Source organism: Dreissena polymorpha, chromosome 14 (assembly GCF_020536995.1).
Source record: "Dreissena polymorpha isolate Duluth1 chromosome 14, UMN_Dpol_1.0, whole genome shotgun sequence".
In the NCBI taxonomy this organism is placed as follows: Eukaryota; Metazoa; Mollusca; class Bivalvia; order Myida; family Dreissenidae; genus Dreissena; species Dreissena polymorpha.
Genome location: NC_068368.1, coordinates 56,170,803 through 56,293,183, shown reverse-complemented (window position 1 = coordinate 56,293,183; position 122,381 = coordinate 56,170,803). Strand labels below are relative to the sequence as shown.

General features: G+C 34.9%; 4 protein-coding genes and 1 long non-coding RNA gene across 11 annotated transcripts; 3 read left to right on the top strand and 2 right to left on the bottom strand.

The window, feature by feature from the left end:
- Nucleotides 1–4,731: 4,731 nt before the first annotated feature.
- Nucleotides 4,732–6,550, top strand: LOC127856933 (uncharacterized). Of its 2 annotated transcripts, none has more exons than XM_052393155.1 (2): nucleotides 4,732–4,964; nucleotides 5,286–6,494. In XM_052393155.1, exons 1-2 carry the CDS (start codon nucleotides 4,811–4,813, stop codon nucleotides 5,768–5,770), a joined length of 639 nt encoding a protein of 212 aa, XP_052249115.1. In that variant the 5' UTR covers nucleotides 4,732–4,810; the 3' UTR covers nucleotides 5,771–6,494. The 2 variants fall into 2 exon arrangements, with proteins under 2 accessions (XP_052249115.1, XP_052249114.1); XM_052393154.1 differs by having other exon boundaries at nucleotides 4,735–5,027; nucleotides 5,286–6,550.
- LOC127856943 (uncharacterized) lies at nucleotides 6,442–8,976 on the bottom strand. The gene is made up of 2 exons (XR_008038245.1): nucleotides 8,832–8,976; nucleotides 6,442–8,640 (listed from the first exon to the last, which is right to left on the bottom strand). It is a non-coding gene; the product is annotated as an uncharacterized LOC127856943 (long non-coding RNA).
- A 5,161-nt stretch (nucleotides 8,977–14,137) lies between these two features.
- LOC127857386 (THAP domain-containing protein 1-like) lies at nucleotides 14,138–14,548 on the bottom strand. The gene has a single exon (XM_052393782.1). The coding sequence runs from the start codon at nucleotides 14,546–14,548 to the stop codon at nucleotides 14,138–14,140; it is 411 nt and encodes a 136-aa protein (XP_052249742.1).
- A 44,181-nt stretch (nucleotides 14,549–58,729) lies between these two features.
- LOC127856924 (uncharacterized) lies at nucleotides 58,730–65,117 on the top strand. Of its 6 annotated transcripts, none has more exons than XM_052393127.1 (6): nucleotides 58,730–59,018; nucleotides 60,197–60,477; nucleotides 60,867–62,966; nucleotides 63,480–63,522; nucleotides 64,483–64,590; nucleotides 64,882–65,117. In XM_052393127.1, the coding sequence occupies exons 1-3, from the start codon at nucleotides 58,832–58,834 to the stop codon at nucleotides 62,373–62,375; spliced, it is 1,977 nt and encodes a 658-aa protein (XP_052249087.1). In that variant the 5' UTR covers nucleotides 58,730–58,831; the 3' UTR covers nucleotides 62,376–62,966; nucleotides 63,480–63,522; nucleotides 64,483–64,590; nucleotides 64,882–65,117. The 6 variants fall into 6 exon arrangements, with proteins under 6 accessions (XP_052249087.1, XP_052249085.1, XP_052249081.1 ...); XM_052393125.1 differs by having other exon boundaries at nucleotides 60,849–62,966; nucleotides 64,885–65,117; XM_052393121.1 differs by having other exon boundaries at nucleotides 60,849–62,966.
- Nucleotides 65,118–67,846: 2,729 nt separating this feature from the next.
- On the top strand, nucleotides 67,847–111,138 carry LOC127856926 (N-acetylgalactosaminyltransferase 7-like). The gene is made up of 12 exons (XM_052393129.1): nucleotides 67,847–68,256; nucleotides 70,635–70,824; nucleotides 74,734–74,872; nucleotides 77,750–77,922; nucleotides 79,133–79,352; nucleotides 81,869–82,048; nucleotides 83,743–83,860; nucleotides 86,634–86,753; nucleotides 87,818–88,039; nucleotides 90,460–90,561; nucleotides 98,761–98,886; nucleotides 110,048–111,138. The coding sequence occupies exons 1-12, from the start codon at nucleotides 68,116–68,118 to the stop codon at nucleotides 110,186–110,188; spliced, it is 1,872 nt and encodes a 623-aa protein (XP_052249089.1). The 5' UTR covers nucleotides 67,847–68,115; the 3' UTR covers nucleotides 110,189–111,138.
- Nucleotides 111,139–122,381: the final 11,243 nt, after the last annotated feature.

The following is a 122,381-nucleotide window of genomic DNA, read 5'->3' as shown; positions in this document are numbered from 1 at the left end:
TTTTCAACTAGCTATTGTTTGAAAACAAACGTAATCTCGCACGTCAGTTCTTATATTTTTTAACAAAATGTGGGTTTGTGGGTTTAATGCTCCTGTCCAAGTTTGGTTGTATTTTAATGCAAATTCTAAAGTTAAATTCAATTTTCACTGTTACGTTGTATATAATATAACAACGTTAATTTATTCGCAAGAACTACTGAATCACACATTATTTTGTATAGGCCGCGCTCTGTGAAAAGGGGGTTTAATGCATGTGCGTAAAATGACATCCCAGAGTAGCCTGTGCAGTTCGCACAGGCAAATCAGGGACGACACGTTCCGCTTTTATTTTATTTTCTATTTAAAGAAAAACTCTTCTCAGCAAAAATCTAGTTGAGGCGAAAGGTGTCGTCCCTGATTAGCCTGTGCGGACACGTTTAGCACGTGCATTTCACAGGGCTACGCTCATATTTTTTATGTTTATGTAACGTCAATACTGTTGTTTTTTTCGGTTATATGTATGTATCCCGGTAATGTATTTTACATCAGCTTTTTTCAAGGAAAGCTTATTATATCCATCATTTTCTAAATTGTACATTCGCAATAAAAAATGAGAAGTTAAGTAAAATGACTAATGGAGACAACTATGCCATTTTATGATAATACTCAATATACTTGCAAATTTCTGTTCAATGCGTTCATATCTCCCATCTGCGATTTAATATTAAAAGCATTGTGACATAATTATACGGGATACATTTGCGTATTTCATTACAGCGCGTGCATCTGAGATTTCGTTTCAAATTGTATAATCAAGCATCAGACCTTACCTATCTTCCCCGTCATCGTGTCTATTGTTCGTCTTGTAACGCAAGGGTAATCTTGTAAGACAGACATTTTGATAACTTCAATTAGACGGGTTTTTTTGTGTTTGGAAGTGATTCACGAATTTCAATCTTCAAATATATAATTTATATTTCCGATCAGAGCAATATCATAATGTGCCAACTTTTTTAAATGCTTGAATAGTATTTGCAATTGCATTTTCAACACTTTACCAAATCGCAAACCATAGTGCAGTTATTATGTGTATTTCATGACGTCTTGTTGAAAGATATTCAGGACCGGCATTATTAATGCGCATTATAACGGTAATTTACTCCAAGTATTGTATATTAACTGGTCTTCAAAAATTGCAGATATCGTTAATACGCAAAAAGGGTGGAACTACTCAAGACTTCCAATGCCCATAATTTGGAAGTGAAGATTTTCTGCATGTTAACCTTAATTTGAGCACTGCCATGCGAATATAATTGAGCTGCGTTCTGAGAAAACTGGGCTTAATGCATGTGCGAACAGTGTCATCCCAGATTAACCTGTGCAGTTCGCACAGGCTAATCAGGGACGACCCCTTCCACTTTTATGGTATTTTTAGTTTCAAGGAAGTACCCCCTTACCGAAAATCAAGTTTAGGCGGAAAGTGTCGTCCCTGATTAGCCTGTGTGGACTGGACAGGCTAATATGGGATGACACTTTACGCATATGCATTTTCTCAGAACAAGGTTCATATGACTCGTATACGTGTTTGGAGCAATGAACCTCAAACTGAGTGCGATTATGGTCTTTAGAACAAGAAGGCCCTGTTTTATCATTTCTTCCTTGTAAAGGAAGCGGGTCACTGTTTTAGTCGGTTTCCCCAATGCGAACCACGCTGGAACGTGATTGATAACGAAATATATCCACACTCAGGGTTATTATTAATCTCTTTACACGGCTCATACGTGACAGGTTTTCACTTCGACTATTACGTTAGTCTTCATTAAGCGGTCAATCTGTTAACTTTCCGCCGTGTCCATTATTTTAACTTTGTTTTTTTGTGCGCATTATTTAGTACAGTCCATTAGCGTATATTGAATTATCTTCTTTGAAAGAGTTTTAAATCATTTTCATAGAAAGATCGTATTGTACACAATCATGTATGAAGTTTACATGAATAACATAATTAAATCGACGATTTTTAAGTAAAATGGCGACTACAGCCAAATATACATTGTTATGTAAATGCTTGGAACATACGGTCCTATTAAAATGTGTTCATATCTCCCACCTGGGAACCAAGTTCTCGATAAATGCGCAGTTAGTCCTACAGGTGCGCGCATCTATGAGATGTTTAACCCATTTATGCCTAGCGTCTAGAAAAAAAGGCATTGGCAAACAGCGTAGACCCAGATGAGACGCCGCATGATGCGGCGTCTCATCAGGGTCTGCACTGTCTGCTTACAGGAATTTCTGTAAGAAATATTCTAAATAGAGAAATAAATATACTAGACATCCCTAATTTTGGAAATAAATTGATCCAATTTAGAAGGATGGAGAGTCCACTAGGCATAAATGGGTTAAAAACTTAAAATGTATATTTAACGACTCTGAAATATTGTCAATAGTAGAATTGATTGCGTATGTTTCATGGAAGTGCAAATGTTTGTCTCGCATGGAATAAATGGCATGTAATACAAACCTGTTGTTACCTTACAAATGACTTTCTTCACACTCATTGCTATACGTATGAACGATAATTATTTTAAAAAAAAACACATTAAACATCACTGTTCATTAAGAGTGATGAACACGTTTGTGACTTTGTAAAAAAACACGCTGAGTTTCTAATTGTGTGATGCTTATTTCAAGTTTATCATCATTAACCCATTTATGCCTAGTGGACTCTCCCATCCTTCTAAATTGGATCAATTTATTTCCAATATTAGGGATGTCTAGTATATTTCTTTCTATATTTAGAATATTTCTTACAGAGCAAACAGCGCAAACCCTGATGAGGGTCTACGCTGTTTGCCAAGGCCTTTTTCTAGACGTTAGGCATAAATAGGTTAAACTGCGGTTATTGTACTACAAAAATAAACGTGTATGTCTGACAATTATGAAATGTGGTACCATTTATTGGTTAGAATGATAATTCGTTTTAGTTGTGATATTTGTGAGGAAACAGTATTTCTGAACATTTACCATAGTCCATTATAGCCATTAGATGTATCTTTTGACGATTTTAAAACCTAAAATTTATAAAGCGTTGCAACGCGAAACGATTGAATAATACGAAGAGTTCTGTTGTTGTCGTTTAAATTTACGAAACTACGAAGATTACTGATATAACGTGTACAATACTTTCAATGCATATACATGGCGGAATAGCCGAGAGGGCCAATGCGTTTTTACTTCAGACTAACTCCAGGACTCCGGGGGTCACTTGTTCAATCCCTGGTACCGGCCACTTTGTTTTTCTTTTTTTGATTTTATTCTTGATTTTGTAATGGAGCTTATAAGATCCAATGTTTACATTTAGCAATATAAAGCATTTAATGACAAACTTCTAAATATGCCATAATCTTTGAAAGGCCACTTTAAGAAATAACGAGGATGAGTGATGATTTGGGTTGGATATTTTAAATGATATAAACAGCCCGATAATTTGTTATCGACCATTTTTTCATTGTTCAAACGCCATCGGTGCGGATGTTTTCCAGCAGCTTTCTTACTTACATTAAACGGTATAATTGTGTTTCCAATGCCATTGTAATAGCTTCAAAGCTCTTCCGAAATATTGCGCAACCAATGTGTGGATTTATACAATTTCATATTAGCAACTATTTGTGACAATACAATTATATACGACATAACAATGATACTGTTGGTAACCTTAAGTCAGGTAAATGGTTTTCTGTATACCAATGTGCTTAGACAATCAGTCATGAAAATCTTATCACACTGATTTATATAAATTGTTATTTTTATTTCGCTCAAACGTGTGAATGTGTCATCAATACATAGCTTTTGAAAGAATTTAGCGCTTTAATAAGGCCAAATGAAAAAAGTTTCGTGTCCCATAACGTGGCCCAAAAACTCTCAGTCTGGGTCGGTACATCTGGCAGTTGTTCTATACGATGATGGGGGAGGGATGGCGTGTGAGCCGAGATGTATCTGCTCAATTAAACATTACAATATACGTGTATAAGTAATTGTTTTGATGAAATGCAAATTCTTTCTCTTAAACGGATGCCATCTGCAACTGCGAATTTAAATCAAGGATATGATGTAGGCGCGGTTACGGGATTTAGGGTTACAGAGGGGGGAGGGTAACCATTATTAACGTATAAATAACGCATCAAACTGAATAAAGGATTACATATTAAATAGTTATGTGTATTCAACAGATAAACACATTTATTTAAATTAATATCACTGTGCACGTCTGTTAATATACAGTCCTACCAATTAACTCCCAGAACGGCTAGATTTTAGCCATCGCTTATCAGCAGAACTAATCAGTGTTAAAGATCAACGGATCCGATTAAAAAATCCTGAAATACACCAATATTATGGGAGATTATAACGTTTAAATGCATTTCCGTATCATAATTCGATTAAAACCATCGTATTCAGCGAGTATACAGCCGATAACTATGCCGATTTTTCGCACTTCGTGATCGAGTCGACATTTTTGTTTAAACCGGAAGTGACATATGAGTTAACCACTTGCTACGAGTTCATAACAAAGGAAACGGTATCAGCTTTTGTCTTTTTAAAGTCTGTCATATAACGTGTTTTTATTTTTCGTAGTACACACACACAGGACATCGCATCTTGACTGTTTAAGTATTTAATTATAATTTAATCAGACAAATTGAGGTATTTCACGTGACGTCATCAAATATCCGGCGGCCATTTGTAGGCCTCGATTTGGATAGGCAAACACCCTGTTTCGTCACGGAGAATTATTTTGTATAAAGAAGAGTTAAATATAGAACGAATACGTAAAATGGTCGTCAAGTGTTCTATTTTTGGCTGTGTTAATAGAAAAGATAGAGAGCATGACCTTGAATTTTATCGGCTTCCGGCAATAACAACAACTCAAGGAGAAAAGCATGAAGAACTTTGCAGACTTCGTCGGCGAACATGGCTGGCAAATATTGGTCAGAGCTTCGAGAACAAGAACGAAAACAACGTTCGTGTGTGCTCTTCGCATTTCATAACAGGTAAACATCTGGACAACTCTAAAATTAGACTATTAGTCCGAATAAAAAACTCGTAAATAATATCAAAATTAACCTTAAGTCTAGCGACGATCTGTAGTGGAGACTAATCATAAATAACTGTCAGAAAGCCAACGCTCATCTTGTTAGGAAGTAATAATTTGACTTTCGTCAAGTGTATCAGTTAAATTGTTACTATTGTCGGCTGTTTTTACTTTTTACCAAGAAGTGAGCCTTATTAAAAGTTGTCTTTTTTTTCAGGAAAGAAATCTAATTTGTATGACCAACTAAATCCTGACTGGGCCCCGACTGTTAACCTTGGTCTAAAGAGAAAGCAGCCTTGTCCTGACAGGTATGCTCGCCAACGAAAAAGACTACTGTCAGCTTCAGCATTTGAAAACCGGGATGTAAACCTGTGTTCAGAGAATGAAGAACTCCCTGAACCAGCAGTTACTGACACTGGAATTTCATGTCAAACAGACATAGGCTTAGAGCTTATGACTGCGATGCAGGATGAGCTTCAGCAACTTAGAGTTGAAAACATGGAACTGAAACGGCGATTGAATGGTTACACGACTCGATATGAAATCGATTACTTTGCAGATAACAACGAGAAAGTAAAACATTTCACTGGACTGCCGGATTTCTTGACTAAACATGTCCAATGTATTCTTAGCCTACAAGTTCGACACTACCCAGCCGACTGTGTCGAGACTGTTTACAAGTTGTATATCAACTTTGTATAAAAGACTTTCAAGGCTTATCAGATGGCCGGAAAAGGAGCCTTTAAAAAAGACTATGCCAATGGAATTTAGAAAGAATTTTGCAAAAAAATGCACAGTCATCATTGATTGTTTTGAAGTTTTTTGTGAAAAACCCAGTGGACTTACTGCACGTGCTGAAACGTGGTCATCGTACAAGCATCATCATACAGTTAAATATTTAATAGGCATCACACCTCAAGGAACTGTCTCATATCTTTCTAACGGATGGGGTGGTCGTGTAAGCGACAAGTACATTACTGAAAACTGTGGGTTTTTAGATAAATTGCTGCCAGGGGACCTAGTGCTAGCTGACCGGGGATTCAATATTGCTGAAAGCGTAGGAATGGTGTCTGCAGAGGTGAAGATTCCAGCATTCACAAAAGGAAAAGATCAACTTTCACCTCTTGACGTGGAATCTACTAGGAAACTTGCACATTCAAGAATCCATGTTGAGAGGGTGATCGGAAGTGTCAGACAAAAGTACTCTATCTTGAATGGTTCTGTGCCAATATCATTTCTCATGAACAAAGATATTGAAGGAAGGTGTGTAATGGACAAAGTTGCAACTGTTGCATGTGGCCTTGTTAATTTGTGTGAATCAATTGTGAACTTTGACTAAAAGCGCAATAAATAATGAACAAAGACTAGCAGTGTAAAATAAGTGCATGTTTATTATTGTTTGCGAAGAACTGGCAGTATAATGGGATGTTCATTATTGTTTGCTTATGAAATAATTACACAAAACCTGGTCAAATAAAATTATAAACTATGAACATAAAGCGTACTTAATTGTTATGAATTTTATACAAACATTTACTTGTTTATGTACAAATGTACCATGATTTACTATATACGAGTCGCATAATGCATGTGCGTAAAGTGTCATCCCAGATTAGCCTGTGCAGTCCACACAGGCTAATCAGGGACAACACTTTCGCTTTTGACATTTTTCGTTTAAATAGTCTCAGCAAAAATCCAATATTGGCGGAAAGTGTTGTCTCTGATTTGCTGGTGCTGACTGCACAGGCTAATCTGGGACGACACTTTACGCACATGCATTATGCCCAGTTTTCTCAGAACGCAACACATTAGAATTCAAAACCTGGTATCAATTAATAAGATTTAATGCGACACAAACAACTTTGAAACAACAAACCAATGAATTCAAATAAAAATATACTGTTACAATCTGCTCATTGCTGCTTAACTCCCAAGAATATAAATATGCAGTGTACATATTTCACATTTGCTATATTAAAACATAGCAAAATATTTTTTACAAATTTACACTTTCAGTAAACTTTAAATATTAACAATGTTTGGAACTTGCAACATTTTAGGCATCATTAAATAAAAATCACATAAGCTTCTTTTCAAGCAACAGTTTCTATACAATTATTTTACACTGTACATTTCCTTTTCTTGCCGCACCGACTGAATTGCTGAAGTTTCCTACAGTCAGGACAATACCAATGACACATTGAAAAGATATAATTATTCCCTGAAACTGATCGACGTACGAATGCCAGTCCAAATTTACTAACCGTTCAAGTTCAACACTTCAACAACGTACTAGTTGAAATAAATAATGTTGATTTGAAATGAATAATTCTTACGTAAATGGTCGCGTCATTTAATACTAAATGACCGAGAATAGATGTTTTATTTCTTTTGCTAGTATGACATGGCCATTTTGTTGGAACCCGATGTGTTTCCTGCACACGATTTTTTATTTATGGTAAATTGATCTCATTTATGTCGACATTCACTTCAAAGTTTGGATGATCTCATTTCTGTTGTTTTTTTATAAATATTTTTTAATAATTAGTCTTGATTTTATATAAATATGACGCAATTGAATTTTTCTAAACTCTCCACGAGCGAGGTGACTTAATATTATTAATGAGAAATAGCATGTCAAATTTTTACTCTCGATGTTTTTGAAATGGAGAAAACATTCCAACACAACAATATATATGTAGCATACAAGTTTATTGCAACATCTAAAAATATAAATTACCACAGACACAACAACAGAACAACTTGTAACCTGACGACAAGTTTTAGAAAACTGGACGGAATAAGTAAATGAGCTTTACTAGCACAATGTTGCAATGCAACTTGTTATGGAGTCAAATTAAGTACCTTTAACAAAATGACTTTTAAAACATCTTTTACAGACCAATACTAACACACAAAAAACACTACATGGTCCCAACATTTAAAAATAAAGGTGTTGACATTAACATTTTTATACTAACAGTATAGCACACAATGGGAAAAGTATTATTACAGCATATTTGTCAAAATAATACATTCACATTTAAAAAAAAAAATCATTGTAGTTGCTATGTTAATTTGAAACAATACGTGATCAGTGCTTCAGCTAGGTTCTAATTTGTCAAAAGGGCACATTCGTAGACATTGTCATATAAAACTTGGGGCATATCATGTTTTCACGTCGAGTCTGCACAGTCTTATCAGGGACACAGGCTAATATGGGACGAGATATTTTGCGCACGCTTTGCCCCATCTTTCCAGCGCGAGGATTTTTTAAATTAATTACAAACATATATGGCACAGGCTAATCTGGGATGACACCTTACGCACGTACACTAAACCCAGCTGGAGAAATACATGACAAATGGCATGCCAAGTTGTTTCCAATTACTGTAATTAATTAAACCTAGAGCGGTGCAACTGCACTGCTTCATTCTTTAAAATTTTCTTCGCAGATGATGCTTATGGTGGTGGAGAGAACAGAATGGAAGAAGATGCCTGCTTAGCAATCCGGATGCTCTTGAACTGTTGTTTTAATTGCAGCAATTCAACTATTAGCTCTGTGACATAATCTGAAAAAAAAGCATCGACAATTTATTTTTTACTACTTGGTTAAACTATGCACATTGAACAAATAAATAAAAATACACATATTATGCATAAAAAACAACAACAACAGTCAACTTGGTCAGTTTCACTGTTAGGTTTTTGCATATTATATATAAGAATGCCAATTTTCTATTTCGCTTAGAAGGACCATTACCATAATTGCAGGCCTCTTTAACAGGTTTCACGACATGGTGTCCCGCCTTGTACTTTGGATACGAAATCCTGTGGCGCTTTTCACCGTTCTTCATCTCTGCATGTTTCCTGTGCGCATTAGAAACAGAATGCAGGGCTGCCAGATGCAATCTGGATTACAAAAAATAGCCTTTAATCACAAATTATATCAACAATTACTATTTCATATAACAACAAGGCTTGTCACCATAGGATGACATATGCCCCCTTTTTCCAAATTTGTCTAAACCTAAATGCAAAGTGTTTTTCCACATTTTTCGAAACCTAATCGCAAAGTGTGACGGAATTTCAGACAGACAGACAGACAGACGGACAGTGCGATCACTATATGCCCACCTTCACTGTCATAAAAAGGAACTAAAATCATTTTCACAACTAATGCATATTTATTATGGACATATGCTCATGGGCACTTGATGGTTTATGAACTGCAAATGACAATGTTTATTAGTCAACTAGGATATTAATTTTACTCGAATTAAAGATCATATTTTTGGTTGTTAGAATTTCCGCAACCAATGCCGAATGAAAAAAAACAAACAACCCGCATCATATTCAAATGTTGTTCTCATTAAACTTGCACAAATATTTATCAATCGTGTAGGAAATAAACTAATTTTTGCCTTAAAGTTGTAGTTTTATAAATTATTACCACTGGAATATGAAAGACAAAAACAACATGCCTGCGCTAACTCTTCTGTAGATATTATATTAATTGTTCACAATTCATACCTCTGTTTCATTGCTGCGTATGAAAAGCAGACAAATTTTGGCGCAAATTGGCAGACCAACTTGTGTTGAGCCTCCAGCATCGAGGTCTGTTCAGCTGGTGACAGCATGCCAATGTCAGAGAGAAGGCGCTTGCTTCCGATGACCAACAGTAATTCCTTGTGCGCCTTCGAGCCTAAAGACAAGTAATAGTCCAACTTTCATGGCAACACATGTCATTGAACAAAATTTCATAATCATTACATTTACATTAATCGGATATTAAAAATATAATCCGATAAATGTAAATGAAACATGGGCTGTTTGTAAAACATGCATGCCCCCCATATGGGCTGTCCGTTGTAGTGGCAGCCATTGTGTGAATACGTTTTTGTCACTGTGACCTTAACCTTTGACCTAGTGACCTGAAAATCAATAGGGGTCATCTGCGAGTCACGATCAATGTACCTATGAAGTGTCATGATCCTAGGCAAAAGCGTTCTTGAGTTATCATCCGAAAATCATTTAACTATTTCGGGTCACCGTGACCCTGACCTTTGACCTTGTGACCTCAAAATCAATAGGGGTCATCTGCAAGTCATGATCAATCTACCTATGAAGTTTCATGATCCTAGGCATATGCGTTCTTGAGTTAGCATCCGAAAACCATTTTACTATTTCGGGTCACCATAACCTTGACCTTTGACCTAGTGACCTCAAAATCAATAGCGAGTCATGATCAATCCACCTGACAAATAATGACATGATATAATAAATCAGAGTTTCATACATGTGTTGCTGTACCTTTGATATTGTTCATTTTAGTAGATTTTATATCTTATTATAACTGGCAACAATATGTGTGTTCTAAAAACACTGTATTATGTGAATTGAGAGTAAGACATCAAACAGGGAATGGACATCATTTTGGTGATTTTCTCAAACAAAACTATTCATTTCATGATCTACATTTATTTTTGCAATATAATATTAGTATCTTTAATTAAAGCTTTATACCGGTAAGCAATTTTCCATGACTATTTCATTAAAAATGATTGGTTTTTTTTCATTTTAACTGTATTTTAAAACTGTGTCCATGCGCAGCATTATAGCTCATTTCATGAGAATTTGTTTTTTAATTAATAAAAAAATCAAGTTTTGAAGAAAAATCTATTTAAATGATGCCAGTATTTATGCAAGTATCTGTTTTAATTATAATTTGTCAAACTAAATAAATACAATATATAAAAAAATATCCCAATTAAAATAAAACAGTGTTTAAATTAAAAGAAAGCATCAAGACAAGAGACAAGAATAAAATTGTAGATTGTTGTTCTCAATTAAAATGTTATTTATATTTTTTGCAATTTATTTCCTATCTATTAATTAATACTGTTCTATCTACTAGTGCAGTATGTTGTATATTCAGTTGTTATGATTACTGCAGTCTGATAATCTGCTTGTTTTATTACTGTCTGTGCCAAATACAATTGATAACAGTAGATCACTGATAACAATACTTGACTTTACAGAAACAAAGAGGAGCATCTATTTTATGACACCAGCTTGAATTATGGCAGCTGTAGGGTGGTAATACACCACATTCTGCCAACTTGGTGCCTTGTTGGCATGGTGATTTGTAAAAGTTCAGCTAGTTTAGTGATCAACTTATTTTGTACAGAAACCACCTAATTGAATCAACTTTATAAATAAAATATAAAAATGATAACCCGAAAAAAGCTTATTTAATTTTACACATATTATAATGCCGTCATTTATTTTCTACAAGATTTGTAACACAAAATTGTAAAATAAAGTAAACTTTGTATTCATAATAGTAAAACTACATGTTTTTCTTTTTTCCACTTCAGAAATTAATCAAACAACACACCTTTAGTACATTGAATGCTATAATGAAATCTCAAAATGGCTAAAGCCCATAAGGAGCAAAATGAGTTTATTACACTGAAAACTGTTTCCAATGCAATTAATGCATGTACGGTAACAATATTAATTTGAAAATATAACATTTATTCAGTCTTCATGCCAATTATAAGCCAGACATCAGAATGGGTGTACGGAAGAAACCACCTCCGGAAGAAACCCCCTTCGCTAAAAACGGCAGGGCGGAAGAAACCCCCTTTCAAAGTTTGCATAGGCGGAAGAAACCCCCTCGCTAGTTTTGCATAGGCGGAAGAAACCCCCTCGCTAGTTTTGCATAGGCGGAAGAAACCCCCTTCCATAGCGGAACAAACCCCTTTCCAGACGATTTAGTTACATTCAAACGCACGGTAATTGTTTACAGAAATTCACCTTCATTTTCAGAAAGTTCCCGGGAAGAATGATTGCATGATTCAATTTTTTTTTAAGACGAATGCTTCGGTTATTGAAGGAAAAAATATGTACGAAATATCTTCGTCACTATCGGCTCTGGGCGCTAATTTTGTGTTTTAGTTATTTTTATCAATCTAGTACAAGTTAACGCATATAAAATGGTATAATCTCACTGATACGAGTGCAAGACAAATTCACACGAGCATCTCATCATTAACAACTTGTGAACATATGGCCGGTACACCTCTTTACTCAGCACATAACAGTTTGGAAATAGATTTAAGCACCTTCATTTAATTATATAAAAGGTCCTTTAATATACCGGCTATTGTAGATAATGATGAGAAGTTGTGTCATGATCGGCGCCTTTGCGGCTCGTGTGAAGTTATGTACAGTATTGTTTAATTACATTAGCATTCGGCTATAATTGTGTGATTTTAGGGAATTATTTGATCTTAGTAAATAAATGTAAATATATGCCTGTTAATCTTAAATAAATGTGTGTCTTTTTTCAACAACAAATTGTTTATTGCTTTTTAATATATGCTTGTTTGAGATCTTTGTAAATAAATGTAAATATATGCCTGTTTTATCATGAAATGCGTGTCCTTTTTTGCAACAACAAATTTTTAATGTTTTCTAGTATATGCTTGCTGGATCTTTTTCTCAATAAAAAGGGCGCGACAATTATGCAGCATAGAAAGCGTGGGTGTATTGAGCGTTGTAACAAGCACACAACTAGTCAGGGGATTGATGCATGTTCGGAGGGAATATTTTATCAAGTCTATTAATAGTCACTTATGCCGAAATTTATTTGATACAAGAGAAAAAATGGCAAGGTTTGTGTTAAAGAAATTATTGAGAGCTTTTATCGTTAATATTTACCAGAAAGTGCTTTAAAAATGTTATGAACGGGATTATCGGGAAATGAATATAAACTTGAAAAGTAGCAAGCATGCAGTAATAGAGTCGGGTTGAAACGGATGTATTGGGGAATCGTTCGAGTCGGGATTTTCCTACCTCTGCGGGAAAGACTTAACACTTAGGAAGGGGGTTTATTTCGCCTCTCTGAAAACACGAAGGGGGTTTATTCCGCCTGTCTGAAAACTCGAAGGGGGTTTGTTCCGCCTATGCAAAACTAGCGAGGGGGTTTCTTCCGCGTATGCAAAATGTGAAAGGGGGTTTCTTCCGCTATGCCGTTTTTAGGGAAGGGGGTTTCTTCCGAAGGGGGTTTATTCCGGTAATCATCAGAATGACACTAGAATCAGTTGCTGTTCAATTTATGAAAACACAAAAAAATCAAGATGCATTTTATGATTCACACTACATGAAGAATAATTGGTATATAAATAATAAAACACCTGTCGGCTACTAATTCAAATTTCTTTTTTATTCTTTTAACAGTTAAATGGCACACTATTTCTAACTTATCATCTCTTTTTCTAAACCAGCATTAATACATTATTGGAAGTCTGAATGGATTTACTAAAAAGCCCTTGCGTTTTCACATTTTAAACAATAAAAAGACAAGCAACACATTATTAATTGAATTTTTGGTAATTAAGTAGAAAATATGGCAGCGGCTTGTCAGCAACTGCTTTACATTAGAACTTGAGCTAAATTAACCGTAGTGAAAAACAGTAAGAGGTCACGGTGGTGTAGTGGATGCGGTGTCCGCCTAGCGATCGGGAGTTCCTGGGTTCGCTCCCTACTCAGGGAGGGTTATGGAGGTTTCGGTAAATGACAAGTTCGGTAAATTGATTTATATAGTAAAAGCCGTGGAGGTTTCGGTAAATTAGTTTTATAGAGGAGGTATACCTACAACGAGATGTTAATGACACCTATTATCGGCTTACAATAACATTAGGGGCATTTATTTGCAAACTGTGGATTAATTTAGATGTACATTAATTGAGTTGTTTGGCACTAATTAAATTATCTGTTTAAATGTACGGACTTGATTTTATATTTCATTATTATTATTATTTTTTTATTGAACCGATTTGTTTAGGCAAAAAATGATATCAAAACACTTACAATAAATAATTAGATCTTGCCGTACTGCCAAAGTCAGTTTGGTTACTAGCTGCCAACTATTCTAACTACATACAATGATTTTTAATTCAAAAGTATTTTTTACATTGTCAGTGTTTGAGCTTTTTGAAATTACATAGAACTTGTGGTATTAATATGCATATCTGATCATTGACCTTATTAATTTAGTTCTTACCGTTTTGCGATTTCTCTTGGCAAAAGCACCATAGGTGTCACGTTTCCGTTTGGGGCTCCTAACTCGTCGGGCTTTAGGGCTTTCGGCTGTAATGCCTTGAAGTTGTCCGTGTCAGGGAACAAAGTTGGCACTGCATCAGGATGCAGCGACAGTCTCATCCCAAAGCCCGCACTCGCCATCACACTCGGGGGGTGGACAAAGCACTTATCCTCAAAATGTTTTATGCAGAGTTTTGCATATTTGCTTGGCGTAAAGTCAACCACCTTTCCGTCAATAATCCTTCGTGAATTCACGGCTAGAATCCATTTCCGCCTAATACTTTCGTCCTTTGGGAAGCCGAAGAATCCTTTCTTCTCTGTTTGCTTTTCAGGCCGAGCATTGCAGCCAAACGCTGCACATTGCACCATCATATAAATCAGTTAATCCTCAATGTCATGTAAAAGTTCGACTCGTAAACAACACAAAAGAGATTATAAATTAATTATATGCAAGTGAACGATCAACACAATCCTGTAATCCTTGAAGTTTTGAGGGAAATTTGCATGCTTCAGTGCATACTGTACATAACATGGGAATATTCGTCATGCGCAGTGGTGCACACATACGTCATCGGGGTAAAATAGCGGCGAAAATTGCCGAACGCGTTACGGAAATTCCCGATCATCAAAATCATCGTTTTTTTAGCTCTAACTTTTTATATATTTTTTTATTTTTTTACTTTGTTGTTATAATATGGTATTACTTTATAAAATATGAACAGTTAGTCAGATTTCTTCTGTTGACCTTTAACTGTTCTGTGGTCATAAAGCATACTCCCCTGTCAGGCTGACCACAGCCTGCTTGGCGAAAATAAATAAACCCAGGTGTCATCTCTGGCCAGATCTAAATCTGTTGCACATGTTTCAGAGGGTTATCGACCAGTGTAATTAGCAGTTGTGCCAAATATTAATTGCAAAAAAATAAAATAAAAATGGATATGTATAAAACGGGTAAGCTTGAAATTTGTTAGTAAAATAATTTTTTATGTTCACCTTTGTTAGATTGTAAATTTGACATGAAACAAGCACCGAACATGTATTATAAAATGATTGAAATTAAAACTAATAGAACTGATATGATTTTAAAAGATAGTTTTCTTTACTCTTTCGGAATCTTTTTTTGCTGAGAAGGGACCTCCTTTGAACGGAACATACTATAGCAGCGGAAAGTTTCGACCCTGATTAGCCTATGCGGAGTGCAAGGCTAATCTGGGACGACACTTTAACCAAATGCATTAAAACCCATTTTCCCAGAGCGCGGCTCAGATGAAATTAAAGAGCGTTTTGATATTTAACCACATTCTCTTGGGTCGAGGATAGGAATACACTGAAGCTTTTGAAATCAACTTAATATTAACTAGAAATGGCGCGGGAGATGCCGACGCGTATCCCCACACCGCCCGTGTTAAAATTAATTACTTGTTAATATTTCATTTAAAAACTTCATGCATGGCTTAATCCGAATAAATAAAAATCCGAGATAAAAAGCAAATTCACGCGGAGCTTTAGGGTAGACAAAAACGAGTTGAAATGAAATGAATAAAACGAAAAAGAGAATCTGGATTGATCTATGGCAATCAGAACTGATGTTCAGGTCCCGCTGCGAATTTAATAAACCTTATGTGTTTAAAATATTAATAAATTCATGTTCGCTTTTTCATTACCAAAGATTGACGAAGCAAGACGTATACATTCAGACAAGGACGTGTGTTTTCAGTCCAAAGGCGTGTTTACTTAGCTTGCGGTTTGGAATTTGAATAAGAAACAATATACGTTGTTCGAGTTTGTCGATATTTAGCTTTTACATTATGGTCGGTTGAAGATGAAACCAGTTGGAAACTCTGGGGGTGCGCATTTTCTTCCATTCATCCTTTCGTCCATCCCATTTCGCAATCACTGTGATATAAATTCATTTCAGATTTTGTAAATTACTTTGCGGAATTATTCAGCATCATAAGCGGATGTGTCATTCACACTCTAAGGCCAAGGTCACACTTAGAGGGAAAAGATCGAATTTGTAATCTCTTGCTTATGATTGCTCAATGGCCGTGTCATTAGAGTCGCGTTCTGAGAAAACTTGGCATAATGCTTGTGCGTAAATTGTCATCCCAGATTAGCCTGTGCAGTCCGCACAGGCTAATCAGGGACGACAATTTCCGCTTTTATGGAATTTTTCGTTTAAATGGTGTCTCTTCTTAGCGAAAATCCAGTTAAGGCGGAAAGTGTCGTCCCGGATTAGCCTGTGCGGATATCATAGGCTTCTCCGTTCTGAGAAAACTGGTCATAATGCATGTGCGTAAAAAAGTGTCATCCCAGATCAACCTGTGCACTCCGCACATGCAAATCATGGACGACACTTTCCGCCTCAATAGGATTTTTGCTGAGAAGAGACTTCATTTATACGAAAAATGTCATAAAAGCGGAAAGTGTCGTCCCTGATTAGCCCGTGCGGACTTCACATTGAAAAATTGAAAAATGTATAACACACCATCTCCACATGGTTAATACTGCTGGGAAATGATTTTAAAATGGCATCTTCTTACAAATTAACCTGCTATTTTATATACGGACACATTTAAAACACTTATAAGTTATATGGGCGTTTAGAAACGTATTCAACAAACGTGTTATCTTTTTTTTCAAAAATCGATCCGAATGTCGAAATTGCGAATCGTGAATCTCTCTGAGTGATTCAGTTTTTTTAATACACTCCAATATGTGACTGGCTGATCTCTGATGATTGACCGAGTGCCTGGTTGTAGACCAATTATATATACTGCACCTGGTCATATGATACAGCGACGATCTCGCGGTTATACATTAAGTATGATGTATCGTATCCAGAATTATTCATTTAAATCATTGCGACCATATGGCCGTTCGCCGTCTTACACCAACCGTGCATAGCTACGATAACATTCTATTAACAAGTGAAAGTACAACTCCCCAACTTTCCCCTTTAAAACTTCTCATTTACAGTGTTTTTCGCAAAACATGATCCAAAGACAAAAAAAAATGCCTCAAAAAGCAGAAACAAAATAATACAAGGGCTGTTTGTAAAACATGCATGCCCCCCTATATGGGCTATAAGTTGTAGTAGCAGCCATTGTGTGAATACGTTTTTTGTCACTGTGAATGGTGGTGGTGGTGGTGGGTGGTGGTGGTGGTGATGGTGGTGGTGGTGGTGGTGGTAGAAGAAATAGTAGTAGTAGTAGTAGTAGTAGTAGTATAGTAGTAGTAGTAGTAGTAGTAGTAGTCGTAGTAGAGTAGTAGTAGAGTAGTAGTTAAGTAGTGTAGTAGTGTCTTCTCGTCGTAGTCGTAGTTAGTAGTAGTCGTAGTCGTCGTCGTGTAAAGTCTAGTAGTCGTAGTGTAATTAGTCGTAGTAGTGTAGGTGGTGGTGGTGGTAGCCGAAGCACATCGTGTTCGTAGTAGTAGTAGTCGTAGTAGTCAGTCGTAGTAGTCGTCGTAAGTTAGTCGTAGTCGTAGTGTCGTAGCAGTCGTAGTAGCGTACGTAGTAGTAGTAGAAGTAGTAGTAGTAGCAGTAGACAGAAGTCAGATTAGTGTAGTAGTATAGTAGTAGTAGTAGTAGTAGTAGTAGTAGTAGTAGTCGTAGTATGTAGTAGTAAGTAGTATGAGGAGTAGAAGAAGTAGTAGTAGTAGTAGTAGCGCAGCAGCAGCAGCAGCAGCAGTAGTAGCAGTGTAGTAGTGAGTAGTAGTAGTAGTAGTAGTAGTAGTAGTAGTAGTAGTATTAGGAGTAGAAGAAGTAGTAGTAGTAGTAGTAGCAGCAGCAGCAGCAGCAGTAGTAGCAGTAGTAGTAGTAGTAGTAGTAGTAGTAGTAGTAGTAGTAGTAGTAGTAGTAGTATGCATTACAAAAATGCAGTTAGCCTTACATTTGGTAAAATTTAAAAATATTACAAGGGAGGCAAATCTGTAACAATAAATTTAAACTTATTGCATTTGTTTCCCCTGTAGTGTATTACCTCCCCTGTCCTGCTTATATTTATATTAATCAACAAAATTAAACATTAACACAATATTTAATATACAAAATATACATAAAATCTCATATTCTGATAATATATTACTAATCCACTGTATTTTACTAAAAGGATGATGTTTCATTGGACTGATAATTATAGATTTAGGATTACAGACCAGTTGCTTCAGTGATATTGTTCAGAGTGTGCCCTGTTGGCCGCGTATGCATTCTTGAATTATCATTCAAAAAACCATTTTACTATTTTGGGTCACCTTGACCTTTGACCTAGTGACCTCAAAATCAATAGGGGTCATCTGCGAGTCATGATCAATGTACTGATGAAGTTTCATGATCCTAGGCTCAAGCGTTCTTGAGTTATCATTCGGAAACCACCTGGTGGACGGACCGACCGACCTACCGACCTACCGACCTACCGACCGACATGAGCAAAGCAATATACCCGCTCTTCTTCGAAGGGGGGCATAAAAACAAAAACAACGTTGAGTTCTTTGTATCGTTTTTCGGTGTACTAATAACAAAACAAAACAAAAATCTTATTTCTCAATTCATATTTCGTTTCAATTTTAATTATACAAAAATCAATATATGAAAATTGAAACACAGTGCCTGTTTCCATTTACCGTTCTTGAATTGATAAAACGGTATACGAAAAACGAGGGGCGCTCCGCTGTTTTGGAGAGATAAGTCGTGATTGATCTTTTTGCGCAATTTTCTCCCTTAGATCTTAATATTTTTTAATACATACATGTAGACAATTATAGACGAAGAATAGTCGAGTCTTGGGCAGCTATTATTGGCTACTCTGATGGGAAAATAAATAGATCTAGTAACATTATATTACAAGACCATTAAATTATAATAATAGAAAAATCAACGCTTATTAAAGTCAATTATTTAAAATACCATATACGTTACAACTATGAAATTGTTACAAATTTATGAATAATGTTTTTTAGGTACGTTTTTTTCCACTTTTCGAATGACTTTTTACATGAACTGGATGTGTATAAAAGGAATAAAATGATACATTTTTCGACTTTTCGTGCACTTTAACAGATCACGCAAGCCAACGCTTGCTTGAATGCGCGTTTCTCTCTGCAAATCATACACGAATAGTTACAGATGTACAAGCTTTTTTATAATTGTATTCGAGTTTCATTTTAGGAGACAACCATTGTCTAAAACGGAACGTTTTAACGCGTGCAAGTAGTTTCTATAGGCGTTACGCATGCTATTCGCCTTCTTTATGAACCGTAACATTTAAAGTCATTTTTAGCGGTGTTGTTGGCGTCGCACTGAAGTGCGGCGACTCGTATGTAATACGTTTTTTTTCGCTTATGGAAGGAGAAGCTATTTTACGGATCAATGTATATATTATATGAAGATATATGAAGGTAAATATTTTGTATGCATTAACTTTATCTTGAGCGCTCTTTCCGGAACATTAAATATGTTTTTAATAAGTTATTAAATAGGCACATTTATTAATATTATTAATAATATTATATAAAATTATTTCAAGCGCAAAAGGGCTTCATATAAGGTGTTTAGTTATAACTCTATCAGAGCAAATAGCACTAGACATATCACAGTTCAGTTGTGAAATGTAACATATACATGTATTTGTACTTAATCGAACGAGTTAGAAATTATATTTTAGACACCTTGCACTAAACCATTTCATAAGCTTCACACAACTTTTTATTTATTGTCCTTGTGTCTTGTTCTTTATTTCAATACTGGCAGTACTAATACAACTTTAACATTCTATTATGTACGGTGATGTAAAAAGGGGACATTTTAGCAGCCGCCGCCGATTATTGTTCTTCTTTAAACATCATTCGGGTCTTAGGGTTAATAATAATTGGAATACGGGAATCAGGGGAAGGGGTATTACAGCTCTTAAAATGTAAGGACCTCTCCCTAATTATAGGACTAAAACGAGTTTTTTTTTTTGTAAAATTAGTACTGAATTTGCATAGTATAGGGGCAAAGAAAAAGAAGTGTCATAAGGGCAAAGAAAAAGAAGTGTCATAAGAGACTAACTATAGCCCTAGCAATTCGGTTGGATCGACATGAAATACCGGTACGTTTGGAAACATTTAGATGTCAGATTATGATCATTTCAATTTGGACAAATACATAATTTGGAAAAACAACTGAAAATATCCACTTCTTCTTCCCTAATACGGCGTGTCTTTCTCTCCCCCTTAAATGCACGTATGAAGCCATCCTGGTCGAAAAACAACTGAAAATATCCACGTCTTCTTCCCTTACGGCGTGTCTTTCCCTCCCCCCAAAATGCACATAAGAAGCCATCCTGATCGAAATAAGTGATGTATTCTTATGTAAAGGAAAAAAGAACCCACAATAGCCACGAATGAGTTATCTCACCAAGACAGCAGCACAGAGCAAAGATCTTTTTTTTTTTATTTATAGATTTTTGAACAGCGCCACTCGTTTTTCGTTTTTTGTAAACCGTAATATCAAACCAAGAACGGTAAACGAGACCAAGTTTTAATCATTGATTTTCGTTGTATGAAAATTGAAACGAAATTTGAAGAGGGATATACATTTCGCATTTTGTTTTATAATTAGTACAACAGAAAACGATAAAAAGAAGGGTCCGTGTATAAACCGTCTTTTCCTTTTTCGTTTAACATTCGAAACAACGAAACACGAAAATCAACGCATATAAGTTCATATTCCGATTTTCTAATAACCGAAAATTAAACAAAATACGAAAACAAAATGAACTTCTTTATATCGTTTTTCGTTGTACTTATTATAAAACAAAAAACGAAATTGATTCCCCTGTTCATATTTCGTTTCAAATCATATAACAAAAATAAATGTTTGAAAATTGAAACGGATTGTTTGATCCCGTTTACCGTTCTTAGTTTGAAAGAACGGTATACGAAAAACGAAAAACGAGTGGCGTTTGCGGGATGTGGTGCTGTCCTGGGGAGGTAACTCATTAGTGGCTTTTTGCGCGTATTTTTCTCCCTTACATAAGACTTAATCACTTATTTCCATCAGCATGGCTTCCTACGTGCTTTTTTCGTGAAGGTAAAGACACGCCCGTAGGGACAGAGACGTTGATATTTTCAGTTGTTTTTCCAGGTATTGTTTTTTTCCAATTTGAAATGATTATAATCTTGACATCGAAAGATTTTCCAACGTACCGGTAGCTCATGCCGATCCAGCCGATTAGATGGGGCTATAATTAGCCTCTTATGACACTTCTTGTTCTTTGCCCCTATGCTATGTAAATTCAGTACTTATTGACCAAAAAAACCTTGTTTTAATCCTATTATCATGGGGGGGGGTTCCTTACATTTTAAGAGCTGCAATACCCCGTCCCCTGAGTCCCGTATTCCTATTTTTATTACCTGTTAGACCCGCATGACATTTTAAAGACACAATAATCGACGGCGGCTGCTAAAATGTCCCTATGTTTTGCTTTTAACGTCACCTTACATAATAGAATGTCAAAGTTGTATTAGTACAGCCACTATTGAAAGAAAGAACAGGACGAAAGGAGAATAAATATATAAAAAATGTTTTAATCTTATGGCACGGTGTCTAACATATAATTTCCAATTCGTTCGATTAATAACAAATACATGTTGCATTTAACAACTGCATTGTGATATGTCTAGTGATTTTAGCTCTAAAACAAGAGTTATAACCAAACACCTTATATGAAACCGCTTTGCGCTTGAAGAAAATGAAATTAACTTAAATATAATTAATAAATGTACCAATTTAATAATTTATTAAACAACATATTTAATGTTCCTGAAAGAGCGCCAAAGATTAAGTTATTGCTAACAAGATATGTACATTCCAATGATATTATAACACCGCTTAATCTTTTTTTCCTTTAAACGTTACATTACTTAAAGAAGGCGAATATCATGCGTCACGCCTATCGAATCTACTTGCACTCGTTGACATGTTCCGTTTAAGACCTCGGTTGTCTCCTAAAATGAAACTCGAATGCCATTATAGAAAAGTGTTTACATTTGTAACAATACGTGTATGATTTGCTTTGTCAATGATATATATGAGGAGCGCGCAATGAGGGTTCGCTTGAATGATTTGTTAAAGTACATTTATTAGTCGAAAAGTGTATTATTTAATTCGTTTTATACACATCCAGTTCATTTTAACAGTTCTTCACAAATTGGAAAAAATGTGTACACCAAACAAAAACGTTATTTAAAATAAATAAATAAATTTGTAGCAACGTCAGAGTTGTAACTTATAAAATAAAATCCATTGACACAATGTTCTATACTTAGCGTTGATTTTTCTGTTATTTGAATGATGTGTTCTCGCAAAGAGTTTCAAATAATTTTATAATTGTTAAAAGCAAATTTTCTTTATTCTATAAAGGGAGCACCAAATATAATCATGCTGATAAAATTTAAAAAGAACTCAGTGCGAGAACCGATAGCTTTATAACAACATAAATTTTTACATTCAGGACCAGTGTCGCACCCTACATTTGCAACTTGTTGCAAATCACTGTTTCGATGCAAGAACTGCATGGACACCTGGTATGAGAGCCCACCGCCAGCCAGTTACCCGAAGTGTATGAGCCAGGACGGCACACGACGTGCCATGACAGGGCTTTATGAGGCCGTGAATGCTCTTAGGAATAATTCACCATACTAATTGAATGTACATGTGTATATGTTTAGCAATAATGTGGATTTTTTTCATTTCTTAAACAGATATGAATACAGTGTAGTAAATAATTCGATTGTTGTTTATTACTTGAAGAGAAAGGCTACGCCGAACAAAGATATTTTATTGTGCAATGATTATTGTCATGCATTTTATACATTAAATCAAATCCAATGACTTGAAACAAAAGCAGGCATTTATATTGGTATCGTTATATAACTTTACTGTTGATCTATTTATTATTCCATTAGACTAGCCAAAAAGAGCTGTGCCAAGACTCGTCTATTCTTCCTCTATAATACGTGTAATAGTTAACATTTTATTATTCAAAATAATAGTTTCAAAGGGAGAAAACTGCGCACTAAGATTAATCATGAGTTATCATTCAAATAAAGCTGCGCAGCGCCCCTCGTTTTCCGTTTTCCGTGTATCGTTTTATCAAATCAAGAACGATAAATGAGGTCATAATACACCAAATAGTTTCCCTATATAATTCAATGTAAAAGCGACAACTTTGAGCGAAAATAAATGCAACATTTTGCACATAGAGACCCCCATAACCATACCTTTTCTTAAAAGCCATTCTAAGCGGAATCGATTTATGCAATAAAAAATATATGTCATGTACAATGCAAGAAAGAACTTGACACAAATCAAAATCGACTGTTTTTGCAGTTTTTTTTTTCGGCCGTTTCTTAGTGGAATGCAACCTTGTCTAGTGCAATGGTTTACTATAGTCTTCAAGTGTATCATATTTCAGGGATTCAGTAGTGAACACCTATTCATGCCCTACCATTATCTCCGCAAGATAACACCTGAATAATGGTAAAAAGTGTAAAACATGCCTTCCTGTCAACTATGATATTTTTTTAGAGAGTACAGCCCTACATGAAGCGATCATTTAGTGTATTGTAACCATGATAGCAGGCGCTTTGTTTCAATTTTCAAATATTATTTTTTTTTGTAATTTAAATTGAAACGAAATAGGAATAGACATACACGTTTCGTGTTTTGTTTTGTAATTAGTTAAACGAAAAACGATATAAATAAGTTTACTTGTTCTTTGTTTTTTGTATTTGTTTCGGTTATAAGAAAATCGGAATATGAACTAATATGCGTTTATTTTCGTGTTTCGTGTTGTCGAATGCAAAACGAAAAACGAAAAGACGGTATGTACACGGACCAAGAAGTTAATTTTGTTTTCGTACTTTGTTTTTGTTTCGGTTATTAGAAAATCGGAATATAAACGAATATGCCTTAATTCTCATGTTTCGTTGTGTTGAATACAAAACGAAAAGACGGTATATACACGGACCTTTTAGCTATGGAATATCACACCAACATTTTAACAAATATGGCACTCAGCGTGTCCCCATGTTAATATGACGCATAATACAAAATAAATAGTTGTAAATAAGTACTTTCTACATTCGTTCTTATCTTAAAGATATTCGCTGTCGTTAAAAATACATTTTGTTTTTGACACTGACAGCGACTTTATTTGCTCATTTCAACAAGTAACTTTGAGTGTTTTAATATTACGTAATATGGTGCAAATGCGTCAATTGATGACGTCATAATTAAGAAGAATTTACTGTCTGAGTGTAGTACTATACAGATCGTCTGCTGTGCGTGTATTTACAGCCGATGCAGTATGTTCACGCACAATGCTAATTTTTTCAGCATCAACTTATATCAATGAAAATATTTCAAGGATCAGCGTTATACAATGTGATCATTCAAATTGCAATATCGTAGAGGCGACATAAGAATGAAATAACTCATGGTCGCCAGTGAATAGAGAAATAAATCATTATTTATTCCATTATCTCGACAAGTCGCGAGGAGGGTCCCACGCTATTGCGCTGATCTTATTGTGCCAACGCAATTTAGTTCTGCACCGAATCCAAAATTTCAATCGGATCCGAATTCGAATCCAAAGGCTCGGAAATTTGAAAGTAAAAATACGCAAAATAATTATAATTTATATATTGTTATGACCAAAATTATGTTTTGAAACACCAGAACTTATATATGTCTTATGAGAAAAGTAATTAACTTTTATTATTTTTTATTATAAACTTTACAGCTACTAATATTTATACTACTTTAGCAGCATTGGTAGATGCAGCTGCAGCCGCAACAGCAGTAGTGGAAGCAGAAATAACGTATTAGGGCGAAAGAAACAATTAACGCAAACGAAAGGTTAAACTCAAATAAGATCCGGATTCGAAACCGATTTTTCCAATCACGGTTAGATCCGCGAATCCTCGTTTGGATCCGCGAATCTCGGATATTTCGGATATTCGGTGCAGCCCTACAACGCATCGTTAAGGTTTTTAGGACAATTTACCCATAAATGCGACGGGGAGTTGCAACTGAAACATGCACGTTGTGACCTACTCGTCATTGGCCGTACTCAGAAGGACATCTGGGGCATACTGATCAGTACGTTCAATTCGGGCTTCAAGCCACTGGACAGCTGGCAAGATCCGTGATTCAGACTGTTTAGTACCGTGTACATCAAAGCGCGCACTCAAAAAATGTCATAAAATTCACGGAGAAGATGCTTAAAACTATGGAATCGCTCGACAAGCCGGCATTATAATATTCAGTCGTTGCATAAACTTCATTAGTATGATATGTTCAAAACCGAATTTGCTTGTGAACATAATTTGCTTATCATTAAGCAATCTGATTGATGCAAATAAATAGAACGTTTCAGACTTTCGATCTATCTCTTAGAAATTGAATAACATAGTTTCACCATTGTTGATAGTAAAAAGCGCTTATGCTTTTGTTGAATTATGCCTTTGCATTGACCGTTTCAAGGCGGTGACCCCAGCTTTATTCATATTTTGTGTTTATGTTGGTTTGTATTGTGCTGTATTGTGCTGTTTTGTACTGTTTGGGCAATCGGTCACTTGCCTTAAATAAAGGACCAACTAATTGTTTTTAATGAAAATTCAATACTGCTCCAGCAGCTGGAGTTTCACTTCTTTATATTGATAAAGAATATGGGTACCAATGCCACTTTGCAGCGAGCATTATACACATTTGAGAATCATATATATATTTTATATATCTTGTCTTGTTAGATCTACCACATTAACACACGTATAACGTTATCAAAAACATCTGAACCGATAAAAGTAAAAATATGTAATTATCTTTCAGAATATATGTCAAAGTAGAAAAATTAACAAGTAATGTTCTGCTTTTTTACTCATTGCCTTTATTTATTATGATCTTTGTATATGCATCCCTATATTAAAATGCATAGCTGTAAATTTTTAATGTGTGTCCTTATTTATACATTTATATATAGTGTTTATCCCATTTCAACATATTTGCGTGGTTTCCTTGCCTTTGTCGTGCAGTATGGCAAAGGATGATACATTTGTCTTGAACCAATAAATTGAAATTTGGAACTTTTTACAAAGTATGCGAGAACTGAACATTAAACTGACATTATGACTGAGTTTTTTTGTCAGTAGCAGTGCGAAATCATGACAATCTATCGCCTTATGAAAACGTTAACAACTTCCTCAAATCTCTGGTTTATATGGCGCAACATTCCATCAAGAATTTCCATTTTTCACAGCATCTCAAACGAACAATATTTAATAAAAGCGCATTGACACTGACAAAAAAATGTTTAAACCGTGTTTGTTGAATCTTGATGTTTGTTATACATTTGCCAAAACTCTTCACTCAATATGGTACTTCAGTTTTCAAACACAATATTCTTTAAAATTGTTTTTTTTATTAAATAATGGGGTATTACTCCAACACTTTATTATGTTAATATTTCGCAGTTATTAGAAAATAAAAACGTATAAATATGTACTTTCTAAATTCTTTCTTATTTTAAAGATAAAACGACTTTATTCCTTATTACAACCTTGGTATTGAAAAGTGAACAGGGACCTTTAAATGATTATGTTTTCATAACATCATAAGATGCAAATGCGGATGGGAGCGATTGCGGCATAAAGAAGTAGAATTTACTGTCTGAGTGTCGTATGTTGTTTTTAAGCCAATGCAGCATGTTCACGAACAATCATTTGGTTTTCATGACTTTAACTTATATCGATAACAACATCATTAATCACTTTTTTATGTTCAACGTTATAAAATGTGTTACTTTCATACATTTTGAAACTAGCAAACACATTCTCATGTTTCTTAATTTATACAATACATTAGATTTGATTATGTTTCACATTATGACGTCTTCGGATTTCAGACCGAGCAGAGGATCGTATTACGTCATCACTAAATAATTAATCTTTCTAAAGTTTCTGTCACATATTCGTGTAGGTAATATCTTGCGGATATTCTGGTGTAAATGCTTTCCATTTATGCGATCAATCATGTTTATTTTAACTTGCTGTAATAAGTGTACTTATTTAAAAACAAGTTAACTTATTTTAAACAATTTGAGCTGTACTATTGTATGTAGCTTAATACTGATTTACAACCTAAGGTGTAATTTGGCCTTTTACAACCTTGCTCTATTATCTGGTTTAGTGTTTAGCTAAATGTTTTACATATTTCTTATTGAAACATTGTAAGCATATATAATTATTGTAAGGCCGTGATAATATCGTGCGTGAAACCATTCATGGTTATCAACATATTCAGCAAAGTCAAAAGGAATTCCGATGAGTTTCGTATAATCATATATGCACAGGTCGGGCTTCATCCTGACCTGCACTCATTTGCCAATTTAAGGTTATACACTACCAATCCGTTTAAACAAAGACGCCGTACAATCCCGAGGTGACCATACACATATTGGCAAACGAATCACACGGACGCCGTTGCAGTTTTTTTTACATATAAACTAGCTTTTCCATCACAGCTTGCGACATGTCAACACTCTAACACTTTAAACAATTTTATGATAACGTTTTTATGTAGGTATGTTGTAATTAATAACTTTTCCATGGAACTGTACATCGTACAGTAAACAACACATCTTAAAGGATTTAATTGTGCAAATATATATTTAAAAAAATATACTGATGTAAAATGTATAAATATTATCAAACTCGAATGTTTTTTTAAGCTACGCTCATCATAATGTTTCGTTACAGCTTTCTCTGCTAATTTATTGGAAAAGTAACTTTAACATGTATGTTTATTTAATCAAACGGGAATATTGAACTCCAAAGCTGTCTGAATTAAGTAGCGAAACTTTCTAATCAAGTGAAGGGTACCAATTTGTAAGAGTTGACTTTTTACAATTTGTCTCTCTTCTGTGCTCTTATAAAAAATCGTATGAACAGTTTGGAAATGTTTTACCTTTGGCGTTTTCCTTTCCTACACCGACAATAATGTGTCCTTTATGTATCGAAACCGGACACATCAAGATTCAAATGCCAACCGCAATCTCAACTAACTACATATTAAAATATTCTGAGTTTACTATTATTTGAGCATGAACGCTTGAATCGAGGATATACTACTGCGTTATGTGGTAATTTCCTTCGGAAGCTCGCTTCCATCATCAGAGGAGATGCGCTCGAGCTATCAGGAGCCGCTATTTTTTTTTTTTAACATAATCTCACATCTCTTTGTTTTCTTCAAATGCACATTGATTATTAAAGTGAGTGTGCACGATATGACTTTGTGTTAAATTGTAATATATTGATACAAATATGTTACAATAACACAAAATAGGCAAGAAATAATAAACATTGAAGACGAATTGCATAAAATGCAGCAAAGACAAATTAGCGCCCCGAGCGGATTGTAACGAAGATATTTCGTACATATTTTCCTACAATAACCGAAGCATTCGCTTTTTTATTAGTTTCGGAGTTAGTGTTCGTGTGTCGTATGAATAGATATCGTTATAGATATGGAAAGGACATTAAAATGATCCGTAAAAATAAATTTAGATTTACATCTTTCATGCATGATATACATGCTGGCAAATTCGCCTGTACAGACATTTTCGATTTAAGAATAAAATATCTGGCTTATTTCGCATTTTTTCGACACACTTTTATTTTAATTTATATTGAAATACATGTATAATAAGTTTTTTACACATTTTATATAAATTTCAGAAATATTTGACAAATTCGTGCATACTCACTTTAAGACCGTGGTGAAAGAACGATCGATCGATCTGATTACCATTTCTTTTATTTCCATCAAAACCCAATTAACCGCTCCTTAGGTGTTGTAGTCGTGACAACAGGTGTCCAGATGACCCTGGGTGTACAGTCTGAGTCGCATATGTAAGTCTTGTTGAAATAGCCATCCTGAACGTTAAAAAGGAATCGAAGATCAGACTTGAAAAATTAATATGATCAAAGGATGTTATTTTCATTATATGTATTAGCAATAACAATGAACAATCGTAATTAACATACTCATTTCTCGTATTAACAGAATAATATATACCAGTATTTGTATGGGTATTGAGGTAAATGTGTACCTCCAGTTTACAGTTTGGGATAGAAAACAATGTGTGTAATATGAGTTAATTATACTATATAGTGAATGCTTTCATAGACATTTTACATACGTTTAATGGGAATACGGAGTTTTAAAGCCGCCTGAATCAAGTAGCCCACTTACTGATTTTTATATAAGAACTGCTTTTCCATCCTGTGATTTTGTCTACGTTCTTCTTAAACATCTCAGCAGTTTGAAGATTGTTATTTACACCTTCTTTACACCCATAATTATACTCTTGTGTCCGTATGTAGCACAACCTGGAACAGCAATTTCATCTACCCCCTCATCACTATCTTCGAAGATAAGCTTGCTGTTATTTCAGCTTTTCTTCACTAAGGCTATATGGTATCTTCACCAGAGTGTCAGCAATTGACTATCAACTTTCTCTTCTTGTGCAGTTGCCTTCTTTCACGACCGATGGGACAAACACCTTACTTGTAGAGATGGGTTCCTGTGTTTCATGAAGAGGATTGCGGTCATTGGTGGCACAAAAGGACAATAACGAGTCGATGTCAATATGTTATGCACATTAAAGTGAAAGTATGGGCATCGAACAGTTTATAGGTGTCTATCGCAACCGTTGTTTATTTTTGGTGTTTTCACTTCATATGCACTTATATTTGTTAATGCAGCATCAACATACTAAAACAATATCCCGGAAAGAGAAAAATAACGCACTTGAATATCAACCGTACTTTCGTTTGACAACTGATCACGCATGTACAAATGAACATAAATTCAGTTTGTTTTAGTGCAGATTCGTTTATACGACACAAAGACACAATTTTGTTTTACGGATCATTTCGGCTTACAGGACTGGGTGAGTCACGTAAAATATCGAATAAAAATATATTTTTATAAACAACTGGGAGCAAGATGAGTTGCAGATAAGTGGTCAGGAACCACATTTTAACTTACTCTTTTGGCCTGTTAATTCTTTTCAGCTCAGTTCAACAGTGAAAAATGCCCATAATATCACTTTAAAAGAAGACGATATACCGGTGACTCCGTTTATGAAATATGCGTGGTCTTCATCACTTAAAAGATGAATACTTCTGCGTGCATAATCATTAGGTGTGCTTATATATGTATCTTTTGAACTGCAGCAGCTTGCTACCCGCTTCCAATTTGTGACAGTGTGTTGATTAATCACATGCCTCTATATATACTCTGCTCTGAATCAATAGCTTAATCTGATTAAGTTTTTTTCCTTAAGTGCTTATCAAACGTTTGGATTCCGGATTAAGTGTACTCAACATTATAACCACTGCACTCTACAAAAATCTACATTTTATCACCACACAGGCCATGGCATGGTCAAATGACTTCTGCACTTAGATCGCGATGCAAGAACGATCGACCTGGTGACTTTTTATCTTCTCTCTTTACGGACCCAACATCTGGGTAGTGGGTGTTGTCGTCGGCGTAATTCGCGTTACCATAAGGCAAACCTTGGCTAATATTCCTCAAAATCACCTCAGACAAACGTTTTGTGCTTGGATCTGTATCGTGTGATTCCAAGCTGCTAACCATGCCGCGGCTCAAACGCGACTTTGGGTCAACTCACTGCAAGACTCTGGACTAAGCTTGCGGACACAGATAGCGTTGCACACTCGATCGATATTATGCTTATTTTTCGGAAATTTATCAGAACCCAGACATCTGGGTCGTTGGTGTTTTCGTCTTAAGCATTTGGTGTAAACGTTATCCTACTTAAACAGCTCGAGGCTAATAAGTATGGCTGAAAGGCATTGCGATCATCCTGCACATTGGGGTGAAAAAACGAAGATCAGTTGTTAGGTGCATTTCGATAATTCTATTTATTAGAAATCACATTAACACATTCTCATGTACATACGTTTTCTTATACATTAAAACGTGTGTTTAAAGACTGATATATGCGTATGTATGGATGTTTGGTTTAGGAAAACCCTGGATAAAATATTAAGAAAAAAAAAGTTAAGCTTTGTAAAAAAATGTAATTAGTGAGAAGCATACTCAGGGCAAATACCTTTATGTACATATTTTACACCTCTCGATCAGATAAATACATAGTACAACATGTTCATCGAAGGAAAGAAAACAATACAAAAAACGTGTTATTTCATTCGAAATACCTCAGAACTTCCGCAACCAAGAATGAACTTTGTCATCCGATTGAAGCGATCAATTACATACTGCATTTGAATGCCACAAAATGGCATGACGTCATGATCATCACCTATTTCACATTCTGATTGTGCCTCGATCCCCAGCTCAATGAGTTCGGCTTCAATGACGTCATCGGCGTACTCATCCAAAAGCTCGCCCTATAGTATTTTATGAGCTGTTCTGCGTCTTACGCCTCTGCAAAATCAATTAATTCCTAGTACATGTATATTTTGATACCAAATACATAAAGTATATATGATACATTTTTGGTTGAACACGCATTATATGGAGTTCGGCTTCTAGGACGTCATCAGCGTACTCGTCCAACAGCTCCAATCTAAATACATGGTATAATAATGTTAATAAAAGGCATTAAAAAAACACTTTTATTTCATTAAAAATACCTTAGAGCTGCCACCAAATGGAATGTCCGTGGACATTCGATTGAAGCTTGTCATTATGGAACACATTTCAGGACTTCAATGTAGACCGACATTACCGGCATGACGTCATGATCATCACCTATTTCATATTCTGATTCCGCCTCGATCCCCAGCTCAATGAGTTCGGCTTCAATGACGTCATCGGCGTACTCATCCACAAGCTCGTCCCTCAGCCTATAGTACTCCATGAGCTCTTCTGCGTTAAACGCCACTGTGAAATCAATGAATTTCTATCATATTTTTGGTACCAAATACTTTTGTGCTCCGCTTCAGGCGCAAGTCTTATACCAAGTATAACTAGAAGCTCTCTTTCAGTAAATAGTTATGGCAGTGTGGCTTTAAAATATAAAGTCATTTTTGTCCATGAAAGTAAGTCAACCCACACTATAAAGTTATCTGATGTAATTTATTGTCCAGCAAGGAACTTAAAAGAGTATAATATACCATTATGATGAAAAATATTCTTAATTATTTACTGTAAAGTAGCGCAGAGCGAATTCACTTACAATGTGTTAAAATATTAAACTTCAGATTGGCACCAGAGTTCAAATTCAGAATGTAGTTTTATTATCAATGGAAGATTTTTTGGGCAAAGAAAATCTGAGGTATATTTACTTTTCCAGTGACACATTGTGCCCTGTGTCATGCACATGACACAGTGTGTCATACACATGACACAGTGTGCCTGCAACAACAAAAATTGTGCCCGACACAGTAATCTATGTGCCTTCTTAACAGGTGCTCAAATAGAATGTTCTTAAGTATGGGCAATTTGTAACGTAAAAGAAACTTTAAAATATGCAAAAACATAAAACAACATAATAATACCACAAAGGAACGTTTTCTGCCTTGAATTGGATTCATTTTCGAACTGTAACAATTAATTCAAATAAAAAATATTACTCAAGGACTTTAAAAGTCGGCTTGACAGACGTTGCTTAGCAACGGGCGTGCGAAAAATTAAGATGGCTGCCGTCTATTTCTAAAAAACAAGTGTGACAATTTAAAGTCAAAAAGCAATGGATGCAAACAATTCTAACTATTTAGGAATTGGCAGAAATGTGCAGAATAGGACTAAAATTTGATAGCTATATACTTATTTGTATGAATTCTTAAATAACATTAACTTTAAGAGACAAATGTCTACCTTCAAACCGGAAGTAGGAACATTTTAACAATAACAATGGAGTAAAAATCGTAAGTATGAAGGAAAACTTATTCTAGCCTAAACATGTGATATTAGTGACTGGTCTGTAACATATAATTGGTCAGCACTATTAATTATATGACCAGGCTAGGAAAAGCAACATGAATGAATGAACAATGAAAACAATTATGCTGTTTACAAGGAAATTCAGGTAACTAATTTCAAAGAAAATTTTGATTCACACTTATATAATGTACTATTCACAGGGTTGTTACATTACATAAAGGATATATGATACATGTTTTGGTTGAACACGTATTATATCTTCCCTCGAAAGAGGCACTTTTTTCTTGTGTGAGCATATGCACTTATGAATGTACTCGATCTGAGAGTAAGAATCATTATCAGGAGACTATTACTCGAGGGTCACTGTCACTGCCTTAGAACGGTTGATTGCAATGCCCATCCGTTTTAAGGGGCTCAAAACGTCGCTCGTATTCCAGAATTGCTAATGCACATATTATTATGCTTTTTGATCTAACGTAATATAGGGCAGAGCCAGGAACCCGATAGCGTCATTTACAAGTAAAATTTACTGTATGTGTGCCGCAGCAAGCAAATCATAATTAATCATCCGGTTGGAGATTTTTTAATAACGCTACTGCAACTGCAGAATATTCGCAAATAATATGACTTTGTGGTGCAATTCATTTAACATATATATAAATGAATATATACTTAAACAGTTGTTTTTAAGAAAAGATAATTGTTACAAAATTTCCTTATTCCAGGCATGAACAAACAATTAAGGAAAAAATCAAAATGTGCCATCAAATAGTAAAACTTACATATCCGTATTAAAATTTTAACTGTCTTTCACTTTTTTGTTTATTTAAGTTTTTATTCAAATGAATACTGTAAATCGAGCGGTATCGATGACGTTGCATTTAATGACATGCGCGTATTCAGAGCTTTGTTTAACTCAACGCATTTAAAAAAGAAGTCATGATGGTTTCTGTAATTGTATTCATTAATTAGGGCAGAATCATAACTTTTGCCATCTAAACAGTACAAGGTGTAGTTAGTTGCACAACAAGTATTATATTTTACTACTTGGACAGCAGCAAAGATGGAATAATGCGATTTGACCAGTCGTCACTCTTAACTTATTCTTAATAGTCTCATTCAATGAGGATTCAAAACGTCAGTTCTATAAAGTACAGATGTAGATTTATTTAACGTAGAATGGCGTAAGTGAGTCGTATCTTTTAGTTTATACCTTTGATGTTGGCTTTTGACATCTTTTCGTGTTAAAAGGGTTCTTTTGACTCAAGTTACGACTGACTAACTGCGCCAAGTAACGACTGACCTAATCACAACAAAAATCTCTATTTATAGGCAGTTGTTGAGGCTGGGCGTTGCTGCCGATCAATCAGAACCAGACTTTCATGAAAGTGTTTAACTGCGTAAAATGGTTTTGGCATCATTAAAAACATTTGCATAAACAGCATTCCAAGTCTTACAAGAAAGCATCAGATCAATTAAAAGCTCAGAAAATATTATGCATCACTATACAATGCTTTCACATTTCTCAATATAAAGAAGTGAAACTCCAGCTGCTTTAGTAGTATTGAATTATTATTATACACAATTAGTAGGTCCTTTATTTAAGGCAAGTGACCGATTGCCAAAACAGTACAAAAAAGGACAATACAGCACAATACAAAACAACATAAACACAAATAAGAATAAGGCTGGGGTCACCGCCTTGGAACGGTCAATGCAAAGCATTGGGGGTTTAAACCGGTTTTGGAGCGCTCAACCTCACACTTGGCCCAGCAATATTCATAATACATGTACGTGTAAATAAAATTTAACCTTATAGCATGTGTAACTCAATAAGTTTTTAGGGGTAAGTGGTTGCATATGCATGCATTATTTGACACGCTTCGTTGTTTCAAAGGAATAGGACGCGAGCTATCGATTAATGGGCAAAAACTCAAAAATATTGTTTGAAAGTCTGTAAAAGATTTATTCGGCCTCGAGTTGACAAACGGATTCGAAATATTGCTCGGTTTTCGACCGACTGTGAGTTAACGGCTGGACAGATATTTTTGAAGTTAACTTTTTTTGAAAGGTTGTCCAATGGCCCATAGGAGGATCAAGGGATGCTTTGGATTAAAGCTATTTTTGACATTTTTGCGGCCCGCGAAGACAGGTCTATAATAAAGTCTAGTTAATGACCTTGTTATTATTCCAATATCAGAGGGTGGGGATTTTCTTTTCATGGCTCTTTGTCAATTTTTTTCTCATTAAACATGATTTTATATATTTATTTGAATATATTGGGCTCCTAAATATATATATATATGAAAAATACTATCCTGGGTACGTTACTTCCACCTGTGCTTTTTGAGGAACGATGGAATGAAACTATGAACAAGTGTCAACTACATTCCTTCTTTATAGAAAAAGATTTAAGAATATAGCATCTTGAAGTTTATATTTCAGATCATCATCGCACAAATACAGGAAGTAGCAACAATAATGGGTGTAAAAGTTCCATATTACATTGCTTGGTTGTTTATGTACTGCTGTCACAGAGAAAATAAAAATAAAATTATAAACTCAATGACCTATGCATGTAGATTACAACTTGGAAAGTTGGTCGTATGACGTCACAAAAATCCATGTACCTAGGAACAGAGAAAGAGTTATGACGTAATGGACGCGCGAAAACACAATGACGTGAACAAAATCCAGGGGCAGTACTGTTAAGTTAAAATAAAAATATTAATGGGGCGGTACTGCAAAATTAAACTACTAATAACACAAGTTTAGGTGATTAAATATTAAGAATCAAATGTATAAAAATTGTAATTCTATTAAAGCGACATTATTGGAATCAAACAGTATATAGGTGTTTTGACAACTGACGACAGAAATGATTTGATGTAAGATGTGTGTCTAAATGTAGTTTTCATGCAGATTTGTGCATACGACACAAAGACACAATTATGCTCAAATGTGAAAAATGCCCACCATATCTAATAATTCCAAATTTTAAGCGAAGAAAGATATAGTGAATCAAAAACCATCAAGCACGTGTTTTTAAGTACATCAGCAGCATATCCTTTTGATAAAAACGAGTTTATTAAATTGAAAAGTTTAATATGAACATTTTCTTTAACATACTTTAATTCGCGGACACGCTTCAAAACATCTCCATAAAATGATGGATTGGAAATTCCATTATTTAAATGCCATTTTAAAGAAACATTATATTTTGAAATTAAATCACCATACTTTGAGTGAAATAAAGCGAATTTACTTCTTAGGTTATACTACAAAAAGCCTTGTTTTAGCAATTTCTTTGTTAATAAAAGATTACGGTCATTAAAATCTTTAATACATAAACATGCTCAGGCATAACGTACCAACTGTGAAATGTAAATACCATAGGAAGGACCTTTAGCATAATGATACTATTTCGTCTTACACACAGTGAAAGCAATGCAAAAGCATTGCGCGAAAATACTTTAAATATTTCCCCACCAGCATTAATATCTGAAAGGACTACTGGCTGTATAAGAAGCATTACAACAATAAAACAGTTAACAAGTCATAATACTACACATACACATTGAGAAAACACATTTCTTCGAATAGATATAAATTATCCGCGAAGAATTAAATGGCTACGTCATGACCTTCGACATTGCAAATGGCGGACATATTGTAACATTCAACCCGCGTTCAATTCAAAGCTGGCGATTCAAATTACAAGTAATGGTGATTCAATAATGGAGATAGCATTAACTGGATTTAACAAACATTTGATAAGGGCTGTTAAACTAGATATCAACAAGGACAATTTGGATTATTATAGTTAAACAAGTAAGTCATTCTTAAGTGTACATATTTCGGACATGTATAGTTTTCGGATAAACAGTAAAAAAAATACAGGGTATTACACTCCCCCCACCTTCAATATAAAGAAGTGAAACTCAAGCTGCTGGAGCAGTATTGAATTATCATTATAAACAATTAGTTGGTCCTTTATTTAAGGCAAGTGACCGATTGCCCAAACAGTACAAAACAGCACAATACAACCAACATAAACACAAAATATGAATAAAGCTGGGGTCACCGCCTTGGAACGGTCAATGCAAGCATTGGGGGTTTAAACCGGTTATAGAGCGCTCAACCTCACACTTGACCAAGCAATATTCATAATACATTTAAGTGTAAATAAAATTTAACGGCATAGCATTGTAACTCAAATTAAACAATAATAAAAGGGAATTAAAACGCATTCAATTTAATTACAATTTAATTACTCAATGGTATTGAAGATACCAGAGCAACAGAGTTACAACTTTTTGACGAACGATGAAATGAAACTACAAACAAGTGTCAACTACATTCCTTCTTTATAGAAAAGATTTGAGAATATAGCGTCATTAAGTTAATATTTCAGATAATTATCGCGCAAATACAGAAAGAAGCAGCAATAATGGGTGTAAACATTCCATATTACATTGCTTGGTTTTTTATGTGACTGCTAAAAAATAAAATAATAATAATAATTAAATCAAACAAGAAACGCCTATCAGAGAGAAAATATGAATAAATTACATTTCAAGCCTTCATTTTTGAGCCGATGGAAGATGTTTTCAAGTCGCTCAAGACCCTGAAGTTGTGGTTGAAGATGGTATAGGGATGATCAACGAAGATGCAGACAGTGTGGGGTGATGATGGGTCAGATAGGTGAATAGATATTGGAGACGGTATAGTGTCCATTTCTGATTCTCGTATGGCCTGGAATACAATGTCGCTCCTCTTCTGCACCCTGGCAACAAACCGGTCCTCAATTCCAAGCAACTGAGCGATATCTCTATGAAGATATGGATAGTCCTCTTCAGCCCAGGACCTTGAGATGGAGTCTGCGAAGGAGCGATACAATCCTGTCGCCGCTTCAATGCGCTTTAAGACGTTTGATGCTGAAAAATTCCCTTCTTAATGGTCGTCTTATATGCGGAAGGTCCATCTTCTTAATAGGCCACAGCACCGAATTCATCGAGTCAGATGAATGTTACACTTCCAGACATTTTCGTTTCCTGGATTTCGCAGATGATTCGCATGCCAACGCCCAACCCTTGATACATGAAGAAATCCCATGAGATCTACATGCAGCCCACTTTGTGACAAGATATTTTGCATAGGACGCAGTGGCGCTGTTGGGGTTTTCGACTTCATGACACTTGATAAATGAAGCTGCTCCATGGAGAAGTAGAAGTTCACCTTATTGCTAAAAAGGTAATGTGGTGCTACTCGGAGCTCGATGGGGCGCTTTGTCTTCGAGTGGAAGCGCAAATCACCAGGTTCTTTCTTCATTTGTGGTTTCTGTTTTTCTTTTCTTCTGGTGTTTCGTGGGTCACTGTTGCGATAAGTATCTCTGTAATTAAATTTGTTTTGCAGTTCGTTCTACTCTGCTGCTAATATAGTCATCAATTTCAACTTTCTTTAGGGCTTCATCGGCTTTGTCTGCTTGGAGATTATTTTACGTATTTATCAAAATTATATCGGTCTTGAATACATGGTTTTTGCATCGATGATCTTCTTTTCGGTTGATGTTGTTGTGACATTTCTGACATTGGTATTTGAGTGGAGGTGAGTGGTTTTGATGTGGCGTACTATATTTGTCTTCTTATTGTCACTGAAGTAAGTGTGGGGGCACAAATTGCACTGCCCCACGCGGGCCTGTAATAAATAATGGACACAGATTTACCGTATAGCAATAGTAGTTTTATTACACAAGATTTCCTTCGTAGTTATATAATGGACGATTCTTCTTTCTTTTCAGGAATGAAGATTAAATGGATAAGGATCATATGGTCTACGTTGTGGGGATCATGGGTTCCGGAGCAGAGAGCTACGGAGGCACGAGAAAACAGATATTAACATTTTGATCAATAAGTTGAAAGAGAAATATGGTTCCCAGAATCAAATTATTTCTCAATTATTACATGCTGTTATTTGCTGTTTTGTGTGGATTGTTTTTATCTGCTTTCTAGGTCTGACGTGTAAAGGAAAATCGTCCAGTATATGACATTATAATTTACTGACACCAGTTCTTCCGCCGCCGGCCACCCCTGCCGTGGTGGTACGGTAACGAGACAAGGTTCTAGGCATATACACGCAGGTCCGTTGTTGCACAATATTTGTATGAAAGGATGACGAAGTCCGAGCTCCGGTAAAGACATTTATTTATTTTTCTACTGGGTTCGCATGGTATTCATAAAATGACCGAGTATTGGTGATTACATCAAACAAGTACATAGGGTTATACACATGCAAAATCTGGTACATGGATTAATTATAACACTGTCATATCTAGGGATAACTGTCTCTGAGCTCCTTACCCATCTTAATAATGGACAAGCATGGCCGCTGTTTATAATTATTATTGCCAGGAAATTAACTGGTTATTGTCCCCTACCGGTTTCACCGGAGGGGACTAATGGTTTGCGCATGGTTTGCGCTCTTTGTGTTCGTCAGTATGTCACACTTTTCTGGATCCTGCGATAACTTTAAAAGTTCTTCATATTTTTTCATGAAACTTGAAACATGGACAGATGGCAATATGGAAATTGTGCACGTCATTTTATTGTGTTCCTACATCAATAATTTTGGTTGCTATGGTAACAAATAGACTAGAAATACTGCTGAAAATGTTGGATCTTGCACACTTTTCTGGATCCTGCGATAACTTTAAAAGTTCTTAATATTTTTTAATGAAACTTGATATATGGATAGATAGCAATAAGGACATTATGCACGTCATTTCATTTTCTTCTTACGTCAAAAATTCTGGTTGCTATGGCAAGAAATATAATAATATTTCTGACAATGATGGAGCCGGTGGGGGACATATATTGCTTGGCAATAGTCTTGTTTATTTTAACATATACGGAGCAGCTCTTTTTGGAACTGTTCTGAAAAAACGGGAATGTATACTTAGCTTTATACTTTGCTTTCTGTCATCCGGAGTGGTTAATATTTGAACTATAAAGGAGCTTTCGTTTGAAAAGTGTTAGGAAAGATTGGCAGTTGCTCCGGAAAAAGTCGGGGTTTATATACCCTATGAATCACTCCGGATGACGTCATCAAAGTTATGACGTGTACGGAGCTCTCTAGAATTGGAGTTTACGGTCATAACCGAGCGACGTTTCGGCGATGTTCGTAGCGCGCGGAACATGCCGAGTGTATAGTTAGAAGTCAACATGTATATTTAACAGTCATCTATTCTTAAAGTGATATTATGGGCATTTTTCACTGTTGAATTGAGCTGACAAGAATTAACAGGTAAAAAGAGTAAGTTAAAATGTGGTTACTGACCAATTATCTGCAACTCATCTTGCTCCCAGTTGTTTATAAAAATAATTTTTTTATTCGATATTTTACGTGACTCACCCAGTCCTGTAAGCCGAAATGATCCGTAAAACACAATTGTGTCTTTGGGTCGTATAAACGAATCTGCACTAAAACTAAATTTATGTTCATAGTGCACATGCGTGATCAGTTGTCAAACGAAAGTACGGTTGATATTCAAGTGCATTATTTTTTTCTTTCCGGGATATTGTTTTAGTATGTTGATGCTGCATTAACAAATATAAGTGTATATGAAGTGAAAACATCAAAAATAAACAACGGTTGCGATAGACACCTATAAACTGTTAGATGCCCATAATATCACTTTAACAATTATTTATACAATAATATTATTGTTACAATAATAACTAGCTAAAAAGAGTGAAAACAGTAAAATATAAATATTATTTAATATAAATTTTACATATTGAACATTTAAGTTTTTATTCATTGAACAGTTTTAATTGGACAATGAATATGATGCACATTTGAGATGTCTCCACCTTAAAAATTAACAATTTTGAAAATTGAAACATAAAATATCAACCATTTCTTATTTGAACTGATATTATTTGACATGTATGTATAATCTATAATTGAAAGATGAAACATATCAGCTTTATACTCAACACGTGCAACATTTCTGGTGATGAATAATATTGGCGGTCTTTCCCTTCCATATCCATTAGGTAAAGTGATCGTGAGTCGGACAGTGTTTCCAGTTTCTAACGATTTGAGCTATATTTAGAACTGTCTGGTCGGTTTACCCATACTGGTACCCAGCCTATTATTTCCGCTACGCATTTCAACCGTTTTTGCAGGCAAAAAGGTTTATATTTTGCTAATATGTGTAGCTGTATACAGCTACTCCAGTTTGATTGTGATCGATCGGAAAGTTTTGATATTGAGTCGGACAGTGAGAGATGTCAGTGTAAATTACCATATATTATATGGTTTAATCATAGTTTAAGTCAATACTGCAAATAATTATTTGTTCTATAAATGTCTTTCAATATCTGGTCTATATTGAAATGAATTAATCAAATAATAATATTTAAAATTACTAATATATTTACGTTATCGACCAGTGGTTGCTACACGCACTTCTAAGCTCGTTAACCCGGGTTCGATCTCTGCTCCCAGGTTCAATTGGTGGTCGCCAAACCAGACCAGCGAGGTTTTGCTCAATTTATTTTTACACACTATTCATGAATATCAGGTTAATATTGGGTAACTATATTGTAAGCCGAGCGGTATCGATGATGTTGCATTTTATTTATTCAGAACTCAAACGCATTAAAAAGAAGTCAGGATGGTTTCTGTAACTATTTATTTATTAGGGCAGAAGCTTAACGTTTGCCATATAAACAGTACTATGAGTGGTTAACTAAACAACAAGTATGATATTAACTATTTGAACAGCAGTGCAGATTAAATAAAGCGATGAAATCAGTCGTCACTCTTTATAGTTATTCTAAATAGTATTTAATGCAGATGCAAAATGTCAGTTAGAACTAGACAGAACTATGACGTACAGATGTAGATTAAACGTAGGTAAGTGAGTCGTATATGTTAGTGTTTACCTTTGTTGGCTTTTGACATCTTAAATGGGTTGTTAAGTAATGAGCGACTATTCTGGGTCAAGTCACTACTGACTAGTGAGTTACGACTGACTTCATCATCAACCACAGCTCTATTTATAAGCAGTTGCTGAGGCTGGGCGTTGCTGGCGACCAATCAGAGCCAGACTTTCATGAAAGTATTTAACTATGTAAAACGGTTTAAGCAACATTAACAACATTTGCATTAACAGCATTGCAAGTCTAACAAGAAAGCATTACATCAATAAAAAGCTCAGAAAATATTATGCATAACTATACAATGCTTTCATTACATTTCTCAATCATAATAATAATATTTCATCTAACACATAGTGAAAGCAATGCGAAAGCATTGCGCGAAAATACTTGAAATAGTTCCCCACCAGCATTAATATCTGACAGGACTACTAACTGTATAAGTAACATTGTAACAATAAAACAGTTAACAGGTCATAATACTACACATAAACATTGGGAAAACACATTTCTTCGATAAGATATAACTTATTCGCGTAGAATTAACTTGCTATGTCATAACCTTCGACATTGCAAATGGCGGACATTTTGGAACATTTAACCCGCGTTCGATTCAATGCTGGCGATTCAAATTACAAGTAATGGATATTCAATAATGGAGAAAGCATTAACTGGATTTAACAAACATTTGATAATGGTTGTTAAACCAGATAACAACAAGGAAAATTTGGATTATTAAAGTTAAACAGGTAAGGCATTCTTAAGTGTACATATTTCGGACGTGTATAGTATTCGGATACAGGGTATTACACTATAGTACCATTGCCTTGCTAAATGCACTACGTGTGTTAGCGTCTGTGGATATGAACCAAACGTCTATGAAGTCCATCAGGTATCGAAAACAAGTTGAAGATTGAAGATTTGCGTGTTTAAGCTAATATAAAAACAAATACAATGTACAGCATATTTTCTAAATCGTATTTATGAGTTATCCAGTAAAACAACACCACTCAAACATGTGTGTACGCGATTTTTTTCCTTTTGGTGCATTACATTTCATGGCCGTGTGCCTGTTTGCTGCAGTTGCCTCAGGGCTTCGCAAGGAGAACTCGGGGTTCCGAGCTTACAGCTTACTCCACAAAATATCCGAATGCCTGCCACGCTCAAACGATGCGCCTTTCTGATCGGCAAAAATCCCCACGTACCGTAAAAAGTTACCTTTACTAAACCCAAGACCCCTGGCCGCTCATAGAGTGGCCTCAATAAGAGCCTTTTTATCAGTCGAGGACATATTGGGCTTTTTACCCAAGGTAGCGCCGTGCTTTACCTTGCCAGTCACCCTGACAAAGACGATTTGGGAACAATATATTCCTTTGCAGCGCGGCGAACAGACATCCCGCTATTAAGAGCGGTAACGGCACAGGCCATGTCTTTCGGATCTAAATTATATGGAGCCACTATAATATCAAAAAATAAACCGATACGTTTTAAATACACTAATTTTATTTATTAACAAATATTAAAAAAAAACAACAATGAATTGAACATTGAAAATAAGAAACTGTCAACTGTAGATGCACTTTCAAATTTCACAGAATGCTAATACATTTTATATATGTAGGAACTTTCTAATATCTCAGCTATGGAATCTGCATCTGTTTCGAATGCAACGGAAGCCGATACTGCAATTCTGAATCGGCCCTCGCAGCTTTGAACGCTTGTTTGGGGACATTTTGGCCCGAAGGTAACACGTCCTTTTTTGCAAAATTCAAGACAGTCTAGAGATTTAGGGCATCTTCACGGCGAACATAACATCGGCGCTGGTGCAGGTGTGAGTCTCCATAAACAGCAATCGCATAACAGTCCTTTCGGTTACCAGGTTCATGACGGCAATAATGCGATGAACCGACTTGTATTGAGCATACCGACAACTTAAACATTGCGGATTATCAGGTCCTTCATCCTTTTAATTAAAAAGTGAATATGACAGCACAAACTATTAACTACAAAGTGCAAACAGTGTACAATAGTGGTAAAATATTATTATTACCAACGTAAACCAATTTCTCTCATGACATTTATGTATGAATTAACATCGTTAGATATCAACGAATTTCGGAAAACGCAACATGTAAGAATTAAGTTTACGTGCTCATTTTTTTGCTGGAAATGAACAAAAATAATAAAAACAGACACTTTGCACAAATTAATTAGAACAATCTAGCACAGACTGAGTAAAGTGTTTGATGAATGGAACATATAAGAGCTATTGGACTGGTCAACATTTGCATTAAGTTCCACGTAGACACGTAATAAAATAGGCTTATTTCTATATTTTAGACCTATCTGTGCACATACATATGTAAATATAGGTTAACTCATTGTTAATTCAAAACTGACAATGAGTCTGGCAGTGTCCGACTCAATATCAAATTGCTTTGCTGCCCGACTCAATAACTAAAATGGTTCATGTTGTGGATGGGGAAATGTGTTGATCAATTCAAAGAAACTACGATTTAACTTTAATTAATTTTACAAAATGATCATAAATTTACAGCTTAAACCATGATTCAAATTGCTCAAACAGATTTCAACATTGTTAAACTGTTTCAAATGCAAACATCACTTACTTATTGTGCGTTGTCAAATTTGAAATTCGCGCCCGTGAAGTTATTTGTAGAAATTAACTTCAGGAATGCTGGGAAAAACGCCACGGCAGACAAACGACTTATTTGACTTATTTGACTATACCCCAAAACATTGACGCCCATGACGACAATTCGATTCGACTCGGTGTTAGTTACTATTTTTAGAACGAGATTTCCCGTACATGTAGGTTGTTAAGCAAGTCAGGGCCAGATCCAGAGAGGACATAACTGGGGGGCACACAATTTGTTCCATAAAACAAATGCGGCGGGGGGGGGGGGGGGCGGCGGCCACAACAAGTCAGTGTACAATGAACGGTCATATATCAATACGTTTACACTTAATATAGGTGATTTCAACATAAAGAAGTAAATATAAAACGCTGTCTGTTAAAGATGTAAAATTTTCATTTAAAATTGTAATTAACATCAACAGTGCAACAAGTAACAAATACACTAAATTTAACCACACTGAGCTGGCGGTGGACTCAAACAGTCATCTTCATGACGAGTTCTGAAAATAAAAAAGAGAGAGTATATAGAAATGTAAAATTCAGTTGAATTAACTATGCAAACATTTTATTTCAAAATATACATAAAAACTGTTGGTCTGATCAATATTTCAATTACCATATTTGATCAGAGCATGATAAAAAGTGAATATTGTTAGTTTACAATGGAAAAGCTGAAATAAGTCCACAAAACATTTGATAAAATTCAATTTTAATGAAATTAATATCTACAAGATGTATACAGAGCGGAACAGGCATATAATGTATATAATTGTATGGGCTTTATTTATTGTACTATTAGTATAAAATTTGTTAATAAATTTACGCTCAATCTTTTTGTTCCTATATTTCAATATTTTAGAGTTAAACAATTAAAACATACTGAATAAACTAAGAGCAATAAACGCATTATAATACATTTAAAAAAATAAATTCTTACCTTAGACTCGACAAGTTTGGCTCAGAATCAGACTCTGTGTTTTAGGTTTGTTGAAAATACCAAAAAATCGATCCATTGGTGTTGCCTTTCGCTTCATGTTTATGGAGACAATGCCGTGATACGCTGTATTATATACCGCAAGAAAAGTCTCCATATCTAATGTTCCAATGTTTATTACATCTGACAATACAGTGTTAATTGGTATACTTGACATCAAAACAAGGTTCAAGATCATCCAGACGCTTATTTGATGTACATGGCAGACGCTCAATGTTACCCAGACGCTGAAAATATCTGCCGAAAAGAGAGCATATCGCACTAAAGAGATTCTTGCGACGGTGATAATCGAGTCTTAACGTACAACAGGTGACCCCCTGTGGATAGTAGGCAGTAAGGTTGGAAGGAGCACGTCTTCTGTCGGAAATCGGGTACATCGGAACATCTGGCAAACTTTGTTTCACAAAAAAAACAATTACAAGAAAAAAAGAAGGCTTTAACGGCTGGGGGGCACGTTCCCCTCGTGCCCCTCCCCCCCCCCCGGTAAATCCGTGCCTGAAAGTGACAATTAATTATGCGTATATAGAAGCATTTCATGACGAAAGCTTTCTAACAATACTAATGCGTTTTCACAAAATGTATAAGAAAATGGAGAACTTACTACATCTTAGGCTCTGCTTATATGGAGCACTTACTTAAACGCAATTATAACGTTAGCTCGAAGTGCGATTCACCTTACCCTAAATCACTTTATTGGTTGAGTAAAAAGAATTTCGGACCTGCATCGCTGCTGATATTTACCTCTAAGTAGCAGTTTTAGCGAAGCGATTTTGATTTTTCATAGTTATCTACTATATAAGTAAATGTCCGTAGTGCCTTCATTAGGACATAATTAAAAAGCAACCGTTTCGCTACAAAAAACGTTAGATAAGATTGTTTAAGCTCGTGAAGATCTGGCGGTTCGGTGACTCGAAAACTGGAAAAAAAACATGTTCCGGTTATTCGTTTTTAATTTACGTCAGTACATACATTTGTGTGTACTGCCTGCTTTCTATAACAGTATTCCACATCGAATTCTGATTGACTGTCATATATGGTAAGAAGTGTCGAGTAATCGGGAATAGACTGTCATATATGGTAAGAAGTGTCGAGTAATCGGGAATAGACTGTCATATATGGTAAGAAGTGTCGAGTAATCGGGAATAGACTGTCATATATGGTAAGAAGTGTCGAGTAATCGGGAATAGACTGTCATATATGGTAAGAAGTGTCGAGTAATCGGGAATAGACTGTCATATATGGTAAGAAGTGTCGAGTAATCGGGAATAGACTGTCATATATGGTAAGAAGTGTCGAGTAATCGGGAATAGACTGTCATATATGGTAAGAAGTGTCGAGTAATCGGGAATAGAAGTGCGATTGTCATTGAAATGATCGGTTAAAGAAGTGTCAATGAAAATGTAGCATCCGACCTAAAAATGAACATTTGAATTTTCTCAAATACGCTTGTAAACTCAAATGTAACAGGGTAAAACAGGAATGGACATATTGATCTTTTATTTCGAATAATAAGCACGTTCTTGATTTATTTCCAAGTATTTGTATTATCATGTTAAAATATGTACTGATCACCCCATACATGCTAATAATCGATGGAATTTTAACGTGTTATTTTTTTACATAATCAACCGTTTTCCCGCGAATTTCTTTCTACGCAATACGAAGTGCTACCGTTAATCGACCAAACAATATTCCGTTTATGAAAACCAAATAAACAAAACATAAATGCAAATAAGCTGAATAACTCTTCTCTCGCGCGTGGCTTTTGCTGTTCTCTGTTTTCGAAGTATCATCCGATATTAAAGTATCCGCATACCCGGCGTAAGACCATGACATTCAATGTACAGAAAAAGAAGCGCTATGTATATTCCATTATTTCAAATAAACTATAACTCAAATAAATAAATTGGATAACGTTTTTGTTTTATTGTACAGATGTCTGAACACGTTTCAAATGATTGTTAAAATGAACGGGATGTGTAAAAAAAATAAAAAGGAATAAATCACTTGTCAACTAATAAATGTACTTACAAAGACCATGCAAGCGGTCGCGTTTTAGCAAGTTTTGCAAAATAGTTTTGCTAATGACCCAAAACCTGAAAACTGCCGCATCCGCGCTGATAATTAAATTGCGGCAATCATTAACAAATTGACAAATACTACGAATATAGTGTTAAATGAAATAATTTTGAAATGATTTCATATAAGAGGTAAAAAAAACTATTTGTTAGGTAAACGTGTCGCGAAAGAGTAAGTTTATGAATGTTTAAAATAGTCCACTATGTGCTACGTCAGTCAAGTGGTATTTTTACGCAGCACAGTTCATTCCAAATATGAGGCTTTTGAAAGATCAGGGTTAATAAAATGACTGCTGATCAACAATGGGTTATCGAAATTGCAATACACTTCTTTTGCATAACCTCGTTGATAGCGCTTAGCAGATTTCAGGTAGTACGGCGGGGGAGGGGGGGGGGGGGGGAGCTGATATGGCTAGAAAATCTGCAGCAGAACTTCTAAATGAACTTTAAAATTCGCACATGCACTTGCGCGGATGAGGCTATTAGTTACCAATCTTTTTGACAACGAGTGTATAATTACTCGAAATCAATACCATGACGCTTTACGATGTTTTAATTGTATTAAGTCTGTTATAAATAGGAAAACTTTGTGTTAAAAGAAAATTCTTTATAAGCAGTTAATTAACAAAAAGAAAAGGAATTTATTTAAAGGACAAATGATAGAAATTGAAAATTTAAAGAGTAAAAAGCCGAACGAATTTTCGAAATATTTTAAATCTAAAAACAAAATAAATGGCAATACAATTTCAATGAATGCATTCAAGGATTATTTTGAAAATTTGAGTAATACTATGTATTATTCTTATAATGCCGAAGCTGAAGAATTTCGTTCAAATAATAATTTTAATGAGAAAAATTGTACTTTTCCAGAACTAGATCAGCCGATAACAGTAGATGAAGTTAGGAATGCAATTAAACGCTTAAAACGTAATAAAGCGGCTGGTAGTGACTTTATTTTAAATGAATATTTTCTTGAAAGTTTTGATATTTTATCAAATCATTTAATGTTTAATAGTATTGTAGTCTCTGTTTTTTCCCCGACCAGTGGACAGAAGGAGTATCATACCTCTGCATAAAAAGACTCTGTTGATGATGCTAGTAACTATAGAGGGATAACAATTGTTAGTTGCTTTTTTAAGTTGTTTACAACCATTTTAAACAAACATATCGAATCGTTTTGTGAAGATAATTCTCAACTTTCAGATGCACAATTTGGATTTAGAAAAGGATGTTCACCTGTTTATGCTATTTATATATTGTTGTTTGAAGTGCAGCATTTTTAAATGAAAACAAACGTGTGTATGTTATATACGTTGATTTGCTCAAATGTTTTGATAGTATATATCGTTATGCATTATGGTTAAAAATGTATAAATATGGTGTACAAGATAAACTATTGAGAATAGTAAAGAATATGTATTAACATGTTAAATCTTGTGTTAAGTCGTGTATATCATATTCTGAAATACTTTAGTTATGCTGTCGGTCTAAGACAAGGGGAGTTAATGTCCCCGATTCTTTTTTTCACGGTTTCTTGAAGATTTAGAACTATTTTTACAAGATAGCACATTGTCTGGCCTAAATATAGACGACATAACCTTAATTTTATTGTTATTTGCGGATGACATGGCTATGCTAGGTAAATCATCAAAAGAGATGCAGAACCATTTAGATAATCTGTATGTCTATTGTAATGCATGGGGGCTTAATGTGAATACTTCAAAAACAAAAATAATGGTTTTTCGTAAAAGGGGTAAAATTCGAAAAGATGAAAAATGGACATATCATGACCAAGATATAGAAATCGTCGACATTTTTAATTATCTCGGCACTGTTTTGAATTACACTGTTAGTTTCTCTTTAAATCAAGAACATTTGGTTGGAAAAGCCCTTAAGGCTATGAATATTTTACTTTATAAATGTAAGCAGTATGATCTTGAGCCGAAATTATTTTGTCAGTTGTTTGATTCTTTTGTTGGATCTATTTGTTGGTATGCCTCTTAAATATGGGGTTTTAATAAATCAAAAGAGATTGAACGCATTCATTAAAAATGTTGCAAGAGATTGTTAAACGTGAAAATAAACACATGTAACGCTACAGTTTATGGTGAGCTAGGCAGATATCCATTATATGTAAATAGATATGTAAGAATTGTTAAAAATTATTAACAGTAAAAATATTATTATACGAATTATTGACACCTTTAAGCAAGAATGGTTTGTTGATATGAATAGAATTTCTATTCTGGATATGTATAGAATGTTTAAAACTACTCTTGAATATGAAAACTACTAAGATTTTTTACCCAAGAGTCTACGTTTATACTTTGTGGAATTAAGGGCTTCTGTCCATCCATTGAGAATTCAGACAGGAAGATCCGCACGCAACAATATCCCCCGTGAAGAACGTTATTGCCTTTGTTGTAATCAACGGGACATAGAGGATGAATTCCATTTTATTTGTGTTTGTTCATGTTACCGTTTTGTACGGCAAAAATTCATTAAACGTTTTTATTTCATGAATCCATTGGTTGTTAAGTTGTTGATTTATAGCGGACAGCGCAGCTTTTAACCAGACTGCGCAGACAGGGCTTAAGCTTCTCTAGCCAACGCGCCATAAGACCAATTTTCCCATGACTCGGCTAGAAAAGTATGATTTGAATATGTCGAAAGAAAACTGCATGTTAATTAAATATGTAAATACCGTATATTTCAATGGTGAAAAATAAACTCATAATAAGCAAATTGAGGACACAAATGATGTGATATCCCAAAGGATAATTTTTATTTACGAACACTTATGTGTGGTTTGAATACACGCGCAATTAATAACCCAAATTTCAAGCGGTGAATATGCGACAAACAAGTGACAAAAAGCAACAGCCACTATCTAAATCTTGTTGTTTAATTAAATAATTTAAAGCGTATTTTTCTAACTTTATTTCAAAGTCAAGATATTATATTTTAGCGTTTCCGGTCGCCAGATTTTTACTACATTGCCTTAGGTGGGTCTTGAATGAGAACTTCCTCGGGCGGCTCTGTTAATCAAGCGAGTACCGTCCTCCCTCGACCCGGACGTCCTCTACTGCTGTCTTCACTAAATTCCAGAACTTGTAAGGATCGCTAAGCGGAAAGGTAATTGTCCGTAAGTAGATAGTGGTTTTACTACATTGCCGGAAGAAGGACGGGAGCAGCAGAGGTGGTTGGCTGGCAGCGTAGAGGACGGGCGTGGCGGACCTTGGGCAGAGATACAGCACGCTCATCGTTTTGGGGAAACCATTCTGAGGTTTGGGTCGACGGCTTGTGGCGTCTAGAGAGGCCGTACAAGCTGCGCAATGCGCGAGGAGCAGGGAGATCTTTTTTAATTTTCAGCACTCCCTTTGAAGAGTAACCTTGTCCTTTTAAGAGCAATCATACATTACTTGTCGTTATATTGTCTACCAGTGTATATTAAGGTCTCATTTGCCACCATGCACTGGTCAATTTGGATCAAAATTATTTTGTTGGCGTACACCCGGGCCACGGTGCCTATACCACGTGACTTTTTAAGATCTGTGTGGGGAGTTAAATGTCAACAAAAGCACGACAAAGGTAAGATTTTTATGGATAACTTTTTTAATATGTCATCATTTTCAATTGGATAAAGTGGAGAGCCCGCTCATTCATGAGAGTTTTCTATAGGTATCATGATTTTGTAAAACAAATGAATATTTTTTCAGTAAAGTGCAACCGCGCGTTTGAACGGTTAGAAAAAGGTAGGATCAGTGTGGGGACATTATTTTATTATGACACAGAAATATCACCTCTCGTGAAATAAAGCAATAAACTTTATGGGCGGAGCTTACACTATATCATTTTGCATTCTTTTTTCAGGTTTCTTTCATATATTTATGAAAACAAAATCAAGAAAAATATTCTAACAGTAATATGATCTGTGTGGTATACGTGTTTAGAAGGATCTGTGTGGTATCCGTGTTTCTACAATTTACGGATAAATTGAGATAATAACGACAATATATATCTGTTTTGATTAATTTCAATTATTTCAATACAACAATTACCACTACTACTACTATTACTACTACTTCTGCTGCTACTACTACTACTAATACTACTGCTACTACTACTACTACTACTACTACTACTACTACTACTACTACTACTACTACTACTACTACTACTACTACTACTACAACTATTACTACTACTAGTAGTAGTAGTAATAGTAGTAGTAGTAGATCTATTATTATTATTTAAATATTCATTCATTTCAGTAATCATCTATTTGGCACTAATGAGCGGACAAGGGTTAATGGAAGAAAAAACAGAGGAAACAGTTTCACGAGACAGGAATGCTGTACAGAAGGGGACACTAGGAGTAAGGTGGGAGCGGGCGAGACGAAACGATAGCAAACTGTTGCCAACAATAAGAATGCGGATAGACGAACACAATGGACATTTTAATTCTGACACAAATTCTGCAATAGAAATTGTGTCAAATATTACACAGGTTGACAAAAAGCAAAGGCATGTTCTTTCCGGAGTAATACGTATGTTTTAAAATCAAATTTGGAATACAAACTGATAAAACAGAATCCACCAGACGTATTGGCTTGTCATTTTGTTGTTATTTAAAGTTTAAGGTAAACGGTATGTTTATTAAAAACAAAATACTGGTCATAGTAGAAACATATATATATGTTGTGTGTTTGTGTGTTTTATTTCATATATGGAATTCATATTATTGCATTAGTTTATTACATAGTATAGATATTGACAATCATTCGCCATGTGTTGGTGATAATGTCATGTTATAAATTATGTCGTTGTATTCAGTGTAACAAATGTATGCTTATCTTTAGCGTTAATTATTTTGAAGAGAACATGAAAAGTAAATGAATAAATATTATATTATATGAGTATATATGTACGATTCTCCTCTTGTGTTGTGGATGGATGCAGCTCTGAAGATGTCAAGACGTATTTCGAATTAAGGAGTATTGTATTGTATACACAACCACATTGCATACATTGTTTACTGTCAATTACCATGGCCTAGTGTAATTATAAGCACGCAGTTAATTATGTAAAGCAATCGTGAAAATCCCTAGTATTAGAAACCCTGACTGCTTATGATTATCGAACTAGCTCGTGACAGCGGTATTTAAAATTGAAACCAACGAAAAAACATCGCAAAACTTTAATCAAGTTATAATTAAAAAAGAATCACAGATTCGATAATACAAATCACAGATGCGATATATTAATGAATAACGTAAATCCAAATTATTGCACAATTATTTGAGATGACTTCAAATACACAAACGAACTAAACGAAACCTAAAAATTAATCAAATTCGGATAACTTTAGAATCATTTTGAAAAGTAAAGTAAAAGTAAAACAACGAATAAAATAACGTAAAACGATAATGAAGTAACACAGACAAACTGTAAACCATTATGATTTTTAATCAGTATTCACGGATTTATGTGAATCCTCACGTATCGAGAAAGGTTTGTTTTGCGTTTGTACGTTTTGAAACACTCCTCACTACTGTAACACTTGTCATGCATGTGGGTATTGACGTGCTCTCTGAGGTCTTTCTCACTCCTAACTGCCAACCCACACTGGTAACATTTCATCAATCCCTCTTTTTTGCACTTTTCTCTCTAGCCACGAGTAGGTACTTGTCCGCAAAGCTCCTGCCGCACTGTACACACACGTGCCATTGGGGTCCTTTGTTTGTCGAAGCCTTCTAAGATTGTAGGCATCCTGAGAAAAAAACAATATATTTTATTCACGTGACATTTCAATGCGTAAACACGCTATTTCAAAAATGTTAGTATCTGAGGACACGCGTTCGTTAGTTTTAAATTACAAACGATTTGACGATTATTGAGTTATTTCAAAATATATGATAACCTGAGATGAGATATATTGTATATTTGTGTTGTTTCAAGAAAATCCGTTCATCTGTTTGTTAGCATAACTGTATAAAAATGTAACTATTTTTAAGGTATTTAATCTTACCTGAAATGCTTTCCCACAACAGTTATTGTTTCCAGAGTTAGTGTGTCCCCTAATGTGGCGCAATAATCCAGCTCTGGTCTTCGACATTTTTCCGCATTCGGAGCATTGAGCCATACCTTAAAGCAAATATAATATCAAAAATAATATACGATACATTACTTCACCTGACAGTAGTGTTTGGCGCCAAAATAAAAATGGAATTTTATACAATAACATAAAGTATGCACTTATTCAAGGTAAGCATGGACTTGTCATCAATTTAAGATGCTCCAGCGTAAGATTTTAATATTATAATGGGGATTGTACACCATGCCTGTAAATCATTATTATGTATTAGTTCAACAAGCGGTGCAAGCGTACTGTATACCGCTTATGTGTTTTACATGCTAGCGCATTTAAAAATCCCGTTTCATTACATTGTTGACAAGCATTTTCTTAAACAACTAAATAGAACTGAAAAACTTAAAAACAGTATACCACACAGATCCGTTGAAAACCGTATACCACACAGATCATATTACTGTAAGAATAGTTTTCTTGAATATTGTTTCGTAAATAAATAAAAGAAACCTGAAAATGGATGCAAAATGATATAGCGTAAGCTCCGCCCATAAAAGTTATTTCTTAATTTCACCAGAGGTGATGTTTTTGTGTAAAAAAAATAATGTCCCCACACTGACCCTACCCTTTTCTAACCGTTCAAACGCGCGGTTGCACTTTACTGAAAAAAATACTTATTTGTTTTATGAAATCATGATACCTATAGAAAACTCTCATTAATTAGCGGGCTCTCCACTTTATCCCATTAAAAATGGTGACATATTAAAAAACTTATCCTTAAAAATCTTACGTTCGTCGCGCTTTTGTTGATATTTTACTCCCCACACAGATCTTAAAAAGTCACGTGGTATAGGCACCGTGCGGGCGGCCGAGGTGAATTTGCCAAGCCACATTACAGTCATGTGTGCTGACAAAGATGCGTCACGAGAAATTTTCATGTTACTTTCTCGTCGCCAAACTGTTATGTTCACCGTCCAATCAGTTCCGATAATGCTTATGAGGACGGGATTATCTGGCGACTATTATTTTTGATTGGCGTCGGTCTATGAAGTAAGCGTTTACCGCATATTGTTTAACACAGTTCTAATTCCTATTTTTCATCTTTGTAATCAAAAGTGGAGTTTTTGTGAATCTTTTATAAAATTTTCAGAGATTTTAAATCAATGGCATTTTCCTCCTTTTTTGAAAATCTCACCACTGTAGACATTAAACGTAAATTATATGTGTGTTTGCTTTCTGTGTGGTCGTTCGATTGGTCTACGTTTGAAAGTCGAACTTCATGTCCTGTTACCGTAAGTAATATTTAATACGTTCAAAGAGCGAAAACCTGTAGTGCCTACAGCTCCTTGATTGGTGGTGCGTTCCTCTTCAAGGCTCACCGCCATCTTCTCAAAAGTCAGCTGGCTATGTTTCCTCTGGACTGCCCGGGCCTGGTCCATCACCTGGTTAAGGCCCGTAAACATCCTCGTCCTATCGGTTCCCGTCACGCCTTTCGTTTTCTGTTCGAAGATAATATAGATCTACTTCGCAATATATTTAGGAACGAATAAATACATGTACAAGAATATCCGAAACTTATATATATATTTGACTCAGCAAATCATATACGTATCGAAAACGATGTATAAGCTATTTTTTAATGATATTAGAGTTTTCATTTTCAGAGACAATCAGGGTCTAAAACGGAACAATTAGTTTCTATAGGCGTGACGCATGATATTCTTCTTCAATATGTAACGTAATATTCAAACAATCTAAATGTCTTAAAGGCCGTATAAAATCATATGAAGGTAATACATTCATTTCCGGAACAGCAAATATATGTTGTTTCAAAAGTTATTAAATAGGCCCATTTATCAACATTATTAAAGTTTATTTTCTGTTCATTAATAACACATTTAATAAAAACATACGTCTTCTTCCGTTTTCCTCCTCGAAAAAATCACGTTATAAACCAGGCCGACGGAAAAAAAAAATATTTATTGTTATGTATGGGAGGGAAAAACGCACAAAAAAGCCACTAAAAACACCATACTATCAAACCAAGAACGGTTAACGTGATCAAACATTCCGTTTCAAGTTTCTAATATTGCTGTTCGTTATATAAAGATGTGAATGAAATATAATTTGGAAATGAGTTTCCTGTTTTGTTTTATAATTAGTTAAACGAAAAACAATGTTTAAAAGTCAATTTTGTGTTCGTATCTTGTTTTGGTTTGGTTGTCATAAAATATGAACATAAATGTGATGCGTTTATTTTCATGTTTCGTCCTGTCGAATTCAAAAAGAAAAATGAAAAGACGCTATATAGACGGAGCCGTTTCAAGTTTCAAACATTGATTTTCGTAATATGAAGATTGTAACGAAAGATGCACAGAGAAATATGTTTCGTGTTTTTTAAAATGAGTACAACAAAAAACGATGCAATGAAGTCAATTGTGTTTTCGTATTTTATTTGTGTTTCGGTTATTACAAAAAATAGGAATATTTACTATATGCGTTTATTTTCATGTTTCGTGTTGTTGAATGCAGTATAAAATACGGAATATAAACGGACCTCTAAATATAGTGCATATTTTTAACATAGTTAACACCGTAATATATGTATGTATTTAGGAACACGAACGGTAAGAAGAAGCCTAGAGACTGGATGAATACATGGGTATGGAAAACAACAGAATTCAATTTTAAACGCTATAGAGAGGGAAGTAACTACACCATTACCAGAAGGAATTATCTTATACTGTTTTGATGTTGTCAAGTTATACCCATCGATTCCAAAGAAAGAGGGCCTAGAGGCGTGCAAACAAGCTTTAAATAAACGCTGTACTAAGACCATCAACACTGAAGCGGTCATTGAAATGATTGAAACTGTTTTAGAAAATAATGTGATCGAATTTTGTGGACAAGAATACAGACAAAAAGAGGGAGTAGCTATTGGATCGAAACTTGGGAGAAATTATGCCTGTTGTTACATGAGAAAATGGGATGAACAATTATCTGAATACAATAAACAACCAATATTCTATAAACGTTTCATAGATGATGGGTTTGGACTATGGACACATGGAATTGACGAACTCATGAAATTTTTTGACTATGCTAACAAAATACATGAAAACATCAAAGTAGAATTAAGATGGAACACAACACATATAGACTTCCTAGACACAAAAATTCAACTAGAAGATAATAAAATAACAACTGATTTATACTCAAAGCCAACCGATAAACATCAATATGTCCAATATGACTCAGACCATCCAACAAATGTGAAGAAAGCAATACCCTATGAATTAGGAATACGTTTAAAAAGAATATGTTCTGACGAAAACAAATACAGACATCGGAAAAAAGAACTAAAACAGAATCTACAAAAAAGAGGATATCCAAATAAATTTGTAAACCATGAATTATCCCGAGTTGATAATTTAAATAGGAAAGAATTACTTAAGAAAAAAGAAACAAATAGAACAGCCAACAAGAGAGTACCACTAGCTATAACTTATTCTAACAACCTTCCAAATATCCACTCAATAATTCGAAAACATACCGACAAACTATATAAATCAGACAGAATGAAAAATATATTCCCAGACGTACCAATAGTTGCATACAGACGAGATAGGAATATCGGTGACATTTTAGTTCATGGAAAAACAAATAAAGAAATAAACAAACGTTCTCAACTAATACCACAATCGTGTAAAACTAATTGTATAGTCTGTAAAATGTTGAAAAGAGGTTTTCATAACAACCCAAAAAGCGAAATTCCAAACGAAGCAATAAAACAGAACTGTAACATTTATAACTTGGTGTACGGTATATTTTGTATTAAATGCCAAAAGATGGTATACGTCGGAGAGACAAGCAGATCATTAAAGGAACGTGCCAAAGAACACGAGGCTGACGTGCGGCTACGAAGAAATAAACCGATCTCAGAACATTTCAATGGTGCTGGCCACAGAGTGCAGGATATGGGTGTATCAGTGTTAACACAAATAAGAGACAGTTCCCATTATTACAGACTTATTAAAGAACTGGAATTCATAAAGAAGTTTCAAACACAATCGCCAAATGGACTTAATACAAAAAATCAACTTGATGTCCTGCTACGGGAAACTATCTTGTAAAAAATATATGTGAACAACATTTTATAGTAAACATCAACCTAAATGTATGTAAAAATAAGAGTACTTTATGCAATTTATCTTATCCATAATGTGTATATGTTATATAGAATAGCAAGTATATATGATTATTTAATCAAATATCATTATAATATTTTACATAGATATGGATTGAAATAATTAAAGTCATTAAATAAGTTTACCCTATTTAATTAATGATAATAAGTTTAGGTCGATTATAATTACATATGATGATGATTGTTTTATTGTAAAATATCAATTTATTAAATATATAAAGCACACATTTTACATAAGATTAAGACAAAATATGTAAGTGTTTAACGTCATTTCATTTTTGGCGCATTTTTACATTTTTTGGCGCCATTTTAAATAACGCCATTTATGACGTCATCATGTACAACGTCATTTGACGTTTAAAAACATTTTTCTTTGTTATTTAAATTGTGCAGTCAAAAGACGTAAAAATGTAGTTAACATATAATTTCCAATGTTTTGATAAAGGCATTATGCCGAAACGTCAATTAAAGGAGTATAATCAGAGAGTTATAATTATTTTATATCCCTTCGGATAATTCAACTGAGCTTTCTTGTTTTTATTGTAACGTCATGACGTCCATATAAGGCGCATGCGTATTAATTTAAAATGACGTCGTCATCTTGACAACGGAAATCGGTTATCAACAGCGATCTTTTATCGATTGACGTGTATTATTTTGTTGTTTATATCATTCTATAAATCATTGAAGACATATAGAATGGGTAACTGCCCGTGCACCCCTAAACGCACAAGAAATGTAAATGTGGTGGTGGAAGAATCGGCTGAGGAGATGGAACGCCGGCGAGAACGGTGCCGGCGAGAACGGCGCCGGCAACTTATTACCGACCTAGCGATTTTTGCAGTGAACGAAGATGGACTGAACAGAGTGATGGAAAATGGATTTGGTAAATGAAACGCGTATTTTTTTAAAATCATTTAAGGTCTATATGTAGCATCTGTCGACTGGAAGAAACATTAATTAGTGTAGCGAATCATGGGAGAAATTGATTTTAATGACATTGTGTTTGAACGATAAACGAAAGCAAAGTTAAAATCTTTAAGACATTGTCGCATGACGCTTGTAACGCTTTTTTGTCCAAGAGAAACGTTCCGACTTTAATAGCTATGGTCATCTTTATACACCAGCTTCTCTATTAACATCTTTATTGTAAGCATTTGATGGGGGGCGGCTCGGGAACGGATCTGTGTGCACCCGTATTAATATGTTTTACAATTATTTAAAAAAAATCGAGTTTTGATTGCGTATTAAAATGCCTATGCGATCATAGTTAATTGTATTAAGTCTACGATTATTTTTCTTCAACTAATTATCCACGCATACAGTCCTCTAATTTATACCACCAATTTTGTAAGCATAAACTTTGTTTAAAACATATTAACGGTGCTTTGACAAAGAATGGTACGTACCTATAGTTGGTACCCACAAAAAAACAATCGACATACTAATCCTGATCAACACTTTTTAAAAGATTGACTTAACCCATTTATGTCTAGCGTCTAGAAAAAAGGCATAGGCAAACAGCGTAGACCCAGATGAGACGCCGCATGATGAGGCGTCTCATCTGGGTCTGCGCTGTTTACTCAAAGGAATTTCTGTAAGAAATATTCTAAATATAGAAATAAATATAATAGACATCCTTAATTTTGGAAATAAATTGATCCAATTTAGAAGGATGGGAGATTCCACTAGGCATAAATGGGTTAATACGGGAAAATCACTATTCATAACCGGTAAAATAAAAGTTGGTAAAGCGTTCCCTCGATGATTTGGGAAATACGTGGGGTAGTAAAATTTCGTTTAAAAGTCGCATTACGCGAAAGACTTTGCTTCTTAAATACGAACACAGAGCATTTTAACAATACTTTCTCTCCGTGTTATGTTCATCTAGTTAAAGATTCTAGACATTCATACTTATATATATATGCCTGCAAGTTTACATTTAATAATAATTGACTCTCTATCGAGTGAAAATAAAATGCGTTTTTGAATCGAGAAGAATCAGATACATGTTTCATCTCTGTTTTTGGAATTTAATGGATAGTTACTTTATTGATTTCGCAGAGGCGCTTAACTCTGAAGAGCTTACGGAATACTATTGGCTAAGGGACACGCAGGTGGACGAGTTCGCCGATGACGTCAACGAGGTCGAGCTCCTCGTGCTGGGTATAGAGGCGGCATCCGTACATGACTTAGGTGATGACTACAGACCCCACGCCGCGTCTCGTGACGTTATGCCGGTTGAGTCGTCCGCGTCAGCATACTTAGAAGTGCTCCAAATTCAATCCGTTATCGATCGCTTCAATCGAGTAACCACGTTTATCCCGTTCGCTGGCAGCCGAGAGGTATTTCTGATGAAATGTTACGTTTCGTTTTGTTTTGTTTTATTGCCATTTTTGTACAACATTGATTTTAATCGAGATGAGTTAAATACCTTAATGAAAGTACTTGGCCTGATGATATTTCACTCTTGGGAAAATTTCAACAAAGCTTTACATATACATGTATTTATTATTTTCACATATTATCCAGCTTTCATCTATACCAAAGGGAAAACTTTAGGCATATCGATCTTTGCACTCATATTTTGTTGAATGAGAAAAACGTAGTTAAATTATAATGTTTTTATTTCTGTACTAACAAATGTATTGGGCGAAACATGCTTCGCTCACAATTCAACGCGCGACTGAATTTCGTTTTTTCCCCTCACGTCCAGGATGGCTTTGCCCTTCAGCCTTTTCATTTCGTCCCGAGGTGTTACCCCAGGGTCACGGTTACACCGAACTTCGATGACCAGAACTCCAACGACCCGGATGTGTGGGTTGTAATAGTAATGAGAGAAATGATGATCCGGTCGGTCGCTTTTGACAATAGTGAGTCCACAAGTCCAGAGTGCAGAAACGACACAGAGTCGAGTATAAGCAGCGAAATTTTAAGCAGCTGGGTGTCAGACGAATCAGATACAAGCAGCTCAACGGATTCCGACGTGAGCTCCACTGACAGTTCGTCGTCGGAGGTCGCGACAAACACTTTCCATGGTTTGTCGTATGATTATTTTTACTTAAATCACAGAGTGCGAAGAAGTATTTTTATTTTAGAGGAAAACCAAATTTCTAACACAAACGTAGACACCAGTTTATCTCCCTTTCCGAATTCCTTTTCTACTTCCACATCTTCATTCTCCTTGAGCTTCCCTGGTGAAAGTACTTCTCGAGACACACAATCACCCGTCGTTAAAAGTAGCACGACTGTCAATTCGGTTGTAAAAGAAGCTCACGTTCAAGAAGAACTTCAAAGTGCATCCAATGCCGGCACTAAGGTAGAACGCCCATTTCATAGTGAAGATAATGATGAAAAGTCGGCAAACGTTAAATATTCCAAATATGATTTTGATGAGATGGCCGTCGACAACAGCTGCGCCTGGTTTTGGTGTAAAACACACAAAGACGAAGCTATTACTGTTAAAATCGTTGAAAACCCGAAATATGTCCGCAGAATCAATAAAGAAGTAACACAAAATGCAACAGCTCCGGTTTTTGAGCGTGATCCTCACCTGCCGAACACAACATGTGTTGAAAGCAACAAGAGTAAAGAAATTGAGAGTGATGCAGACGCGCTGTCGGATGGTCGGGACACCAGTCCATCCCCTTTTCGGAATTCCTTTTGCACATCCACATCTTCATACTCTTTGTGCTACCCTGATGAACGTGATTCTCGAGAAACGCAGTCTCCCGTCGTTAAAAATAACACGACTGTCACTTCGTTTGTAAAAGAAGCTCACGTACAATCAGAATTTCAAAATGACACTCAAGAGGAACCTCCCTTTCACAATGAAGATAATGATGAAACGTCAGAAAACGTTGAAAATTGCAAGGGGGATGTTGATGAGATTTATTATGATGATAAAGCGACAAACGTTCAATATTCCAAATATGATTTTGAAGATATGGCCGTCGACAACAGCTGCGCCTGGTTTTGGTGTAAAACGCACAAAGACGAGGCTATTACTGTTAAAATCGTTGAAAACCCGAAATATGTCCGCAAAATCAATAAAGAAGAAACACAAAATGCAGAAGCTGCAGTTTTTGAACGTGATTCTCACACGTTGAACACAACACGGGTTGAAATCTGCAAGAGTCACGAAATTGAGAGTGTTGCAGACGCGTTGCCGGATGTTCAAGTGGAAGAGGGCAAACAGTCAAAAATCGCAAAATTGTTGAGAAGATTTTTTAGACGAAAATAATGATAAGAAAGTAAAAAAATAAAAAGCAACTTAACTGTTTAGAAGATTTTTTAGAAGAAAAAAAAGAAATCAAAATAAATATAGCAGTTTTAATAGATTAATATTTTTCAGTTTTGGTGATGGTGTTGCGACTTGATTGTGATTGTTTTTTCCATATTTGTATTCGTTCAAAGCGTTAATACATAGCTGTTTAGTGACAAACCACTATATGAATAACATTTTACCAGTGGCTTGAAAAAAAAACACGTTTGTTTTCATAAAATGAACAATCAGGAACTAGGGTAAAAGTGCGAACAGTACATCGCAAAAGCTAGAGTATGATACTCTTGGATTAGCGACATGCTTGATCGGGATTTCACTTTGGTGTGTGATATCCAAACCAATCCCGGACCACCAGACCAAATTACTTTACGGTGGAATCATAAATCAAGAAACAGAAAACCGTAGGCTAGATGCGCAGGACATTCATTCCCCTGGCCCATCTCCCGACCATGGAAAAGACACCTTCCCGTGCACCGCCGGACCCCCAGGAAAAGTTACCTAGCAACAGAGCAGCTCAATACATATTTGAGACACACGATCCCATCCAATGTAAGTAGGTCGGCAATAATGACAAACCCATAACTGTGAATTAAAACGTTGAAATAAATTAAGTTAATCTTGTTTTGAAAAATACGGTTTTGTTTTGGTATTATGCATGTTGTTTAGCATAGAGATTACGGGAATGATTTAGTGCAGTTGAACATTCGAAAAAAGGTAAGATTTTATTTTTCTGTTTATTTTCATAAGATGGTCAAGTCAGTTTGACTTTATACACCAATGAATGCCATCGTTCCCTTGTAGCCATTGTGAAAGGGTTATTCAATAGCAAGTCTTATATCGAATTATTGTGTTGTTTTGTTAGTTTACCTTAAACTATGTTATGTTTTAATTCTTTGTTATGTGTAGCATAATTGATTTTTTTTTAATCGTGCAACATGATGCATGAATAATTAGTATGATTGAATATTCTCCACATTAAAACTGTTGGAGCAATATAAGTTGTGTTTTGCTTAGTTCTGAACTGTTAATGTAACAAGTTGTTTTTATTTTCTTTATTTTCAGACGATGAATTTTAATCTTTCCTTTGAGTTGTGATCGCCAAGAGGTTGATGTCTGTTTCATGCAGAATTTGCGAAATTTTCGTATTGTGCATATTTATTTGAATTCTATTGATGCAATTATATATTTTACTAGTTATACAAATTCCATGAGCACATAAGATGCTATATTAATTTAATGTAAAAACATGAATGTGACCATGTGTTATCTATGTAGTTTGCTGAAAGAAATGCACGTTACTTCATGTGTACTAACCACCACAATATGTAGTAATGAACGATGCATCGATGAACGATGAACGAAAAGTCAATGATGCTACACATAACAAAGAATTAAAACATAACATAGTTTAATCGCATATTTACGATTAAATAATTGCTGCTTATTTGTAGATTTCCCCCCCAAAAATAAAGAGGTTTCGGGAGGTTGATGAAGGCATAGAGACAATGATATTTAGAAATTGGTTCTCAAGCGCCCAGCCACTGTAATTAAAAAAGTAAAAATATATAAATATGAGAAATATGGTTTCGAATCCCGTTCGCAATTTAGTTTAAACCTATTTGTTTTAGCTCGATTGCATCGAAAGCCCTAGGCTCTCGAGTCAGTTTCCTGGGCCTAGAACCAGTACTTGGTGTCTTTGGGGGGATCTAAAGAACGCTCCCACGGTGGGGATCGAACCCGTGACCTCCCGGTCGCTAGGCGGACACCATATCCATTACACCACGGCGACCTTCGCATCGTTCATTACTACCTATTGTGGTGTATAGTACACATGAAGTAACGTGCATTTCTCTTGATTAGTGGTAATGGATAAATCGGTATTGAGAAAAAAAAGCTGCATGAATTTGTTGCACTTATACTTATGTAAGGCTTATTGTCTGATTTAAATAAATAATAATGCAGTATTTGCTTTCCAAACATGTGCATGGGTAAAATTATACATAACTTTTATTAAAAGTTTTCCTACGGATTTTTACATATTTTTTCCATATCGTTTCCTTTTTAGATAGATTAAATTAACGGGCATACGCCATAATAATTCAACATTATGGTTCGGTGGTCTGAAGATGAGCAGAGGCGAATTTCAACGCACAGAACGCCCATAGCTATTCGGGTATGGTCAAAGTAATCAACCGTGCATAGTTATAGTTTGTAACAAGTTGTGTTTGTTGTGTACAATGTGTAAGGAACCAGCAGCTGGTTTTATTAAAATAGCTTTATATTTTACCGAATGTATTAATGTTTGCGATGTAATAATTCGTTTGTTTTTATTCACAAACCCTGTCGCATATAAACTGCTACGCACAATAATCTGTGTTTAAATATGTTTAATCAAATAAAGTTCGTTTTATTGACAAGGATAATCACGATTATTTGAAAGATGATGTTGATGATGATTTTACAGCAGCTGTGAGCCAATGGCTGTAATTCCTTCTACACGGATGGGGATCATCGAGTTGTCGATAAAGAGAGAGCAACAATACATACAGATGAATGTTGATGAAACAACGATGCTAATGGTGACATCCGAAGACAATGAACTGACTTAATGATAGACACGAAACAAACTGCTGAAAGAAATAGTGGTTGTTTAAATTGTTGTGTTTTTATTAAACATACTTAATAAACTTAATATTTTCATCCGTATTTATTTTTTAAACTTAGCAAATTGTGTAGCCATTCATTTTAATATGCCGTGTTCATATAAATTCAATGATATTATCTCATACTCTACATATGTTTATTCAAAAGGTGCGTATTACAATGAAAATATTATTATGGATTACCCTAAGTCAGCGTTGCAGGAGAAATAAATAGCAGGTGAAATGATTTCTTAGTCTACGTCCCGCTGCATAATTTTGAAAAAAATGGTAACATTAATTACGAAGGAAGATATTTTGATATGCCGCGTGTTTGTAGACATTTAAACCATGGAATTGTTGTCTTCTTTTGATATACTCTTAATGAACGGTCGATTCCTATAAGTATATTATGGTAATTGCTCTCGTAATGGTGCAGCCAGTATTGCGGAGTAAATGATAGTATCTTCCTCGTTTTTCGTATATATAGAAGACTTGTATACTTGACCACGAAAAATCCGACCATGTTCCTGTTTATGCCCCCGAAGGAGGGCATATAGTGATCGGACCGTCCGTCCGTCTGTCCGTCCGTCTTTCCGTCACACGTTGCGTTTAGGTTTCGAAAAATGCTCATAACTTCTATGTCCCTTGAGATGTAACCTTCATATTTGGTATGCATGTGTATATGGACACGGCCTTTCTATACGCACACAAATTTTGACCCATGTGACCTTGACGTTGAACTTAGGGTCCGCGTTTAGGTTTCGAAATCTGTGTTTAGGTTTCGAAAATTGCTCATAACTTTTATGCCCCTTGAGATATAACCTTGATATTTGGTATGCATGTGTATATGGATAATGCCTTTCCATACGTACAACAATTTTGACCCCTGTGGCCTTGACCTTTAACTTAGGGTCCGCGTTTAGGTTTCGAAATCTGCGTTTAGGTTTCGAAATATGCTCATAACTTTTATCAAAGCGTTTATATGGGGGTATATGTCAGCCTATGGTGACAGCTCTTGTTTCTGTTATATTTAAATGACAAAAAAACAAAATAAAATTGACTCGTCTTACAATTGGACGGCAGTCGGCACAATAGCTCTCAGAAAACATAAATGAAGTAATGGTGCTCGTGATATATTTTCTTGAATTTTAAAATATGTTATTCGTAGTTAATATTATATATTTTACAAGCACATGACATCAATGTAAAAACCATGTTCAATATAATTATAATGCCTTATATTATAATGTTGGGAAAAGAATGCTATCAAAATATCGATACATCTCCACTTTAACGCAAGGGTGAAATGAACAATCTGATATCCTCAACCTAATTAAATATGTTGCCCTAATGCAATTTAAATGTGTGGTTTGCTAACAGATTTACACTTATATTAGCTGATGCTCAAATAATCCTTAAAAAGGGAAAAACGTCAAAACTCTCTTGTATATTAAAGGGGCCGTCCAACAGATAAAGCGTCGTATCGACGCGATTCGATATTTTGGGAAACTACGAGGATTGCTTATATAGCTAACCAATACATCCGCTCTGAATGTGAGCGTGGATGGTCAAGTGGTCTAGGCGGGAGGCTTATTACTCAAGGATTCCAGGAATCCAGGGGTCAGTGGTTCGAATCCTGTTGAGGGTTACTTTTTTTAATTGTATTCGTGTTGTTTTTTTACTGGAGATTTATAGTTCAAATGTTTAAATTTATCAATATAAAGCATTTAAAGCATTTAATGACAAGCTTCAATACATGCCAAAATATGTTGGACGGCCCCTTTAAAAGTAGCGGTATAGATGCCATTCCGACCTAATTGTACATGCACACTAAGACACCGATATCACAAATATTCGTGTTACTATTACATATAAATACTGATATCAGAGACCTTTCCTACATCTTTGAGTAAAGCTGTCGTAACGCCTATACACAAATCTGGTCCCACATATAATTAAAGATATTTTCGAGGAATTTCAATCACAAATACTATAAAAATACAAATTTACAAATACAAATAGGTAAGAAAAGACGATCAAATTTTAAACATCACCTGGGATTGAACCACTGACCGTTAGATTTAAAACATATGGCCTTATACACTTGACCATCCAGTCTATTTCTTTCATTTTAGCATTTGATACTTAATATAAACCATCCAGGTACATGTAGTGGAACAAAACTTAACAAAAACAACAAAAGCACTCCTTATACATGTGTAATGTATTCGTTTCGCGTTTACAACGCTCTATTTTTTTTATCAATTTCTTATGAGGATTACTCATAAATGTACACTTTTGTTTAGTGAGAGTCCTCGTCTTAAGTATTATTTCGCTCCCAGATGGGTGTTTTCCTTTTCTTTTTCAATATTAGAAAGATTTAGAAAAATGTCATTGCAACAATCTGTGACGAAATCGATTTGCAGTCAAATTTATATAATTTTATTCTTAGAAACCTGCAAATATATTGAGTTGAAAATGATGGCATTATATTTAAGTAGACAAGATACCACAGCGCTGCATAAATCAATGGGTTTATTTCAAATACGTACAAAACAAAATTGGGCAAAGAGAACGCCCCAATTAATGTGCATTGACCTTTTAATTTAATCTTGAAACTTCATCCAACAACAGAAACCTAATAGCTTTATATATTTTATTTTATGTATACATGTCAATGATGCAGGTTTTCAATCCGTATTTTTTTAATTAACCATTTGATTGGGTTTGCGTTGAACCAAAACTGAAGATTGGTTGGTTCAGTTAGTGATGTTTAGCCTTCTTAAGAACGGCAACTCTGTATTCCCTATTTTGTTTATTGTATATGGGAAGTTTGACAGGTGTTCAATCGCAACAATAACACGAACAAGTTGTCACACGATTCCAAACTTCTTTTTTCATAATTGACTTTTAAATAGGGACACTTATTTAGCAGATTCAATAATAATGACATTTTAATAATCAGCGTTAAGAAGAATATTTGCAGCCACGTTGACAGTTTGGTCAAGTGTAGCAATTTTCGGACACTACAAAACATTCGGATACAATTAACAACAATGAGAGTTCGGTTTCGAAAGAGTTTGATGATAAAGCTTGGCATTGTTGCTTTTGTTCTATTATGCACAATTCCGTATTTTATGAGTAAACTGGATGACACAAGTAAACAAGAAAGCCTTAAGCATAGAAGTTGGAATAAAGTAAGTCATTACATGGAAAATGTCATTATATTTTAACTAATATTATTTGCATTTTATGCCCAGAGATAGTTTGAGTTGAACAAAAATATGTATCATTTATTCTGTTTTATGCTACAAGAAAGCGATCGTTTGTTTGCAAGGCTTTTTTGCTTTCTTTATGAAGTACCTTGTATAGCGCCTATAAGAATTTCTTTAAAACGATGCAATTTTCCCAAAATTTCAAGCTAACTTTGGGAAATTTCTTCCCTCTTTTCAGTTTTGTTATGAATTTTTCCTTCCAAATGGAAGACTAGGCCTAAATGAGCCCTTGTTTAATATTTACCCAAAAACTATTTTATTTTCAATTTTGATTTAGAGGCAGCGCTGAATAAAAACACATTTGGTACATATTAATTTAAAATGTCTGACATATGATTTAGAGTCAATCAGTCTTCAGGCTATTTTTTTTTAGAAAAGTTAACCCATGAAAAGTCAATGTTCCTTATAGCAATAGCCAAAATGTCAACACTAGATGTGATCTGGTAACATGGATTTCTGGCTATAAAAATATTAAGAGGGAATTTCATGCATAGATAGAATGACATTTCAACATCTCAAAAACATGATTTTAAGTACAATCATTTCATTTGAAAATCAATTTGTCATAAATCATATCAATATCAATGGATGCATATCATTGTAACATTTTATTTCATATGATCCCATTTAATTTCAGGGGCTTTCCTGCTAGTTAAAAAAGGCTGTACATTTATGATGCAATCTCGAAGCAAACAAACCCTATCCCACACCCAAATTCCCCATTTGCAAATAAACAAAATGTTTTTATTTTTTTAGAAAGAAGTGTCTTGAGATTCTTATATCTCATTTTTTATTTTATAAGCATCTTTACTTACAAAGTATAGAACTATAATTCATATGATTTTGGTTTCCTAATTTGAATTATTATAGAGTTATATTAAATTAATTTTTCACAAATCCAAATTTTGGTTCATTTTGTCAAGAAAAAAATCCAAAGTTGTCCATTGAATCTATAAAATAAATCAAAATATGACCAGACTCCATTTCCCAAAATGGATAGGAAAACCGCTGAATTTGTAGACCAATAAATAATTAATCTTTCCTAAAACAAGAGATAATCATTCAATTTTTTCACAGTTTTTATTTTGAATTCAAAGAGGGTTGATTGCAACCAAAAGATCACAGCTTTCACAGCCTAATGAAAATGTATTCAAGATAAAATACAAATACACAATTTGCAACCAGTTGTATTCTGCACTATAGAACAGATGTTTTGATTGGTTACCCAGTACTTCCCTTGATTAGGGCCTACCACTTTCTCAAACAGAAATTGTTACTCAACCTGTGCCATATAAATATTTCACTTTATTAACACATTCAGGCTTGAATGTTTAAAGGGAAGCTATTTTGCTAGCTTGTTTCCAGTTATTGATTGGTAATAAAATCATCTAGCCAAGTAATTATTTAAGTATTGTGAAAAAACTACCATTGTTAAAAACTACTCATGCCTTGTGCCAATCGGTAGTTTTTATGTAAGGCGGACTATCTAAGGACAAGTATAGTTCTTGGACCATATGAAATATTCTTTGTGCATAAACAACCAGAGGCCTATTGCAGTCTTCAGCCCAACAATGCATCAAAGGCTTATTTAGGCTAATTGCAATTTATAGTTTATATAGGCGGCCTTTTGGATGTTTATATTTGCAAATAAAGGAATGTATTATTTTACTTTGCATCTAAGTTCAGTCCACTGTATGCAAATAACAATAAAAAAAAACATGAATGTAATGTTTTATTGCAATTTGCAGAACAAAATAAATGATAAACTGTTCAACTTTACCTGTCTATTTTGGTGGGGCCATTTTTTTCGGACCAGCTTTTTTAGAAAAACATACGCTGGATAATGGGCAATATTTGATAGGTATGCAAAGTATGTTTTCCATATTCTTCTGTGCTCAATAGTTAAACCTTTATTTGGCTTCATTACCTAAAAAAAAAATTCCCAATTGATTGTTTGACTTTCAGATGTTTTGAAAAAGTGCTGTAAACAAAAAAAGTTTGAAGTTGTAATATCCATTTAATTGATATGTTTAGTATTTTATACACATGTAATATTTATAAATAAAAACAAAAAAGTTATAAATCAAGCAATCATATTTGTTCCCAATTAAAAAACAATTGAGGCTTACGTTCCATTTTTACACTTTGAAATGTCATACTCCAAAATGGAGAGAAAAAAAGGCCCTGATTTTATTCAAACAAGCAAATGCCTATGTTCTTCGTTATAAAGTACTTTTTAACAATTTATACCATTTATTTAATTACTCAATATGCCAACACATTAATTTTCTCTTTTCTAGTTAGCAAATGATGTGAAGGAAATGTTTCCATTTAATGATGCAAAGAAGAATGTGATCGCAAATCCACTGGAGTCAAACCATGCTGTCAACCAGTCCAATGGAAATAACAAGGTGTATGGACCTGAATCGGTCTTTAAAAGTGGAGTGCTTGGAAATTATGAACCAGACTACAAGATAGCACATGGACCAGGTACCTGAAACTTTTGAATAATTATGCCCCCCGTCGGTCTGTCGGTCGGTCGGTCCGTCTGTCGGTCCGTACACCAGTAGGTTGTCAGATGATAACTCAAGAACGCTTGGGCCTAGGATCATGACACTTCATAGGTACATTGATCATGACTCGCAGATGACCCCTATTCATTTTGAGGTCACTAGGTCAAAGGTCAAGGTCACGGTGACCTGAACTAGTAAAATGGTTTCCGGATGATAACTTAAGAACGCATACGCCTAGGATCATGAAACTTCATGGGTAGATTGATCATGACTCGCAGATGACCCCTATTGATTTTGAGGTCTCTAGGTCAAAGGTCAAGGTCATGATGATCCGAAATAGTAAAATGGTTTCCGCATGATAACTCGAGAACGCATACGCCTAGGATCATGAAACTTCATGGGTAAATTGATCATGACTCGCAGATGATCCCTATTGATTTTTAGGTCACTAAGTCAAAGGTCAAGGTCACGGTGACCCGAAATAGTAAAATTGTTTTCGGATGATAACTCAAGAACGCATACGCCTAGGATCATGAAACTTCATAGGTAGATTGATCTTGACTCGCAGATGACCCCTATTGATTTTGAGGTCACAAGGTCAAAGGTCAAGGTCACGGTGACCCGAAATAGTAAAATGATTTTCGGATGATAACTCAAGAACGCTTTTGCCTAGGATCATGACACTTCATAGGTACATTGATCGTGACTCGCAGATGACCCCTATTGATTTTCAGGTCACTAGGTCAAAGGTCAAGGTCACAGTGACAAAAAACGTATTCACACAATGGCTGCCACTACAACGGACAGCCAATATGGGGGGGCATGCATGCTTTACAAACAGCCCTTGTTTTAATTGCTTTGCTTCAGCAGGGAAAGACCGCCAATATTATTTATCACCAGAAATGTTGCACATGTTGAGTATAAAGTTGATATGTTCCATCTTGCAATTATAGATTATACATACATGTCAAATAATATCCGTTCAAATGAACAATGTTTGATATTTAATGTTTCAAATTTCAACAATGTTAATTTTTAAGGTGGAGACATTTTAAATGTTTATCTTGTGCATTGTCCAATTAAAACTTTTAAATGAATAAAAAATTTAAAGTTCAAAATGTAAAATATACATTTACTTTTATTTTTAAATTGCATACACAATGCACAAAACTTTGTCACAACTCTAATGCTTCTATACAAAGGTGAATGCTAAAGTATACAAATTTGCAATGCATGTGTAGTAACTCTAACTAACTGCCGATTTCCACTGTGAGCATGTAAACACGTCTAGATTAGTCATCGCGTATCTTTACATCTTGCAATGTTACAAGTTGACATTTGCACAGTTGTAAAGTCTGTAATCTATACGCGGTAGAAGTGACAAAAATATTTTTCGTCTTAGACAGGAACCAATACCTCGCCTACGGGCCGGGAACCATTGTAATTGTAAACAATGATTCTTCTGGTGCACAGGTGTTGGGTGCATGGCCAAGTCACTCAAACACTAAAAATATGTCATAAAACAACATTTTTAATAATTTTGACCAAAGAAAAATTTCTGATATAAAATATATATCTTGACACAGAAAAATCACCTACATCAACATTTTTAAGCCATTAAGTGCCTAAATCATTAAATGGCAGTCGATTTTCGTAAACTATGTTGGGAAAGGTTGCCTCGTGACAAAAAATGACCACGAACAGCTACTTTCCAACATAAACTACAATCAAACACTTCTCGAACTCGTAGAAATGCTAGGTTGGCTCTCATCTGACCGAACGTTCAGTGCCGATTTTTACAAGAGTAAAAGTATCGAAATACCTCAGCTACAGAAGAGAAAATTTGAACCCTAACACCGGTTGACTTGAAAATGCATTGTTAAATGTTGAATTGTGATTCGTCAACTTGTATTCTGTACTATTGTATAATGTACACCTATTAGATGCTGACTTGTAGCAGATTACTAAAACTGATCGTACAACTTAGAAAATATTCAACATGCTAATGTAGTTTGTCATCAACTTACGTTCAGATGGATCTATTATCTTTTATTAATTATTATGACTACAATATGAAGATGTAGACTTTATATATGAAGATGTAGACTTTATATATGCATCTTCATTTTCAAATATGTAGTTTAAGAAGTTACATGTTTGTTTTAAACATTTAAACATTTTGTAGAATCGGAACAAACAACATTTTACACTTTACAATTGTACAAAACAGAGATTAAAATGTTGCATTTTAAAAATTCTCTGTTAAACATATGAGCTGAATATTCAACATGTGCAACATTTCTGGTGATGAATAATATTGGCGGTCTATCCCTTCTATACTTTGCCAGTGTGTTTTTAGCTCGACTATTATATATGAAATATATATAGTGGAGCTATCCTACACACACCAGCGTCTGCGTCTGCTTTAGCGTGCAAATGTTAAAGTTTTCGTACTTCCCCAAATATTTCCTATGTCCTTTGACATATTGCTTTTATATTTTGCATACTTCTTTACCAACATGACCCCAATCTATAAACAAGAGCAGACAACTGTATCAAGCATTTTGACAGAATTATGGCCCTTTTTATACTTAGATAATTGAACATTTTGCTTAAATTGCCATAACTTCTTTATCTATGATCACATTTGACAAAACAACACTTACCTGACATACCACAATGCACTCCATCCAAACCATCCCCATGCCCCACCCCAGAATCTTCCCCCCCCCCCAAAAAAAACACAATAATTTTTGTTTTCCTTATTTTTGAAAGATCATCTATTAAATGACCACACACCCACATTATACCCCCCTCTCCCCCCCCCCTCTCCATGATTGCTTACGTTAAAACTGTCAAGCACTCGAATAGTCGAGCGCGCTGTCCTCTGACAGCTCTTGTTTTCATTCAAAATTGGGTCCTGTAATGGGCCCCATTCCAAATGGTAAAAGGTATATATTTTTCACAAATGGGAGTTTAAAATTTCCAATGGAAGGGTTTGATCTGAATGCTTTGTTCATCTCCTATTCATATAAGTTCAACCTTAGTTAATATAATTCTGAAAACACTTATATCCTCAATTTTAAAGCATTTTTTTAGCAAAACAACAAAGTTAATTTTTTAATATTGAATGGCAGATATTTTTCACTACATTCAAGGATTTTGTACCACTTTGGTGTGCAATTACATTTATTTGTATAAACACCAATTGTCAATGTATTGTAATGTATATTGCCTTGAATACAAGTTAAACATATAAGCCTTGTTCTGAGAAAAACTTGGCTTAATGCATATGCCTAAAGTGTAGTCCCTGATTAGCCTGTGCAGTCCACACATGCTATTCAGTGATAATGTGTTCTGTCTTGACTCAATTTTGTTTAGAAAAACTTCTTTTAAACAAAGAATTCCAATAAAGCAGAAATGTTCGTCCCTGTTTAGCCTGTGCAAACAGCACAGGCCAATATGGGACGACAATTTTCACACATGCATTAACCCTTTAAGCGCTGGAACCGAATTTTGAAGGCCTTTGCAAACAGTTTGGCTCCAGATGAGAGCTACAGAATGTGGCGTCTCATCAGGATCCAAACTGTTTGCTATTCTGATAGTATTCTTTGAAAAAAATCGAAGAAAATGCTAATTTTTGAAATTCAGCAGATGACATTTTTGCAGACGACAAATTTCCCAGCATGCAAAGGGTTAAACACTGTTTCACAGAGCGCTGCTCATATAAATTCCTCCTGTGTAAGGTGAAGGAGGCCAACCAGTGTTTACATATAATTCCTCCTGTGTAAGGTGAAGGAGGCCAACCAGTGTTTACATATAAATTCCTCCTGTGTAAGGTGAAGGAGGCCAACCAGTGTTAACATATAAATTCCTCCTGTGTAAGGTGAAGGAGGCCAACCAGTGTTTACAACGATGGAAGAGAAGCAAGCATCCGATCGCTCTACTCAAGAGTTTGGCTTCAACATGGTGAACAGTGACAAAATCTCCCTTGATCGCACCATACCTGATACTCGCATGGACGAGTAAGTCAATACATTACTGTCATTGGTAATCAGGGACATTTTTCTTTTTCCTGAGTTGTATTATACTGATTTTTGAACAAGTATGAAACAGTATTCATTTTTATGTATTTATTTAAACTCCTTACATGAATCATTATGCTTTCATAAAATAGCCAGACAACATAAAATATTAATTGCTAGTAGCCCAAATAACATTTAACAAGCCCCCGGCAGTTGGGCTTATTGTAAAGATGAAGTCTGGTGTGAACCTTTTTCTTTTACTTATTATTTGTGGCTATGACATTTTTAAAAAGCCCGAAAGGTATCCATTAAAAACGACAAGGTGATGGCTTTGGAATGGATCCAGGGAAGTTGTTTGATATTTTCTAATAATTTGCCTAGATCAGAGCTTAGTCCCGTCCATCATGGTTTAATCTCTTATTAAGATCATAGTGATTATAATTGTTCATATCCAAACAATCAGTCCTGTTTTCAATTTGTTATCTCTGGAAGTAATGGAAGCATTTGTATGCAAGTTCATTATCAGTATGAAAAACATGTATATGATTACATTTTGTAACTTGCTTTCTGTGTATGTAGATGTGTACATAGGTAGTTGTTTGTTACCCAGTTAGTCAAACAGATTGACTTCGTGGATTTTTGGGACAGCAATTGTAAAGTTTATACTTTACAACTTTTGCAGTGAAGAATTAGGATAATGTTTTTTTTTTATAAACCAATCTTTGACTAATTGAAAAAAAATCTGGATTCTAGGACATTAAATTAGGAGTTTGATCAATTGTTCTTATCAGTCATTCAATCTAAAAGATAGCGTTTCTGGTCAGAATGTTAAGCATTTAATAAAATTAATACACTAAAGTATGGTTGTTTAAATTCTGTTTTATTAATTAAATGGTAAAATAACATGGATGTGAATATTGTTGGTTTTCAATTGTGAGAAACACAATTGTCAGTGAGGTAATAATTTTGTTTTCAATTTTGTTCATTGACTTCCCTTTCAGCCTCAAGCCATATACAGGAGTCTCATTGATCCAAACTAATTAAGTATTTTATAGTGAGGCCTTTCATATGTTTTGACTGAGACGGAATTCAGACGCTATTATGTTCAGTTGAAGTTGCTTGATCAAATACTTTTCACATATAGAAAATCAGCCTGGGGATAAAGTATTTATAATAGCCAGGCAGAGTCAAATATCTGTATGAACTATAGCTTTATTTCATATACAATGTACATGAAAGTTATGGTATTTTATAAATCCATGTATGAAGTTTATCCCCCCTCTCCTCAATTTTAACATATATACACCAGTTATTATTTTTATGCCCCCGGTAGGGTGGCATATAGCAGTTGAACTGTCCGTCAGTCAGTGTGTCTGTCCGTCCGTCCGGAAAAAAACTTTAACATTGGCCATAACTTTTTTAAATATTGAAGATAGCACCTTGATATTTGGCATGCATGTGTATCTCATGGAGCTGCACATTTTGAGCGGTAAAATTTCAAGGTGAACATCATCCTTCAAGGTCTAGGGTCGAAAAAAACAAAGTCAAGGGAAGTAATAAGCTTTAAATGGACATAGTTATCTGACCTGCCCACGTATATATTTTTGTTAAATAAATCAAAGCGGCGCTGTAGGTGGCATTGTGTTTCTGACAAACACATTGTGTTAAAAGGTCAAGGTCATCCTTTACGGTCTACGGTAAAAAAATACAGATTTAAGGGAAGTAATAAGCTTTAAAAAGGGAGAAAATTATTCAATATTGAACATAGCCACTTTATATATTTGGCATGCATGTGTTTCTCATGGAGCTGCACATTTTGAGTGGTGAATCTACAGTCACGGTAGTGGCTTTTAATTATTTGCTACTAAAAATAGACATTTGTTAAAGACAATTATTTTCAAGGGAAGTGATTTATATAATTATAAATCTCATATATTTCCTTACCAAGAATTGAAGTTTTTTTCACAGTTACTGTACAGATTTATTATTTTGATTATTTATAACTCAAATGATTGATTTGTCAAAGTTTTTTTTTTAAATGATATAATTATAATTTCTTTGATGTTCATTATATACCTGTGGACTTATGTCCATAGATACATGATCAACTCTGGCTATGATCTCTTTTAAACCACAGGCCTTGGTTGTCAGTGATGTCTGACATGGTCATAATTGACTGGGAGACCCTCCCCACCCCCGCCCCCCCCCACCCCGGTTGGATTGGACAAAATTCAAGGGAAGTAATAACCTTTCAAGGGAGATGATTTCTATACCTGCCAAATGATAAATATAAATTTTATTTCAATGCGGCGCAGTAGGGGGCATTGTGTTTCTGACAAACACATCTCTTGTTAAATAATTATCTTGCAACCACTCAAGACATCAAAGGTCTCCATTTTCAGGTCATTACTTAGACGTGTTGAATGTCTCCTTAATCATCACATGGAACACAAATATTTTAGTGAACTTTATTTACAAAGCACTACAAATAATAAATTTAAGACTGAACAGGTATGAGGGACATATCTTCAGATAAAATAAAAATGAAATGAGCTACGCCTCGAGAAAACAGGGCTTAATGCATGTGCCTAAAGTGTCTTTCCAGGCTGCACTGGCTAATCAGGAAACACTTTCTTCGTTTAGGGTTATCCCTTTTAAGGAAGTCTCGTCTGAGCCAAAATCAGGTGTAAATCGTCCCTGATAAATCTGTGCATACTTCACAGGCTATCTGAGACATCACTTGAAGCATATGCTTTAAGCCCCCTTTTTTCAGAGCAAGGCTCACATTGCACTGGCACAAGACTTAATATATACAATTGAGCGCAACAAATGCAGAAAATGAAGAATAAAAGATCAAAATGTAAATCTGTTTTCAAGGTGCAAGTACTGGCACTACCCTGACAAGAAGAAGCTGCCTACAGCCAGTGTGATCCTGGTGTTCCACAATGAGGGCTGGTCCACGCTGATCAGAACCGTGCACAGTGTGGTGAACATGTCACCCCCAGAACTGCTGCATGAGGTCGTCATGGTGGACGACTTCAGCAACAAAGGTAGGCCACTCTTGATGACTTCAGCAACAAAGGAAAGTCACTCTTGATGACTTCAGCAACAAAGGTAGGCCACTCTTGATGACTTCAGAAACAAAGGTAGGCCACTCTTGATGACTTCAGCAACAAAGGTAGGCCACTCTTGATGGCTTCAGCAACAAAGTTAGGTCATTCTTGATCAGACGGGCTGGAACAGGGTGATCGCTACTTTATAGTTGAAGAAAGTTAGGTTTGTTTAACAAGGAATATAGTTATGACTACTTTATGGATGCATAAAGTTATAAATCATATAAAGTTAATGTCATTAGTGTGGATGTGCTATCTAGGGATTTCTACTTTATCGATGTATAAAAATGGGTTTATTTTAGAGGCACTCTAGGGATTACTGCTTCTGTGGTGAATAAGGTTATGTATTGAAAAAGGAATCTAGTGACTTCTACTTTATTGATGCATTAATTTTATTTACATTAGTTTTAATTAGGATACTAGTAATTGCTATGTCACTATTGAATTAAGTTTGCTTTATTTATCAAGACTTAAAAAAAACTGGAAACCAAGCCTTGACAGGGGGCCAGCAAATGAACATTTTTGTTTTCAATATTAATGTAGTATTTGATGTATCCCTTGTTTTGTTATTGACCTCAAGCATTATGCCGGACAACCAGAATGAAAGTCAGACGCTGCCTGTCAAATGTTTTAATTTTGTAAACATTTCTGTTCAGAAAATTTATCTGGCAAACTATCATAAGTGATGTTAGAAAGGCTAGAAGAGCATGTTACGGTGGACTTACGACTTAAGAAGCAAATATAGGTAACTGGAGTAAATGGGATTTAACACTAATAATTCTGCTATCACTATAAAATAGAAGAGGTACACTTTACGAAAAAGTTATGGTTAACATGATTTTACTTTGGCTATAATGCTGAAGAACATTAAAAGTTAAGATAAAAGATTCTGAAGTTACATCTGAGCAAGTAATATTTGTTTACCAACTATAAAAGGGAAGAAAGGAATCATTTGATGATTTTATAGGACCTGATAAATGTATTATTTACCATAAATAATATTATCAGTTAAGAGTATTTCATTTTTTCTGCTACTTATTTTCTTTTCTTGTTGATTGCAGACAGAAGCAGCAACCTTTTTATTTATAATAACTTATTATATGAGCTTTAACGCAAGTCCTAATTGAGATGTCTTCTAATTTTCCAGAGCATCTTAAAGGCAAACTTGCAGATTATATCAACGAATACAACAAGAAACACAACGGTGTGGTAAAGTTATACCGTAATGAGAAGAGACTCGGCCTGATTCGAACCCGCACCCGGGGTGCAGAGTTGTCAACCGGAGATGTGATAATCTTCCTGGATGCCCACTGTGAATGTAACAGAAACTGGCTCGTACCATTGCTAGCACGGATCGCCTATGACAGGTAGGGTCTAAGCGTTGTTGAAACTGAATCTTTTTTCATAGGGATGTGTGAATATTGGAATTGTATGCTTTTCCATAGACAAATTGATTGCAAAAATCCACATGTCTGAAAGTGAAAAAAAGAATGTGTGTGGCAGAATAAAAATCCAATTTTATTCCCGGCCGTCCTGATAACAGGGACAGCATATAGTGTTACACCTGTCAGTGTATGTTTTGAAATAAATTGGCACACATAATTATTATATCAAGACAACCTGATGCTTGTGGAACAAATATGTTAGTAGTTTAAATGTCAATATCACAGTTGAACTTAAATTCCTTCTAGGTCTGTAGTAAAAGGGAATCTTGGTGTCTGGCTTATTACTTTAGCTTGCATTGTGGGGTTTTGAAATAAAATGGCACAAATGATCATCATATCGAGACGATATGTCACATGCAAAAACCATGCTGCTTGTTTCCAAGTCAAGGTCACAGCGGACACATGTAGGTTTTGCATATTCCCTATGTAGAAAGAGTGAAAATACATGTTTGTTTCATGCCATAACTTAACTGTCTATGATTGGATTTCAAAAGGAATTGGCACAATCTATCAGCATATCAAGACGTGTTACATCTAAATCACATGTTAAAAGTTGAATGTCACAGTTTTCACTTAAAGTTTGTGCATTTTCCTTGTATGGCCATAGTCAAAGTGCACATAGTTCATTAAATAATACCAGTTAATGAAACTCAAATTGTTTTTTATTATTATTAGGGATGGCATCGAAAACCTATAGCGGTATTCGAATATTCGCAAATCCATTCAATCGAGTATTCGAATATTCGCATAAAACGGCTGGTTGTATATAACTTCTTTTACTTTAGTATCCAGTTGGGATATTTAATATAAATTGACACTGAAATACAATTGAATATACAATTGTTGTGTTGAGAAATAGAAAGAAAATGTAGCTTAATTGTAAAAACAAACTTTGGTAAAGCCTATTTAAGCGAAATATATCAGAAAAGAGTGAAACTTGTTCTGTGTTAACTTCCATTGCTTAGTAAGTTATATCTGTATGCGGAATACGAGGCTGTTTGTTAACGTTGCTATCAAATAAATGTATCGCTGTCGGCTAATATTATGACCGATAATGTAATCGGGCACAAATAGAAGAGAAAATTTCATGTCATATCATTTTAATTTTTTTTTGAAATTTTAAAGTAACGATTGCGTGTACATTTTTATAAAGAAACATATCATAAGGCATGCAAAGTACACCAAATATTCAAGAGCAAATATAAAGAAAAACATCATGTCATAGAATTTTATTTTGCTTAATAACGTACACTTATGCCAAAACGACACACTTTTGTCATTTTTTGCTCTGAACCATTGATGCACTTTCTTTGCAAAATCAACAAGCACAATACTAACACAAAGTCGTATTTTTCCAAACGAGAATAATGTCATATGTCGTTGCCTAGCCGACCGATGCCGGTTAGAAACCAAGAAGCCTGTCGTAGGTTACGTAAAGCGAGCCTCGATTTAGCACGGCACGTGCCAAATTTCATATAAACAGAGAAGAAAATCGTCAATGGGGTTTTCTGGAATAATTATGGGCGGAGGTTATACACTGAAAGCACGCGCTGTAACTAAACAAAACCAAAACATGCCGATACATTTTCCACCAGCGTAATAATCCGGTATTTTATGAATGAAAGTCGGAGATCTGAACGACAGATCAGCTGAAATATACATTATGCGCAAATTGAGTAATTCACTCATTTTAATGGCTGTTCATACTGTGATCACAGAAACTTAATTATTATTCGCCATTCAAATGAAGCCGTTAATTGGCACCCCATTGACAAACAACAGTTCGGGGCCTTTCTAAGAGTGTGTATATTGCATTGCGCAATCAACGCTGATACGGGCTGCGTTATCAGTTTGACCAGGTATGTGTATTAACGTACTAATACACATACCTGGTTTGACACGTAGAACGTCACATCAGACATGTTAATCCCAAGTGATTTCGGTAGGCAATTTGTAAGCGGCTCGCAGGTCATTACATATTAAGGCAATTACGTTTGGAAAAAAAAATGCGAATATCAATTCTGTTATTCGAATACTGACCATTCAATAGAATATTCGAATAATTTTGCCATCCCTAATTATTATACAAATATTATTATAAGAAGTCTAATTTTAACCTCATTATTACACTATGAAAAATTACTTTTCCTGGACAATAATTATGAAAAAGTGTTTTCTCTAACATAAATATTTATTGTACATGTAAACACTTTGTAGAATAAAGTGCTAACTAATTGTGTTATGTAAGTTAATGTTAGTTTATAGTGTGATCGTCTACAAATGAAAATGCATCTTAACCTATAAAAAGGAACTATAATTTGTGGCAATATGATAAAGTTAGTATGTGTAAACACACACTATGATATTCACCATTTTAAATGTGAAATAGTCAGTTCTATCAAAGCTATCAAAAACTGACCATGTCTTTCCATGCTCAGAACTATCATGGCTGTTCCGATCGTTGATGGCGTGAACTGGGACAACTTTGCCTATGCATCAGTGTATGGTCCGGCCACAGCCCACCACAGAGGGATCTTTGAGTGGGGTTTTCTATACAAGGAAAGTCAGGTTCCGCAGAAAGAACTCTCCAGGAGAAAGCATAACAGTGAACCTTACAGGTGGGTTGGACTGTAGACATTATTATCCCCTGCCATAGGCGGAGGGATATTGTTTTGGTGTTTTCCGTCCGTCCTTCCGTCTGTCCGTCCTTCCGTCCGTCTGTCCGTCCGTCCGGCACTTTTGTGTCCGGAGCCATATCTTGGAAGTGCTTTGGCAGATTTCATTGAAACTTGGTATGAGTATATATATGGATAAGATGGTATTGTACACCATCGAATAATAACGAAGTTATGGCCCTTTGTATTTTGAAAAAATGCTTTTTGTGTGTGTCCAGAGCCATATCTTGTGTCCAGATGTATAATGGCGGGGCATATCAATTCAACGAATTTGCTTGTTTGTTTGAGGATTGGTCATTCTCCTTCTACCTCTGAATCAACCCTTTACCATTTAGATACATATCTTGGCACATTTGCTGTCCCTAGAAAGTGAAATTTAATTAAATACATTTCTTACTAAATTAAAGTTTTAAAGGCCACATTTCCAACCCCAAGATACTGATGGGCAACAAAAAACATAAAACATGAACAGACTGCGAGTTACTCAAAGGCTGTTTTGGTTTTAATGCTGTTTGAACAAAGCCATTTTCAGTTTGCTTCCAAGTGGGAAAGGGTTAAGAAGGGTGGTTGTCAGTTACTGGCATTAGTATGAACATTTACTGTTGTTAGATCAGCTTGCTCTGGAAAAGTGTTAACAAACTTTTTGGTGCTGTTGGCCATGGACAAAACACAACTAAACAATAAGAACTGGGACCAAACTTATAGTTCCAAATAGTGTTGGAATGTGTTTAATTGCGTTTCATTATGAATACTGGGTATGCTTATTGTTTGAACTGTAACAGGAATTAAGGAACATGGTACCCAACTTGTATAGTACATAAGCATCCACATGGCATGAGTTTTCTAGCCTGTTATACTTATGCTATTGTCAAGTTAGTGACATTATAGTTTCTAAAAAGAAATGTAACTGACTTGTAGTTGTGATGGAGCATTTTATTAAAGAATTTTCAGACATTCAGTTGATGATCAACTCAAGCTGTAGTTTATAATTGTTTATTAAGCTATGTCTGTCATTTCTCCAGATGTTAAACCCTTTTCCGCTCTAAAGCAAATTTAAAATGCCTATAAGCAAACAGCATGAGGGTTAAAGGGACCTTTTCATGTTTTGGTAATTGACAAAATTTAAAAAAACTTGTCTCACATTTAAATATTTTGTTGTAGTTATGATATTTGTGAGGAAATAGTAATACTAAACATTTACCATGCTCTAAAATATCAGTTACATGCATCTTTAAACGATTTAAAAACCTGAACATTATAAAGCGTTGCGACGCGAAAATTTTGAATAATTTGAAGAGTTCTGTTGTTGTCCTTATTTTTTGTGACACTACGAGGACAGCTTATATTAAGAATAAAATACATCATTCATTTCATGGGCAAGGACGGCCCAGTGGTCTAAGCGTTAGACTTTTACTCCCGGGGTCAGTGGTCTGAGCCCAGTTGAGGGTTGCTTTTTTTTCTTTCTTTAATTTTATTATTGTTTTTTTTTACTGGAGCCTTTTAGATCCAATGTTTGCATTTATCAATATAAAGCATTTATGACAAACTTCAATACATTCCAAGATCTGTGAACTGGCCCCTTTAATGCAAATACATTGTACATGCATGTCAGTCACCCTCCATATTCTGTGTTCTAGGTCTCCCACGCATGCAGGGGGTCTGTTTGCCATGGACAGGAAGTACTTCTTTGAGATGGGCGCCTACGATGAGGGGCTGCAGATCTGGGGAGGAGAGAACTTTGAACTCTCTTTCAAGGTCAATTCTTATGTTGATTTCTTTTTCAGATCTTTTTATGCCCCCGGATCGAAAGATCGGGGGTATATTATTTTTGGCCTGTCTGTCATTGTATGTGTCTGTGTGTGTGTGTGTCCCAAAACTTTAACCTTCTTCATAACTTTTGCAATATTGAACGTAGCAACTTGATATTAGGCATGCATGTGTATCTCATGGAGCTGCACATTTTGAGTTGTGAAAGGTCAAGGTCAAGTTCATCCTTCAAGGTCAAAGGTCAAAAAAATTAATTCAAAAACTTTAACCAAAACTTTAAGCTTCTTCATAACTTTTGCAATATTGAACGTAGCAACTTGATATTTGGCATGCATGTGTATCTCATGGAGCTGCACATTTCGAGTGGTGAAAGGTCAAGGTCAAGGTAATCCTTCAAGGTCAAAGGTCAAACAAAAAAATTCAAAGCAACGCATTAGGGGGCATTGTGTTTCTGACAAACACATTTCTTGTTAATACATTTTTCGAGATGACCAATGCAAATACCCTTAACATAATATTTGTATTATTCATTTTATAGATAACCTTTGTTGATATTTTCAAAACCCACTCACTGTTGGTATGCATTGTGTTAACGCAGGCTCCAACTTTGTTCTCTTAAACATTATCAACATGAAAGTCCCAATAAAGGTGAAATATTTCGAATTTGAACAATCCATTACAAAAGACATTTTGAAGTTAGGAGCCGAGTAAGTTTTAGGACTGGCTATATAATATCGTGTTAAGTATTCAAATGTTAAAGTAAATAATTTATTCAACAACTAACTACAAATTATCTAAATAGTTAATACGTTCCACTACTCATTAAAATTTTGTACAAATAAATGTTTTTTTGTTTATTATTACAAGTGATTTCTCATTTGGTTGTAATAATGTTCTCATCCAAGAATAAGTATGTTTGTTTGATGATCCCAAAAGTATTTACCGCAATAAGGGGATTTTTATGTCCCCCACTATAGTAGTGGGGGACATATTGTTTTTGCCCTGTCTGTTGGTCTGTCTGTTGGTCTGTCTGTTGGTCTGTCTGTTGGTCTGTCTGTTGGTCTGTCTGTTTGCGCCAACTTTAACATTTTGCAATAACTTTTGCTATATTGAAGATAGCAACTTCATATTTTGCATGCATGTGTATCTCATGAAGCTGCACATTTTGAGTGGTGAAAGGTCAAGGTCAAGGTCATCCTTTAAGGTCAGAGGTCAAATATATATGGCCAAAATCGCTCATTTTATGAATACTTTTGCAATATTGAAGATAGCAACTTGATATTTGGCATGCATGTGTATCTCATGGAGCTGCACATTTTGAGTGGTGAAAGGTCAAGGTCATCCTTCAAGGTCAGAGGTCAAATATATGTGGCCCAAATCGCTTATTTTATAAATACTTTTGCAATATTGAAGATAGCAACTTGATATTTGGCATGCATGTGCATCTCATGGAGCTGCACATTTTGAGTGGTGAAAGGTCAAGGTCATCCTTCAAGGTCAGAGGTCAAATATATTGGCCCAAATAGCTTATTTTATGAATACTTTTGCAATATTGAATATAGCAACTTGATATTTGGCATGCATGTGTATCTCATGGAGCTGCACATTTTGAGTGGTGAAAGGTCAAGGTCAAGGTCATCCTTCACAAGGTCAAGGTCATCCTTCAAAGTCAAACGTCATATAGGGGGACATTGTGTTTCACAAACGCATCTTGTTTTTAATGCAAACATAATGCCTGTGATTTATTCAAGTGAATTCCTTAGGGTCCATTACCCTTTTGTTTGATATGTCATTTAATGTTTCTGTGCAATATCTCAGACGCGAATGATCCAAATAATTTGATGGAACTGGATATGCAGCATTCCTAAAGCCTTGAAATACCCATTGTTGTCAGGGCATTGCGGTCCAATTATTTTTTAAGAGAGTTATTGCTCTTTGATTGTTATATGTCATTTTCTAATGGAATTTCGTGTTTTTCTCCTGCAAGATCTGAGGAATTGTTTATTCAAAGTTACGGAACCATGTTTGCACTTTCCATTAAGGGTTGACATGTGTATATTGTCATGTTGTTTCTCTCTATTGATTTTCTAAGAGGTTATTGCCAATTGTATAATAATTCATTTCTGGGTTTAATCTTGGACATTAATGTTCAAAACGTTAATGTACTTCATAATTATGTAGCTCTCCTAATTGGTGGACATGTAAATATTTTCAGGTTGTTTTGGCCCAATAATTCTTCAAGTATTTAATGGCCTTTAATGAATAATATAATCTTTGAAGATCAGAGGAACTAATAATCCAGATTTGATAAAACTTTATATGCAGTATTCCTACATTGTGAACATGCGCAAACATGAATTTCGTTTGGCTTCAGTAGTTTGTCAGGAGGTTATTGACAATGGAATATCAATTTGTTTTAACGCAAGTCCTTGAACTCTACTGAAACTTGATGAAACATGCTATGCAATATCCGTATAGGATGGACATGATCAAACTTTCAGGTCATTTTGCATCAGTGATTTTCTGGGTTGTTAACACATCAAATAATAACTTGTTTTGTGGTGGGATCTTGGTATTCAAGATCCAGATTCGAAAGCTTATGAAGCATAGTCAGGACATGCAAATGCATGTCATTTTTCTCCAAAACAGGTCAATGTTAGTGTTCCGGTCTATTTATCTTTCAATGATTTATTGGCTCAATTTCTTCTTCAGTGATTATCAAGGAGCATCTAGAAGTTTCATGTATATTCTTGTGTTTCAGATCTGGCAGTGTGGTGGCAGCATAGAGTGGGTACCATGCTCCCGAGTTGGCCATGTGTACAGGAACCACATGCCGTACGGATTTGGAGATATAGATGTGAAAATACCAGTCATATTGCTAGTGAGTATTCTTCTAAACAAAGCCTGTGAATTTGTGCACCTGGGTATTGTGGTGCTTTTTTTTCCGCTGATATCAAGGCAGTTATAGCCACTTTGTTATCTAAAAAATACCTTTGTGGATTTTTATGTCCCCCACCACTATAGTGGGGGACATATTGTTTTTGCCCTGTCTGTTGGTCTGTTGGTTTGGTCAAACTTTAACATTTGCCATAACTTTTGCAATATTGAAGATAGCAACTTCATATTTGGCATGCATGTGTATCTCATGGAGCTGCACATTTTGAGTGGTGGAAGGTCAAGGTCATCCTTCAAGGTCAAAGTTAAAAAAAAAATCAAAGTGGCGCAGAAGGGAACATAGTGTTTCTGACAAACACATTTCTGGTTTTTCCTTGCAACTGAGACCATTATGTCACAAAAGGCAATGTAACGTGTTCAGACTTCAGAAGAGTAATGACACTTTTTTTAGCAAAACAATACATTTTAGGAATCATGTGACAGGCAACGCAATGTTTAATGTGCAAGAGCTATGAAACTTCTTTACAAACATATTCAAAATGCATAGGAAATATTTTATATGAGCCTTGCTCTCTCAGTGAAACTTTTTTTCCCATAGAAAAACATGTGAGTGGTGGAGTTGTGACTATATATTGTATTTCCCCTGTAGAAGTACATTCTCTATTTTCCCCTATAGAACTATATTCTCTACTTAGTTTAACCCTATAGAACTGTGTTCTCTACTATGTTTAACTTATATAACTATGTTCACTACCTTGTTCAACCCTTTAAAACAATATTCTCTACTATATTTCCCCTATGGAACTATATTTTCTACTATGTTTCCCCCATATATGTATATTCTCTACTATGTTTTACCCTTTGCACTATATTCTCTACTATATTTTACCTGTAAAACTATATTCTCTACTAAGTTTTACTCATTGCAATATATACTCTACTTTATTTTACCTGTAAAACTATATTCTCTACAATGTTTTACCCATTGCAATATATTTTCTACTTTATTTTACCTGTAAAACTATATTCTGTACTATGTTTGACCCATAGAACTACATGCGTGTAGTGGAGGTGTGGCTGGATGATGACTTCAAGGAGTATTTCTACACGAGGGAGCCCAGCGTGCGGGGGTACCCATTGGGCGACCTTACCAAGCAGCTGCAGTTCAAGAAGGACCACCAGTGTAAAAGCTTCCGCTGGTTCATGGATAACATTGCCTACGAGGTGTATGACAAGTTCCCCATCTTGCCCCCTAACAAGGCTTGGGGGGAGGTAAGTGGAACTGGTGACAGGTTGATATGAGATATTTGATTCTTCTATTTGTTCTACATGTTACGTACAGCAAATAAAAGGAATGCCGTGAATAAAGTAAATCTAATATCAGTCTTTGCATAAATCTTCTGCCATCAGACAAGGCTAGTTAGACTGCTTGAGGTCTAGGTAATAAAACCTTGATGTTATCCCTCTTGGCTAGGAAAACTTTTGGTCAAGTTGAAGTTAGAATTTGTTTTTGACTGGCTAGTAAATTTGAAATAGGGCTAGTAATAGTTATGATATGGCCAGTAATAGTTATTATAGGGCCAGTAATAGTTATGATAGGGCCAGTAATAGTTATGATAGGGCCAGTAATAGTTATGATAGGGCCAGTAAAGTTATGATAGGGCCAGTAATAGTTATGATAGTGCCAGTAATAGTTATGATAGGGCCAGTAATAGTTATGATAGGGCCAGTAATAGTTATGATAGGGCCAGTAATAGTTATGATAGGGCCAGTTAAGTTATGATAGGGCCAGTTATAGTTATGATAGGGCCAGTAAAGTTATGATAGGGCCAGTAATAGTTATGATAGGGCCAGTAATAGTTATGATAGGGCCAGTAATAGTTATGATAGGGCCAGTAAAGTTATGATAGGGCCAGTAATAGTAATGATAGTGCCAGTAATAGTTATGATAGGGCCAGTAATAGTTATGATAGGGCCAGTAATAGTTATGATAGGGCCAGTAATAGTTATGATAGGGCCAGTAAAGTTATGATAGGGCCAGTAATAGTTATGATAGGGCCAGTAATAGTTATGATAGGGCCAGTAATAGTTATGATAGTGCCAGTAATAGTTATGATAGGGCCAGTAATAGTTATGATAGTGCCAGTAAAGTTATGATAGGGCCAGTAATAGTTATGATAGGGCCAGTAATAGTTATGATAGGGCCAGTAATAATTATGATAGGGCCAGTAATAGTTATGATAGGGCCAGTAATAGTTATGATAGTGCCAGTAAAGTTATGATAGGGCCAGTAATAGTTATGATAGGGCCAGTAATAGTTATGATAGGGCCAGTAATAGTTATGATAGGGCCAGTAATAGTTATGATAGGGCCAGTAATAGTTATGATAGTGCCAGTAAAGTTATGATAGGGCCAGTAATAGTTATGATAGGGCCAGTAATAGTTATGATAGGGCCAGTAATAATTATGATAGGGCCAGTAATAGTTATGATAGGGCCAGTAATAGTTATGATAGTGCCAGTAAAGTTATGATAGGGCCAGTAATAGTTATGATAGGGCCAGTAATAGTTATGATAGGGCCAGTAATAGTTATGATAGGGCCAGTAATAGTTATGATAGGGCCAGTAATAGTTATGATAGGGCCAGTAATAGTTATGATAGGGCCAGTATAGTTATGATAGGGCCAGTAATAGTTATGATAGGGCCAGTAATAGTTATGATAGGGCCAGTAATAGTTATGATAGGGCCAGTAATAGTTATGATAGGGCCAGTAATAGTTATGATAGGGCCAGTAATAATTATGATAGGACCAGTAATAGTTATGATAGGGCCAGTAATAGTTATGATAGGGCCAGTAATAGTTATGATAGTGCCAGTAATAGTTATGATAGGGCCAGTAATAATTATGATAGGGCCAGTAATAGTTATGAAAGGGCCAGTAATAATTATGATAGGACCAGTAATAGTTATGATAGGGCCAGTAATAGTTATGATAAGGCCAGTAATAGTTATGATAGGGCCAGTAATAGTTATGATAGGGCCAGTAATAGTTATGATAGGGCCAGTAATAGTTATGATAAGGCCAGTAATAGTTATGATAAGGCCAGTAATAGTTATGATAGGGCCAGTAATAGTTATGATAGGGCCAGTAATAGTTATGAGGTAACTAGACCTCCAGGGCTCGTAATAGATGTCAAATTTCACACAGACTGTTATATAGTGGCCTCATAATGCAAATTTAAAAGAATATAATTTGACATTTATTGTAGCCTTGTTCTAGAAAAACTGCAGTTTGCACAGGCTAATCAGGGATGACACTTTCTGCAACTGCAGTTTGCACAGGCTAATCAGGGACGACACTTTCTGCAACTGCAGTTCGCACAGGCTAATCAGGGACAACACTTTCTGCAACTGCAGTTTGCACAGGCTAATCAGGGACGACACTTTCTGCAACTGCAGTTTGCACAGGCTAATCAGGGACGACACTTTCTGCTTTTATGGATTTTGTTTGTTAGAAGGAGGTTTCTTTTCAACAAAAATCAAATGTTGGTCTTAAATGCCGTTTTGATTAGCCTGCGCAGACTACAAGTTACAGACATGCATAAAGCCCAGTTTTCCAAGAATGAGGCGAGGCCACAAGAACAATATTTAGTAAAGGCCTAGTATGAATTCAAAGCTTATTTCTTTTCCAGGTGAAGCAGATGAAGGGAATGCTGTGCTGGGACACGCTGGGGCAGTCAGTGGGGGGAGGACCTATAGGAGCCAGCCACTGTCATCACTTTGGTGGTAACCAGGTAGGGGGCAGCACTTCAGGTATCCCACTGATCCAGCATCCACTGTAGACTGTAACTGGGAGACGCTCCTTTTGAGATAACTGGGCTTAAAGCAAGTTCGTAAAGTTGTCTCAGACTGCATGGCTAATCACGGATGACACTCTCTGCCTATACAGGATTGTCGTTAGGAATATTTCGAAAGTTTTTGCCATGATCAGTGACTACACATTACGCACATGATTTAAAGCCAGTTTTCCCAAGACGAGGCTCATTTAAGTTATAAGTGAGTTAGGAATCATAAACCAGTTGTGAGGCTAGGAACTTAACATTTGAGTTTCAAAATGGCCATGCAACTGGTTTATAAATCACCACTAACTTACCAGGTTTAATTGAAATTGGAGCCTTACATGTAACGTCTTATCTCCTAATGCACTTAGACTATAGCATATAATCGCTTAGAATTCAAGTCCCATGTATTGTCGATGTTTGCAAATTAAAAAAATAAATAAATATTGTATTCAACAACTTCCTCTGTAAACATTGTAGCGCCTCTGTTGTCAATCACAGCCTATACATGTCACCCTTGTTTTCTGTAAACTTTATCAAGGGAAACAACTTCTACAGGTACTCAATATTGGAAAAGTTGAAAGTGTCTTTTTTGTTTGAAGTATCAATCTGTTCCCAGTTTAATCTTGACAGAAAACTGTGTCTGTCTTTGAAATTATATGTAAGACCAGAGTCAGAAATAAATAAATTTAAATTTTTGATATTCAGAATTCTTTGAATGAAGTAAATGAAAACTATGTTTTACTGCTGAATTTAATAGCCAAATATATAATCTTATTTATTCAATGCATTAAAAAATAAAATGTTTATTTTATAGATCTATAGTTCTAATATGATTTGTTTTTGGCACTTATCGAAGTAAAAATGTCTTGCCCTTCATGTGCGAAAATGTTATCCACAATTAAAAGGCACTGCATACCACCTTGCACACATTTAGTTTTCTTTTTAAGCAGTCTGAATTTTTAAGTTAAATTGAACCTGATGTTTGTAAATTCACAAGATTTTCTTTAAGAACGTTATAATGGCCCTCTTTGAAGAAGTTGGCCCATACGCAGCGGTACTGTCAGCTGTGCATCCTGTATGTATCCCGTTGACAGTTACAAAATTCCTGCCTCAGCCATAACTTATCCATATATGACTGTAGTTTAAAATAACTTGGCATATATGAAAACAATCATAAAATTAAGTGTCATGTGTTTTACTTGTGATACAAGTCAATTTTTAAGTTCAAAGGTCAAATATTATCATAAAATAAGTTGAAATTCCTGTTTCAGCCATACGTTTGTTATATATTGTCATAATTTCAAATATCATGACACATACAAAACCATCATTAGATAATGTGTTTTATGTAACACTAGTCTCCTTTACTGAGATGTCAAAGGTCACAGTTTGCCATCAAACAAGTAGTCAAGATTGAAACTTTGTAACTTGCTTTTGCAACCAGCTGGCTTTTGCAACTGGCTTTTGCATCAAGCATAAAAACAGAACAGCCTGCAAGTAACTCGCAGTCTGTTCAGGTTTGATGCTGTTTGCTGCTCATCAATATATAAGTTTTGGAAATAAAGCCTTTACAATTTGAATCTAGTAAGAAAGATCTTTAATTAAATTTAACTTTCTTAGGGACTGCAAATCCGTCAAAATACGTACCTAAGTTGTAAAGGATTAAAAAAACTTACTGCTCATGACCATGATGATGAGAAGGTTTGTCATATGTGTTACCCATCTTGCTATGTCAAAGGTACAGGTGTAACTTAAAGGTAAAAAGTCACATATGGCCATAAAACAGCGTTTTTTTGACATTTGCGCAGTTCTGAAACAAAAGTGGAATGTGGTTTCAACCATGTCATATGGACACATGTCTTGTAAGATCAGATTATACTAACATCTTTATAATATTGGTACCTTCTTTCTGTTCTGCCTGTATTTACAGCTCTATTATAAAAAAATTATATAAATAAACATTAACAATAATCTTACATTGTTGTTGGCTGTGTTGTAGCTTCTGTAATTAACAGTTTAATATTTTACAAATGGGCTGTGGATAATTAAAATTTAATTCACCCTTAAATTATTGTTTAATTACTATGACATTTTATAAATAAATCAAAATTTGAATATTCCTCATAAATCTTGAATTGAAATCAATAATTCATGCTTCAAAAAACTGAAGTACGATACAAATTACATGTATGATATAGCAGGAATCTATTGTAATTTATGAAAACTTTTAGGAGATAAGACGGTTTAGGCTCCAGCCTTGACATTCATTTTCCAGTCAATTGGATGCTGAATGGGTGGAAACTTCAACAGGCATGGACACTTTCTGTAGATGTTTCTTGCACTGGACTTAGCATCAAAGCACCCTTAGTTTTGTATGAAAAGCATGCGTATTCAGTCTGTATGCATGACTGCCATCTTTCATAAGACTTTAGTTTGAAGTTACTTTAATTATTATTATAAAGATTTACTAACATTGTGATTATAGTATAGGTTTTATCAATTATTTAAATATTTTATGATTTTAGTAGCAGATGCAAAAAATGTTTAATGTAAAATTTTATGAAAAAACAAAGCATGTTTTTAACGACGATAATTTAATTTGTATAGTATTTTCATTCAATGGAGCAAATCTCATTCAGTTGAGCATTAAACAAATTGAAAAATCAGCGCATTAAAAATCTTTATTTTATGCTTTCCGGTGGTTTATAGAGAAATATCAGTGAATTTAAACTGATAATTTCACTGTTTCAAACAGTGAAAATTATCAGTGAAAATTATCGATAATTTTCATTGTTTACTGTGAAATGACGTCATTTTTTTACAAAATGACGTCATTATCACAGCAAAATTCTTTAGTTAAACTCTTTAACAATATATATAAACTGTGAAAAAAAGCATAAAATAAAAAGAAAATTTGTTGGATTTGGTGGATTATCGATTTTAATTCACGAGTGATCATAGAAAATATATATTTTCACTCGTGGCTGCGCCACTCGTGAAAATATCATTTTCTATGATCACTCGTGAATTAAAATCGATAATCCACCGAATCTAACAAATATCCTCTATATCTTTTGTAATCCCTATAACTCACCTGAGCACATAGTGCTCATTTGAAGCTTTTAGGATAACATGGTGTCTGTCAGTGTGTCCTTTTACTATTTCTTCCAACAACTTCCTCTTCTGAACTGATAGGCAGATGTTAATAAAATTTCACAGGATTGAACGTTTGGTGACCCTCTTTTAAATTTGTTCAGATCGCACAAGATAATGAAGGTTACAAGAATTACAAATATATTGAAACAATGAAAACTTAAAAAAAACTCTCTTAAATCGCATGGTTGAGGACTTTTATATATTGACATGTTACATCACAAATAAATTAATTCAAGGCATGTTCCCATGGGAGAAAAATGGCTGAGTCAAATGATTTATTTTTTGCAACATTACTACAAGGGTCATCGATTATATTTTGTCTTATACAACACCACAGAAACTAGTTGAACATATAATAATGACATTTTTATACGCCTGTTTAAAAAAAAGGGGCATATTATAGTTTCACCTTGGTGGCGGGCAGGCGGCATTCACAGCAGTGTCCGCTCTCTACTTCAAATAGTTTTTATTCGATCTTCATCAAACTTGGTCAGAAGTTGTATCTAGACAATATCTAGGTCAAGTTCGAATATGGGTAAGGCCGGGTCAAAAACTAGGTCACAGGGTCACTTAGTGCATTTCAAGCATTGAGCATGGTGTCCCCTCTCTAATTGAAGTAGTTTTCATCAGATCTTCACCAAACTTGGTCAGAAGTTGTATCTGGACAATATCTAGGTCAAGTTTGAATATCGGTCATGCCGGGTCAAAAACTAGGTCACAGGGTCACTTAAACCGTTTCAAGCATTTAGCATGGTGTCCGCTCTTTAATTGAAGTAGTTTTCATCCGATCTTCACCAAATTTGGTCAGAAGTTGTGTCTAGACAATATCTGCATGTCGGTCAAGTTCAAATATGGGTAATGCCAGGTTAAAAACTAGGTCACGAGGTCATTTAGTGCATTTCAAGCATTTAGCATGGTGTCTGCGCTCTCTAATTGAAGTAGTTTTCATCAGATCTTCACCAACTTTGGTCAGAAGTTGTGTTTAGATGATATGTAGGTCAAGTTCAAATATGGTTCATGGTAAAGTTATCAAGTTGTCAAAAGCCTTTAAACGGGCATATCTTGTGACAGTTTGGCACTCTTGTTTTCCTGTGAATTAAAAATAGCATTTACATATTTGTTACTTGGCAGAGTAAAACTAAGCAATTTAATAATTTTGTATTAGTAAAAGAAATAAAAGCATCTTATTCTACCTTTTGTAACATATTACATATTAGAAAATGCAGCGATTGTCAGTTTAATATAGACTTTTGCTGATAAAACGTTAGCTTCTAGTTTCATACATTCATACTTTCTTCTTCTGCTTAATTGCAGACAGTCAACACAAGTATCAACTGATCCTTTTTTACCTCAAAAGTGCCAGTTTGATAGTGACAAGGCACACTATAATACACATGTACAGATGTATTTACTTGCTTCGGTCCATAAGCATTTGTTTTGCACCTCAATTCTTGTTATAACACAGAAACAATTCTTCATGAAATCAAAAGCAACAATAAAATAACTTTCGAAAAAAACAATTGTCTATCATTATCTCAACAAAATCAACATTATTTTGCGCTTATTGCTCAAAATCACGTCACAATTAAACTTATCAACAAAAAAAACTTCAATTTTCAGTTAGAATTGATAAAACAAAAGTTTATGAGAATATATTTATGATCTTTGAAAACTCTGCACCTACTCTATTGATAATTACCAATGAGAATTTATGAATGCTTTAAGATGACTATGATATTGGAGCTTGACATATTGCCAGAGATAATTAAATTTACTGTAATAATTACAAGAAGATTATGGTACCAGTATATTATGCAATGCCAAGAAAATTCTGCCAATAAAACCTTAAACACTTAGGAACAATATTAAAGAAATTAACAACAACAAAACACAAATTCCATGATTATTCTGCTTAAAACTTTTAACCCTTTGAGTGCTGGAACCGAATTTAAAAGGCCTTTGCAAACAGTTTGGATCCAGATGAGATGCCACAAAACGTGGCGTCTCATCAGGATCCAAACTGTTTGCTATTCTGATAGTATTCTTTGAAAAAAATGAAAGAAAATGCTAATTTTAGAAATTCAGCAGAAGACATTTTAGCAGACGACAAATTTCCCAGCATGCAAAGGGTTAACATGTGTGTGAATACGTGCGCTGCATGATTCTCTAGGAACCTTGCTTGTTTTGAACAAATTATTCACAGCAAAATCCATCTCAATGTGGATTTCATTTTTGCAATAGCTTAACAACCACTGAAATAACAGTTTCAAAACAACAACGTCCACAGAGCTCATAATCTTTTTTTGAAAGTATTGCCCAACTTCCATCCATAATTAATTATTATGTTTATTTCAAAATTGCATTACATGACTACATGATTATTATGGTGATACGACATTGTAGATATCTGAAAAAATTATCAAAAGTAACAAATTCCCTTGAAATACATGTTTCCATTTATGCATCTGATCAATTTAGGAAGAATATTTCCCTCATGGCCTGATAATGTGACAGATTAAACGTAATTTGTAAAGACCAATTTGTTGAAAGAGATTACTTTCTTGACTTTCTATTGAAGTCGTGTTTCTGGTGTATTTTTACACAAAAAAAACTATTTTTAAAAACATGGCAACCAGGGAGTGCAAGTTTCCTAATATGGCTTCAGTGAAATATGAAGAACACTAGAAGTCACTAATTTTTGTCCAATCCTCATGAAAATTTACTCTGAACATTTCGTTCTAATTATATCTCAGCTAAGTTTGAAAACGATTTCGGAAAAGTCACAAAAGTTGCTAAGACCAGTTTTGTTCCCCAAAGTCTCATGTGAGCAACCTTGGGTTTATGGCCTTATTGACTCATGTCCAGTTAAGACCAGTCTATCCCAGGAAGTGTCCATCTCTGTTCTGCCTGCTCTCTACCAGGCTATTATCACTGTGCTTGATCTCATTGTGTTTTCTGCAGCAGTATAGGCATAGAAAGATATCACATACATGTTAGTTCACTGCAGGGAGGGGACCTATGTATGAACGGTTTAGAACTAAATGATACAGATATGTACTCTGTGAAATTATTCAGTTATTATTTTAAACAAAGTGATGCAAAATTATTATGCCCCTCTTTGAAGAAGAAGGGGCATATTGTTTTGCTGGATGTCGGTCAGTCTGTCTGTCGGTAGACCAGTCTGAATGTTGGTAGACCAGTTGGTTTCTGATCCATAACTCGTTGACGAATTGACCTTTAGCTTGATACTTCTCATGAGAATTGCCTCAAGTTGGTTAGTAGATGACCCCTATTGAAATTGAGGTCACTATGTCAAAGGTCAAGGTCACTATCACACTGAAAATTGTTTCCAATCAATAACTGCTTAACGAATTGACCGATTTGCTTGATACTTCGCATGTGCATTGGCCTTGGACAATAGATGACCTATATTAAAATTGGGGTCACTAGGTCAAAGGTCAAGGTCACTTTTGCACTAAGTGTGAAAATTGTTTCGGATCAATTTTACTTGTCAATCAATTGACCGATTGGCTTGATACTTCACATGTGCATGGGCCTTGGACATTAGATGACCCCTATTGAAATTGGGGTCACTAGGTCATAGGTCAAGTTCACGATCACACTAAGTGTGAAAATTGCTCCAATCAGTAAATCGTCAACGAATTGACCAATTGGCTTGATACTTCACATGTGCTTTTGCCTTGGACAGAAGATGACCCCTTTTGAAATTGAGGTAACAAGGTAAAGGTCACTATCACACCAAGAGGTTTCCGATCCATAACTTTTCAACAAATTCAAGAATGGGCTTCATACTTCACATGTGCATTGGCTTTGGACAGTAGATGACCCCTAGTAAAATTGTGGTCACTAGTCAAAGGTCAATGTCACTATCACACTAAGTGTAAAAATCATTTCCAATCAATAACTGGTCAATAAATGGACCGATTGGCTTGATACTTCACATGTGCATTGGCCTTGCACAGTAGTAGATTTTCACAAAGATGATTAATGTGTGTTAAAAACAAGAGGTAAGATAATTAGATGTATTGTCTGTCCACTAGATTGTTGATCAATCAATGTCAGTTTATACCCTCTTTAGGTAGGTGTCATTCATTTAGGTCAGAGTGCATTTGAAAGAATGGTATAAAGTAATAAAAGCTTGTTTAGTACTTGGAGGCTGTTTGTGCACATGATTCCCAAGTTCTTTACTTTTTCATTGTTTATTTATTTTGTAATTTGATAAATCCGCAGCAGATGTTTTTAAGCTTTTCCAAAAATGTGGTTAATTAATTTCTAACCACTAATGGGCTCCTCATGGAATTATCTCTTTCTTCATAAATGATTAAATATCTTTCAGAGAAAGTTGGTAAATAATTACTTGCATATAAGCAAAATGGGTAATGTTGATATAAATCAGATCACAAAGCTTTTGTCATTGTACCAATAATATCCAAAATGTTTATCATGGATTTATTTTAACAGTACCTTTGATAGTATTTCATTGAATCTTTTTCTCATTTGAAATTATGCGCTTGTAAATTAATTAACATTACGAAAGTTAATACCTGTCTTACTTGTACATGTATGTGATATCTATGTTCAGTGTGTTTAAACAGGTAAGCATTATCCACATAGTTCACAGTTTTGGGAATGCTTTTGCAAGTTATTTATTGCAGCTTTATTAATTGAAAGTGTGTTTGTGCTGAATGAATTAAAAATAATAATCAAAATTTTTTTTGTACTGTTTATAAATAATATATAGTTGTTTCATAAGAAAACATCGTCTGACCAACATGATTGCTTAAAAAGAAAAGGAGCTTCTATTAAAATGAAGTACATATTTTAGTGACAATTGACTAGACAAAATGGTAATTTTCTGAATGTAAAAATTATCTAGAGTATTTATTAAAGAAAAACCCTGCATAAGTAAGCCTGTATTCCTGGTATTAGAATTTTGTATAAAAACAGAAAGTCAATGATATTGTTTCACCCCAGATGTTTCGGTTCAACGCTAAGGGCCAGATAGGGGTCGGGGAGAGGTGTGTGACGGCCCCTGGGGCAGATACCCTGCACATCAGCTTCTGTGAGACAGAACCCACTGGGCCCTGGGAGTGGAATGAGGTAGGTTGCCATGGTAATGAGGAAAAGGGAGGGGGCATTTTTGGATTTCTATGTTTGGTTGTATTTGAGTTGATTTACAGGTATCTGAATCTATCCAGCTTGCACTAAACTCGGTCCATTCATTGTGCTGATTGCCAATTGTTATTCCTCACCATAGGCGGAGGGATATTGTTTTGGCGTTGTCCGTCTTTCCGTCCGTCCGGAGCCATATCTTGGAAGTGCTTTGGCGGATGTCATTGAAACTTGGTATGAGTATATATATTGATAAGATGATGATGCACGCCAAATAGCATTGTACACCATCTGTTAATAACGGAGTTATGGCCCTTTGTACCTTGAAAAAATGCTTTTTTTAGTGTCAAATATAACACTTTGTGTCCAGAAGCATATTGGTGGGGGATATCAATTCAACGAATGTGCTTGTTTGTTTTGTTTTTCAGTTATCAAAATCTGTCAAGCATTCAGTTTACTTATTAAACACTACCGGAAAAGTATCATTTACATATGATAATTTAATTTGATCGTTTTACTCACACACTATGCTAACTAACAGCGGCGTATTTTACTTAAAGGAAAACGTGAAAAACACGCGCGGTTTAATTGCATTAAAGTTTAATTAAATTTACTAATTAGTAACACATAGGAAGAGTAACTCATATCGTCAACAATATAAATGGAAGTAACCACTTAGTCCGTACAGTCGCTAACATGGCTTATTTAACCTTAAAGCGTACTTTGGACGAAAAATTAGTCTGAACAAACTAACAAAAAAATTAAAACACAAAAAACTAGAGCATTCCAAGAGTCATGGAAAGTTGATAATAATTGGCTTCGCTTTGAGAATTAATCAAAATCAATGAACTGTGACCTATGCATTAAGGTGCAGAATTCCAACACGTTCACTGCATGCCCTCGGACCCCCTAGATCTCGGTGGCTCAAAGATATTTTGGGCCAGCGCTAGCCCTGATATCACATGTTTAAAAGTTTAATAGATGACATAAATAAGAACATTATATGTGTGTAACGTTTGTGATATCCAAAACAAAACATGGAACAGGGCTCAAACAGGACACTAGAACACAAGCAAGGGGCTTTTTTCTATAGCGTAGATGCTTTTTACCCATGTATTCGATATTTAAAGAGGTTCATCATAGTTAAAGCTGGGCTGGCTCGCTCAGTTGGTTAAGTGCTGGACCAGAAATCGGAGGATTGCAGGGTTGATCCCTGGCCTAGCCACACAATTTGTGCGGGCAATGTCATAAAATCCTTTCTTTCCCTACTTCTGCTTCAAGCAGGGCAGTTGTCATTTACTGACACTTAAAAATGGTAAACCAGTTAACCCACGAAAGGGTAAGTTGGTAAATTGACTGCTGTATATATAGGATCAAAGTCAATTAAAATTTTACTGAAAATAGAAAAAAACGTTCCTGCTCATAATCCTGAGTTTGGACGGAGGTATATTGCTGAAATTGTGTGTGAATAATAATTAGATATAGGAGAGGCAGGCAGTCACGCACTGTCAACCAGCAGCCAAATATAGGTTATTTTTTGGATTGGTTTAAGTTATCCATAGTTATATAATTGGCTGCAGATGGTTTCTTGTTATCCCCGTGGATTTTTTTTTCGGATGGATATAGTAATATGGTTTCCGTCCGTCTTTCCGTCGGAAACTTTGTCCAGAGCATAACTCAAAATCTATTCAATGGATTTACTTTAAACTTAGAATATAAACAGATGGCAACTAGGAGAAGTGCAGTGACCTAGAACCATAACTCTATCTACCTTAGTTTTTGAATTATATCACTTATATAAAAATATATATATAAACATTTCAAAGTAATTATTTGTCCGGAGCATAACTCTAAATCTACTGAAGGGATTTTTACTTGAGACTTGAAATATAAACAGATGGCAACTAGGAGAAGTGCAATGAACATGAGCCATAACTCTTTTGGCCATAGTTTTTTAATTATTTCCCTTTAATTTTTTTTATGCCCCAGATTGATAGATTGGGGGTGTATTGTATTTGTCCTGTCTGTCTGTCTGTCATTCTGTCCCAAAACTTTAACCTTAGTTTAAGTTTGATAACTTTTGCAATATTGAACATATCAATTGACATTTACCATGCATGTGTATTTTATGGAGCTGCTCATTTTTAGTGGTGAAAAGTCAAGGTCAAGGTCATCCTTTAAAGGTCAAATATCATTGTATTTTTCTTTCCTAAAACTTTAACCTTCGTTAAAGTTTTATCATAACTTTTTTAATATTGAACACAGCAACTTCATATTTGGCATGAATGTGTATCTCTTGTAGCTGCACATTTTGAATGGTCAAAGGTCAAGGTCATCCTTCAAGGTCAAAGGTAAAAAATTAAAAAATAATAATTTCATTTCTCCTTTCAATCTCTTACTTACTTCTCGTGGAGCTGCACATTTTGAGTGGTGAAAGGTCAAGGTCATCCTTCAAGGTCTAAGGTCAAATATATGGCTTCGAAGCGGCGCAATAGGGGGCATTGTGTTTCTGACAAACACATCTCTTGTTTAATTTATATTTTATTTATAATTTTAAATTATATTTAATTTAATTTCATAGTAAAAATTTTAGCTTTTCAATTTTTAATATCTCCCTTTATTTAATTTTACAATAATATTTTAATATAAACACTGAAGTATTCACTGTAAAATGAATAGATGAGTACAAGGAAAAGTACAGTGATCAAGAACAGTAACTGTTTATAGTCTTCTTTTTTAGTTACCTCCCACTCTCTCATTTCCATATATTTTATTCTCTACAGCATAACTCCAACACCATATAACTAATTGATCCTTGAAATATAAATAGATGACACAGGTGCCATGTTTTACAAATATTATTCTACTCTATAAAACAAATGGTGTCATACAAGCAAACACATTTCGGAGGGTGGGGGGGTGGATTTGGCACTACTGTGACAAGCTCTTGTTTAGTTTGCAATGACCCATCTTGATAAAAAATTTGATATAGAATGCATGCATTGCAAAGAGACCTAGCTTAGGATTGTATTAGGGTCTTGTAATAAAACATGGAAAACAGTTTCCGTTCAATGGACTGAGTTTTGATGGAGGTATGTATATAAATATGATTTGAAGGTAGCTTTCCTGTAATTTTATTGACCTAGTTTATTACTCCATATTTGCACTTGTAAGGGTACATGTCACTGTAACTAACTAACCAATCTTGAAAAAACTTTGGTGACACTAATACAGCAACTTCCATGAACAAAGTTTGGGTTTGTATTAGAGAAAAGTTGTGTCAAGGTCGAATACACAGTCACTTAAAATACAAATTTAAATAGAAAACTAAACAGATTTAGCGAAACAAGTAGATTTTAGATGCAGTTGCACATGTGTATGAAGCTTACTTGAAGACTAAGATTTGGGTTGCATTTCGGAACAGTGGGGTCGAAGTGACTGTTACTTAAAATAGAAAAATGACTCCTGCTGAATAACATGGGCTTTGATGCATGGATTGTGCTGACATTTCGAGCATATTTAGCTTATATGAAGAATCAGTATGGGACCAGATATGTTCAGGTTAGATACTTGTTACTAAAAAAAACACAAGTTTACGGCTCAATAACTTGTGTTTGGATGCATGTATTGTGGTTACATTTTGAGCATATTTAGCTTATATGTGTCTTGTTCTGAGAAAACTGGGCTTAATGCATGTGCGTAATATGCCGTCCCAGATAAGCCTGTGCAGTCCGCACAGGCTAATCAGGGACAACTCTTTCCGCTTAAACTTTATTTTTGGTAAGAAGGGACTTCCTTCAAAGTTAAAATACCATTAAAGCGGAAAGTGTTGTCCCTGATTAGCCTGTGCGGACTGCACAGGCTAATCTGGGACGGCACTTTACGCACATGCATTATGCCCAGTTTTGTCAGAACAAGACACATATGTAGGCTTAGTATGGGGTTTTATTTAGGGCTAGATAGGGTCAGGTCTTTATACATGGACTTGTTACTAAAAATAGAAAAAGTTTGCTGCTCAAGTTTTTATGGTGATATTGTTCTGAAATTGTGTCTATTTAACACCTTTCTCAAAAAAGTGTGTGAAATGTACATTTTAAGTACGTTTTGTGTGTGTTAAACGTGGCGGTATTGGCACTGTGTTTTATGTGCGCTTTTTCTTACCAAGTGAGTTTTTTAACAAAAAAACAAGTTTTTTAACGAAAACAAACAAGCAAGAAATGTGCGCTTTATGTGGGTAAATGTGCGCTTTTAAGTGCATTAAATGTGTGCATTTTTATAAGTGCATTTTTGACTGCCATGTATGTGTGTAAAATGTGCACTTTTAAGTGGGTTAAAACTGCGCTTTTCAGCGAGTTAAATGTGCGCTTTTTCATAAAAAAACGCACATTTAACTCGCTTAAAGCCAGTTTCAACCCACACTAGAAATGGCGCGGCAGAGGCCGACGCGTATCCCCACGCCGAATGTTTGACCTAGGTGTGCCCCAGGGTTGGTAATGGGGCCATGCATAGCTGAGATTGACCGTATTGTCATAAGAGAAGTTCATCATCAATTAGAAGTGAATTGGTGTAGAAATGAAGAAGTTATAGTAAAAGGCAATTTTGGGTGGGTGTGACATGTGGGCAGGGCGCCCCAGGGTTGGTAATTGTGCCATGCATAGTTGAGATTGACCGTATTGACATACAGATGAGGTTCAGTATCAATTTGAAGTGAATCGGTGTAGAAATGAAGAAATTATAGTAAAAGGCAATTTTGGGCGGGTGTGGTCTATGTGGGCGGGGCCCCAGGGTTGGTAATGGGGCCATGCATAGTTGAGATTGACCGTATTGTCATAAGAGAGGTTCAGTATCAATTTGAAGTGAATCGGTGTAGAAATAAAGAAATTATAGTAAAAGGCAATCTTTACTATAAAAAATAAAATAAAAATACCTTTGACCTTGAAGGATGACCTTGACCTTGACCTTTCACCACTCAAAATGTGCAGCTCCATGAGATACACATAGATGCACAATATCTTCAAAATTGCAAAAGTAATGGGCAATGTAAGTATTCTGACAGACGGACAGACAGACAGACTGACTGACGAACAGACAGACGGACAGACTGACGGACAGTTCAAAAACTATATGCTACCCTTCAGGGGAATAAAAAAGTTATGGCGAATGTTTAAGTTTTCGGACAGACGGACAGATGCCATATATCTGACATTCGACCTTGAAGGATGACCTTGACCTTTCACCTTTCAAAATGTTCAGCTCCATGAGATACACATGCATGCCAAATATCAAGTTGCTATCTTCATTATTGAAAAAGTTATCAAACTTTAAGCATTGGGTTAAATTTTTTGGACAGAATGACAGAGAGGCCAAAAACAGTATACCCCCTTCTTCGAAGAAGAGGGGGCATTAATAGAAAAAGAAATGAAACGAAAAATAATTACCTGTATATCAGCTACCATTAAATGTCCAAAAATCAGCGTCCATTAAAAGTATAAAAATGCGCGAGTTTGCTTTAAGTTGAAAAAAATTATTGTGACGATGCGTGCTTAGCTTTTCAAAAAGCGTGGGGATAACATGAGATAAGTTTTTTAGAAACACAACGACCCCTAATGAGCCGGTTTGATATAAAAAAATTTATATCACTTTGGATTATATCATTTGGCAGGCACAGATCATTTTCACAAGGGAAATAATTTGATATTTCTTCCCTTGTGAAAATGATCTATACCTGCCAAATGATAAATAGAAATTATCTCCCTTTAAAGCTTGTTACTTCCCTTTACTTTGTTTTTTTAACTTTGACCTTGAAGGATGACCTTGACCTTTCACCACTCAAAATGTGCAGCTCCATGAGATACATATGCATGCCAAATATCAAGTTGCTATCTTTAATATTGCCAATGTTAAAGTTTTCGGATAAACGGAAGGACGGACAGACAGTTCAAATGCTATATGCCACCCTTCTGGGGGCATAAATATATGACAATGAATGACATTGTTATGACCCGGACAGGATGATTTATGGCCATATTTGACTTTTGACCTTGACCTTGGAGATATTGACGTTATTATTTCCAATGATGGGGAACAAATGTGCCAAATGATTTTAAAATCCCACAATGAACGACATAGTTATGGCCCGGACAAGATCATTTATGGCTCCCCAGGGTTGGTAATAGTTGAGATTGACCATATTGTCTTAAGAGAAGTTCAGTATCAATTTGAAGTGAATCGGTGTAGAAAAGAAGAAATTATAGTAAAAGGCAATTTTGGGTGGGTGTGGTCTATGTGGGCGGGGCCCCAGGGTTGGTAATGGGGCCATGCATAGTTGAGATTGACCGTATTGTCATAAGAGAGGTTCAGTATCAATTTGAAGTGAATCGGTGTAGAAATGAAGAAATTATAGTAAAAGGCAATTTTGGGTGGGTGTGGTCTATGTGGGCGGGGCGCCCCAGGGTTGGTAATGGGGCCATGCATAGTTGAGATTGACTGTATTGTCATAAGAGAAGTTCAATACCAATTTGAAGTGAATCGGTGTAGAAATGAAGAGATTATAGTAAAGGCAATTTTGGGTGGGTGTGGTCTATGTGGGCGGGGCCCCAGGGTTGGTTATGGGGCCATGCATAGTTGAGATTGACCCTAATGTCATAAGAGAGGTTCAGTATCAATTTGAAGTGAATCTGTGTAGAAATGAAAAAATTATAGTAAATGGAATTTTTTGGTGGGTGTGGCCTATGTGGGCGGGCGCCCCAGGGTTGGGATTGGGGCCATGCATAGTTGAGATTGACCCTAATGTCATAACAAAAGTTCAGTATCAATTTGAAGTGAATCCGTGTAGAAATGAAAAAATTATTGTAAATGGAAATTTTTGGTGGGTGTGGCCTATGTGGGCGGGGCGCCCCAGGGTTGGGAATGGGGCCATGCATGGTTGAAATTGACCGTATTGTCATAAGAGAGGTCCAGTATCAATTTGAAGTGAATCGGTGTAGAAATAAAGAAGTAAATGTAAAATAACCTAAAAAAATGAGTGATAATTTCTGACGGGGCCCCACCCCAACCGCTATAACTTTTGACCCAGGGGTCAGATCAAAATTCCAAATAGTGCAGGGTCGCACATATGCTCATAGCTACCATGTGTGTAAGTTTGAAGGTTCTAGTGCTTTTAGTGTAGGAGGAGATAGTGGCCAGGACGGACGGACAGACAGACAGACAGACGGACGGCGGAGATAACCACAATATCCCCACTTTTTTTTCAAAAATCGTGGGGATAATAAAAAACTAACATGTGTGTAAAATGTGCGCTTTTATGTGAGTTAAACATGCACTTTTTATAAATAAGTACCTATAAAAAGCGTACATTTAGCTCGCTTAAAGCGCAGTTATAACCCACATAAAAGCGCACGTGTGTTAAATGTACGCTTTTCTGTGGGTTGAAAATGTGCTTCACACGAGCTAAATGTTCGCTTTTTATAGGTACTGTCTTATAAAAAGTGCACATTTAACTCTGTTAAAAGAGCAGTTTAAACCCACATAAAAGCGCACAATTTACGCACATGAATGGCACTCAAAAACCCACTCACAAAAAAGCAAACATGTGCGTTAAAGGTGTATCTTTTGCCTTAACAGTTGATTCAATTATATGCTGTTAAATGTTTTTTTAAATTCAGATACGCAATAAAAACCAATAATTATATAAAAATATATTTGTTTATTTTAAATTATTACAAGATAATTCACTTTTATACTTTAATGTACACCAACATTTGTTAACATACATGAGTAATTAAAAATCAATGATAATTTGATGAAATAAATATTAACATAATAAGATTATAAATAAACAAACAATAATAGCATACTAATAATAACATGAACAGTATATACACAGGATCAAACATCTATATACATAAGAAAGATGAGAATCAATCACGGCCTGTCATTTCTTTGAGGCGACGGAGTGCGGGTCTCATCTTTCTCTCCACGTCTGCCACCAGCAGGTCAAACTTCTTTGCAACTATTATACTGTCATGGCCTTTGCGCAGTGCGTCTCATGAATGATCTCATTTGAGATCAGGTCCTGAAAAATATTTTATAATGTAAGTGTTGAAAATTGCTGTTATGGTAGTCTCGTTGCTATAAAAATTATAAATTTTAATCAAAACTAGTTTGTTTGCTTGTTGTTTTTGGTTGTTAATTTTTGCAATTTTAATACCCTGACTTAACGCTTTTCATAAATAATTAAAAGAAAATACATTTGTAGAAAATACTGTTTGAAAATGTACCAAGATACATGGTCTCATTTCGCTGTGTTGGTTGGAAGTGTGACACCTTTAAAATGCAATAACTAGTACTCGGTATAGTTTTACCTCTAAACACATCCAGCTTTTCATGGTCAAGGACAGGGCGCGGTTTTCCCACTCCTGTTCTCCTCACGTTGGCCAGCTCGTGCAGGGTAAAACCTGGTATTCAAGTCAATACATCAGGTAGTCTCCCTTTTGCTCCCTTTTTGGCAGGCGATGATGCACATTCTTTCCAAAGGATCTTCCAATCAATGTAAATTTCACCCTGGGGTTTAACCTTTAAATTTAAAATATAAAAGTTCTCATTTAATATGTGGGAGAAAATCTGTTCATTAATGACCAGAAATAGGTATAAATAATATTTAAGATGACAATAACCATAAAATACAGCCATAATAATTCAAATGGTATTGTTTTTCCTTAAAATTGCATTACATTTACTCATCCATTTACATTTTCCAGTGACAATACATAAATATGATAATGATCATAATTAATTCAATAAACTAAATAAAAAAGGGATGCAGAATTGAAAATACAAACCTGTTACAACAGACTGTTCTTCAGTTTTCCAAAAAATACAGGCAGATGCTGGACTAGACCAGATCACTTTAACCAGCCACTTTGAATGTCCTTTGCAACAAACATATTGTTGATTTACACAATGTAGTAAATACACATTGTTTTCATCACACAATACTTCATGCTGAAAGTATTTCAAGACATTTTACACTAGAATTATATGTCTAAATTATACCTAAAATTTAACTCAAAGTCAGTGGCTGAAACCAGCTTGTTTTCAATAACTTTTTGCCCTTTAACCAATCAAAAGTCGCTTGTTTTCAAATAGATGGTGCCCAACCAATCAAAAGTCTATCAACACCCCTTTGTTAGGCTTAGATGGAGCACTGATAGGGATTAATGTTTATGATGCTAATCTCTTATCTGATATCATACTGTCTAAGCCAATTACTCAATCTGGGAAATATCCACTGATAATTTGGCACACTTCAATACCAAAATATTTATTGAATAATACACAGCACTCTTAGCATACTATATTTTATTGTGAATATTTTAATATAACATGCTGAATGGTGTAAGCAAATAATAATAATATTATCAATATTATTTTAATTGCCTTTTAAGATGTATGTTAATACTCAATGTCACTGTGGTAGACATTAATTGTATTGGGGTATAAATATTAGTATGAAAATTTTAAATACTCATTTTTTTATGTTGAGGTAATAAAATTGATGCTGGCAAGCCCACATAATATTTTTGACACTTTCAATATTTTTAATTAGTTACCCACAGTCTGATTAAGGTGGATTTTTTTTAGAAATGTTTGAGATTAAAGCGAAAGCAATGTTATATGCATTGAAATTGTATTATAAAGTATGTTAACATTAAAAAGATTCTGATGCACAACCAGTAACCGCTTTGAATTCAAACTGCACCATATATTATAACAGGTTACTTAGGTAAATGTCCTTGTTTATTCATTTGATGCAAATAAATTGTTAGAGCCTGCAACAATTTTGTTTCTTGTTCAATTTCTGTACAACAAAACGGTTGTTAAAGACGCACTTTTTTATAAAGTGTGTTAAACATGTGTCTTTTTAGATAAATCCTTTTAAAACAGATCATATGATAAAAACGCACTTATGAAATAAAAGACTATCTTATGCTTAAAAAAGACGAACATCAAAAAAGAAAACACACTGGTGAGAAAAAACACACATCTGTAAATCTTAAAACACACTTCTTAAATTAAAGACGCACTTCCTTGATAAAAGACGCACTTCTTAGATAAAAAACACACATTCTGCTCACATCTACACTCAAAAGCGCACTTACAGATGAAGAAAACACACAAAAAACAAACTGTTTCACTAAAATAACGCACTTGGAAAGAAAGAAATCACAAAATGCGCACTTAAATGCACTTTTGAACACTTAAAACACAGATATTAACAAAAAACACAGAATTAACGCACTTTTAAGTGCGCTAAATGTGTGTTTTGGTAAAAAGTGAGTTTTAAATTGACAAGGGAGCTAAAATGCAGACCCGTTTTTTTATTGCATTTGGGCAATGTAGGATCAAGGTCAATGCTAGTTTTACTGAAAATAGAAAAAAAAACTTCCTGCTCATTATGGTGAGGTAAAGTGCTGAAATTGTGTGTGTATGTAGGATATGTGCAAACCCATTTAGTGATTTGACTATAACTTTGATTTGTAACAAAGCTGCTTAAAATATGGTTCTTGGCATTGCGAAGTGAAACCATATGTGATGAAACTAGAATGTGGCTATTGTCTATATTTGTTCCTTGTTCTGAGAAAACATGTCTTAACTCTTGATAAATTTGCATAAATAGTTGTCTCAAATTAGCCTGTGCATGGGTTTATCTTGGACAAAACTTTCTGCCTAAACAGGACATTTGCAAAGAAGAGACTTGAACATTTAAACAAAAATACCATACAAACGGGAAAGTGTCATCACTGATTTGCCTGTGCAGACTGCAGAGGCTAATCTAGAAAAACACTTTACCCAAATGAATTACCGTAACCCTTTTCCTCTTAGAAGCAAAGTGAAAATGGCTATGTGCAAACAGCATAAAACCAGAACATCCTGTGAGTAACTGGGAGTCTGTTCAGGTTTTATACGGTTTGCTGCTCATTGATATCTAAGGTTTGGAGATGAAGCCTTTTAGACTTGAATCTAGGTAGTTAAAAAAGGTCTTTAATTAAATCTAACTTTCTATCAGACTATAAATGCTTGAAAATATGTTTCTAAGTGGTAAAGGGTTGAGCACAGTTTTTTTACAACGCGGCTCATTTTGTTGCAGGAATCCGGCTTCATCCGCCATGCAGACTTTCAGAAGTGTGTTGAGGCTGGGAGCGATAACAAGCTGCACCTTGTGAGGTGTGAACCAGACAAATCTGCTCAAATGTGGACTATAAAAGAAATCAAAACCTGGCAAACTTGAGGGAGAAATGAGTGAATGATTCATTTGCTTTTGGGTTCTTTTTTTTTGTATAGACAAATCATGGGATATGTACAAGTATTTATCATTTTAGTGTTATCATTACATTTATGTTGCTATTTAATCACTGTGTCTTGTTTTGGAAAAGGAATTGTTAGAGTATTAGACTATTTTACTGAGGTTTTTGTGTTTGTGATATATTTAGTGTGAATTACCGATAAGCCATTTTTTGTTTGTCTTATATTCAGCATTAGACAAATGATATGTTTTATGTATGTGTTTTTCATTTTGGTGATAGTTGTAATAGTTTATTTAGTGAGGCTGTAATACTTATTATTTTAAATAGACTGACCCTGATGTATGGCATTATTTTGTTAATACATGGAAATGAATGTTTTCAATACTACAGTGACTATAAAGCTAAACTTGATTACTGCATAATTAACAAACTCTTACATTGTATATTTGTATACCGGATAATCTTCTTGAAATTATATTACTTATAGTTCTAAATTATGAATTAAATCTATTGGTTTATCTAACGTTTCAATTTACTCTAATTTTGATCAGTAAGCCATTTAAATGTTTTACAAGTATACGTTACTTTTATGCAAGTGGTACACATTTGTGTTGTGCACTTATGTCTGTTAACAATACATATTTTTAGTTTGTCATATCCATTTCTTTGTTGTGATATCTTCCAAAGGATTGGAGAAAGGAAAACAGCTGATTTAACAATGTTTTTTGTTTAAATAGGCAATGCCTTAAACTTAACAGTATGATTTTATGTTTGGAAATTATTTTTTAATTACAATGAGAAGCAATCTAACGTTATAATTAGATTTTAAGAAAGAGTAGCTCAATTAATGCACTTGGGTGTCTTTGTAATTTTTCATTTGTTGATACATTAAAAACCGTCTGTAAATCATATTCAATTAAAAAAGTCATTATTTTGTGATAGTTCCGTTGAACTGAAAACAACATCATTGACTTTTTCAGAGTGTTGTATGAGTCTGAAAAAGTAATCTGTGATTAAAAATGTGTAACCATTTCAGCTTATAGTAGTTTGGCTGTTGAATTTTTAACATGAGAATGTTTTGTTGGTTGATGCTGTTTCTTTCATGACAAAAAATTGCAAGAATGTTACTGCAGGGGCCAACGAATAATGGCTGGTATACTTAAGCAGAGAAATACAGGTTTAAGTTTTCATTCAAACAGTGCAAAATTTTGAATTTTTATAAGTTGAGCAATTTTAATAAATTAAATCATGTTATATGTTATTTGTATACAAATATATTTATACCTTATTTCTTATCTTTATTATCTAAACACACTGTGTCAACTAATTTAACTACATTTTCAACAAAGTTGGAGTCTGGTTATCAGATTGGGGCGTACTGGTCGGACGGTGAAAAACAACAGATTTTTGGTTGATAACCATTAGTTTTAATTAAATAATTAATCAGAATTTCAAGCATGGTATAAAGCAAACTTTCATTTAGTCCTAGCTTGGGATAGAATTAGGGGCCATGTTGGGTCAAGGTCACTGTTAGTGTTACTAAAAATAACTCAATAACTTCACTTTGGATTGAGATATTGCGCTGATATTGTGTGTGTAGGTAGCTGGCATGGAGACCTATAACTTCAGAGTCTATATGTGGACCGTCTGTCAAGACCTAGAAAACACTGATGGCTGAAAATGAATAAAAAGATTTTTGCTGAATAACTGGAGTTTGGTTGAAGATATTGCAATAACAATTTGTGTATAGGGGGCTTACACATATACCTAGCTTGGAATTGCATTAAAGGCAATCTGGGCAAACGTCACTGTAGCTGAAAAGAAAAAGACAGCAAACAGAGGGTTTCTGGTCAATAACTTCAGTAAGAATTCACCAATCTTGATGAAACGTATGTCAAAGTAACTTCTCAAGGAGACGTAGCCTGGGATTTTTTTTAGCTTTTTTGATCATGTTTTATATTTAAATGTGTATTTGTATTGTTTGGAATTTATCTACATTTATTATATAAATTGTCTTACTTGAAAATAGATAATGATGGGAAAACATGCAGACAAAAAACGTACATAAACTTCCCATGTTTAAAATGAATGCAAATCCATCTTTTACACAAGATGATCACTGTAAGGGACTCACGCCTTTCACATACATTGGAGGTAATATTTTATAGTGTATGTTTTACAGTGCTGTTTCTAGTCATTTAACAGGCTTATGTTAGAGTGCATGTTTGAAACAATTCACACAGAAGTACGATTTTTGTCGTTGCCGTTTCTGTACATGTTAAAATATGAGCCTAGTTCTGGGAAAACTGCGCTTAATACGCGTGCTTTGTGTGTGGTTCAAGATAACTTAGTGTGTGGTTCAAGATAACTTTGTGTGTGGTGTAAGATAACTTTGTGTGTGGTTCAAGATAAATTTGTGTGTGGTGTAAGATAACTTTGTGTGTGGTTCAAGATAACTTTGTGTGTGGTTCAAGATAACTTTGTGTGTGGTTCAAGATAACTTTTTGTGTGGTTCAAGATAACTTTGTGTGTGGTGCAAGATAAGCCTGTGCAGGCTTATGAGGGACAATACTTTCTGCCTAGACTGGATTTGGTAGGCACCAACATTATGGGTCGTTAAAATGCGTATGACGTTTTCTATGCCTTATTAAAAAAATTGTCATTTAGAATAATAGGACGTTTTTCAGGCCGTTACTAACGTATAATGTGTATGTGATTGACATTAAATGTTGATGACTGGCAAGTAAAGAATTACGTGACCAATTAAAGGTTTATCTTACACGGGTAAATATCAATATAGACAGTATCTAACAAACCGAAACAAACTTATAAATGTGAAGCATTTTTGTCCCCTACCGGTTTCACCGGAGGGACTTATGGTTTGCGCTCTGTCTGTCTGTCTGTCTGTCTGTCTGTCTGTCTGTCTGTCTGTCTGTCTGTCTGTCTGTCTGTCTGTCTGTCTGTCTGTCTGTCTGTCTGTCTGTCTGTCTGTCTGTCTGTCTGTCTGTCAGTCAGTCACACTTTTCTGGATCCTGCGATAACTTTAAACGTTCTAAATATTTTCTCATGAAACTTGAAACATGGATAGATGGCAATATGGACATTATGCACGTCATTTCATTTTGTTCCTACGTCAAAAATTGTGGTTGCTATGGCAACAAATAGACTAAAAATACTGCTGAAAATGGTGGGTTTCTGGATCCTGCAATAACTTTAAAAGTTCTTAATATTTTTTCATGAAACTTGAAACATGGATAGATGGCAATATGGACATTATGCACGTCATTTAATTTGTTCCTACGTCCAAAAATTCTGGTTGCTATGGCAACAAATAAATAAAAAATCTGACAATGGTGGAATTTCTGACAATGGTGGAATTTCTGACAATTTTGGAGCCGGTAGGGGACTATATTGCTTGGCAATAGTCTTGTTAAGTTGGAATGGCATTGCGTTCTGGCTTGTTGTACAACAATTTAAATAGGTACGTGATGCTTAAAAGTGTTTGTCAGGTAGTCTAGTTATTGTCAAGAAATATGCATTGGTTTGGCATTTAATTAAAAATAAAATATTTATAATTGCGTAATATGTAATAAAACATGCCCGGAGTCTTTGTTTTAAAAGTAACTTAATGCCGCGTGTTCGGTCTTATCGGTCTTTTTTTTCTTTCACTTTTATTTGTTTCGTTTCAGAGTTAAATATTTTCAATAAACGTATGTCTTTTTGTGTGTATTTTTGCGATTTCATTTTAGTTGAATGTTTTTTTTAGTAGAGAATGCTTCAACAACATCCCACAATTATCTGCCGATCGCTAGTGCCTTAACACGCCAGTGAGTCTACTTTGTTCTTACCCCCCGCCCCCAACAAAGTGTGAAGATTAAGCATTTCAAATGTCCTTAGGTACATTGTTTGCGAGTGTTTGAAATTATCTTTAACCAATGGCCACAGTTCGCTCAAACTTTCCTAGATGAATGGCCGCAATTTATAGATGAACCGAAAACAGGATTTTGGCTTCGACGTTTTTGACAAAATCATTAAAATTTATCTGTTGTTTTTTTAATGTAATATATAGTCGTCTCAACTCCTTTAATTACTGATTAGATATCGCCCAATATTTCACAATTGAATGATCTTATGTGTAAATGATTGTTATGAAATGAATTTGGATGCGTCGAATTTTGGCAGAATTGGGATTCTTCGTAAGTTGTTTCCCCCCTCAAGAATACAAAGTCTAAACAATGTATTTTTAACTATTCTTTCATTACTGAGTGATTCTCGCTCAAACTTGTATAGTTCAAGGTACTAAATGTGATGATCGTAAAGCAACGAGTTTTGGCTGTTACAGGTTTTTGCAGAATTATGTGCGTTTGCCTGTTTCTCCATGTTCAAATATAATATATTCCTTTTTGTTTGCAACTCCTTTTAAAATACTGTGTAGATCTCGCTCAAACGTTTAGACTGATTAAACATAAAATGTAGATGATTTATATGAGGAAATCGTGACTGCGGCGAACTTTTGGCGTAAGTATCGCCCTTTGTCTGTTTTCCAATTATATATACTGTACGAATCCTGATTCCAGAATCTTCTCATATGTTTACAAATGATGTGGATTTCGCTGTGTCCCCATATACGGACAGGGGTCATAGGTGTTTGTGAAATATTTCTATGTTTTTGTGTTAATGGTTCTTTGCTTTTGATGCTGCCTAGAATCAAATTATGAAATTAAAAACAGAAAAGAAATGGTACGTGTTGTAATTATTATCAATATAATTATTTTCAACATTGTAGTAGTTTGTTTATCAAAGCATGGAACTTGTTATCGTTAAACATTTTATTTATTTATATCCGATTTCTTTATTAGAAGATGAACCGCCTTTTAATAATGATTACATACTATTAACAAGCTTGTATTGTTATCATTAAAGCGTGCCGCGATGTGTTACCGTTCAACTTATTGTCTTAATTTTGGTAAGAAAACTTGATAAATCATGCAGTCAGTAAGTATATTGACCCATGATTTCCGGTATGTTATGAAGCCAATTAAGTGCAACGAGTTGTAAGTTATATAGAGATTAATATGTTACTACCCTATCGATTTTAATATGTCAGTGCGTGCTTAAAATAGACTGACTGCGAGGCTTGCCTGATATATAGAGAATAACAGGTTACTGTCCCATCGTTATGTAATATATCAGGCGAGGCTTAGAATAATATAACGGCGAGGCTTGCCGAGCCGTTATTTTATTCGTGCCGAGCCTGATATATTACAAAACGATGGGACAGTAACCTGTTTTTCTGTTTATCATACCACATTTTCCTAAAAATCTGCAAAACAATGCATTTTTTTATATTTAAAACGTACGGATCCCCGCTGATTTTGCTGATCCGGCTTTTACACGCTGACATACATGTAGCAACGGCGTTCGAAAAGACGACAGGAATAATCGTTTATTTTAAACATCGTATAGCGAAAAACAGTTGTTTGCACTACGAATGGGAAGAGTACACCCGCTTAAATTATAAACGTCTTGAATTGTAGATCAGGAATGTACTGCAGCGACGAATTTAATCGAAGAACACACTTCACCGAATAGTTTGGAGACGCCAATTTGGAGATGTGTATTGAAATTGACATTTTGATAATGCAGTGTTTTTTTCACTTATAGGGGAATGGTGGCGGGCCCGTCCTAAGGGGAAAAATGCGTTGTTTTTTGGGAAAATGGGAAAATTAAAAATTCACTCTTTTATATGTAATGATATTTATTATATGAATACACGTTTGTATGAATATAATATTCACAGCAGAATGTCTCTCTCTCCTTTTTCTGAAATATATATCAATGATTTTTTCAACATTAGTTTCAGACAGTTCAGCCTTCATGCACAGTCTCAGTTTTCTTAGCCATTTTGAGTCTAATTGAGTTTTTTAAATCGATTAAATGGCAAATTTGAGCATTTTTTATCAATAAAATGGACCAAATTGGAATGTTTTTATCAACAAGTATTGACACAATATAGATACATCAGGCCTTTTCCTGGCCATTTTGGGAGAAAAATGCAATTCATGTGAAAAGTCCACTGATTTGGGAAAATCTAATCTAATTTAATATAACACTTTATAATAATTAAAAATCATATAAATTATAGTTATATACTTTGTTAGTTATGTATGAAATAAATTTGAGAGATATTTATCATGATTATGAAACAGTTATTTCTATAAAAAAAATATAAACAACGTTTTTTATATTTTTTTTATTTTAACATATGGAGGGGATTTATTTTACAAAATGGGGGGAAAATATATACTCTTTTTTGAGGGGAATGGGGCCGAATATCGACCCCGAAATTGCCATAAAAAACACTGTGATGGTGTCAATATTGACATAAGCGTGTTAAATCTTTCGTTTCAATAGTTGAGGATTAGCATACAGTTATCATTTGTCTTTTTGTGCAAAACTTACGAGTGCAATATCTATATCGATATTTAAGATGTATTGTCCCATTGATGACGTCATTTAACTTATGTAGTGCAGGATGCGGTGGTGTTTAAAAAATAAACGTTTTTGTGATTTTTGACTTTAAACTAGAATAAAATATGTACGTTCTTTGTATCAAATTGTTTGTTTTGTTGAACCTGATTCATGTTGATAGAAATTGTGGACTTAATTGCAAATCACACGTAACTCCAAACATTGACTGATATAAGAACTTCCTGTTGACCATGATATAAAAAATATATCAGGCAACGTTTATATATCGGGCAAATATCAATGCGGTGGTATGATAAATATCAACATGACAGGTCAACTGTACTAAGTACATTAAGATACTTTCACAATTTATCCAGATAATTAACGAACATTATACGGGATTAAACGAAAATATTATACTGGTTGATTAGGTTTGGATGAGCAACAACAAACCCAAGCACAATATTTGCGTGATTGTTGCGTGTCGAACGCAAAGATGGTGTTTTGCTGAACATATTAGAATGTTTCATACTTTTCTTGTTGATTTGCAATTGTGCTATCAAATGAAAAAGATGGTGTGTACCGAGTGCAGGACTTTTTAAAACAGTTAGACTCAATGTTTGAAGCCAATTCAGCACAAAAAGATATGTTGTCATTGTTGAAGTTGCATAAACGAAAAGACATTAACAAAAAAGTGAAAAAAACGATAAAACAATCTTAATGAGCTATGTTCTTTATTGTACATATGTTTGCTACAAATATTGTGTATAAGCACTTGCCTTAAATAGTTATATTTGTTCACATTTTGTACTCCTATAGTCGTTAGAACGTTATGATCGTAACATGTATGTTAAAAACACGTTGGGAAATCACAATGATTCATGATCATTATGTAACAGTATTATATGTGGGGATAATTATAACCTACATTAAAATTGAGCTTACTAGCTATATTATCTGTGTTTATAAAGGTTTGGGAAACGAGTACATGTATCACTAAGATAACCCTTAACATTACACAGCTAAGGTATTCGGGGTAATATCGAGTTGTTTGTGTTTTCACTAAGTATAGCTGTCCGATACAAAGTTGTTGCAAAGATCCCACACGTTTTGTTTGGTGTATTATGTTTGTGTTATGTATCATTATGGTAGAAATCACTAAACTAACTTAAGTTTACGATCATGTTTTAATAGTATACAGTATTCATTTTAATTATATGCAAGTATATTTGTTTTCATTTCTGGTGAATTCTAAGAAAGCGTCATACTTGTCTGGCATTTTTGTTTGATATTTTGGAAGACTCATATTCTGCTTGCTTACTGTATACCAATGACTATGGTTTTGAGTTCAGGTGTGTGAAGTCGTTAATTACATCGAATTCGATTATCGTGCTTGGTCCAACTTCTAGCCCGATTGGGAGTTATGATTTTAAGACGAGCCGCAATTATCAGGCTGATATGAATAAAGTGCTACCTCTGATGGAAACATACATTTCTAGCGTAACGGTCTGTCTTGATCAGGGATTGGAAGTCGATGACTTTAATAAATAAAAAACGCAATACATGAAAACAATGCAATAAGTTTTTTAATATACTCCGTATTTTTTGTAAGAGTAGGGTCAACATATTCTAAATAAGTTATTATACAATATCTAACAGCGTCATGGGGCTATATGCATCTCAATTCCGAACCAACTTAAGCAATTTAGAACTTGCTTTCAGTCCCACCATTCACAAAAGTGCATTTTCACATGCCGTACGCCCCAAGCATAAATCTGAAACAGAGGAACAAGGACGTCAAGAGAAACGACAAAGAGCCATACGGAGCTGGCACTCCATTTGTTTGTAAATTATGTTAATCTCTCTTCGTGTATAATATGGTAAGCATAAGCATTCGTTAAGTATTTCATTCTTCAATAAAAACAATTTCAACGCAAAATTCGAAATTCATACTTGTTTAAACGCTCAAGACGAGGCTTACAAGCGCAAAATTCTCTACATTGGTGAATTTCTCCATTGCAATTCGCCTTGGTGGCTATATAAGGAGATTGTGACGCCTTAGATAAAAAAAATCGAATATGAACCGCGAATATACACCTAGGTTGATTTTCGAGCAGGCACTGACATCGAGATTTAAAAATAGAATATCGAGCTGATACGAATAGCATGCTATTTCTGAGATCAAAATCTAGGCTGCGAGTATCCAGGTAAAAATAGAAGTTTGTAGATACAAAATGCTCGTTTATTTTCATGTTTCTTGTGTTTTTCTATTCTGTAAATATAGATATCTGAGTAATAATATCACATAAAGCAAAATAAGCCACGAAATCTGGCGCAACACCCCGTAATTGATTTGCTTATGATGTAGCTAACAACTGCGCAGAAAAAAGGCATCCGCTACTTTTTATCTCATAGAGATAACTTTTGATCGTTCATAAACATCGACCACAATCAACGCCGTATATCTTTTTTAAAGATATTTCTTGTTATTATTGTTTTGCATATTTAATTCCGTTTTAATTTCCAACAACGATATATATTCATATGACACATGAACACTAACATGGTGTTCGTGTGTCGTATGAATAGATTTATTCGCGGGAAATTAAAATTGAATTAATTGTGTCACAAATAAATAAAAACGAGCATTTTGTATCTACAAAAATCTATGTAATCATACCACATCTAGCGTTGAACTTGTGACATTTGCTATAAGGCGCACTGATTGTTTAGGTGTTAACTTTATTTTACGAAATACTTAACGAAATTTTCGTTGATTTTGAGCGTTATAGAGACTTTAAGTAACTGAATAGTCTGAAATCGGTGCCAAAATTTCACGTTGCGTGCAGCATAACCGTGTACATAAATGCGTTACACATCGACTATTTGGCCTAAAATACAGGCCTATCAAATAAAATAAATTAAGTATTTTACATTGCCAAAAGTAGCATTTAAACGGTCTTTAATGAACTAGCTGAAATTCTTAAGAAAAGTTGTTTTAAAAAGTTATTTGGAGAAAAGCTCCACATAACGGTGCGTTTACATCCATTAACTTTCAATTGTGAGCCCAACAAAGTCACGTGATCCTGCAGCCTGATCTAGAGAAGGTGCTCATAGTGTGCTATTATTGACCATCTGAAATACTAACTAAAACACAAGTATACATGCATGTAAGAATCTGTTTTAAGAAGATTGCTTAAAAGTAGTTTATGTCATTTATAAACGATATTTGGTGTTATTTTTTACAATGAAAGTTGAAACTCACGTATATACATAATCAGCCAATTTTAAACAAGAATATGACTTATTTGTACAACTATAATAACATTTTTCCGATGTATAACAATTGTATTAATTAATTTAATACATATATAAACAATTTTCATAGTAAATAAAAGTCCATGTCTGGTTATATGACATATCTGATTGTAGAATTTGTGTATACTCTCCTTATTTTTGTAAAAATAAAAGGAAACAAGGGATTATTTATCACAAACAGTTTGATATGTGAATATGAACGACAAACCTATGTTCTAAGGTAATTACACAATTTTCCTCATAACATCGCTTACTATACTTTTCCGGTATTTTTTTGTCACAATGCATATTAAAGGGACCTGTTCACGTTTTGTTAAATTTACAAAATTGAGAATAATATATAATTATTTCAAACTTAAAGAATTTTGTTGTGGTAATTTTTTGACAGGCAACAGTAATACTGAACATTAATTATGCTCTAAAATACATATAGTGTATGCATCTGTTGACGATTTGAAACCCTTAAACTAAAAAACGTTACAAACTCGAAACGATTGAATGATCTGGAAAGTGTTGTTGTTATCGTTATAGTTTGTGACATTATGAGGATTTCTTATATAAAGTATAAAATATAGTATCCATAATACCAGCCTGGTGGTGGAGTGGTTTAAACGCTAGACTTTTACACCAAGGGTCAGTGATTCGAGCCCAGGCTTCGTTCACTTATTTTCTTTCTTTAATTTTGCATTGTTGTTTTATTGTTGAGCTCCTCAGTTCTGATGTTTACATTTATAAATCCTTTTAAAAGAAACTCTGCTTTCAATCTGTGAATTTTGCAAGTGTACCACCTATTTGTTTCAGATTTTATCTCAGATCTTAATACACAAGTTCTTACAATACTTTGTCATAGATGACTAATTCGAGTCTCGCGATATTCTATCGGTATATCAATAAACAAATTTTGCCCTAATTATTACATTGACCTGTTCCATTGCAGTATTTAAAAGTTAAATTTCATATTGACAAATAAACAAAAGAGAACTGAAAAATAAGCGTTAGCTGATGACATTGTTTTGCTGCTGGTGTAAATGCATACTTCACTTTTCAATGTGAAATCAGGTGGCTTAGCTCACTTTTAGTTGTATACCTGTAGTGATGTATTGTCAATATTTAATCAAGTATCAATTCCATATAATTGTTGTTATGATGAATGGAATAATAACTTTTTTTAAGGTATTTCGAGCAGGGAAGCATAAGGTTGTGCCTTAATTTCTCGTCGATGGGCAAAGTTTAAAAGCGTACGAAAGGTACATGATTATCTCGATATGGCGTCAATGATTAGAAAAAATCCTTCAAAATAATTGCATAAAAAAGCTATAAACTAGATTATGGCTTTTTAAAAACATCTTTATTGTTTTCTCACCATTCAAATACTTATTGTTATTCGCTTGATATTTTTTTTAAAGCATTATGTAACAAGTATTATGTGATTATTAATTAAAATCATGTAACACTGCTGTTGTTTCTTGAAACTAATAGACACTAGTTCACTAAAGGCTATAGTCTACACATGCACAATTACACCATTAAGCTGAGCGAGCAATTCCTGTATAACGTATCTGACTGTCAAGACATAATGTCAGCAACCTTCGAATTGTCAGGGGTTGAGCATGTCTAGGAAGGTAAAAGTCCACCATTTTAAAATATCGATGACCGGGAGGGCTTATGTCCTTTTCTTCCACATATATTATGTCACTTGTCAACCACCGACGATGTGGTAGAACAGTGTTTTCTTCCAATTCTATCAATTCACAAGTAAAATTTTAAAGCCGATCAAACAACACAAGTGCATAACAAGTTGAATCCCAAACTAAATAACTCCGTAAGGGACGAGTCTGGCTTTGCTATAATTTCAACATAAGTGCCGACTTGTCAAACCTCACTTGTTTAAAAGTCTGTGTTAAATTGACCTATGAAAGATTAATATATTTTTGTACAAAGTCTGTAACAAAATAATGAAGAGAACAAGAACATATCTCAATGCCATGAATCTTTGTTAAACGTTTGACATGTTAATCTATTTTTATTACAATAAATGTGCCATCTTACGTTAGGTATGCAGGTAAGCTATTACACACAGCATTTCTATTCGAACTCATGTAATTGAGCAAAAAATGTTCATTTATTTTTGCAAAAGTGACCTTGAACTTATTGCGATTTAAAAATGCGATGTATGCTGAACAAAGGTAGTTGTACAAGTCAGCAACATACACACACAATTTAAGTGCAATACCTCCATCCTTAATCAACTTATTGAGAAGAAACATTTATTTGAATATTTTAAGTAAAAATGACATTGACATTTACCTGGACCTTCAAACTAGATCTGCATGAAAGTTACCTACAAACACAATTGCCGTCTTAATCTTCGCTCAAGTTGTTTAGCGG

What these genes read in the sequence shown, in the direction of transcription:
- LOC127856933 (XM_052393154.1), top strand. Translation starts at nt 4,811, where the DNA reads ATGGTCGTCAAGTGTTCTATTTTTGGCTGTGTTAATAGAAAAGATAGA. An exon ending in CTCTTCGCATTTCATAACAG is followed by an intron (nt 5,028 to 5,285) that starts GTAAACATCTGG and finishes CTTTTTTTTCAG; the next exon opens with GAAAGAAATCTAATTTGTAT.
- LOC127857386 (XM_052393782.1), bottom strand. Translation starts at nt 14,548, where the DNA reads ATGGTGCAATGTGCAGCGTTTGGCTGCAATGCTCGGCCTGAAAAGCAA.
- LOC127856924 (XM_052393126.1), top strand. Translation starts at nt 58,832, where the DNA reads ATGGGTAACTGCCCGTGCACCCCTAAACGCACAAGAAATGTAAATGTG. An exon ending in AGTGATGGAAAATGGATTTG is followed by an intron (nt 59,019 to 60,196) that starts GTAAATGAAACG and finishes TTGATTTCGCAG; the next exon opens with AGGCGCTTAACTCTGAAGAG. An exon ending in CGTTCGCTGGCAGCCGAGAG is followed by an intron (nt 60,478 to 60,848) that starts GTATTTCTGATG and finishes CCTCACGTCCAG; the next exon opens with GATGGCTTTGCCCTTCAGCC.
- LOC127856926 (XM_052393129.1), top strand. Translation starts at nt 68,116, where the DNA reads ATGAGAGTTCGGTTTCGAAAGAGTTTGATGATAAAGCTTGGCATTGTT. An exon ending in AAATACCAGTCATATTGCTA is followed by an intron (nt 86,754 to 87,817) that starts GTGAGTATTCTT and finishes TTTGACCCATAG; the next exon opens with AACTACATGCGTGTAGTGGA. An exon ending in GGCCCTGGGAGTGGAATGAG is followed by an intron (nt 98,887 to 110,047) that starts GTAGGTTGCCAT and finishes ATTTTGTTGCAG; the next exon opens with GAATCCGGCTTCATCCGCCA.